Raw genomic sequence first — 135167 nt, forward strand, 5'->3', positions numbered from 1 at the left:
TCACCCACTAAGGTCAATTATGGTGTTCCACAGGGTTCAGTGCTAGGACCAATTCTATTTACATTATACATGCTTCCCTTAGGCAGCATCATTAGAAGAAATAGCATAAATTTTCACTGCTATGCAGATGACACGCAGCTCTATCTATCCATGAAGCCAGGTAACACACACCAATTAGTTAAACTGCAGGAATGTCTTAAAGACATAAAGACCTGGATGGCCGCTAACTTTCTGCTTCTTAATTCAGATAAAACTGAGGTTATTGTACTCGGCCCTGAAAATCTTAGAAATATGGTATCTAAGCAGATTCTTACTCTGGATGGCATTACCTTGGCCTCCAGTAACACTGTGAGAAACCTTGGAGTCATTTTTGACCAGGACATGTCCTTCAACGCACATATTAAACAAATATGTTAGACTGCTTTCTTCCATTTGCGCAACATCTCTAAAATTAGAAATATCCTGTCTCAGAGTGATGCTGAAAAACTAGTTCATGCCTTCATTACTTCCAGGCTGGACTACTGTAATTCACTATTATCAGGATGTCCTAAAAACTCCCTGAAAAGCCTTCAGCTGATCCAAAATGCTGCAGCAAGGTTACTGACAGGGACTAGAAAGAGAGAGCATATTTCTCCTGTTTTGGCTTCCCTTCATTGGCTTCCTGTTAAATCCAGAATTGAATTCAAAATCCTGCCCCTCACATACAAGGTCTTAAATAATCAGGCCCCATCTTATCTTAATGACCTTGTAGTACCATATCACCCTATTAGAGCACTTCGCTCTCGCACTGCAGGCCTACTTGTTGTTCCTAGAGTATTTAAAAGTAGAATGGGAGGGAGAGCCTTCAGTTTTCAGGCCCCTCTTCTGTGGAACCAGCTTCCAGTTTGGATTCGGGAGACAGACACTATCTCTACTTTCAAGATTAGGCTTAAAACTTTCCTTTTGCTAAAGCATATAGTTAGGGCTGGACCAGGTGACCCTGAATCCTCCCTTAGTTATGCTGCAATAGACGTAGGCTGCCGGGGATTCCCATGATGCATTGAGTTTTTCCTTTCCAGTCACCTTTCTCACTCACTATGTGTTAATAGATCTCTCTGCATCGAATCATATCAGTTATTAATTTCTGTCTCTTTTCCACAGCATGTCTTTATCCTGTTTTCCTTCTTTCACCCCAACCGGTCGCAGCAGATGGCCCCGCCCCTCCCTGCGACCGGTTCTGCCGGAGGTTTCTTCCTGTTAAAAGGGAGTTTTCCTTCCCACTGTCGCCAAAGTGCTTGCTCATAGGGGTCATATGATTGTTGGGTTTTCTCTGTATTTATTATTGTGCTATCTACTATACAATATAAAGCGCCTTGAGGCGACTTTTGTTGTGATTTGGCGCTATATAAATAAAATTGAATTGAATTGAATTGAATTGAATTGAATAAAACAAATCCAGATTCTTGGGGGACTGCTGAGTCACCTGAAGAACTCATTTCATTCTCCACGATGTTGAGTTACAGAAATGTTTCACAGGTTAGATATATATTATTATTTTTATATTATATTTATATCTATCTATATATCTATTAACTATGTATATTATTTAATAAATGTGAAATCCGGGCCTACAATCTTGATTATTCAGGAAAATGGTAAATCCAAAAATCATTGCTTGGTAATTTCTAATTATGTAAGACAGTATAAAAAAATGTAGATTATCTGTATGTCACATTTTGGCAAAGTCCGTTTAAAAATAAAAACTTGTGAAGGCAATGTGGTTTTTAACAAAACAACTAGTAAACATCTCGGAAGCTAATGAAGCAGAATATGACTTATTGTGACAAGATGATGTTTATAGGCTACATAAGCTTTTAAAATTTGTAAAATGAGTCTGATCATTAACTTTTTATCACTTTTTTTCTCAACCATAAAGTGATATTCTTTACAAACATTAATCGACCTTTCACCCTAAAATCAATTTAACACATTTTTCTTCTCGCCAGCTGTACCACTCATTAATCGAGATTGTTTTAGTGTGAGTTGCCTAATTTTGGAGATATAGACTGTAGAAACATACCTTTCTCTTGATTCCAATGAAACTTAATGCTTAGCAGCATTGTCTTTATGTATTTTTGGACTGTGGAAAAGGAAATGGATATAAATTACTGCTGTCCCCATCAGCTGACCTCTTTTTCATGGGTTCTTTCGCTGTTATACCACAAGGCAAGCACCATCCAGTTTCATTATATTTATGAGAAGGAAGAGATCTCTACAGCTAGTATCTCCCAAAACTGGGCAACTCACACCAAAACAACTACGTGGATAAACAGCAGGCCAAAGGAAAGTGTGTGTCACGGCGGGTACGCTGGTGTGTTGAGAGAATGTACCTAAAAGCAGACCATGATAGAGAGGAGACTGAACTTTAAACAAAAGCGAGCCTTTATTCGGGCTTATGGCAGGAGCTAAGGCAAAACAATGACAAGGTGTACAGCTGAGTTTGATGTGAACTGTCCCTTTAACAATAACATCAAACCTGCTTTCAAAAGAAGTGAAACATGCAGTCATTTGCAAAGCATTTTAAACAGTAAACATTCCTCATGAAATCAGAGGTAACATACAAATAAACCATCAGACAATTATATTGATGACTGCTCACTATACAGCTGACTGCATCAAGTGTTTCAATGACAAACAAAAAAAGACAGAAGTTATAATAATACATAGAACAGTTACAGCTGTAACCATTACTACTCCCATCAAGTTCAAATGATGTCCATTTCAAAGTAATTGCTGGAAAGGACATTGTTGAACTCGGTGCGAAATCCAGGATAAGAACTGTAAGTGCATGGCACTTCAAGGGTAGCTCTGCAGGTGTGAGCAACAGGCCTTCTGTTGAGCCCAGTTTCAGCATTAAAGCACAACTGAACTTTGTCAACACAGATGACAGAAGACCCAGTGCAGAAGTGCAGGATTATTTCAGCTTTGGTTTCATCAGTGTTTTTGACATAATGCTGAAGATGGTTAAAGGTTGTCTGTTCTTCCTGAGACAGCATCTATTTTGTTGTTTCAAATAGCTGCACTAGTCTTTTGCCTGTGGCCTTCTTTGTCTCATACAGAGACAACACACTTTCCTTGTCTGACAGTTTCAGCTGCAGACATGGGTGTGGAGAAGCAATCCACTTTGGCTCTTGGAGAATGGCCTTATGAGACATTGTTTCAATGGCAGGCTGCATGTTGTTCTTAGGTGGTAGGAAGTGGGAACCATCCTTGTAAAAATGTCAAACAGGTCATCTTCATCATTTTCATCCAATGTGCCCTGGAGAGCCTTCTCAACAGCTGATCTCTCAACAGGAGGGAGATAGTTGAGAAACGATGTAATCAGGATGTTGACATCAACTGAGTCCACTCCATGGATGCAGGTAAAATGAAAAGCTTTGACAGCCTCACTGGAAAGACACCATGGTCTAGTGAGTCTTTCACCCATATCAGTCCAACTGCTTGCCATTCAGCCTCACAAAAGTCTGGCCTCAGCCTTGGAGCTCGTTCAGTTTCACCTTCACACTGTTCCAAAAATTGCTCCCAAAATGCAGTGTAAACCTCCCTTGACAGCCCAGCATCATCAACAGCATTTTCATTTACAAAGTTCATCTTTAAAGGCACATTGATGATGCTGCTGTCCATAAATACAGCCAAAAGATCATCAACAACCTTTATCCTGCAAATTGATACACGTCGGGGGCTCTGTGGATCTCCTGAATTTGATGGGGAAAGTTGGCTGCTTGAATCAAAAGAAAAAACCTTGTGTGATGAAATTCAGTCCATGGTCCTGAGTACAAGACAAGACATGCACATTCCATAAGACATGTAAATGAATTATATAGATTCCAAAATATCAATGTTCTCAATATGGTTGAAATATATTTCTCTAATATTAGTTGTCTCTCCATCGCGCGATGACTCTCCTCCGGAACCCGCCCGCCCACCTGAGGGAAATAGCCGCCCTTAAAGAGCTGCTTCTTCGGCGCTATGCCCTCTCTGACGCTGAACGAGCCGAAAAGCTCCTCACCCTGTCAGGCTTGGGTGGTGGTACGGCTCTCAAGCTCATGGTGAACATCCAGTCGTTGCTTGCGCCGGATGACGGGGGCTTCATCTTTGCCCACCTCTTCCTCCGCCAACTACCGGCTGCCGTGAGAGCTGTCCTCGCCAACTCCCCGCTTCTGGCTGCAAAGGATTATCGCTCCCTGGCTGAAGAAGCTGATCGCATTCTTCTGGCTAGCCGCACTTTCGACGTTCACGCCCTGGTTACGGACCCGCCGGCGGCACCTTCCACGCCTCCACCTGCCTCCCCCAGAACATCCGCCCCTTTGCTGACAGCAGGGATTGCTACACGCCGGCACCGTGGGAAGAGCATCTGTTTCTACCATCAGCGTTTTGGTGCCAGAGCGCGTTACTGCCTGCTGCCTTGCGCTTTCACGGCCCAGGGAAATGGACCCGCCAGAAGAAGGAGTGAGAACTGAGAGCTCTGTGTCGACCATGCTTACCTCCACAATATAACAATACCACTGTTACTTTTTGAAATGTTTTGGCCTGATGAAGCTCCACCTATGCCTCACAGAAAATAATACAAATGCTCTTTACATGCTGAGTATGAGACTCACTTCTGTGAAAGAGTACATAATAGTGACACAAAAATAATCTGTCACTCCTCTGTTATGTAAATAATTTGATTTCAAGAATACATTTTCTGTTTAATGTTATCTTAATTTTAAACACAGAAATTTTCTCTCAACTGAAAATATCCTTTTAATTAAAATGGACCCACAAACTGCCACATCCTCAGAAAATGGTGTGCCAAATTGTCATTGCTACAGTATGTAAAGATAGATGTTCACGGTTGCTGGGGTGCTTCCTCATGTATGGACTGCATATGTGGTGAGGGCAAGCCATTAGCTGAAGACAATGAAGGCAGAAAACCATCCGTAGGTAATCCATTTAGGTCGTCATTCTAAAGGAGGAAGTACTACATTAACTGACAGCAGATACCTTAACCCTTCAAGTTTATGAGAATCTTCTTCAATCTTCTACCTTAACCTGTTAAAAATCATGAATGTTCTTAGGAAAGTCTGTAAAATGTCAGTTAGAGATTAAGAAACTGAAAAAACCCCACACCTCTTTATTTTTAGCCTACATGTCTGACTTCCAAGAGTAAAAGGACATATTACAGTGGAATTCCACAGGTTTTTATCAGGTATTTATTTTATTATTGCTGTAACAAAATCAAGCTTTAAACAAACAAGACATTAATTCTGGTTAATGGAAATCGAGCAAGTGTTTCACAGTACTGGAGGTACTTTGAGATCTCAAAGAATAATTGTACAGAAAATATCAGACATGGTTACATTTTGGCAACATTTTTTTTAAAATCAGAGAGTCTAAAACGAGTGTAAATAAATTTCTGTAGTTTTTTAACACTTATATTAGTGCAGGGGTGTCCAAACTTTTTTCGCTGAGGGCCACATACATAAAAATATAGGAGGGGCTGGGCCACTTACTAGAAATTAGGTATATAACCTTAACTTTACTGTATTAAAAATCACTTAAAAGTGGTCAAATGTGTTATATTGTTGAATATAATTAAAGACAAAACTGCCTTCATCACAGTTTTCCATAAATGGATCTTTATTGATTTATTCAGAGAAAGCTTTGGTAGCTCATTCTCAGAACAGCAGCCTCAGATTTCTTCTTAGACAGAAGATTTACAGCACAGAGAAAAACAATAATGGGGAAAATGGGACGGGTACATTTCAAGTTTGTTATTTAAGTTATTAGGCTTAGCAAAACATCTATTAACGTTCGTTTGAAACGATTATCAACATTAACAGACTGCACTGGACTTAATAACAGGAGTCCATATAATTTGAGTAAATTATTCTGGTGAGTATCAGCTGCGCTGGGTATGTAAATCGGGCCATCCGGCTGCGGTGCTGATCGTCCGCCACTCGTGGCAAAAATCCGGACAAATGTCACTTGATCAAGGAGCAGATCTGCATCAGATGAGATCAGCTGACTTTGCGTGTGCGTGCGCTGTGCACAGCGGTGTGTACTCCGTGTGTTAACAAGAAAAACGCATATAAGAAAGTGGTGCGCAAAAGCAGGGTAGTGACAGAATTGATGCGCATTATTGATATTTGATGTGTACCTGCACATTAACACACGGGTACTGTGGAATATATTTTTACTCACCTAAAGCGCTCGTGCTCTCGTCCACTCACTGGAAAAGAAATTAGCAGCTGTGCGGTGTCTGTGGCATCAGTGCTCGGATCGCATGCGATGGAGTAAAAATCAAAAGTACAGCTTTATCAGACAGTTGCAGTTTAATGTTGGCTGACGAGTCTTCAATGCGTCGCACAACTGTATTTCTGGACATGCTGACGTTGTTGAAGTCCTGCACTTTTTCCGGCCACATTATTTCGGTGACTTTAACGAGGCGGTGTTTTATGAGGTCTCCATCTGAAAAAGGCTTGCCATGTCTTGCGATGAGTTGGGCGACCTCATAGCTGCTATTGGAGCCTTTTCCTGGACAATTTGAGCACGAAAAAAATACTGCTGCTGACCCCGCAGGATAGCTACCCTTTGCTTTAATTTCTGCTGTGGCTCAGCACCAGTGTAGGATGCATAGGCCTGATGTTTGGTTTCATAATGACGTCGTACATTATACTCTTTCATAACTGCCACAGTTTCAGTGCAAATCAAACAGACACACTTCCCCTTGAATTCTTTGAAGAAATATTCACTCTCCCACCGTCTCTGAAATTTTCTGCACTCACTTTCTATCTTTTGCTTCTTTGGTTCTGCCATGTTTAGTAACTTGGGGGTAAATTTCTTCTGTGATTGTCCTTTTTGGTGGAGCAACTGCCTTGATCAACAGCAGCTCCCCCTGGTGTTAAAACTAAGAAGTGCAATACACTCAAGCAAAAGTTGAAGTGCGGGCCATTTTCTATTCTATTTATAAAATTACTTGCGGGCCAATTAAAACTGGCCGGACTTTGGACATGCCTGTATTAGTGTTTAAAAATACCACAAACCTGTTCACCAGTGTCACTGTCAGATTGATCTCCATGGTCAACTAGATCTGGGACAAAATCTTCTGTCTCACTGTGAGATCCAGGTTTGGTCGACTGTGAATCTTCTTCTGTTATGCTGACAGAAAAATCCTCACATAAGAAATCTTCCCCATATTCATCCACTTCAGATGAGGACTGAACGGTTGATGTTGTTTCATCTTTCTTGCAAATGTGAAATCTCAGGGGCTTCAATTTGGTTTGTTCATAAAGTTTTCCAACAGTATCATCTAAAGGAATCAGATTTCTTTTAAAATCACAGACATCAGTGATAAAGTCTTCAAGTCTCTCTTTGGTGAGTTCCCATCTGGAACAAACGGCTCCTTTCCCATTCCACAATCTGAGCTACAGTTGTAGTTTCCTCCACTGTTGCATGTCTTGTTCCTCCATCATTTCTGGTTCTCACTTGAGGATATTCATTAATGCTTAAATGAAGCCAACCGATTTCAATCATTCTGCAGGTCTTCTCTCCTGCAGTATTTCTCTGTCTTGCCATCCCTTCACGTTGCTTGTGGAACACACCTGATGGACCACACAGCGCTCCTTTCACCGACTCATTATAAAAGTGAAGAAGCTCTTTGAAGTATTCACAATGGACAATCAGACCCGTGGACTTCCATAGATGTTCTGCTTTTTGACAGGAACATCAAAGACCACAAGTTTAATTATTTAACCATAAAGAGTTTGCAGGAACTGACAAAGCAAAGCTAGTTTTGTACAGATTATTCTTACAAAATAGAGAAAAGCTCTGTTTCAGCACTCTGATCATTTTTACTCACAGAAGGCGAGATATTAAGACCTTTTAACCTCTCAGCTGTGATTTAAAAGCAACTGGAGGGAATTAAACTTCTTTCTAAACCAGGTCTCACGACAACAGTAACACAGATCAAGTTTAAGTAATAGTTTAGTGATACACTAACAATGACATCATTGTTCCAGCAGGAGGCAGTAATACACTAAACTGCACCTGTTGTGCTGAAAAGGTGTGAACATGTGCAGTAACCCAGTAAGTTACTGGAAATCTCTCTCTCTCTCTCTCTCTCTCTCTCTCTGTTACACACACACACACACACACACACACACACACACACAGGTTTAATAAGAGATAATGTTTCTTTGGTATAACTGAGCTGCTCACATGTCTTTTATTTTAATAAACACACTGATTAACTGAAGATTTTGGAGTCAATAATAATGACACTCTCAAAGTGGATGTAGTCATAAAACAGTCAGCAGTGTCTCAGACTTGCATAGACAACAGTGAAGGACTTTACCCTGAAAAATGTAGAGTGTAATCTAGAGTTAGATGGTTTTCCCAGAAAAGAATGAGGAAGAGATGGCTGAGATTCTGTGCCTAGTATTTCATTGTGGATCAGGGTTTCTTGATAGAATTTCAAATCTAGTTTGGGGAGTCATTCAGTGAGAAACAGTGAAATGATTTTCCATGTGAAAAGGTGGACAGCAGAAACAGAAAGAAACAGTGAGAACTAAAAGAGAAACAAAGAGCTTTGGAACAACGAGGCAGCAGGAGGACAGCTGCAGTTTAACAGCTTCAATTCACTGACAGGAAACAACATTAGAAACATCATCATTGTTCATTGAGAAAGGGATACAAAATCTTGAACATGTTATACAAAATGGAAAGTTTATTTCATTTCAAGAAGTTGTATCCAGATATGGAATCATCAACAAACAAATTTCTTAAATATCAGCAACTGATATGAGACATACTGGAAAAATTTAATCCCAATCAATTGAATCTAGAAATACCTACTATACCTAAAGATGTGTAAATATCTGTGCCCTCAAATGGCTATCAAAATGCATAAGCTTTAATTTAAAATTGATTCATCAATTTTCGTCTCAACCGTAAAGTGGGACCAAGATCTTTTCATTAATCCAGATTAAAACATCTGTATGTGCTCAATACCTTCAAAATGAGTGAAAGCCCAAACTTACAGGACAAAGGCAAATGGCCCAAATGGGCCTTACACACTCAAACATATGCACCCATTGCAAAGACAACTCTGCTGAGAACTATATGCAAGCTATATGGTCCTGCACGCCTTTCTAGATGTTCTGGCAGAGGATGTCTGAAGACTTGTCCACATGATTTAGTTGCAGTATCCCAACCTCACCCAAACTGTCCATCTTAGGTGACATCAGTACACTACACAAGTAAATACATCACATATACTCCTTACTTTCGTATGCATCACTAAGAAAACTGTGAAATCAAAAAAAAAGTTTGTGTATCAATCAATACTGACATTTACTTCTAGATCACATCAGTCTGTACATAGTGTTTTCCCCCTCAAAAGACGAACTGGGTTTATTAGTTTCTCTCTGGTCCCCACTCATTCATCCCATTATTTAATAGGGGTGGTCTCATTTGCCTGGTTTCCCTAATGGTGAATGAAGGCATTCTCTGAAACTTAGAGGTCTGGCGGCTTCCTGGGCCCTAAAGAGCTATGGTTGTAGTTTTGGAGTGTCTTGGTTTCTGCCTCAGTTCGTGGTGGTGGGGGACTGGGGTGCGTGCTGCCTAGCAACCTTGGTGTGTGGGTCCTTGTCTCTAGTTGGGTGGCTGACCTCTTCTAGGTAGGTTTGAGTGTGGGGCATCACGCCCTGGCGCCCTGGTCGCCTGTTCTCTAGCTTGATATCTTTTTGTGTTCAGTTAGTCTGCACCCCCTTTGGCTGCCTCGCTGTGTAGGGTGGTTGGGCCATGCTAAGATTTAGCCTGTACCTTGGGGGACTCATGGGTGCCTGCAGGCCCATTGTGTGGGATGGGATGGGGTGTCCATGTGAGGGAGTAACCAGTGCTGAGTGCAGCTTGTCCCAGACCCAGACTAGTGTGTCTTGTTCCTTTCTGGTGTTGTGACACAGTCACAGCCCCAAGACGTGGGACTCATCTACACAGTATAGTCTACTCTCTGTGGTGGGAGGAGTTATTTCCTCTCCACTTCTGGGTAGGGATGGGTATCGTTTAGGTTTTATCCGGTACCGGTGCCAAACTGGTACTTTGAGATGGTGCTGGTGCTTAAACGGTGCTCAAACAGGTGCATAAAGAATGGAGAACACAAACTTTTTCCAAAAACCTCTCACGTTTAGCTGTTTTTTTTGTAACAGCTAAAAGGCTAACAATGTTAGCCTTTTCTGCAGCTATAGGGCATATATGGTCTCACTCTTTGCTGGAAGAAGTGCTTAACCAATGGAAAAAACACAAACTTTGTCCAAAAACCTCTCACGTTTAGCTGTTTTTTTTGTAACAGCTAAAAGGCTAACAATGTTAGCCTTTTCTGCAGCTATAGGGCATATATGGTCTCACTCTTTGCTGGAAGAAGTGCTTAACCAATGGAAAAAACACAAACTTTGTCCAAAAACCTCTCATGTTTAGCTGTTTTCCACTTTTTCTTTGGTCATTTTAGCCTTTTTGGCCAGGGTGAAGGGAGTATCTGCCATCAAACAAGAAGACAGCCGCATGTAACTACGACGGTGTTTGCTAGTTCACCTTACATGCATTAATTTAATAACGTGGTTAACCTACTAAACATAAATTACACACGAACAACATTAAGCTACTGACCCAGAGAAGAATGGCTGCTGCTGCTGCCATCATCATCCATCATCATTTTTGCTACGCTGACAGGGCAAGGGGCCAGGACTCTACTCTTCGGGTTTTGGGGGATGTTGCTAACTCCGGGTCGATAACAGGCACCACACCCACAGTAGATGTGCTCGGTGTGAGGTCTCGCAGCAAGCTATCAAATACGGTGCATTACCCGGCTTTAAAAAAACCCACTATACATCGCCAGGTTCGTCATCAGATTTGAGGTGTTACCTCCTTTGCACAGTATCGCCTTAAAGCACTTGTTGCAGGCTGCTGAGTTTGCATCTTTTGCTGTGAAGTACAGCCAGACTTTAGGGGTGGCTTTGAGATTTCCATGTAAGTAGGGGACTGTCTTGTGTACTGGACAGTTCTTCGGTACATGGAGCCCTGGGACCCTGGTCTCGGCTCTCACCTATAGTGGGATCTGCTGCTCATTGACTCTGGCCCTGTCACCCTTCGGTCATAGGTGCCCATCTAAGGCCTCTTCCCTTTTTCCTTCTTGCCCTGCCATAGACAGGATCATACTCTATACAACATATATTGTAATAACCAAAATAGCATGCATAGATGAAATAAACAGTTAAACCCTAAACAAGGGGAGCCCATAGAGAATATACAGAGCTGATTTGGAAAAGCAAAATATGTTTGGCACAACAGTGCATTCATATCATAATTCTGATTGCAAAGGCTGCCAGACAGAACTGGATTTTTAAAAGGAAGAAAAAGGAAAAACAGAAATATCATCATCCTCAACTCATCTGCTCCACTGACACAGACACCTTCAAAGGCAACACTTTCACTTCATCCTCAGTGCTAATGAATGGAAACATCCTGTGAGTGAAAGTGTGTGTGAAGGTGTGTATGTGTGTGTTAGTATCAGGATCAGAGAACGACAGCTTTCCTCTGTTCCAGTCCAGATTCACTCTGATCCTCTGGATCATCTGTGCTGCGAGAGCAGTGGATCCTGCTAATGGAGACCATGCTGAGTATTTACCTTCCTCAAACCATATTATCCATAATCCAGACAGTATGCTTCCCTTCCTCTGCACAGACTCTGCTAGAACACCCAGTCCCCACCATGTACTGTCTCCAACTTCAACATCCCAGCTGTGAGTCCCTGAGTTAAAGCCCTCAGAGCCCAGGACAGAGCTGTAATAATCAAACCTCTCTGGATTATCAGGAAGCTGCTGCCTCTCTCCTCCTCGTCTCACACTGGTCAGATCTTCAGACAGGATGAGTTTTGTATGAGCAGTGTTTGGGTCCAGAATGAGAGGAGTGTAGGAGACCATGTCCTTCATGTTGTTCCAGATGTTGAAGGTCAGGTTGCCCAGGTGTTTGGCCTGGTCTATCAGAGCTCCTGAGGGCAGCTGTGGATCATCCAGCAGGGGGCAGCGCTGGACTCTTTCCACTGCAGCCTTGTAGTTGTGCAGGAATGAGATGTCTTCAGCTCTCAGCTCATCCTCTGTGGCTCTGACTGTGTCTGAAAGAGCTGCTATCTCTCTGCTCAGAGCCTCCATCTTCTCCTTCATCATCCCACTCTTCTGCTCCTCTTCCTCCCTCAGTGCAGCCAGCCTGGCCTCCTCTTCCTCTGCTAGAAACTGGTGAAGCTTCTTAAACTGCTCCTTAATCTGCCTCTCTGTGTGTCGGGCCTGGACCTTAATGTGTTCTGCTGTTTGATCAAACTTCACTTGAACTCGTTTGCAAACCTTTAACTTCTTCTTTAAGGGCTCCAGAGTTTCCTGAAGTTCCTTCTTGTGTTGTTGTGCAGCTTCATCGATGGGTCTGAATCTGTGATTGGTGTGTTTTTCTGAGTCTCTGCAGATGAGACACACTGGCACTGTGCTCTGCTCTCTGAAGACCTCCTGACAGACCGGACAGCAGAGATCCTCCTCTGATCTGGAAGCCATTGAGTCTGTGAGTGAAGCTGAAAACAGCAGACAGGAAGTACAGTCAGTCCTGGCTCCCCTCCCTCCTCTACGACCTTCACTGAAACTTCCTTTGAGTCGTGTTTTTGCTCAAACTCACATTCAGTGTGTGGAGCGTCAGCAGCTTGAAGCAGCAGTGTTGGAGTTTTCCACTTTTCTCTCCTGTAGCTGGACTCACTCAGAGGAAGCTGCTAGTTTGGACCAAAAGTGAGTATGATTCCAGTGTTGTTGTTACAGCCCTTACAACTCGGAGTGTGCTTCATTCCAAAGTTCAGACTGCCAGAAGCTGCAAAAGTTATTGATTAACAGAGTTTATCTCATTTCACTTGCACAGGTCAGTGCATGAAATCAGCTGTTTGAGAACGTTTAGCATCAATGTGCTGAAGGAGCATGAAAACATGATGTTGCTTTTTTCTGCTTTGGTGGTTTGATTTACAATTAAGGGGCATGAACAAACTACATTTATATAATTCATTGTATGAATAGCCTCTTTGGGCAGCTTTGATGGTGTTGTTTTTTGTTGCAAAGTAAGCAAAGCATTTCATCATGAATCATGTGTAATTAAAACAGAAGAATACCTCGATATACACTCAGTCATTCAGTTCAGAAAATTACAAAAAGGTTGAATCTGTTCATCTGGACGTTGCGTTTTCAGTCAGAGAAACGTTTCGTCACTCATCCAAGTGACTTCTTCAGTATCAACTGACTGGAGGTTTCCCCAATCTTATAAACAGTACATTTGCACAATAACTAAAACCTGCCCACAGACTAACAATAGGCTGTAACCTCAGCTTTGTGATCATTAATATTCAAATTGTCGCAGTCATCAATCAAAAACTATCGATCAGTGGTCTTTGGTCAAGACTTTTGGGGTTTTACGTACCTGGGTGATTGAGCATGCATTAAGAAATGTTATGAAAATAATTTGTTAAATATGTTTTTTATACAGTTAAAAAACCTTTTCTACTCAGGTGTTAGTTGTTGTAATAGTTTTATTACAACATTTTGCCACATTGCCTTTTTCATAACTTGGCCTACTCCTTTTAGTTTTGTTAATATTGGTGTTACGACCCCCTCTGCAAGGCATCAGGGGAGGATTAACATACACAAGCCCCCCACACAAAACTGAGTAAAGTAAAAGGTTTTAATTTCAAACTGTAAACAGAAAACTGACAGGGCTGTTCAACAGACCACTGGGCAAACAATTATTACATAAAGAAGAAAACAGTCAGAAGTAAAAGCTAAGGGTTAACTAAACCAAGCCAGCATTACAAAACTCTACTCACATCAAGCTAGCAGCTCAAAACTCTAATCAGGCTAAGTTTAAGCATGCACCAAGGTTTGACAAAGTTCAGTATTATGAACAAGTTCAACAAAGATCAAAGAGGGAGCCATGAAGGGCAAACTGCATGTTCAGTCCTAAGCAGCAGCCACTGAGTGAAGGACCTCCAGCCTTTTGTAGCCACAGGTGGGCACGATCAGCCACTGATTGCCTCTTGGAGCATCATGGGATCACCGGGCAGCCAATCGTCCGCGTGGTCTGGCACACTTCATTCTGCATAAAAGAGGGTTGGCACGGGTCTCCCAGTAACCAATCACCCACAAGTCATGGCACACATGGATTTGCATGAACACAAAAAGGCAGTCTCACTCCCTCCAATGCCCAGGGCCATAACAATTGGCAATAGTGAGAGGTGTTATTGTTGGGTTCGAATATATTTGATATAGGTCATCCAATTAATGCAAATTTCATGTTTTTAGCTGCTATAATCTAATGAGCAAAAATTAATTTTATTTTTTTGTTGTTTCATTTTTCATTTTTTCCCCTAAGAGAGTTCCAGCTTTATGTGGTCAGTTGCGTGCCTCAGTGACCCTAAGAGCTAGACGAGCAGAAGCTTAGCCTTCAGGTGAAACACTTAAGTTGGTCAGGTCAGGGTTGAGGCCTGACAGTGCAATCCAATTACATAACAAAAGCATTTATCCAGAGAGTTATTTCAGAGATAAATCAATACTTTAAATCAATCCAATTTGACTGGAGCACAATGGGGGGGTGGCAGCGGTTGAGTCAAAGGTTTGGGGACTGGACAAAGCATGTTCCAAACGCTCAAACATACAAACTCACTCCACAGCACGCACACTGTGCTGTGAACTGTAGGGATGCTGGTTCTGCAGACCTGTTTAGAGATTCTGGTAGAGGACATGTGAGTCCAGTAACAGGGAAAGATTCATCATATGTAGAACTGAATCATTCATTAATGTTTCGACTTCTTTAAGCAGCCTTGATGATTCGGAGGAAGTAATTATTGAAGTTAACTCAGAAAGATCAATCAGAGAAAAAGAGTCTAAATAAATATCAGCAGTATTAAAAGTAGCTGTACATAACTGCCCCTGACCCTGAATCCTCCTTTAGTTATGCCTCAATAGGGGCAGGCTGGTGGGGGATTCCCATGATGCACTGAGCGCTATTCACCCACTATGTGTTTATGAACCTCTATGCATTTAATCATTAGTTATTATTCATCTAAGGCTCTCTTCTACGGCGTGGGTTTATCCTGATACGATCGAGGATGGCCGCCCCTCCCTGAGCCTGGTTCTGCTCGATGTTTCTTCCTGTTAAGAGGGAGTTTTTCCTTCCCACTGTTGAAAAAGCATTTCTTCATTACAGCTCATCTGATTAGTCTTTTAGGGTCTTTGCCTTACAATGTAAAGTGCTACGAGGTGACTGCTGTTGTGAGTTTTCAATAGTCTAAATGTTATGATTCTGTCAGAATGAGATTCCTGAACAAATGGAACAATTATAAATAAATAATGTTGCAGGCCTGTAAATGAATGTAAACACTGCTCCCCCTGCTGAATACACAAGACATTACCACTGTTTTTTCTTAGCATCATCATCAGTCATTCTTGCATCTTCCATGTCATAGACGGGGATATCATTACAGTGGCCCATTAGCCGGTAATCGGTGAGGACTCCTTCACAGTGATTTTGCTGTATCTGTACAAGTTGATTACTTTATGCTTTTTGCTGAAATAAATCAACTAAGCACAAAAAGTACTTTGTCTCACTGCAAATAATGCTGAAACTTGATTTTGTGTAATAACAGGTTGAAGTTGCTAGATCTGACTGCTGTATCAGGGTCCATGCTCACAGATTCTGCTAGTCAGGAGCCGATCAGGCACCTGATGTCAGCACCTGGTCTCTGGAAGCTAAAAATTATGACACAATAGCAGAATTAGCTGTTTGTCATGGATGCAATCTACATCCTCAACTCTGCTGCTCAACCAATGAATAAAATGTTCCTTATAAATGTGCTTCCATTTAAAGAGAAGTAAATAGGCTTTGCAATGGTATAGGATTTATTGTCAAAAACCATTGTTACAACACACAAATAAACAACCAAACACAAATTGAATGACTTTTCTGGTACACGTTCTCTAAATGTAATAATGTTTTTGTTTTCTTATAGAAATGTACAAAGAAAAACTGAAAAAAGAGAGAGCTCTCTCTTATGCTGCTTTCATATGTTACTGATTACACTTCACAAAAATGTAATGAATGAAATCGCTCTTTCAAATTTAACATGCAATAATAAACAACAGTACTATGATCTCAAAGAACAATGCTCAGAACAGATCAGAACAATGATCTCGAAGAAACGGAGCACACTGAATTTTAACCATCATTAAATGTAACATCAGGGTCTCTCTAATACAATTATAAGAATAAAGTAATGAACTTTATAAAGAATGCTGAGAGTTTTTACTACTCTGGACAGAAAATGCTAATTTGAATATTGGTCATCTTTTCACTCGGGTGTCGCAATGATTTGACTCCTGGTCAGTGTGAGCTCTACCACCAACACACTGCTTTGACTCTGGCCCACATTTTCTAAATATAACATTTTTAAGCAACATAAATTATGACGTGTCTCATTAACAAAATCTTTTCCCACAGATTCTGCAGCTTTCACATAACCGTGTCACCTGTGTGTATTCATGTGAACTTTCAATCCTGATTTGTAAGGGAATCTTTTACCACAAGTGCTGCAGCTATATGGCTTCTCACCTGTGTGACGCCTCATGTGGCGATTCATGTGTATCCATTGACTAAATTGTTTCCCACAGGTGCTACAAGGATAAGGTTTCTCACCTGTGTGAACTCTGACATGTTTTTTCAGGTAGGTTGTACAGTTAAAGGTTTTACCACAGGTGTTACAAGAATATGGCTTCTCACCTGTGTGAACTCTTGTGTGAGTGGTCAATTGTGCGTTGGAAGTGAACGCTTTCCCACAGGTGCTACACAAAAATGGCTTCTCACCTGTGTGAACTCTTACATGGGCATTCAGCAGGGATCTAAGGAGAAATGTTTTATCACAGGTGCTACAAGAATATGGTTTCTCACCTGTGTGAACTCTTACATGTCTGTTTAGGTAGGTTGTACAGTTAAAGGTTTTACCACAGGTGCTACAAGAATATGGTTTCTCACCTGTGTGACGTCTCATATGTATATTCAGTTTGGATTTAAACACAAATGCTTTTCCACAGGTGCTACATGAAAACGGTTTCTCACCTGTGTGACATCTCACATGTGCAATCAGGCGTGATTTAAACTGAAAACTTTTCCCACAGATGTCACATTGTTCAGTCTTTTTTATTGCCCCACTTTGACCCTGACTCTCTGACAGAGCAGGATCTTCGACTTTATTACTGTCACTTTTCTTTTTGCGACGTATGATCTTCTTCACCTCTGCATTTTCAGGCGACCCTGAGTCCACATGCTGACTTTCTTCCTGATCTCGGCTCTCTGCTTCAGCAGAGCTGTGACAGATTTGCTCACTGTTTGGTTCTGCTTCACTGTGGTCACTTTCCTCATAAGCAGGAGTCACCGTCAGGGTATCAGTCTCCAGCTTCACTCCCAGCTGCTCTCCCTTCTGACTGCTGCAGAGATCGACCTGTTCCTCATTAAACTGTGGAGGGTCTGGGTCCTCCTGGTCCTCCTGGTCCACACTGGAGCGCCTCTCTTCGTTATAGTTTTCCTGGTTTGTGAGTGGCTCCTCCTCCTCCACCTCTTCCTCACAGACATTTAGTTGCTGAAGGTCTGAAGAGAAAAATGAAAACATTTTCTTTTATTAAACAACAAACATCTGAGAAAATATATTCTGATCTGACTGATTAGCAGGTCTCTACATAGTGAGAATTTGGCCCACTGATCTTTGCAGAATTCTTGCAATTAAACCAGACTGGCTGGGTTTTTAGTATGAACTGCCTTTTTAAGGTGAAAAATCAAAACCTTCACAGGCCTGTTTTAAAAAGTGATTGCCCCCTAAACATAATAACTGATGGGCCACCCTTAACCCTTTAAAACCGGTCGGAGCAGGCACACTCCGTTTTGCGTGACTATTTTTAAATCCCGGTAGCTCTGCAACCACGTAAGCTAGAGCAATAATTTTTTTTTTTTTTACATATGAAACCGTTGGAGTTGTACTTACATCTTATGCCATCAGCTTGTTCTAGGTCACGGTTTCCTTCCACATATAGCTTTGCAAAAACTGCATAAAAAGCGCTTGCAGCAACAAAAACATAATATTCCAGAAACACGTTTTGCCGATCCGATCAGCTGTTCATAACACTTCCTATGTTGGAATAGACGTCAGCGCGAACTTTCGCATGTCCGCCATTACCTGCCCGAAACCGGAAGTGACGTCATTTTCGTGGAAATGCAGTTTTTTTTACCGTCAGGGCCTCAGAGCCTATACTGGTGTTTTTAAAAGTTATCTTTGACTTTATGACTTTCTGTGTCGTTTCTGGGATGCTTAGAACTCAAATTGCACAGCTGGAAATAGTTTATTTTGATGCATATGCTGCTTTTTTGCAAATTTGCACTATAATATTTATTTTCGTTTTTTCCTGCAGTATATAAAAATTGGTGTATTTCAAAAGTAAAACTATGAAGACACTTCAAATAAATTTCCTGTGGTGGGAAACTAGTTTGTGCAACTTTTTTGTATTTACAGTTTTGAGGGATAAGCCTTAAATTTCTCTAACTAGAAACATGTGTTAAAAAAACAAAAACGATTTTCAATTTTTTTGTAGTTTATTGCACTTTTTTGCAATTTATGTAATTACTATGCACTTAATGCATACATATTATTAAAATTTGGGCTATAATGGTTGTATTGATGTATATCAACTTGAAATGCTCCCAAAATTGGCACTACAGCATGTAAAAATATAATATAAGCTCTGGCGGACTTGGTTCTATGGTAGGTCTTAAAGGGTTAACAGCAACAACTGCAGTCAAGGATTTAAATGGCAATGAGTCAGTTACAGCTGTGAAGGAACTGTTTTGGCAACACCCTTCTTTACGACAAACCGACTTTTTATGGTCATGCCACAGCATCTTAATCGGATTCAGGTCAGAACTTTTTCTAGGCCAGTACAAAGTCGTCATTTTGTTTTTCTTAAGGTGGACTTGCTGGTGTGTTTTGGATCATTGTCCTGCAGCAGAATCAAAGTGCTGTTAAGCTTGAACGTCTCTAATAGATGGCGGAATATTCTCCTTTGGGTCGTTTTTGTAGACAGCAGAATTCATGATGCATTTTACCACAACCAGCGTTGCAAGTCCCGAAGCAGCAAAGACTACGATGACCTGGATGATTGAGACCCTTCACAGACATATTGTGGTACCATGTGTTGGTTTCTTGGTTCTAGAAAGGTTCTATTTAAGTGACTTCCTGATTCAGCAGGTTTGCTATTCATGTTTCATGAGCTTATTTAGTGAAACTGAGATTCAGCTTTCAAAAAGATGTGATTAACTTATCATTTAATAAGGGGGCTATTCCTTTTTCCACACAGAACCAGGAAGGCTTGGATAACTTTTCTCCTTTAATCAATGTTCACTTACAGTTTTTTAAGTTCACTTAACCTCTGTTAATTTTAATATCTAATATTAAAATTTGTTTGACGATCCGAAACATGTAAGTGTGGCAAAATGTGTGACAAAAAGTCATTAATTTTATAACTTTAGAGTTAACTTGAAAAAAAATGTTCTCAGACTTGTAACTTGACCTCTACACCAATGACTTGCGACCTGAACCTATTTACTTGAAAACTATATTTTACCCCCAAAATACTACAAATCTTTAAAAGAACACATGGTCTATTATTTAAATCTGGCATATATTTGCAACATTATTAAAACAAATAAGACTAAACATGACTTGAAATTCTTAGTTTCAGACTTGGGACTTCAGTTCAGAGCTGTGGATAAAGATTTCAGGCTTACAAAACAATCACCTGTTCCCATCTCTGTTCCAAAGAAATATATCTCTGTGCTTTCTACAATTTTTAAGAACAATTAATATCTCAATCAACTCTGTTACTGAGGCAGCGTAATTGGTTTTCAGACTTCATCGTCTTCTTGGACTTAGACAATGTAGGTTCAGTGTCAAAGTTGAACAGAAACGCGATGCATTCTTGCTGCTTATTTAAGTTCAGACCTTTATTTATTCCTGTGAATCATCCCAGTTTTACAAACCTATTCTGTGCAGCTTTATCTCGGGTTTCCAGATGGTCGCCAGCAGTTTGAGCCACTCATCATCCGTTCTGACGCCGTCAGCCTCCTGCTTCACTCCCAGCTGCTCTCCATCCTGACTGCTGCAGGGTTCCTCCTCCTGTCTCTCTTTCATCTGTGGAGGCTCGGGGTCATCCTGGTCCACACTGGAGATCATCTCCTGGTTAAAGACCTGCTGTTCTGTTAGAGGCTCCTCTTTCCCACAAACATGAAGCTGTTGGAATTCTGAAGAGAGAAATAAAGAAAAAGATGATGAAAAACTCCTTGAAATAAAAACAAATAACATGCCACATTCGCTCATTTTTGCTTTCCAACTAATAAGGCTGCCACCATTAGTAGACTAGTCACGATTACGCCGACTATCAAAATTGTCTATGACTAATTTAATAGGTCGTTAACGGGTCGTTTCAAGCTTGGCAAAATCCTGAAAGACGAAGGAATGAGAAGTACGATTTAAGAGAGTAATAATGGACTGAAATAGAAGATGCAGCAATGCATCAACAAGGATGCCAGCCGCCCAGTTAACACCAAAAGAAGAAGACGCAGTCTCTGAAATCAGGAAGGGGGGTAAAGACTTTTTAACAACACTGTAGACTGAATTTATCAATTTTGTGTCACAGGAATTTTACCCTGCTGTGCCATCAAAAATAAAAATTACAATATAGTAATAATGAAATCATTAAAAGTATTTGGTGTTTTAGTCTCTTTAATTATTCTTAATCGGATTCCACAAAAGCATAAAAAAAGACTGAAAGTCTAAACTCTCTGGAATAGCTGCTTCAAATTCTTCTTTTTGTACTCGATTTTTTACATTTTTACTATATGTGACAGGTGAGACCTGACACTGGGACCTGACCCTGGTCGGTGGTTTTCCCCTTTTAGGCAACAGAACATGTCCCACTTGAGTTTCTGTAGTTTGGCAGAGGCTCAAAGCCATTTTTACTCTTCTCAAAAAAAACACTGTTTTATTCCTATGGAGAAATGTGTAGTGGACTCCGCCACAACTTGCCGATACTTATTAGGGTGTGACCCTAACTTGTGAACAGGGATATTCCTGCTGTGGTAAACTGTTCAGTGTAAGTGATGTCCTGTTTTCATTTACAGATTGCCAAGCTGCTGCTTTGCTTTGGTTGGGTGAATTATTGGCTGCAGCCCGAGGTCTTTTAATTTGTTTTAGACTGGTTTAACTCGACAGCGAAGAGCTGAAGATTATTGTGACAGCTGTGGCTGTCGATGTTGTTTTGTTTATTTGTTTGTCGTTTTTCTTCATTATATCAGTAGGCACCAATGTGTGTACTGATTGTAGTTTAGAGTGGTTTACTTTTTTTTTTCTCTTCAATATATCGTTGCAGACAGAGAAGGCGCTGCACGGAAACTCATCTTTTGTGTGTACTGATTGTAGTTTAGAGTGGTTTACTTTTTTTTTTCTTCAATATATCGTTGCAGACAGAGAAGGCGCTGCACGGAAACTCATCTTTTTCTTGCCGCTTTTGCATGCACCGTGGTGGTGAGCTTGAGTGGAGACAGCAATGAAGATTTTCCTTTTTATAGTGTTTTGCCCAGTTGGGGGAACTGACTATATACTTACAGCTGCATATACGCTGCAGCTCCATCCTATTGAAATAGGTACCTCCCTCAGGTCACATATTTTATTTACGTTTAGCAACATATGAGGACATCAGGGGCAGCTCAAGACTTAAAAACCTGAACTACATGCTGGCCTCAAACTCACTGCTTTATCAGCATCAAGGCTTTTATTTCTTTTCAGGGTTTTAATCCTGTTCAACAATAATCTCACAGATGAAGCAGAAGTCAAACTGCACTGATTGAAAAGCCAAACACACCTGACTGCAGTCTTTAGCTGATGCCCAGTGTCTGACATTTTATACAAATTAGACTATGGAATAAAATTACTCCCCAAGGTAAAATGCTTTCTGCTCCCAGCTAACATCAGAGAAATCCCGGAGACGCTGACGAGCTTTCATGTCTTCATCAACAGAGAGGAACCTGAGCTCAGCACACATGTCCGTACCTGAGCCGTGTGAGTGTGTGTCGGGTCTCCGGCTGATATCCAGCAGTCTGCGCTGACGCTCGATCTCCTCCTCATACTGGACGATGGTTTTCTGAACCTCGCAGAAGATTTGTTGACAAACAGCAGTCAGCCTCTCCTGTATGAACTCTCTCAGAGCCTCAGCTGAACTCATGGCTGCTTCAGCTCCGGCGGGTCGATAGAAGCGACAGCGACGCTGTGTTGTTGGTGTTTGATCGACGGGAACAGGAGCGATACTTTGTGTGTGAGCTCGGTCTGCTTCATAGGACGGCAGCCACGTCTGCGCACGCGCAACTCTTCTCCCGCTGTTGCTACTCTGCTGAGGTTTGCTGTAAGCGGTCACGTGGGGCGCTCATATCCTACGGATCTCCGCATGGGACAATAAAGCCAAAGAAATGAAGGTGTGTTTTGTGGGATTCCGCAAACGTTTTAAAATAATTCCAGTTTCGTTATGTTATTTCACAGGGAACAGAACCGGTTCTTTTCTAAACCTAAAACATGGGGTTAGGTTAATTGGTCATTCTAAATTGCCCATAGGTGTGAATGGTTGTTCATCTTTATGTTTTAAACCACCGGTGTCGAACTCTAGGCCTCGAGGGCCGGTGTCCTGCAGGTTTTAGATGTGTCCTTGATACAACACAGCTGATTTAAAGGTAAATAACCGCCTCAACATGTCTTGAAGTTTTCCAGAAGCCTGGTAATGAACTAATCATTTAATTCAGGTGTGTTGACACACGGTGTTATCTAAAACCTGCAGGACACTGGCCCCCGAGGCCTGGAGTTCGACACCGCTGTGTTAAACCAATGACAGGATGGCACCCTTTCCAGCGTGTACCATGCATCTTGCCCCATGGTAGCTGGGATACCCTCCAGCCACACATTCTTTGCCTTGTGTTCATACCTAACACAAAGAGAAAGATCACATGTGTCCTCATTAGGAAAGGGATTTGTTGGTGTAGGGCTGTAGCCTCAGGTTTTTATTATGAGACAGCATGTTTCAGATCATTTTACAGAGTAACATCAAAGTAACTTAACAAGCAGTATAAGTTAGCTAATTACACCCAGGTTTTCTCCAGGCTGTAAATACGTAATTCATGTCTGAGCAGGGACGCTGAGATTGGAACTATAAAGCATAAGTGCAACACTGATGAATATTCTCATAACCAGGGCTGGACTGGGACAAAAAATCCGTCCAGGCATTTTGACTAGAGACCGGCCCACCAGGATAGAGATCGAAAATGTGACGTCATTCAGGGGTAAAACCGCAAAGGATTCTGGGAACTTGTGGCAAGAGGTACTAGCGCACGCAGGCTTTCAATTGAACTCACTTACACAGCGATAAAAAGAAACCCCAAAAATGGCAAGAAGCTGTTGTATTATTAACTGCAATAGCTGGTCGCATGACAGCCACGGGAAGCCGACGGGCAAAGAGATGGGTTTTTTTTATCGGATTACGTCGTTGAAGAGAAATTTTTTTAAGCCATGTTTAAGCCATTTTTTTAAGTAAGAGCCGACGAATGGTCTGGATATACCAAATATAACGTCCCAGAACACTCCAGCTCACATGTTAGTCTGCTCCAAGCATTCCCACAAAGGTCAGTGTTTTGTAGTAGTTAATACGTCATTTTCCATAACATAATTTGTGATATAGGTTACAAGCAAGTCTGACGCTGAACAGAAATTGTCGCGCTATGCTTCTTTATTTATTGTGCATAAATAGTGAATTGTCCTGACAGAATATTGCGTTTCGCTTCTGTTATTACCACGGTACATTGACAAAAACATATACTTTTATTCACAGGATAAAACAGTTGTTTTGTATCACTAATTGTCCAGTGCGATTACAACATACAATATTATTGTCACTGCTACATTTCTGTAATGCGTACCAGAAATTATTTCCACTACTAATTAATTACCGTTGAGCTCAAAGGTTATATTAATAAACGGTTAACGAATGTGTATTTATGACGATGATTTGTGAGACTGGTAAACTTACCTTTGTTTGTACGATGGTCTTTCGTACGGTGTATTTCAAGGTCCTGTACCCATCCGTCGGTAAACTGTACCTGGGCTTGTTGCAGTGACCTGAAGTTACTAAAAACTTCATGAGTGTATGCACTCACTCCAAGAACCATATAATTATAAATCTGAGCGTGGTGAAAGTTGGGCAGCATGCTAACGTCTTTTGTCCACTCTGTGTGCTCGTAAGGGTCTGACCCTTTCACTCCTTTGATTTTTTCCTGGTATCTTTTCTTTGCCTTTTCGTCAAGTCTGTCTTTGTACGGACCGGCATTGTTCTCCTTCGTTTTGTACATTCCTTTTTTGTGCGGCAAAGAAAAACCAAGAAGGTATTGGAACTGGAGAATGAACGTTTTGCGGTGCTGCAAATGCTTGCATTTGATGCGGTACTTGGATTGTTTTGCCACGAGTTCCTGGCATGCAATGCGCGAAAGTCACGTGATCTGTCAATCGCTATAGGAAAAACCATAAAGCCTTTGCATGAAAACAACTGCTCTGATGTACACTACCTTGTTGGTATATATGTATCAATCTAATAAACTTAAACCTACACCATCCTCCCTATTCTGGATTTTAAACAGTACACAGCGGAAACAAAAAGACTGCTTGGTCGAGTTAACCTCCTGAACTATCTACAACACATGGTAGAAATTAATATTAAAATTAATAAATGACAGATTTAGTGATATTTTCATAAACACCTCCTTTCCTTTTTTTGTTCTCCATTTTCTTTAGTTCGTTTATAAGATTGCTAAACAAGGGGGAGGGGGCATCTGGCCTCCTCGGCTGTAATTGGTCCAGCCCAGAGTCGATCATGACCAATTGGCCAATCCACCACCTTTCATATACCCTTTCTTAAAAAATAAAAAATAAAAAATCCATCGGCCCATAAAAACAGAAAATCGCCAGCAGCCCACCGGGCAAATGCCCGGTATGCCCGATGGCCAGTCCAGCTATGTTCATAACTAACATATAACTTAAGGCCCTTTACATTTGAATGCCTGTGATTTTGACATGGACCTCAAACTTACACAGACGGATACAAAACTAAAGAAACAAAAAAAGTGTGAGTGTCAAACTAGCTTTACTTTCATGAATCTGTAGCAATTTCACCTGATTCATCACTCAGTGTCAAAACATACAAATGACTCATTTATTTATTAACAGAAAAGTACAATTAAATTACCTACACCACAAATTAAGTTCAAATGAATAAAGTGAAATTATATCCATGGGTTCACTCTAGCTAAGCTAATGAAACAAACAAAGATGTCAATATTGACAAAATATAAATTTGTTGAAGTCAAATTATATTATTAAATAAGAAATTAATCTATAAAAGGCAATAAATAATGGTTCAACCGTTCTGTTCACTTACTATTTTAATTTGTCTCTCTCATTTTGTATTACTTTTTCTATACCTGCCTACATGGATTTATAATTTTAAACCAAATAGCTGTGTATTATTAGTAACACACAAAAACATGCATGAAACCACAGAACACATTAAAACCCTTTCAAATATATCATGAAGAAAGCTAAAAGCTACAAAAACAAAAAATAGACAAACATGTCAACACAGGTGAAAATACAAGTAAAAACTAAGATCACAACAGTAACTATGGCAACACTAGCACAAACTTTACCCACCACCTGCAGTACTTACTAGAGTGACTGTGACTTTGTCTGTGCCTCCAAAGTAACAGTCAAATTAAAGTGTCAGATATGAGGACATCCAGCATGCTTTGCAACTGCACTCCATTGAAAACGATCATCCACATTTATATCAGGTAAGGTTTGGGACTGTTATGGTCTCATTGATAGCTGTTAATTGTTCAATCAGTTGTTTAATCTCTGTCTCTCTTCCACAGCATGTCTTTATCCTGTTTTCCTTCTCTCACCCCAACTGGTCACAGCAGATGGCCCCGCCCCTCCCTGAGCCTGGTTCTGCCGAAGGTTTCTTCCTCTTAAAAGGGAGTTTTTCCTTCCCACTGTCGCCAAAGTGCTTGCTCATAGGGGGTCATATGATTGTGTTTTTTTTCTCTGAATTTATTATTGTAGGGTCTACCTTACAATATAAAGCACCTCGAGGTGACTTATTTTGGTGCTATATAAGTAAAATTGAATTGAATTGAACTGAATTCATGGCTGTTACAGTTATTAAACAGTAGAAGTAGAAACAGGACATAAACAGTACAATGTTTTCTTGTCCTCCCTGACCTCCTCAAGTGATCTCTGAGTCTCCTCACTTTCTTCTCCATCATTTGTGTAAGTCAGCAGAGGTTGCTGTCACAATCAAACAGAACTATGGATCCTAACAAACTGCACACAGACAAAGCCTGTGCAGTGACGTCCACAGACGGACAGTGTCTAAAGTGTTGAAAAAGATGCAAAACAAAACAAGAGACTAGAGCCTATTAGGAAAACTAGTGAGTGGACCTCTGATTAAAGAATTTCTACCAAACTACAACTGCAGCTGAACAAATGAGCTGTTGGTGGAACTTTACACTCTGAAATATTGAAAGATTTAAAGGATGAGACAGCTCAGCACAGCATGTTATTAACTTCACACATGAAGTGGTTCAATCCAGTCAGTCTTCAGTTTTGCAGTCACCGTCCACATCCTGCTTCTTCATCCGGTCGTCACGGTAACTCTGGACTTTCCTCCATCGAATCCTGAAGTCTGTCAGTCCTTCTGACAGCATGAGGCCTGACAGCTGGACAAAATGTGCAGATGATGAAAAACATGAAGCATAGATTGAACTTGTGTCAAGTTTGTGTTTGTGACTGAACTGCTGACCTGCTGTGAAACCTGCTGCTGGATCTCTGTGCTGTGCATGTCTGCCTCTGACTGAAGCTTCATTTTCACCACTGTTTGCTTTGTCACTGCAAAAAATGAACCACATATAAAAACACAAACATTAGTGTTTTACATGATGACAGGATCTTACAGTTTTTGCATTCTGGACCTCACCTGTGAAACAGAAAAAATAGACTCTGACACCACAGTTGCCATCATTCAATTTCCCTGACATTAAATTCATTGTTCCACAGTACTCCACTGAATTTGGGTTATCAGGCTAACCAGACATCCAGTTAGTGAATGTGGAGGTTGTGTTGTCAGACCAGAAGGCCCAGGGATCCCTGTAGAGACCAATCCACACATACTGAACCCCTGATCCATTCAACGTGAGCGTGATGTTGGATTTCTCCTCTTTGCTTCTTATACTGGTCAGGTCTGTGTGGTATGTCCTGCAGTACGACTGAGCCGCTGACCAGGAGCGGCTCTCCATCACTAAGATGTAACTTGTATTTTGTGCTGTCAAATATTCAAGAAAGGATGAATTTTGAAACACGTTATGAAGCTCATAAAATTGTAGGGATAACTATGGCAACAAGTCATTTTTCCTACCATTGTAACCTCAGCTTTGTGATCATTAATATTCAAATTGTCACAGCAATCAATCAAAATCTATCGATCAGTGGTGTTTGATCAAGACTTTTGGGTTTTTACTTATCTGGGTGATTGAGCATGCATTAAGAAAGGTTATGAAAATAATTTGTTAAATATGTTTTTTTACAGTTAAAAAACGTTTTCTACTCAAATGGTAGTTGTTGTAATAGTTTTATTACAACAGTTTGCCACATTGCCTTTTTTATAACTTGGCCTACTCTTTTTACTTTTGTTAATATTGGCAATAGTGAGAGGTGTTATTGTTGGGTTCGAATATATTTGATATAGGTCTGTAGGAGCCATAACTAAATATATAGAATTTTGATGATCACTGGGTTTTCATTTGTTTGGTTGTTATGGGAGTCACGTGGGTGCTAGCGGTGACATAAATGGGCGTTGTCAGTCTGTCATTCACTGGGTTTGATTTTGACAGAGAGGAGGGCTGGGTAGCCGTAGTTTTTGTTGACCGCTGCACAACATGTTTTGCTTTGTTACATTAGAGCCTGTGACGTTGTAAGAGTACAAATCGTGAGATGATCACATTACTCTGTAAACTCTCAAAGCACTTTAATAAATAAGCAAACAATTCCACCTTTCACATTATTGCATAAGTTGACAGCGTGTCAGGCAAAGAGGCAAGCTCCATCCCCGGCCTCTAGCGACTGTGGAAGTCACTACAAGGTCATCCAATTAATGCAAATTTCCTGTTTTTAGCTGTTATAATCTGATGAGTAAAAATTAATTTTATTTCTTTGTTGTTTCATTTTTCAGTTTTTCCCCTAAGAGAGTTCCAGCTTTATGTGGTCAGTTGCATGCTTCAGTGACCCTAAGAGCTAGACGAGCAGAAGCTTAGCCTTCAGGTGAAACACTGAAATTTTCAGGTCAGGGTTGAGGCCTGACAGTGCAATCTAATTACATGACAAAAGCAGTTATCCAGAGAGTTATTTCAGAGATAAAAACTTTAAATTAATCCAATTTGACTGGAGCACAATGGGGGGTTGACTAAAGTTTGTGCAAACCTCTGATCAGTTTTCTGAGTCAAAGGTTTGGGGACTGGACAAAGCATGTTCCAAACCAAGGTTATTATCGTTAACTAAAACTAACGAAATAACGAAAACTAGAAGTGAAAAAACATTTTCGTTAACGGAAATAAAAATAAAAGCGAAAAAAGGAAAACTAACTAAAACTGTAATGAGTGTTCACAAAACTAACTAAAATTAACTGAATTTATAGCAAAAATATGTTTAGTTTTCGTTGATGTGTGCATGTCATACAATAGTCAACGGTAAAAAAGAAGGTTAGGTTCCAGGTTTTTTTCTTGCTGTGTCTCATTATGCCAGCAGGTGGCAGTACGTTAGTCGAGTCGTCTGTGTTGGTGCTCCGTCCACGCGCAGAATCATGTCAGGAAAAGTCTGGAGAAAGCACCAGCTTCCAATTTGGGATTACTTTGAATATGACTGTGTTTTGGATAAAGCAAGTGTCTTGTAGCGGAACGAGACAAATCATGAGGGACATTTCTAAAGGGAAAAAAATCCCACAAACCTTAAAGTGCACTTGAAAAGCTCACACAAGAAGGCTAACCTAGCTTACCTTGAGAAGGTAAGGGAGCACATTCAACCCTCATCCCCAGAAACAGAAGCTAACCCCAGGTAAGGCAGCGTGATGCATCCCGAGACAACAGGACTGGGATATCTACATAACTGTGTGAGTCAATTGCCTTAACACCCGGTGCTGCAAGAGTTAATAGTCTCATTGCGGCCAAGATATACATTTTATAGTTGCCTGGTATCAATGGTTGTTCATCTGCCCTAATTTATTTATTTATTTATTTAAAGAACCCATAGGTGGGAATGTGAGTTGTCTGTCTCTGCGTGTTAGCCCTGCGACAGACAGGCGACCTGTCCAGGGTGCAGGGTATGGTAGCTGGAATAGCAACATACCCAAGGATAAGCAGAAGAGAATGACTGATATGATTAAACTGGGATTTTGTTACACTTAATTATTGCAAACACAACTAAAACTATAACTGAAACTAATCAAAACTAAACTGAAACTAAGGATTTTCAAAAAAATAAAAACTAAACTAAACTAGCAAACAATTAGTAAAAACTAATTAAAACTACTATAAAATTAAAAATCTGAAGTCAAAACTAAATAAAAATAAAAACTAATGAAAATTGCAAAACTATTAAAACCCTGTTCCAAACACTCAAACATACAAACTCACTCCACAGCACGCACACTGTGCTGTGAACTGTAGGGATGCTGGTTCTGCAGACCTGTTTAGAGATTCTGGTAGAGGACATGTGAGTCCAGTAACAGGGAAAGATTCAACATATGTAGAACTGAATCATTCATTAATGTTACGACTTCTTTAAGCAGCCTTGATGATTCGGAGGAAGTAATTATTGAAGTTAACTCAGAAAGATCAATCAGAGATAAAGAGTCTAAATAAATATCAGTAGTATTAAAAGTAGCTGTAACTGCCCCTGACCCTGAATCCTCCTTTAGTTATGCCTCAATAGGCGCAGGCTGGTGGGGGATTCCCATGATGCACTGAGCGCTATTCACCCACTGTGTTTATGAACCTCTATGCATTTAATCATTAGTTATTATTCATCTGAGGCTCTCTTCTACGGCGTGGGTTTATCCTGATACGATCGAGGATGGCCGCCCCTCCCTGAGCCTGGTTCTGCTCGATGTTTCTTCCTGTTAAGAGGGAGTTTTTCCTTCCCACTGTTGAAAAAGCATTTCTTCATTACAGCTCATCTGATTATTAAGGTCTTTTAGGGTCTTTGCCTTACAATGTAAAGTGCTACGAGGTGACTGCTGTTGTGAGTTTTCAATAGTCTAAATGTTATGATTCTGTCAGAATGAGATTCCTGAACAAATGGAACAATTATAAATAAATAATGTTGCAGGCCTGTAAATGAATGTAAACACTGCTCCCCCTACTGAATACACAAGACATTACCACAGTTTTTTCTTAGCATCATCATCAGTCATGCTTGCATCTTCCATGTCATAGACGGGGATATCATTACAGTGGCCCATTAGCCGGTAATCGGTGGGGACTCCTTCACAGTGATTTTGCTGTATCTGTACAAGTTGATTACTTTATGCTTTTTGCTGAAATAAATCAACTAAGCACAAAAAGTACTTTGTCTCACTGCAAATAATGCTGAAACTTGGTTTTGTGGAATAACAGGTTGAAGTTGCTAGATCTGACTGCTGTATCAGGGTCCATGCTCACAGATTCTGCTAGTCAGGAGCAGATCAGGCACCTGATGTCAGCACCTGGTCTCTGGAAGCTAAAAATTATGACACAATAGCAGAATTAGCTGTTTGTCATGGATGCAATCTACATCCTCAACTCTGCTGCTCAACCAATGAATAAAATGTTCCTTATAAATGTGCTTCGATTTAAAGAGAAGTAAATAGGCTTTGCAATGGTATAGGATTTATTGTCAAAAACCATTGTTACAACACACAAATAAACAACCAAACACAAATTTAATGACATTTCTGGTGCATGTTCTCTAAAGAAAACCTGAAAAAGAGAGAGCTCTCTCTTATGCTGCTTTCATATGTTACTGATTACACTTCAAAAAATGTAATGAATGAAATCTCTATTTCAAATTTAACTTGCATTAACAAACAACAGTATTATGATCTCAAAGAACAATGCTCAGAACAGATCAGAACAATAATCTCGAAGAAACGGAGCACACTGAATTTAAACCATCATTAAATGTAACATCAGGATTTGTCTGATACAATTATAAGAATAAAGTAATGAACTTCATAAAGAATGCTGAGAGTTTTTACTACTCTGGACAGAAAATGCTAATTTGAATATTGGTCATCTTTTCACTCGGGTGTCGCAATGATTTGACTCCTGGTCAGTGTGAGCTCTACCACCAACACGCTGCTTTGACTCTGGCCCACATTTTCTAAATATAACATTTTTAAGCAACATAAATTATGACGCGTCTCATTAACAAAATCTTTTCCCACAGATTCTGCAACCTTCACATAACCGTGTCACCTGTGTGTATTCATGTGAACTTTCAATCCTGATTTGTAAGGGAATCTTTTACCACAAGTGCTGCAGCTATATGGCTTCTCACCTGTGTGACGCCTCATGTGGCGATTCATGTGTATCCATTGACTAAATTGTTTCCCACAGGTGCTACAAGGATAAGGTTTCTCACCTGTGTGAACTCTGACATGTTTTGTCAGGTAGGTTGTACAGTTAAAGGTTTTACCACAGGTGTTACAAGAATATGGTTTCTCACCTGTGTGAACTCTTGTGTGTGTGGTCAATTGTGCGTTGGAAGTGAACGCTTTCCCACAGGTGCTACACAAAAATGGCTTCTCACCTGTGTGAACTCTTACATGAGCATTCAGCAGGGATCTAAGGAGAAATGTTTTATCACAGGTGCTACAAGAATATGGTTTCTCACCTGTGTGACGTCTCATATGTCTATTCAGTTGGGATTTAAACACAAATGCTTTTCCACAGGTGCTACATGAAAACGGTTTCTCACCTGTGTGACATCTCACGTGTGCAATCAGGCGTGATTTAAACTGAAAACTTTTCCCACAGATGTCACATTGTTCAGTCTTTTTTATTGCCCCACTTTGACCCTGACTCTCTGACAGAGCAGGATCTTTGACTTTATTACTGTCACTTTTCTTTTTGCGACGTATGATCTTCTTCACCTCTGCATTTTCAGGCGACCCTGAGTCCACATGCTGACTTTCTTCCTGATCTCGGCTCTCTGCTTCAGCAGAGCTGTGACAGATTTGCTCACTGTTTGGTTCTGCTTCACTGTGGTCACTTTCCTCATAAGCAGGAGTCACTGTCAGGGTATCAGCCTCCAGCTTCACTCCCAGCTGCTCTCCCTTCTGACTGCTGCAGAGATCCTCCTGTTCCTCATTAATCTGTGGAGGGTCTGGGTCCTCCTGGTCCTCCTGGTCCACACTGGAGTGACTCTCCTCGTTATAGTTTTCCTGGTTTGTGAGTGGCTCCTCCTCCTCCACCTCTTCCTCACAGACATTTAGTTGTTGAAGGTCTGAAGAGAAAAATGAAAACAATTTTTTTTTATATAAAACAACAAACACCAGAGAAAATATATTCTGATCTGACTGATTAGCAGGTCTCTACATAGTGAGAATCTGAACCACTGATCTTTGCAGAATTCTTGCAATTAAACCAGACTGGCTGGGTTTTTAGTATGAACTGCCTTTTTAAGGTGAAAAATCAAAACCTTCACAGCCCTGTTTGAAAAAGTGATTGCCCCCTAAACATAATAACTGGTTGGGCCACCCTTAACAGCAACAACTGCAGTCAAGGATTTAAATGGCAATGAGTCAGTTACAGCTGTGAAGGAACTGTTTTGGCAACACCCTTCTTTACGACAAACCGACTTTTTATGGTCATGCCACAGCATCTTAATCGGATTCAGGTCAGAACTTTTTCTAGGCCAGTACAAAGTCGTCATTTTGTTTTTCTTAAGGTGGACTTGCTGGTGTGTTTTGGATCATTGTCCTGCAGCAGAATCAAAGTGCTGTTAAGCTTGAACGTCTCTAATAGATGGCGGAATATTCTCCTTTGGGTCGTTTTTGTAGACAGCAGAATTCATGATGCATTTTACCACAACCAGCGTTGCAAGTCCCGAAGCAGCAAAGACTACGATGACCTGGATGATTGAGACCCTTCACAGACATATTGTGGTACCATGTGTTGGTTTCTTGGTTCTAGAAAGGTTCTATTTAAGTGACTTCCTGATTCAGCGGGTTTGCTATTCATGTTTCATGAGCTTATTTAGTGAAACTGAGATTCAGCTTTCAAAAAGATGTGATTAACTTATCATTTAATAAGGGGGCTATTCCTTTTTCACACAGAACCAGGAAGGCTTGGATAACTTTTCTCCTTTAATCAATGTTCACTTACAGTTTTTTAAGTTCACTTAACCTCTGTTAATTTTAATCTAATATTAAAATTTGTTTGACGATCTGAAACATGTAAGTGTGGCAAAATGTGTGACAAAAAGTCATTAATTTTATAACTTTAGAGTTAACTTGAAAAAAAATGTTCTCAGACTTGTAACTTGACCTCTACACCAATGACTTGAGTCCTGAACCTATTTACTTGAAAACTTTATATTTTACCCCCAAAATACAGATCTTTGAAAGAACACATGGTCTATTTATTTAAATCTGACATATATTTGCAACATTATTAAAACAAATAAGACTAAACAGGACTTGAAATTCTTAGTTTCAGACTTGGGACTTCACTTCAGATTTGAGGATAAAGATTTGAGGCTTACAAAACAATCACCTGTTCCCATCTCTGTTCCAAAGAAATATATCTCTGTGCTTTCTACAATTTTTAAGAACAATTAATATCTCAATCAACTCTGTTACTGAGGCAGCGTAATTGGTTTTCAGACTTCATCGTCTTCTTGGACTTAGACAATGTAGGTTCAGTGTCAGAGTTGAACAGAAACGCGATGCATTCTTGCTGCTTATTTAAGTTCAGACCTTTATTTATTCCTGTGAATCATCCCAGTTTTACAAACCTATTCTGTGCAGCTTTATCTCGGGTTTCCAGATGGTCGCCAGCAGTTTGAGCCACCCATCATCCGTTCTGACGCCGTCAGCCTCCTGCTTCACTCCCAGCTGCTCTCCATCCTGACTGCCGCAGGGTTCCTCCTCCTGTCTCTCTTTCATCTGTGGAGGCTCCGGGTCCTCCTGGTCCACACTGGAGATCATCTCCTGGTTAAAGACCTGCTGTTCTGTCAGACGCTCCTCTTTCCCACAAACATGAAGCTGTTGGAATTCTGAAGAGAGAAATAAAGAAAAAGATGATGAAAAAACTCCTTAAAATGAAAACAAATAACATGCCACATTCACTCTTCTAGAAGGAAACACTGTTTTATTCCTGCAGAGAAATGTGTAGTGGACTCCGCCACCACTTGCCGATACTTATTAGGGTGTGACCCTAACTTGTGAACAGGGATATTCCTGCTGTGGTAAACTGTTCAGTGTAAGTGATGTCCTGTTTTCATTTACAGATTGCCAAGCTGCTGCTTTGCTTTGGTTGGGTGAATTATTGGCTGCAGCCCGAGGTCTTTTAATTTGTTTTAGACTGGTTTAACTCGACAGCGAAGAGCTGAAGATTATTGTGACAGCTGTGGCTGTCGATGTTGTTTTGTTTATTTGTTTGTTGTTTTTCTTCATTATATCAGTAGGCACCAATGTGTGTACTGATTGTAGTTTAGAGTGGTTTACTTTTATTTTTTTAATATATCGTTGCAGACAGCGAAGGCGCTGCACGGAAACTCGTCTTTTTCTTGCCGCTTTTGCATGCACCGTGGTGGTGAGCTTGAGTGGAGACAGCAATGAAGATTTTCCTTTTTATAGTGTTTTGCCCAGTTGGGGGAACTGACCATATACTTACAGCTGCATATACGCTGCAGCTCCATCCTATTGAAATAGGTACCTCCCTCAGGTCACATATTTTATTTATGTTTAGCAACATATGAGGACATCAGGGGCAGCTCAAGACTTAAAAACCTGAACAACATGCTGGCCTCAAACTCACTGCTTTATCAGCATCAAGGCTTTTATTTCTTTTCAGGGTTTTAATCCTGTTCAACAATAATCTCACAGATGAAGCAGAAGTCAAACTGCACTGATTGAAAAGCCAAACACACCTGACTGCAGTCTTTAGCTGATGCCCAGTGTCTGACATTTTATACAAATTAGACTGAAATAAAATCCATAAGCAAGGCAAGGTAACAGCTTTCTGCTCCCAGCTAACATCAGAGAAATCCCGGAGACGCTGACGAGCTTTCATGTCTTCATCAACAGAGAGGAACCTGAGCTCAGCACACATGTCCGTACCTGAGCCGTGTGAGTGTGTGTCGGGTCTCCGGCTGATATCCAGCAGTCTGCGCTGACGCTCGATCTCCTCCTCATACTGGACGATGGTTTTCTGAACCTCGCAGAAGATTTGTTGACAAACAGCAGTCAGCCTCTCCTGTATGAACTCTCTCAGAGACTCAAGTGAACACATGACTGCTTCAGCTGCGGCGGGTCGATAGAAGCAACAGCAACGCTGTGTTATTGGTGTTTGATCGACAGGAACAGGAGCGATACTTTGTGTGTGAGCTCGGTCTGCTTCATAGGACGGCAGCCATGTCTGCGCACGCGCAACTCTTCTCCCGCTGTCGCTACTCTGCTGAGGTTTGCTGTAAGCGGTCACGTGGGGCGCTCATATCCTACGGATCTCCGCATGGGACATTGAAGCAAAAGAAATGAAGGTGTGTTTTGTGGGATTCCGTAAACGTTTTATATTAATTCCAGTTTAGTTATGTTATTTCACAGGGAACAGAACCGGTTCTTAATTGGTCATTCTAAATTGCCCATAGGTGTGAATGGTTGTTCGTCTTTATGTGTTAAACCACCGGTGTCAAACTCTAGGCCTCGAGGGCCGGTGTCCTGCAGGTTTTAGATGTGTCCTTGATACAACACAGCTGATTTAAAGGTAAATAACCGCCTGAACATGTCTTGAAGTTTTCCAGAAGCCTGGTAATGAACTAATCATTTGATTCAGGTGTGTTGACCCAGGGTGTTACCTAAAACCTGCAGGACACTGGCCCCCGAGGCCTGGAGTTCAACACCGCAGTGTTAAACCAATGACAGGATGGCGCCCTTTCCAGCGTGTACCATGCATCTTGCCCCATGGTAGCTGGGATACACTCCAGCCACACATTCATTGCTTTGTGTTCATACCTAACACAAAGAGAAAGATCACATGTGTCCTCATTAGGAGAGGGATTTGTTGGTGTAAGGCTGTAGCCTCAGGATTTTATTATGAGACAGTGTGTTTCAGATAATTTCAGAGTAACATCAAAGTAACTTAACAAGTAATATAAGTTAGCTAATTACACCCAGGTCTTTCTCCTGGTTGTAAATACGTAATTCATGTCTGAGCAGGGACGCTGAGATTGGAACTTTTACTGCCGTTGGTGAAAAGTGATCTATTAAACAAAACTCTACTATAAAGCATAAGCGCAACACTGATGAATATTCTCATAACTAACATATAACTTAAGGTCCTTTACATTTGAATGCCTGTGATTTTGACATGGACCTTGAACTTACACAGACGGATACAAAACTAAAGATACAAAAAAACCTTCAGTGTCAAAATAGCTTTACTTTCATGGATCTGTAGCAATTTCACCTGATTTATCACTCAGTGTCAAAACACACAAATGACTCATTCATTTATTAACAGTAAAATACAATTAAATTACCTACACCACAAATTAAGTTCAAATAAATAAAATGAAATTATTTTCATGGGTTCACTCTAGCTAAGCTAATGAAACAAACAAAGATGTCAATATTGACAAAATATAAATTTGTTGAAGTCAAATTATATTATTAAATAAGAAATTAATCTATAAAACGCTATAAATAATGGTTCGACCGTTCTGTTCACTTACTATTTTGATTTGTCTCTCTCATTTTGTATTACTTTTTCTATACCTGCCTACATGGATTTATCATTTTCAACCCAAATAGCTGTGTATTATTAGTAACACACAAAAACATGAATGAAACCACAGAACACATTAAAATCCTTTCAAATATATCATGAAGAAAGCTAAAAGCTACAAAAACAAAAAGTAGACAAACATGTCAACACAGGTGAAAATACAAGTCAAAACTAAGATCACAACAGTAACTATGGCAACACTAGCACAAACTTTACCCACCACCTGCAGTACTTACTAGAGTGACTGTGACTTTGTCCGGCCTCCAAAGTGACAGTTAAGTTAAAGTGTCAGATACGAGGACATCCAGCATGCTTTGCAACTGCACTCCATTGAAAACGATGATCCACATTTATATCAGGTAAGATTTGGGATTGTTATGATCTCATTGATACTGATTGTTCAATCAGTTGTTTAATCTCTGTCTCTCTTCCACAGCATGTCTTTATCCTGTTTTCCTTCTCTCACCACAACCGGTCGCAGCAGATGGCCCCGCACCTTGAGATGACTCATTTTGGTGCTATATAAGTAAAATTGAATTGAACTGAATTCATGGCTGTTACAGTTATCAAACAGTACAAGTAGAAACAGGACATAAACAGTACAATGTTTTCTTGTCCACCCTGACCTCCTCAAGCAGATCTCTGGCTCTCCTCACTTTCTTCTCCATCATTTGTGTAAGTCAGCAGAGGTTGCTGTCACAATGAAACAGAACTATGGATCCTAACAAACTGCACACAGACAAAGCCTGTGCAGTGACGTCCACAGACGGACAGTGTCTAAAGTGTTGAAAGAGACGCTGCAAAACAAAACAAGAGACTAGAGCCTATCAGGAAAACTAGTGAGTGGACCTCTGATTAAAGAATTTCTACCAAACTACAACTGCAGCTGAACAAATGAGCTGTTGGTGGAACTTTACACTCTGAAATATTGAAAGATTTAAAGGATGAGACAGCTCAGCACAGCATGTTATTAACTTCACACATGAAGTGGTTCAGTCCAGTCAGTCTTCAGTTTTGCAGCCACCGTCCCCATCCTGCTTCTTCAACTGGTCGTCATGGTAACTCTGGACTTTCCTCCATCGAATCCTGAAGTCTGTCAGTCCTTCTGACAGCATGAGGCCTGACAGCTGGACAAAATGTGCAGATGATGAAAAACATGAAGCATAGTTTGAACTTGTGTCAAGTTTGTGTTGGTGACTGAACTGCTGACCTGCTGTGAAACCTGCTGCTGGATCTCTGTGCTGTGCATGTCTGCCTCTGACTGAAGCTTCATTTTCACCACTGTTTGCTTTGTCACTGCTAAAAATGAACCACATATAAAAACACAAACATTAGTGTTTTACATGATAACAGGATCTTACAGTGTTTGCATTCTGGACCTCACCTGTGAAACAGAAAAAATAGATTCTGACGGCACAGTTTCCATCATTCAATTTCCCTGACATTAAATTCATTGTTCCACAGTATTCAACTGAATTTGAATTATCAGGCTGATAAGACATCCAGTTAGTGAATGTGGAGGTTGTGTTGTCAGACCAGAAGGCCCAGGGATCCCTGTAGAGGCCAATCCACACATACTGAACTCCTGATCCATTCAAAGTGAGCGTGATGTTGGATTTCTCCTCTTTGCTTCTTATACTGGTCAGGTCTGTGTGGTATGTCCTGCAGTACGACTGAGCCGCTGACCAGGAGCGACTCTCCTTCACTAAGATGTAACTTGTACTGCTGGCTGTAAAAGATTCAAGAAAGGATGAATTTTGAAACACGTTATGAATCTCAAAAATTGTAGGGAAACTAGGGCAACAAATCTTTTTCCTACCATTGTAACACAAGAAAGGGTAAGAATCTCCACAGGGTCTATCATCCATCTGTGTTTGTCCCTGAAGAGCCACACAGTATTCATTTGCTTTAGCACAGTTTGGTTGGCCGTTAGCCCAGATCAAAAATTCATGTGTACTGCCAACATATAAAAGTTTTCCCTCCATGGACCACTTCCAGCTGTAACGATCATCATAGAGCCCTATCCAAGCCCAATCATTGATCCTTGGTGAAATTGAGAAAAGCAGTTGGTTGATGTTGCTGTTGTAGATGGTGACCAAGTCAGTGAAGTGTTCTCTGCAGTAACTCTGAGCTTCGGTCCAGGTCATTTTCTGGTTCACAAAGTGGTATTCTCTGGAGTGGGGAGGAAGAGTGGAAAGTCCTCCTGAGAAAAATAAAAAGATTTTATTGTTTTATTATTGAAAAAGACTGAAAAATTTAAAACCCTTTAAATAGTTACTGTTCTTTGAGTTTAAATGGAGAAAACAATAACACACAAAAGAAAGTCCTGCTGGTGAATGAGCTATATTTTTTTAAATTCTGTTTATTTTTCTTTTCTTTTTAGTCAAACTGCAATAACTATGTGTAGCGCAATCATGTACAATTAATAATATTAATAGTATTGATAATGTTACAACATTTTTATAACATAACCTAAATGGAATGAGTACAACAGAGTAACTTTTTCTGTTTAGCAAAACTCAATAGTTTTTTCTTTACTTTTGTAATCCTTTTTAATTACACAAAAGTCAAATACCTGGACATTAAAATCTCAAAAAACATGTCAGACAAAATGTAAACATTTGCTGATTACCCAGTTGCACAGATTGCTGCTTAATTTAAAATCTTAAGTAGATTTCATCAGTTCAACAGTATCGTCACAGTTCTGGGTCAGTGACCCAGTCTTTTGGATTTGTTGCATTATTATTATTATTATTATTCTGTGACTTCATGGTTTTTGATTACTTTTGTTTTGGTTTCTGTGTTAGCGCTCTAGTCCTTTTTTGCTTTCTTAATTCCTAGTTCCTAGATTTTGTTCTGGTGCCCCCATGTTTAGTGTCGGTTTAGTTCTGTCCCCGTGTTTGTGTTGTTCCCCAGTCAGTAATGTCTCATGTTGCTCCTGTCCCTGTACTCAGTGTTTCCTCTGTTCAGTGTCTAGTGTGGGTCTCTGTGTCTGTCGTGTACTTCCTCTTTTATTTTGACAGTTCTGCTCTACGTTCAGCCTCTGTTCCTCATCTCCTCTGTGTAATTAGTACCAGCTGTGTTTCCCTTCTGTCTCCCATTTCCTGATTAATAAGTCATGTATTTTAGTCCTCAGTCATCCCCTGCTTGTTGCTGTGTCGTCCCTTTTGCTGTGTGCTTCCCTGTGTGTCTCTCCATGAGTTTAGTTCATATTATCTCAGTATTATTTTTGTATTGTTTTGCTTTTGAGTCAGCAATAAAGCTGCTTCTGAGTATCCGTTTTCCCCTCCACGAAGTCTGCTTCTGGGCCCAATCTTTTCTTATTTTTCAATACCTGCTTGGTTAACATTCATATCTAAAAGAATAACAATGAAAAACTTCTTGTAGTCCAGTATTGTCACAAAAGTCAAATTAAACAACAAAAAATTAAACAGGACACTGAGCTCTGATACCCTGATCCAGACTATTGAGTCTCTGAGTTGGTGAACTGGACTACTACTAGACTACTACTACTGACGAGCAGGTGTGTGAAGTATTAGTTGTAACCAGAGATGGACCGATCCGATATATCAGACCAATACCGATTTCGCCAACGTTCACATTTTAGTCAGAGCGGACAGATGGTTTGAAAGAGGAGTAAAAGAAGTCATTTATGTCCACTGTGAGAGACCATCTTTGAACAGAGGCGGTGGTTTACGACACCAACCGTCTGCCATCTATAATCCAGTTTTGAGTTCCCTCCCCAGACCTCAGGAAATCACATCATAGGGTGGGGCTAGGTTTCCTAATGAGCTCACCTGAAACCCTGGCTGATTGTAACCCACACCTATTTTCACACCTTGGCTCATGTGACTAAGTAGAGGATCATCAGGGGGTCCTTTGTCCCTGTTTGGGGGGAAACTCCCACTGGGTTTAAATCTGGGACTCGCCACCATTTGACCCTTAGAACTGAAGAAGCTTCTCGGATGAGAGGTGAAACGTCTTCAAGCAACCTAAAGAAGTCCAGACGCTTTTCTTTGCAAACTCCTTAGACAGATTGTTGATTGAGCATTTTTATACACCGAGTGTTGTTCTTCCTTCCGCCCAAAGATCAAAGAATTGGGATATTTAACAGAGCATTTCAAGTTTCTACACATCAATACAACCATTATAGCCCACATTTTTAAAATATGTATGCATTAAGTGCATAGTAACTACATAAATTGCAAAAAAAGAATAATAAACTAGAAAAAAACAGAAAATAATTTTTGTTTTGTTTTACATGTATTTCTACTCTCTAGTTGTAACAAATGACAAGCCTCTTGTTCACAGTCACTCATGGATCAATCCCAGGAACTCTCAATTGGCAAGCACATATGAACCGAGTAGGACATAGTGTGTACCATTTCTACAGTTCTGTGACATAGAAATGGAAGGTCAGCATCATGAAGACGGGTGAGGATGCGGGCAGAACAAAACAGGGGAAGAGGGAGAAGACGGCAAATACATTAGGCAGATTCCTAATGAAATTGGGGCAACACTTGTTGACCATGTTGTCAATCATGGCCTCACAGTGGATGAGGCTTGTCGGAGGGTGCAACCAAATGTTGGAAGAACCACTGTGAATTCAATCATTCAAACATTTCATAGGCAGAACAGGTATGTATAGTATTGGACAGTAATCCAACATTTCATAATATCTCATGTTTAGTGTACATTACTGTAGTTTTACTGTAATCTGCACCACAAAGGATTGAAAGACAGGCTCGCAGAGGTGGAAGACGGCCCCTTCTTATCCCGCAGTAAAAGGAAGCCATTTGTGCAATGGTGATTGCAAACAATGCAATAAAGTTGAAAGAAATCCAAAGCGCTGTCATAGAGGATAACGGTGTATTTGGCAATGTTGGATCGGTGTCAACTGCAACAATGGACGGAGTGCTCAAGAGAAAAGTAATGTGCATGAAACAATTGAACGGAAAAGTTAAAGAGTGAAGGAGATCGGTCACCAGTATGTACAGGTAAAACATGTCTTGTATACATGTCATGTATACTCTAATGTTTAGCACTGTAAACTGTTTTACTTTGTGTAGTTTCATGCAGTAGACTAGCAATTCTGTTTCTATATTCACAGAACATACAAAATGCATTATGTTACACAGGAAAAGTTGTTACATTTCTCTCTCTCTCTCTCTCTTTCTCTCTTTCTCTCTCTCTCTCTCTCTCTAAAGTGTGTACTGGAGCCGGAAGCCAGGGAACCACTGCACACATTCATATATGTTGATGAGGCGGGTTTCAATCTGGCCAAAGGCAGAGGGAGTGGAAGAAATCGCTTTGGACAGAGAGCAGGGAGGGAATGTTACAATATGTGCAGCCAACTCAGACAATGGCATCCTCACCCATATTCCCCTTTTTGGTCCATATAAAACACAACATCTCCTGACTTTTTCAGACACTCTTTACAGGGACATAGTCCCTGAGAATGAGAGGGGTGGAGGCCAACTCAACATGTATGTTGTTGTGTGGGATAATGTCCGTTTTCACCAGTCACATCTGGTCAGACAGTGGTTTGCAGCACATGACAGAATGCTGGTTGAACATCTCCCTCCCTGCTCCCCGTTCCTTAATCCAATATAGGAGTTTTTCTCTGCCTGGAGGTGGAAGGTTTATAATTGGCATTCACATGCGTAAATGGCCCTGCTAGCAGCCATGGATGCAGCATGAGACGACATTACAGAGTCATGCAGAGGGTGGATTCGCCAGTCCAGGAGATACTTTCCTCGTTGCATTACAAGGGATGATATCCGTTGTGATGTAGATGAAATTATGTGGCCAGACAGACAGGAAAGTCTGGAAGTGCCACAAGACCTTAGAACTGTAGAAGCTTCTAAGATGAGAGGTGAAATGCCTTCAAGCAACTTAAAGAAGTCCAGACGCTTTTCTTTCCAAGCTCCTTTAGTAAGTTAAGTATCATTTCCTGTAACTGGATCTATATCGGCACATGAACTGTGTAAAGATGAATGTTCCTGTTTTGTTCACTGGTAAGTTATTTGAGGAACTTTTTCCACTATAGTTTTGAAGTGCAACATCACTCTCAACCCAGCTGTACATATATATATATATAACCCTATTTATTGGATATTACTTTTTAAAACTGGTTTGTGCATTTCTCTTTTCTTTGATTTAACCATGCTGTGACCCTTATCTAACAATTGCATTTTTTAAATCTTTACTGTGACCGAAAATTTCCTCACTATTTGGGTTTTTAGTAGAGAAATACATCTAAAGCATTGAAAAGCTAAATAAAGAAAAGTCAGTTGAGTCTTTTTAAAGATTGGAGTTGATACATGCTTCATTTTAATGCTCCAGTAAATTCATTATTTTTTTCATTAATTGTTTTTAAAATCATTGTCATGTTTCAAAACAGAAGTAAAAACAACGACAACAACAAAAACTATTTGTTAAACTTTGTGCATAATGTTAATGCAAGAACCTGAGAGCAACTGATAAAAGACAAGAACATTTTACTTTTACTCGAGTTCCTTTTCTCAGAAAGACATAAGTCTTTTATGTTTGTGGTCAAATTGACCCAAGGAATCAAAACCTTTCAAAGATGACCGCCCGCCATATAATAGAAATAAATAAGTCAAACTTAATGATATTTTTAAGTAGCAGCTTACTACTTAAAAATATCATTAAGTTGATCAGAAATAATACATTAAACTAAGTCAAATAAAAGAAAATGTTAGATGAACTTAATTTAATTTAGCAGCGCTGTTTTTTTAAATTACATTTACAATTCCTAATTTATTTACTATCAATACCAGTGTATGTACATTCATTATCTGCAACATATCAGCCAGTTCTTTCCCTTCACAGTCATAGTCCCTAAATTTAAAATCCTTACTCTCACACACCATACAGCCTTTACCTCTCTCTATTTAAACATCTTTCCCTGTCCTCCTCCTTTGTCTAAGTCCAGCACTTTGTAATGGCACCGTTGTTGGCAAGTGTTAACTCAGCGCGCTAACATCCAGGATGGAAATTCAATCCATATTTGATTTGGCAGTGATTTGACGTCGGGTGTCAATAATGATGCAACTCTCATCATTTTATCTGGGCTTGGGACAAACAATAGGTTCACACTGGCTTGTTGTTAATAACAGTAATAATAAGAATGAGGAGGAAAAGAAGTGAAGAGAAAAACTATTTCCAAAGCTGTAGAATTGCCACAAATCAACAGCCAAAGCTTTAACATCTATTTGGTTTAATAGATATGATTATAAATAACAACAAAAAGTCATTCAATGAATCAAATTCCAAGTATTAACAAAGGAAGATAATTTAACATTAATGCAGGTGTTGTGGTAGGAGGAGATAAAGATTTTCTGACTGTTCTTGTGGTTGATGTGTTAATAAATACATTAAAAAAAATCTGATTACCCAAATGAGATCACTCTGTCTCTGTGTGTTTATAGGCTATATTTAGAATGTTTAAGATATTAATATCACTGACCTGAGAGCAGCAGGATGAGCAGTAAACAGGTTTCTTCCATTCTTTGCTTCTGTATAATAGATATAGTCATCATGATTATTATTGTACTGCAATTATTATCGAAGGTGTTTATCATTTAAGGTTTCTTATCTCCAGTCTAATAATTTGCTAAGTATATAGTTCATAAGCATATCCAAAATAATTTTATTCAATACTTTAAATATTCCAAAACTATCATGTCTTAAAAATGGTTTAAATCATCATTTCTAAGTTTTCGAATAATGGATATAATATAAACATATCCAAGAATATAAGTTTAGAATCAATGATGCATATCCTACCTGACAGCTTATCTTCTCCTCTGTTGACTGAAGCTGACTTTTAAGAAGGGCTTTGTTTGTTCTTTTCATATATTTTACTGTCAAATGAGGAAACCAGAAGGGAGTGACCTCTCTGTAGAAACACACTTTTATCTAAACTATTGTTGTATGTTCTGGGGTCTGACCAGTTTACTGATTATCCCCTTACCTTCTCTAATTGGAGATCTTAGGAAAAATTGTTAAACATGAAAATGTTTCAATTTAATGCTTCAAACTGAATACTGTATATGTAAATGTCTTCAAGTGGTCCTATTTGTAATTTACAAAAAAGTAGCAAGTGGCAACAGGTTTTTTCTATACACTCATCAAACGTCTTTGCAGTGGCACCAAAGTGTTAAACTTTTATTTAACATGTTTCAAGGCATTTATAATGCTCATGTTTCAAAGACTTTTATTAACAAAAAACAACTACATGCAGCTGGAGGTGCTGTCACTCCCACAACTAAATATTGTGGTATTTTTGGCCATATGACCATACCTGTGCTTTTTGAAAACCAGGAATTCTGTAAATGACGTGCCTCAGTGATTAAAGAAACACACACAAGGTTACGCTAAAATGATTCTGCTTCACCAACATGCAAACCATTAGGAAAATCAAGCTGTTAAATATGAAAAAAAGCAAATAAGCTCAGACGTCATTCTCGGAACAGACATAGTTGTTAGGAGAAACAAGTGGGGAAGGATTGTAGAGTCTGTGTCTCCATGATTCAGTTTGTTAGTGAACCTAAGGGATGGGAATGCTTAGGTCTCTAAATCCTAACCAGTCGCTGGCTTTAGACAGGAAACAACATCTGTAAAACCTGAAAAATTGAAAGCAGCGACTAAATGTATTTAATTCATTTACTGGTTTGATAGTTTCTAGAGCCTCAGTTATGGACATGTGGGGGCCAGACCATTACTTCCAGTACTTCTTGTTCTTCTTTACGCTGAAGATAGTTCTTAATGACTTCGGCTGTGGGTTTGGGGTCGTTGTCCTGCTGCTGAATAAATTTGGTGCTAATAAACAATCATTTTTTTTATATTCTTTCTTTACAACAATTTTTTTTTACACCTGCCTAAAATGTTTACACAGTAATGTAGGTATAAATATACATATTAATATAAAAGGACAAGTATGCGTGCAAATATATGTTGTGGTGTACAAAAGTGACAGGATGCATTGAGGTGATTAATTCTCTTCCGCATGTGTGGACCTGACCCAAAAAATAAATTCAAGAGTCTAATAGCAGCTGGAAGGAACGACCTCCTGTAACATTCCCTCAGACAGTGAGGTGGAAGGAATCTGCAGCTGAAACTGCTCTTCAGATTGTCCAGTGTGTTATGGAGGGGGTGGGAGTCATTGTCCATGATTACCAGCTTCATGCCGACAACAGACTCAGCCTTCCTGAGGAGCTTGTTCAGTCTGTTTGCTTCCTTTGCATTGATGCTTGCACCCCAGCACGCCACAGTGAAGAAGATGGTGCTCACAACAACAGATAAAACATATAGAGCAGCCTGAAATCAGTTTTCATCACCCACTGAAGGAGTCTCAACTCACTAAGAGTTTGAATACAAAACTGTGGCATTTATCACAGTGCATGCTTTACACCAGAAATACTGAGCTCTTTGCTGGTTGCACATCATGAGTCTAACTCATAATTCATCAACTTCAAAAATACAAAAGATGACGTTTAACCTGAGATTCTGGCGTTTCTGGCAAAATACATTTATATTTAAATATTGACTCAGGATTTAATGAACCAATATCACATTATTGTGAGATTATTATATTATCTTAGGCCATGTTATACCCCTAATTAAAGATTGTGAAATTATTATGTAGTTTTAGTTTGCATTATTCTCCTGAATTAGAAGAAGGTGATAACTATTACATTTGTTAAATTGATTTGCATTATCCGATACTGCTGAATGTGTTACACTGTTTCTTGACATTTCATACTGCTAAATCATGAAGAGAATATTGTGTGCAGAGAGTCAGGGCCTTGCTGTTCTGATAGCAGAGGAGACAGAGCACATTCCACTGGAGCTTCACCCCCACCCTTGTTGGAAGGAGATAAAACAGGGAGCCAAGGCCGTCACTTAGGCGCCGTAAGAGAGAAAGAATGTGAAGGTTTAGGTTTTTACGACTAGGTGGGGGCCACTAGAGGCTATAAGAGGCTGAGTAATCCTCCACCATTTTGAGATTTGCTGTGACCCTCTTCATGCATGTCTCCCCATCCGGATGGTTTGTGCTCATAAGTGTTAAATTGTATGGAAATAAATAATTGTTGATTGAGCATTTATACACCGAGTATTGTCCTTCCTTCAGCCCAAAGATTAAAAGAATTGGGAGATTTAACATTATTTAAACTAAAATTGAATCGGTGAAATCGATTTTTTAAACTCACCCCTACCTACAAGGCTTTAAATGGTCTGACGCCTTCATATCTCTCTTACCTTTTTGCACCTCTATGTTTCACTCCGTGCTCTCTGATGTCAGGATACTGGAATTCTGAAAGTTCCTAAAACCACAACAAAAGTATTGAAGCGTCCCTTTTCTTTTAATGCCCCATCTTTGTGGAACAACCTCCCTCAAAATATTAGGCAGGCATGCTCTGTGGAGGTTTTCAAAGCTAAATTAAAAACCCACTTGTTCATCCTATCCAACATGTCTTTATTCCATGCCTAAAGTTTTTACTGGTTCTTTTTGTTGTTTTGTTTTTTTATCTGTTTTTTTTTAATTTTTTAAATGTATTGTTTTTATTTATTTATCCTCTTTACCTTCAAATAGCTGTTCAGCACTCTGATTGAAAGCATTTGATAATACAATTATTATTTGTATTAGAAATGTGGAAGACGTGAAAATGTATCCCATGCTATAATGTATAACTCCCACCACTGGATTTTTGCATAATGAAGGAAACTGTGTTTGTTTAACCTGCAAAATTAGTGGCTGAAAGTCTATAAGCCTCTGAATCTACAAACACATGACATTTTGGCAAAGTTTTCCATATCTTAACATCCCACTATTGGTCTCTCATTAAACCCCTGTAGCGCTATAATAATTTCATGAGTAATTGACTGATGCTCCACATGAACATCTACATATTCTCCAACCTCTGTACCTGTGACATTAAGGACTGTGGCTGTGATGCATTACACCTAAGTGAATAATACAGATATATCATCTCTAAAGCAGTTATATGTGTATTGTTTATGACTTCTCACGTCCATATTGAATATGTTTTATACTCTTTGATATCGCTGCTCTCCATCAGTGGCCTGTTCTTTCTCTGTTACTCTCCTATAGCCACCATCAGCATTGCGTGTCCATCACTGGTAAATCACTGGTGTCATAAACCAACCAACGCAGGATTATGCATTTGTATTGGGAGAGGTAAGAAGTCAGTTACTGCAATCTACTAAAATCTAGGTGATGTCATTTAAGTCAGTGAGGGTTTATTTATTAAATTTTACGGTGCACACTGGGAGTGGGCCAAAAACTACACCTGTGCAAAATAAAGCCTGAGAGACACAGAAATGCACCGCCTTAAATTTACAGTGGGTTATTTTTTTTTAACACTCTGTGCAGAGCTATTGTGTTTGAGTGTGTGAGTGTGTCTTTCTTACTGTAGGACTTTTATTTGCTCTTTTCTTGCCAAACAGCTCATTTAAGGGAGACTCTGATTTGAATGTCTTCTGTGCTCGAGGCTGGAAGAGAGGTACAAGTCAATAAAACTGATATGTTGTGAAATGTTTCACCACTAGGTGTCAGTAGAGTGCAGTCATCTGGGATCTGTTTTCTTACCCCTCCCAATTCAACTGCATAGTCCTAGCACAGAGATGCAGCTGGTGTGTTTCTATTACTGTGGGGACCAGATCCAAATGCACACTGAAGTTTTCCCACATCCGTGGAAGGCTCGTCTTTTTTAAACTGTCTTTGAAGTGGAAGTAACTTTGCTGGACTCTGAAACCCAGTGAATGAACTTTCATATAATGTGAAAAAATAATGAAACTGTTTGTCAGAGGGAAAGTGGGATTTTATTATGACACATAAACCTAACATTTAACCTGGGCTACACTAGCCAGCTATTGTCAGCTGTCCAGAGACATCCAGAGATCGTCTTCCTCAAAGTCAAAAATTTGAAATGGGGACAGCTTTAATGTGTCAGTCTGTGAGTAAAAACATTATGTCATTGCAACATGCCAAAGTGCAACAATAACATTTTTTTCATATATCATTTAGCATGTGAACTATAAGCTGAAAAAACTTTAAAGTAAAAAAAAGAGAAGAGTTTAAGCTCTTTATCTTTATCAGTGACGTACAACAATGCATCTTTACATCTGTTATATCTGTTACAGTTTATTTTCCTACAGGTGTGGCATTTGGCCCAATCTCAAGTCGACCCTCTGATTAAGAGTTAGTTTTTTCTTTTGTGTTTATTTAAGTGTCATGGTTCCGGGTCATTTTGACCCAGCATTTTGAGTTCTCATGTTTTGGTTTGATTTTGCATCATTTTTGGTATTCTTCTGTATTACAATTTATGTTCTGACTCTTGTGCTTTGTCAATTATTATTAGAATTCTATGTTTAAGTTTATTCTGGTTAAGGGTTTAGTTCTTAGGTTTTGTTCTGGTGCCCTCGTGTTTCCTGTTTGGTTCAGTATCTAATCTGCATCTTTGTGTAGTTGTTTCTTGTTTACCGTTTTATTGTGAAGCTCCGTGTCTCATGTGAGTGTATTCAATTTTGCTTCCTATGTCTCATCATGTCAATTACTTCCAGATGTGTTCCCCACCTGTGCATTTAAGTCGTGTCTTCTGTTATACTAGTCGCTGGTCCGTCTGTTAACCTCCTGTGTATTCTTCGTGTGTTTTCCCTGCCGTCCACCTTCCTATGCCTCCATTCATCCTCCGTCATGTTCGTGTTCATGTTTGCTGTTTAGTAGTTTAGTTTGTCCCAGTTCAGATTATCTTTAGTTCCGTTTGCCATTGTCACCTTGTGTTTTACTTTTCAATAAACCTCCTTCGCACCTCCATGAGTGCCTGCACTTGGATCTTCATTTATTTTCTCCACACGGCTCATCCCATTCGCCGTGACATTAAGTTAACATTACAGCACTATAAACTGTGAGTAATGCGTTAAGTTCAAGTCTGCAAAAATACAGACTCACAGAAAAATATTCAGGAGAATTTTATGAGGCCTCAGGTTGTCCTCTGGGACAACATTCAGCCTCCATGTCTGGGCAGGGACACTGGGATTAGACCTTTTACTATCATTGATAAAAGTTATATATTACAAACAATTCTCTTATAAAGCATAACTGCAACATGTATATATCATACTTCGCAGCACCAGTTTAACTAAACATGTGAAGATTTCTCTGGAGTTTTCAGTCAGGTCTCTTCTCTCAACCTTCCTGTTTCCACTACAGCTGCTCTTTTTTAGATTGTAGAAATCACATTCAGGCCTTTTACATTTGAATACCTCTGATTTTAACAGCAACCTCAAACTTACAGAGAGAGAAAAAAACAACAAGGAAACAAAAAACTTCATCATCAAAAATTGTTACGTTCATGGATCTGTAACAATGTTACCTGATTTATTACTCAGTGTAAAAACCCACAAAGTACTCATTCATTTACTAATTGAAAAATAGTCCTTATTTTCATGAGTTCACTCCAGCTAAGCGAATGAAATAAACAAAATTGTCAATATTGGCAAGATGTAAATGTTCTATAGTCAAATAATATTATTAAATAAGAAAAGGAGCTGAACAAGGCAAAAAAAAACCCTGATAAACCTGCATGTTTCCATATTTTTTTTTTTAAATATGTATCTCTTGCATTGTATTACTTTTTCTATACCTGCCTACATGGATGTATCGTTTTCAACCAAATAGCTTTTCTATTACATGTAACACGCAAAAACATGACTTAAACCACAGAACACATAAAACCCTTTAAAATATTACATTGAAGAAAGCTGAAAGCTACAAAAACAAAAATAGACAAACATGACAAAACAGGAGAAAACACAAGTCAAAAACTAAGATCACAACAGTAACTATGGCAACACCAGCACAAACTTTACCCATCACCTGCTCTACTTACTACAGTTAGGTCTCTGTGACTTTGTCTGCTCCTCTAAAGTGACAGTAAAGTTAAAGTGTCAGATACGAGGCCATCCAGCATGTATTGCAACTGCACTCCCTTGAAAACAATGATCCAGTTTTATATCAGGTGAGGTTTGGGATTGTTATTTATGGCTGTTACAGTTATCAAACAGTAGAAGTAGAAACAGGACATAAACAGTACAATGTTTTCTTGTCCACCCTGACCTCCTCAAGCAGATCTCTGGCTCTCCTCACTTTCTTCTTTACCATTTGTGTAAGTCAGCAGATGTTGCTGTCTCAATGAAACAGAACTATGGGTCCTAATAAACTGCAAACAGACAAAGCCTGTGCAGTGATGTCCACAGAAGAACAGTGTCTAAAGTGTTGAAAGAGACGCTGCAAAACAAAACAAGAGACTAGAGCCTATCAGGAAAACTAGTGAGTGGACCTCTAATTAAAAAATTTCTACCAAACTACAACTGCAGCTGAACAAATGAGCTGTTGGTGGAACTTTACACTCTGAAATATTGAAAGATGTAAAGGATGAGACAGCTCAGCACAGCATGTTATTAACTTCACACATGAAGTGGTTCAGTCCAGTCAGACTTCAGTTTTGCAGCCACCGTCCACATCCTGCTTCTTCATCCGGTCGTCATGGTAACTCTGGACCTTCCTCCAACGAATCCTGAAGTCTGTCAGTCCTTCTGACAGCATGAGGCCTGACAGCTGGACAAAATGTGCAGATGATGAAAAACATGAAGCATAGTTTGAACTTGTGTCAAGTTTGTGTTGGTGACTGAACTGCTGACCTGCTGTGAAACCTGCTGCTGGATCTCTGTGCTGTGCATGTCTGCCTCTGACTGAAGCTTCATTTTCACCACTGTTTGCTTTGTCACTGCTAAAAATGAACCACATATAAAAACACAGACATTAGTGTTTTACATGATGACAGGATCTCACAGTGTTTGCATTCTGGACCTCACCTGTGAAACAGAAAAAAGAGATTTTGCTGCCACAGTTGCCATCATCCCATTTCCCTGACATTAAATTCATTGTTCCACAGTATTCAACTGAATTTGGGTTATCAGGCTGACCAGAGATCCAGTTAGTGAATGTGGAGGTTGTGTTGTCAGACCAGGAGGCCCAGGGATCCCTGTAGAGACCAATCCACACATACTGAACCCCTGATCCATTCAAAGTGAGCGTGATGTTGGATTTCTCCTCTTTGCTTCTTATACTGGTCAGGTCTGTGTGGTATGTCCTGCAGTACGACTGAGCCGCTGACCAGGAGCGGCTCTCCTTCACTAAGATGTAACTTGTACTGCTGGCTGCGAAAGGTTAAAGAAAGGATGAATTTTGAAGCACACATTATGAAGCTCATAAAATTGTAGGGATAACTAGGGCAACAAATCTCTTTTCCTACCATTGTAACACAGGAAAGGGTAAGAATCTCCACAGGGTCTATCATTTATCTGTGTTTGTCCCTGAAGAGCCACACAGTATTCCTTTGCTTTAGCACAGTCTGGTTGGCCGTTAGCCCAGATCAAAAATTCATGTTTACTGCCAACATAAAAAAGTTTTCCCTCCATGGACCACTTCCAGCTATAAGGATCACTATAGAGACCTGTCCAAGCCCCAGTATTGATCCTTGGTGTCATTGAGAAAAGCAGTTGGTTGATGTTGCTGTTGTAGATGGTGACCAAGTCAGTGAAGTGTTCTCTGCAGTAACTCTGAGCTTCGGTCCAGGTCTTCAGCTGGTTCACAAAGTGGTATTCTCTGGAGTGGGGAGGAAGAGTGGAAAGTCCTCCTGAGAAAAATGAATGTTGAGTTTGTATTGTTAGACGAATAACTGAAAATAGTGAAAAAATTTAAACTACTGAAATAGTCACACTATGTGGAGGCTATCCAGAGGCTAGAAGTAACAAAGTCTAAATATTTTTTTTTCATAATACTTAAGTAGAATTTTCTGGTATTTTAATTCTACATGTTACATTTTTACATAGATTTCTCTCCTTTTAGTTTGTATTTGGTTCAACACATTTGGGGGAAGTTTCACATCACTATGTGACGTTAAACATGAAAGTTCTTTGAGTCTAAATGGAGGGAATAATAACACATAAAAGAAAGTCCTGCTGGTGAAGGAGTTATATTTTAAAATTTATTTTTCTCTTCTCTGTAGTCAAACCACAATACAACTGTTCGATGTTTTGGGATCCTTTAGGATCCTCACACCCTCTGCTTGTCTCCGCTGGTTTGCTATCTTACCCACAGAATTTTTCAGATTCTGGTAAGTAGCCTTGGACAGTTCTTATAAACTTTGTAATGTACTCCATATACTACACCACTGTTTTGATTTTGTTATTTTTCAATACCTGCTTGGTTAACATTTATATTCAGAGGTGGGTAGTAACGAGTTACATTTACTCCATTACATTTACTTGAGTAAGTTTTTGAAAAAAATGTACTTTTAAAGTACCTTTTTTGCACGATACTTTTTACTTTTACTTGAGTACATTTGTGAAGAAGAAACGGTACTTTTACTCCACTACATTTGCAAAATTCGACTCGTTATTTTTAAAAAAAAAATAATTAGTTTAACACATTAGATAACATGCCGCCAGTGGAGTTTCCGGTAACTTTTTTACCAATCAGATGCAGTCACATGACCAGTTTGAAACTGTGGCGGGCAGAGCAGCCCAAGTGTTTCAAAGTAGCGGACACACGGAAAGAAGAAAAACATGAAAACATGACAGAGCCAATTGTCTACGCTAGAGCTGAAGAGGATGAACAGCATTTTCCTCACATACAAAGAATGTTTCGCTTAAAAGGAGTGCAAAAGAACAGCTATGTCTTTAGTGTCGGTGTCTTCAGGGAGAGCCAAAACAAACCAACTTTTCAGCGTGAAACAACTGAACTCGTGTAACCCGAGGAAACAGTAAGTTTTCTCTAAATATCTTTTTAGCTGTGGTTAGCTGGATGTCAGTCTTATGGTACAGCAGCTGTGTCGAGCTGCGAGTCATATTTTCGGCGCTACGTTGTAGTGAGATAAGTTTGTGGGTGTTTGTGCAGCTTCGGCTGTGCTTTTAACTGCACGCTGGTTAGCTAGCGTGAGCTATAAGCTAACAGCTAACCTGGTTAATGACGCTAGAGTTCCACGCACATGCAAACAGCTCGTCTCTACTGCTTTAACTGTCAAAACAGAAGGAAATACTTCGGGTGACAGGATTTATTATGTGAAACAGCAGCTTGTTTAGTTTAAACAGTCTGCATTAAGCTGGGCAAACAGTGCGATGTTTTTCAGTCGCATTATTCAGCTCCTGCTCACACTGAATGAGCAGGGGTTAGAAGTTCATAGGTCACAATACAGGGTCTTACACTATGCGACCTGAGTGCTCAAACTGTGCGTCCATAACATAAGATAAGATAACTCTTTATTGTCATTGCACAGTCATACATAGTACAGTCGTACAATGAAATTGGAAAACTGTCCTACGTCGGTACTACATATAACACAACACGACACGATACGATATGACACATCACAACGCAACACAAACAACACAACACAGTATATTAACTTAGTAAATAAAAAAAGAAGAAGTGTATGTGTATTGCACACTGTTATTATTGCACATTAATTATTATTGCACCTTGTTATAAATATAAATATTATTATTGTTATTGTTTTAAACATTGTTACCTCCCCCCTAAAAAAAGTCCAGGTAGGTAGCCAATCAGGTCAGCTATTTGCACTGATCAGGGCTATTGCCCTGTTGTAAAAACTGTCCTTGAGTCTATTTGTTCGGGACCTCAGCAGCCTGAACCTCCTGCCAGACGGCAGCAGCTTAAACACCCGGTGTCCTGGGTGTGTACCGTCCCGTAGGATGCTGCGTGCCCTCTTGAGACAGCGAGTGCTGTACAGGTCCTTCAGGGAGGGAAGAGGATGTCCAATGATTTTTTTGGGCCATATTGATGACCCTCTGGAGTGCCTTTCTGTGTGCTGCGGTGCAGCTGGAGAACCACACACCGATGCAATATGTCAGCACACTTTCAATGGAGCAGCGGTAGAAGACGGTTAGCAGCTCCTTCTTCAGGTCCATTTTTCTGAGGATTCTCAGAAAGTGGAGACGCTGTTGGGCCTTCTTTAAAACCGCAGAGGTGTTAGAGCTCCATTGGAGGTCTGTGTCTGTGTGCACACCCAGAAACTTGAAACTGGAGACCCTTTCCACGCACTCCCCGTTGATGCTGACAGGCTGCAGCTCAGACTTCCTCCTTCTGAAGTCGACTACCAGTTCTTTTGTCTTGGTGGTCTTGAGGTCCAGGTTGTTATCTACACACCAATCTGACAGCCTCTGAACTTCAGCTCTGTACGCCGTCTCATCTCCCCCTGAGATGAGCCCCACCACGGTGGTATCATCTGTGAACTTGATGACTGTGTTGTCTGGGTGGGTACTAACACAGTCATGTGTGTACAGAGTGTACAGTAGGGGACTCAGTACACAGCCTTGTGGAGAGCCGGTGTTAAGGCTGAGGGCTGAGGAAAGATGAGGCCCCACTCTAACTCTCTGTACACGGTCTGAGAGGAAGTCTCTGATCCAGCGGCAGGTGGTAGAAGGAAGTCCAACATGAAGGTTATCATACAAAATCTGTCTCTGGCTCTCCCTCTCTCTGTCTTACAGACACACACCACCATCAACTTTGCTAAATTACTAATGAAAAACATTGACCAGGCTGCTGTAATTGAGCAGCAATATCCATCCAACTCTTTTCATGGTTGTTGTAGTTGTGATAATTTTGTGAGGCCACATTGAAAAGCCTCGGATACAGAAGCGTAGAGCTGCCACCCAGGCAAAAGAAAAATAGAGCGATATCACGTTATAGCGTGAAAAGTATATTGTTCTAACAATATACTTTTAATGTTTGTACAATATACTATCATGTTTGAACAATATCACGTTATTACAATATACATAATTATCACGTTCGTACAATATAAATATTATATTGTTCAAACGTGAAAGGTATATTGTACGAACATGAAAAAAGGAAATAAAATAAAAAACATATTAAACAGGACACTATGCTCTGATACACTGATCCAGACCCTTCAGTCTCTAAGCTGGTGAACAGTCATGAGCAAAAGCCGATGCTTTATAGTGAATCAGAAGAGTCGACTCCCATCGAGTGAGAGCCGGTTCCTCACTTTTTTTTAACAAGGTTTGTTGTGTTGCCACAGTATTTACCTGTTTAATCAAATTGGATATTGAGATTTTCATATGGGAATTGATACTGCTGGTAATGGCAGTATCAATATATCAGGATCGCTCTGCACATCACTACCCCTCAGTCAATGAGACCTTAGGCAGCGGTGAGGAAGAGTATCGCAAAAACACATAAATATGACTGACACCCGTAAATGAAGCAGCATCTGGCTGCAGTTTAAAGAAGAAGCAGATACTCACTAAAAGGATAAACCGAATCGGCCCATTCAACCGGAGGCATTTGATTTTCATCAATGTCAACCTCCCGATCTCGGCTTCTCTTGGCACTCCCCTTCATATTAGCTCCAGTTATCTCTAGCCTAAATTTTGTTTTCATTTTCAAAGTTGTCTTGTTTTTCTAGTAAAAGAGAAATAAACTCTTTATATTAGGGATGCAACGATACCTATTTTTTCAAACCGATCCGATACCGATACTTAGATCTGAGTACTTGCCGATACCGAGTACAAAATCCGATACTTCTACCACACACAAGTTAAACTTAACCAGTAGTAAAGAAACGACCCCAGACAACTCTTTAACACAAACGAAACGTTTACTGAACGTGAGGGCAGAGACAAATACTGTACAACACATCCCTTTTTAAACTCAAATGATATTCCAATTCCTTAACCAAATGAAATACACTGTATAAATGAAATAATTCCCTTTCAAATTATATTAAACAACCCAACTTATGTTATCACCTTTTGGTAAGTGACTCACTAATATACACTCCAAAACACGTTATATAACTCCACTAAACATACAATTCACACATGGGCCCCACACACACTCACATTCACACTTGTTGCAGGCCTGTTTGCTGCTCACGCCGGACGATGGAGAAAATCCTCTTCTCCCCAGTAAGAGCACAAAAGTCTGACTTACAGTTCCGTTGCTCGGTAGGTCGCCGTTCACCAGTCCCACACTAAATCCACTCCCTGCGGACCCGATGCTGTCTCTGCTACAGCGCGTTAGCCCGTCACTGTCCAGCTCTCCGACAGTCCATAGCGGCTGCCGCCGTGGCGCAGCCAAGCAGTCCGGCTAGCCTTTAGCCTCGACGGTCTTAGCTGGAAACACAGATTTCCACGGTGGTGCTACCGTTGAAACAAAAGTCACTTCACCCACACTCTGTTGCGAAGCTCCCACACGGTTAGCTTTCTAGTCACACACTCTTTGTGTGCTAGTTAACCTCAGTAAAACTAGCCGAGTCTCTCACTTTGGCTCAGCTAACCTCGTGCATCTCTCCATGCCGTTCTCTTCTCCTCCTCCATTGCAACAGATACACAAGTCCCGTTATATGCTACCTTCACGGGCCTCCAGAAAATTAGAACTCTGAACAATATTTTAACTCCCTTCAGAGTTACATACCATACAATAATACTTTATGATTAACATAACAGTTTGATTGCTCTAATTAATTACCTGTATTTACCTTGTGACATATTACAGGGCAAATTAAATTCAGGGTACAGTTACATCACATAACTGTGAACACCTTATGTTACCGTGGCGTTCAAGTCCATGGGAATTATGAGTATCTACTCCCAAATTCCCATCCGGGCTACATTAGTATCGGTTCATGGTATCGGTTAACTTTTACGAGTACGAGTACGCGCGCATTTTACAGTATCGGCCCGATACCCGATACCAGTATCGGTATCGGTGCATCCCTACTTTATATACACTGTCATTCGTGTTAGGTCTGCTTCTCGGTCCTGTATCTGTGAGAACATCGTTTCATGACACTCAGTGTGTTTATAGGCTATGTTAAGATATTAAGATCACTGACCTGAGAGCAGCAGGATGAGCAGTAAACAGGTTTCTTCCATTCTTTGCTTCTGTATAACAAATATAGTTATTATGATTATTATTGTACTCTAATTACCATCGAAGGTGTTTATCATTTAAGGTTTCTTATCTCCAGTCTAATAAGTTGCTAAGTATATAGTTTATATGCATATCCAAAATAATTATATTCAATACTTTTTAAATATTTAAGTAATAAGTACTATCACCCATCTTTATCGTGTAACATTTCTTATCTCCAGTCTAATAAGTTACTTAGTATCCAAAATAATTATATCCTTTTTTTACCCTACTTTTAATATTTCAAATCTATTATCTCTTTAAATAATGGGTTAAATCTTTAAAATAAAATGATCAAAAATAAATAAATAAATAAAAAAAATAAAAATAAAAAAATAAAAAAATAATGGGTTAAATCATCATTTTTAAGTTTTAGAATAATGTTTAGAATATAAACATATACAACAATATAAGTTTAGAATCAATGATGCATATCTTACCTGACAGCTTATCTTCTCCTCTGTTGACTGAAGCTGACTTAAGAAGGTCTTTGTTTGTTCTTTTCATATATTTTACTGTAAAATGAGGAAACCAGAAGGGAGTGACCTCTCTGTAGAAACACACTTTTATCTAAACTATTATTGTATGTTTTGAGCTTTGATCAAATGCAAAACCAGTTTATCACCTTACATTCTCTAATTGGAGATCTTGCAAAAAAAATTGCTGAATATGAAAATGTTTCAATTTAATGCTTCAAACTGAATACTGTATATGTAAATGTCTTCAAGTGGTCCTATTTGTAATTTACAAAAAAGTAGCAAGTGGACTTTCAGATATGTTCTACAGAACCTGTGAGGCAACAGCTTTTTCCTATACACTCATCAAACGTCTTTGCAGTGGCATCAAAGTGTTAAACTTTTATTTAACATGTTTCAAGGCATTTATAATGCTCATGTTTCAAAGACTTTTATTTACAAAAAACAACTACATGCAGCTGGAAGTGCAGGAAGTGCTGGAAGTCACTCCCACAACTAAATATTATGGTATTTTTGGCCATATGACCATACCTGTGCTTTTTAAAAACCAGGAATTCTGTAAATGACGTGCCTTGATGCTTAAAGAAACACACACAAGGTTACGCTAAAATGATTCTGCTTCACCAACATGCAAACCATTAGGAAAATCAAGCTGTTAATAAGTTTAAAAAAACAAAGCAAATAAGCTCAGGCATGGTTCTAGGAACAGGCGTAGTTGTTAGTAGAATCAAGTGGGGAAGGATTGTAGAGTGCTTGTCATTTGTCTCCATGCTTCAGGACACTGTATAGTTTGTCAGTGAATCTCAGGGATGGGAATGCTTAAGCTTCTAAGATAAGATAAGATAAGATAAGATAAGATAAGGTAACCATTATTAGTCCCACACATGGGAAATTTGTTTTGCCACAGCAGGAAGTGGACAGTGCAAAGGTTATATAGCAAAAAATAGAATACAATAAGAATAAAATACTGTACAAAACTGCACAGAATAGAATAAAATAAAATACTATATACAGTAGAATAAAATAGAATAAATAGGATAAAAATAGAATACAAATTCTATATACAACTGAGTAAAAATACATCTTTGTCAGAAAAGATTATTGCACTTAGTGTTGTGAGATTATTCTGTTATCATATGTTACCTTATATCTGTAATCAAAGTAGTTGAATTATGATATTGCTGTAGATCATATTATACCCCTTAATATAGAGTGTGTGATCAGTATGTAGTTTTAGTTTGCATTATACTTCTGACTTAAAAGAGTGTGAAAATCATTAGACCTATTTGATTGACCTGTATTATTCGACACTGTTGAATGTGTTACACTGTTTCTTGACATTTCATACTGCTGAATCATGAAGAGAATGTTGTGTGCAGGAGACCTTGTGTCTAGAATAGAAGAAGAGACGACCACATTCCATACCCCCACCTTTACAGAGAGCAGAAAGACAGGGAGCCGAGGTCATAACTTAGGCGCCGTAAGAGAGAAAACATGTGAATGTTTAGGCTTTTTATGACTAGGTGGGGGCCACTAGGGTCTATAAAAGGCTGAGTAACCCGTCACCATTTTGAGACTTGCTGTGACCCTCTGCAGGCAGGTCTCCCCATCATGATGGTTCTTATGCTCTTAAGTGTTGAATTATATGGAAATAAATAATTGTTGATTGAGCATTTATACACCGAGTATTGTCCTTCCTTCAGCCCAAAGATTAAAAGAACTGGGAGATTTTAACAGTGTTATTGCACATGTGTGGATGTGTGTGTTTGATCAGTTGAAGTCTTTGTTGTGGAGTCTGACAGCAGTGGGGAGGAAAGACCTGCGAAATCTCTCCGTCCCACACCGTGGGTGCAGCAGCCACTGAAGGAGCTGCTCAGTGCTGTCACAGTCTCCTGCATGGGGTGGGAGATGTTGTCCATCAGGGATGACAGCTTAGCCGCCATTCTCCTGTCACTCACCACCTCCACTGGGTCCAGAGGGCATCCTAGAACAGAGCTGGCCCTGCGGATCAGCCTGTTCAGTCTCTTCCTGTCCCCAGCAGAGATGCCGCCACCCCAGCAGACCACACCGTAAAAGATGGCTGAGGCCCCCACAGAGTCATAGAAGGTCTTCAGGAGTGGGCCCTCTACTCCAAACAACCTGAGTCTCCACAGCAGGTACAGTCTGCTCTGCCCTTTCCTGTAGAGGGCGTCTGAGTTATGAGTCCAGTCCAGTTTGTTGTTCATATGAACACCAAGGTACCTGTAGCTGTCCACAGCCTCAATGTCCATACCTTGGATGTTCAGTGGTTGCAGTGGAAGATGTTTGTGCCTGCGGAAGTCTACCACCAGCTCCTTGGTTTTACTAGGGTTGATCAGGAGGTAGTTCTGCTGGCACCAGTCCACTCTGGGCGTTTATCAATATGCGTACTTGTGCGTACTTGCGTTCTCGTGTACTCGTGATACGTCATCAGTCGGAGACCAAGTGTTCCAATTCGAAGTACGGATCAAGCCGAGAACGCGAAAAAGTCCCGGATGTGTTCTCGATCTGCCCGTTTTATCGAGCATGCATCGGTGTGGACTTGGGACAGCTATATATCCCAGAATGCGTTTCGTCCAAAACTCAACAGCGGACTCCCGGTACTGTGGTCGGAGGGTGAGGTAGTCCAAAATCCAGGTAGTGAGGTGATGGTCCACTCCAGAGTTCTCCAGCTTGTCCTTCAGGACCGTGGAAAGAATAGTGTTGAAGGCACTGGAGAAATCAAAGAACATGATTCTCACAGTGCTCCCAGCGGTCTCCAGGTGAGCAAGGGAATGATGTAGGAGGTGAATGACGGCATCATCCGCTCCAATGCCAGGCTGGTAGACAAACTGAAGTGGGTCCAATGATGAGCTCACCAGGTGCCGAAGCTGAGCCAGGACCAGCCGCTCCAGGGTCTTCATCAGGTGGGATGTCAGAGCCACCGGCCTATAGCTGTTGAGGTCCTTGGGGCTTGAGGTCTTTGGCACTGGTACAACACAGGAGGTTTTCCAGAGCTGTGGGACTCTCCTCAGCCTCAGGCTCAGGTTGAAGAGGTGCTCCATCACCCCACACAGTTGGTCTGCACCGGACCTGACGACCCTTGAGCTGATGCCATCTGGACCTGCAGCTTTCTCTAGCTTTAATCCTCCTCAGTTCCCTCCTAACCTGGGTGGTTGAGAGAGACAGGCTGGAGCCTTGTGTTGATTATGTATTGGATGCTGTTGTTGGAGGTGGGGAGGAGTGAGCAGGGTGAGTAGAGGAGGTGTTAAGTGGCTGAGGCCAACGTTTTTTTGCTGAAGCTGGTTCTCCATTCTAAATTCTAACCTGTTGCTGGCTTTAGACAGGTGTTGTACAACTGTTTTTAAGCATCTGTAACTCCTCTGTAAAAATTCCAAAGGTTCTGAAATCCGCGACTCTGCACTTTTCAGTAAGATTAGGGTCATTTCTGAACTCCAAAGCACAGTGTCACAGCAGAACCACAAAGACGAATGTTGTTTGAGAGAAGGGAGAGTCAGTGAGTGTGATGCAGCTCTACAAAAAGCTGTCATTTTACTGGATATTTGGACTGGTTTTGTTGGGGATTTTTGCTGTGGTTTTCTGTGTTTTTTTGCCAAAATTTGTATGAGGTGGCCTTCCTTTGGATTACTATAATGACCCTAATAGTACTGAAGTCTTTGAAAGTGAGAGCACAGTCACTTTCCAAGCAAAAACCTCTGCCTGGGAACACAGTTCATGATTCACAACAGACAAGACAGTTTTTTTCAACGCTAAAAATAAAATTAATAAAACTACGATGTTTAATGTTGAGGAAACCAATATGGAAAATGACTTTTATACATGAGTATAATATATCTACCACTGAAAACCACCAAGAAAGAACAGAGGTAGATTTTGGTCAGATCTATCATTAATAATTTTCCTATAATTCAATTCAATTCAATTTTATTTATATAGCGGCAAATCATAATACATCAGACGTAATACATGTAGAGTAACATGTGTGAGCCTAAAAGACCACTAACTATACATCAATGCATTTAACAAGAACCTAACCAAATGCCATTTAAGCAGTTTATTATTAAAATATGATCCATACCAGTGTTTCCAAACCACTGTGCCACGAGAAATTATCAGGTATGCCCTGCAAAATTATCTGGTTCCACCTGATTAGTACTCTAAGTACCACTAGAGGGCAGTACAACTACCCTCTAGTGGTACTTAGTACTTAGTAGAATGGGTTGCCAACTGCCGGAAAAACAGAAGAAGACGAAGAAGAAATTACATATTAGTCATAATATGTGTGAAATAGCAATAGATAAATAGATAAATATTTAAAAAGAAAAAAGTAGTCAATCTCACCTGGGTCCTGGAGAAAATTTCGACCCAGATGAAGGCCCCAGCATGAGTAGTGGAAGAAAGCAAAAAATGTATACAAACCAAACCAATTCACTATGCCTGGTGTGCGGGAAAGAATTATCAATATGTTTTTGTGAGATTTTTGTTTGGTGGTGTGTTGTGTGATTTTTCTAATGCGAAAAACTTGCCATGTCTCCAAAAGGTTGGAAAACAGTGATCTATACCTTGAAAAACTAAATTAATTCATTACGTTAATCTCTTTTTTCACAGAGTATGTGATCAGGGTTTGTCTCTTGAGACCAGCTGCTCTGGATCATCACCATCTTGTACACTCATCCAATTTCAGTGAATGGAGTCCTGTTTTTTTTCTTGGAGTTTCATCTACCAGCAATAACAAATAAATAAATACAAAATGAAAAACTGGTGGTAACAAAGCCAAAAAATAATATTAGTATTCGCTAAAATGTAAAATTTAAGTCATCCTAAACCTAAATCATGATCATCATTCAAATATGCCAGCAAAATGTTCCTGAGTTGTCTGCTCAGTACATTGGAGATGGCTGTAGCGCAGGAGCTGCGACAGACTGGTGACCTGTCCAGGGTGTGCCCCGCCTCTTGCCCTATGACAGCTGGGATAGGCTCCAGCACCCCCACGACCCTGAAAAGGATAAGCGGAAGCAAATGGATGGATGGATGGATGTAGCTCAGGAGGTTGGTGGTTGGATCCCTGACCGCTCTGTCACTGATGCATCCTTCAGAGTGTGAATGTTAGAAAGACGTTAAACATGGTGGGGAAAAGTGGTTGTATAGATGTGTGGAATGAGGCATGCTGAGTGATCAGGTAGAGTGGAAACGATGCTGCATACGAACCAACCCATTTATTATTCTAATGTATTTTTATGGATCTTATTCTTTACAGTGTAGTTTATTAGAGATTTACATCATTAATTTATTACCGAGACTAAATAGAAATTAAAAGACAAAAAGTACATAAAATAAATATATTCATGTGTGAATGAACAGAAATGTGTTAGAAACACAAACATATAAATTAAAATATCCATGCAGTGACACATGATACACAATAATGTGAGTCTGAATGCAGCCTGCCCTGTACAGATGTGTTCAAGTGTCCTGATTTAACAGCAGATTTCTCCACATACAGGACAAAGAAATTCCTGCCTCTGTAACAAAAAAGTGAACCATATATTTGTTTCGAATCTGAATATTTCATCTCTAAAACTACGAAGGGGGAAATTTACTGACATCATTGAGTCAGCACTTCTTAGTCTTCAGGTGGGTCTTCAAAGCTTTGAGGTGTGTGTGTGATCATCATCTGCAGCTTTGATCCACTGTGCTGTTGTTCTCTCTCCTTACATTAACATATAGGTGCTGAGGACAAACAAGGCAGGCAGTGCAGACATGATGTCAGATCTATCAAAGTGAAGGTCGTCTCTCTGATGACGTCACAGAGCAGAGTCGTTCTGTCCAATAAAGGATCTCAGATCAGCTGCTGCCATCTTGTGGCCACAGTTGGTTACTGTCTCTGAAAGTTGTCTCATGTTTCCTGTTGTCCTGTTAACAAAGGCTGGAGCTCATCATGCTGAGAGGGGAGCAGCATTTTTTGGCTCTTCACACATGTTCATTATATTCTGATGATCCTGGATGGAGACAAACTACAGATAAGTGTGTTCAGCCCAACTAGATTATCTCATTACAGCAGTTTGATGTTTCCCTTTGAATCCCCCTGAAGATACTGACAGTGAAGCACGTACATAATACTCCAGCCTTTCAACTCTGAGCTTATTTAGTTCTATTAATACACTGAAATCTCATTTGTGTCATGAAGAAAGTCTTTAATCAAACAGAATTCAAATATCAGAAACATTTCATATATGGAGTTAAACATGAATCATTGTTTCAACAACATATTTATTGTTTCATAAACAGACAGAGGCGAGGCTGCCGAACACTGGCGCCACCGGGCCCTCTGACCACCACCAGTAGGCAAACATGGGGTTAGTATCTTGCCCAAGAAGATTTGGCATGCAGCCAGGAGGAAGCCTGGGATCAAACCACCGACCTTCTGATTAGTGGCTGACCTGCTCTGCCACCTGAGCTACAGCCACCTGACCAAGAAGACAACAACAAACTGCTCCTCCCATTCAACACATATTTTCATTGTACTGACTTTTTACGGTCAGTTACAATAACTCATACTAGCTGGCATTACGGAGTTTATATACAGCTGGGTGGGTGCTATGATGTTACTGATAGTGAACTTTATTTTATTCATAAGGTTAATTATTAGAGTTGCCAATCGTGCCCCAAAAAACGGAATCGTCTTGTATTCAGAGAAAATATTACGCGTTTCATATTGAGCTGAAAAGGAACGCAGTTTGTCCCGCACTTCAGCTAGAATGAAAAAAAAAAGACACAAAGCTGGAGTTATTCTGTGTCTTTGCTGCACAGCTGCCTCTTCTTCTCTCATTCTCTCCCCCTCCCTCTCCTGTCACTACTTCAATCATGAAACCGATCAATGATCAGCTGATCGGCTTTTCTCTCTTGTTTATTTATCGCCCACTTTGCGCCAGAAAGAGGAAACCAGCAGATGTCGCGTTAAACAACAGCAGCACGTTTAAGCTTGATCAGCTGTTGTTAGAATTTATTTAATATTAATTTCTAGTATCAGCTGATGTTTGCTGGAGCCACAGCTGTAAAGCTGCTGGTCATGATATCGGTTTGGTTATCTGGTGAGTGGGAAACATGAAGATGAAACCAGGAGACGTCCTTACTGAATCATCAGAGCTGAACAGGTGATGGAGAAACAGGTTTACCTTTTAGGTGACATGAATGAGTTGAAGGGAAGTTATGAACTGTTTCTGAGAGACAAATAACACCAGGATCCTTTTCTATGTAGCTGACAGCTGGTAACCCGTCTGAATGCTGGACACTTGCATCTCTGAGTGGGAGACCAGAGATAACATTAACATGTGTGTCTCTGTATTAACAAACATGCCATATTGGCCCAGTTTATTTGTTTTTATCATTGTTGTGAGGAGACCATAAATAGCAAATGCATTTTCTGTTGTATAGTTCATTTGCTATTATGGATAAAAAGTGTCTTTTTTTGTTTCAAAATAGCTGATAACTATTTCCTGATAGCTGCCAACATCTGCGAACAAATACAACTCCATAAAGTTGTTCTGTGTGTAACTGTTAATATAGAGCGTTATGAAATTTATTGCTAATGCGATCATATGGCACATTGACTTCAGAGGAAATTTTAGATGGCACTCGTCATCAGAAAGGTTGCCTACCCCTGATTTACACACATCAACTAGAAACATGAGCAGGGCTGGCTATACGCTGGGGCAAGAGGGGGCAAAAAACAAACGTCCTGCCCCCTTAAATCAAACTTTTAGAAGCTAGGAAAGAAAATAATAGATTGCCCACAAACTGAATTTGGACAAGATTTACTACAGTAGCTGAAAAATTTGCTAGAAAAGGCACAAATGAAATGATAGGTTTCACGTCTTGTTCGCTTCTTCCCTCCGTGCTCTGTTTTTTTTCAGGCTCACACAGCAACCACCCTCCCCCCAGCTAAACAGCCAATCACTGTTAGTATGCAAATGATGAGGTGTCAGGTTTCGCAGTAGGCAGTCAGAGCAAAATGAAGTAGTTAATCTCTGTCGTCGTTTCATAGCGATCGTAACTGACAGTGAAATATTTTAATGTTCTTCATTGTCTTTGTTAGAAAATTTTTTGTAATTTTCCTTTAATTTTCTTATTTTTTGCTCTTGCACATAATTCACCTGCTTTCTGCATACAATGCTACCACTGCACATTCACCTAATGTATATAATATATAATGTTCTTCTTCTCTCCCCCTTTTGTACAAGTCGAGGAGCGTGTCAGGTTACATTTCACTGCGTGTTGTACTTGTATAACTATGCATGTGATGAATAAAGAATCTTGAATCTTGAATCTTTAGATGCTGGACTCTTAAAACTTTGTGGAGGGAAAGTAATGTTGGGCACCGACTGTTTTTTTTAGTGACACAAAGCAAGTAAAGCAGGGTTTCACCACAGGTTTAGCCGCATCTTGCCACCGCCTTCAAGCTCGACTCAAGTTTATAAAGAAGCCATGTCAAAGTATTGTAGGTAAAGATGGAGTGCAGCTGTGAGGAACACTGTGGCAGACAATGAGGTGTTTAATGTATCTCTGTCAACTTAAGTTTCCATAAAACCGCGATAAACAGGTGTTTATGTTTCTACACTTTTATTTGATGGGTTTATTTTGATAACAGTGTTATTGCAAACCACGTCACATGATGGTTTAAGTTATTTAATTCCACTGAATATGTCAGAGAAGCTAAAGTAGGATTATATTTTTATGTTTAAGACATGGTGTTGTTTCTAAATGTAATTGCCCATTTTAGTTTGTTCTCATCTTGCCACTGCTACCGTAAAACTGCCATCAACTCACGATGACGATGCTGAGCGATCCTGTTGGTGAACTTGGAATAAATCATCTGTAAACAAAGTACTTTTAGCTGATGGGAGTAACAGTGACACATGAAATAATTAAAAACTAAAAAATACATCTATATTTGTACAGTCAAAAGGGGACCTGGTGCTTCAGTGAAAAAAGACTCTTTATTGTTCTCTACTCAGAGCCTGCGCGTGAGTCCGTTCAGTCCCATTGTGACAAGGTGAGACACCCAAGTTGATCAAGTCTTAGGGTAGAGGCCTGACAAAGCGCAATCCAATAACATGACGAAAACAGTTATTGATAGGTTTGTAGCTTGAACCTATTCGCTGGAACGTTGAAGACAATGTAATTACACAGCAAACAAGACACGAGTAGGCAAAGTTCTTTATGTTTCACGTGCACGGGAGAGAACTGGACAGGCGCCGTTCCTTCGCTTGACCCCAGTTGCTCTCGTCCGCTCTCCCGTAACACTGCTCTTTTATTGTGGTTACATGAATATGCATAGGGTCATTAACATATGACATCTTACATAGGTATACATGTGAACAAAGAATACCTTGTGTGTGTGTATGTGTGTATCTGTGTGTGGGGGTCAAACTGTGACCCCAGGAAGACTCCCCAGAGCCGTCCATCTAAACAAAAGGCACTTAGCCTAAAACAGATATAGATACGTTTATCCTACCATAAAACAATAAGACAAGGTACGACCTCTCCCATGCTCCTAAAATGTGGGTGTGAAAGTCAGAGAGCTCTGGAATGCACACAAAGCTTGCAGACTATTAAGGATCAAACCTCTACCAATCTACACCTAATTATAAAACTCTAAGAATATATAAGTAGATATTTCTAAGCATAAATGACAATCACAATACAAATCTAACAGTTATCCTGAGCACCCAACCCAACCCCCACATCTTTCCCGCCTCCACTGCCACCATGTGCCCCCTTTACATATCTGTCTGCCCCCTCATATATGCCTGTCTGGAATCGGCCGAGAACATGAATCACTTGCAATGATTAGAAACTTGATAGAATTTCAAATCTAGTTTGGGGAGTCATTCAGTGAGAAACAGTGAAATGATTTTCCATGTGAAAAGGTGGACAGCAGAAACAGAAAGAAACAGTGAGAACTAAAAGAGAAACAAAGAGCTTTGGAACAACGAGGCAGCAGGAGGACAGCTGCAGTTTAACAGCTTCAATTCACTGACAGGAAACAACATTAGAAATATCATCATCCTCAACTCATCTGCTCCACTGACACTGACACCTTCAACGGCAACACCTTCACTTTACCACCAGTGTGAATATATGGAAACATCCTGTGAGTGAAAGTGTGTGTGAAGGTGTGTATGTGTGTGTTAGTATCAGGATCAGAGAACAACAGCTTTCCTCTGTTCCAGTCCAGATTCACTCTGATCCTCTGGAGCTTCTTCTCTACTGAGAGAGCAGTTTCAGCTGATGGTGAGCATGCTAAATATTTACCATCAAAGAACCTTATTCTCCATAAACCAGGTCGTATGTCTCCCTTCCTCTGTCCAGACTCTGCTAACACACCCAGTCCCCACCCTGTACTGTCTCCAACCTCGACATCCCAACTGTGAGTCCCTGAGTTAAAGCCCTCAGAGCCCAGGACAGAATAGAAACGATCAAACCTCTCTGGATTATCAGGAAGCTGCTGCCTCTGTCCTCCTCGTCTCACACTGGTCAGATCTTCAGACAGGATGAGGTTTGGATGAGCAGTGTTTGGGTCCAGAATGAGAGGAGTGTAGGAGACCATGTCCTTCATGTTGTTCCAGATGTTGAAGGTCAGGTTGCCCAGGTGTTTGGCCTGGTCTATCAGAGCTCCTGAGGGCAGCTGTGGATCATCCAGCAGGGGGCAGCGCTGGACTCTTTCCACTGCAGCCTTGTAGTTGTGCAGGAATGAGACATCTTCAGCTCTCAGCTCCTCCTCTGTGGCTCTGACTGTGTCTGAAAGAGCTGCTATCTCTCTGCTCAGAGCCTCCATCTTCTCCTTCATCATCCCACTCTTCTGCTCCTCTTCCTCCCTCAGTGCAGCCAGCCTGTCCTCCTCTTCCTCTGCTAGAAACTGCTGAAGCTTCTTAAACTGCTCCTTAATCTGCCTCTCTGTGTGTCGGGCCTGGACCTTAATGTGTTCTGCTGTTTGATCAAACTTCACTTGAACTTCTTCACAAACCTTTAACTTCTTCTTTAAGGGCTCCAGAGTTTCCTGAAGTTCCTTCTTGTGTTGTCGTGCAACTTCATCGATGGGTCTGAATCTGTGATTGGTGTGATTTTCTGAGCCTCTGCAGACGACACACACTGGCTGCTGATGGTCCAGACAGAAGAGTTTGAGTTTCTCAGAGTGCAGACTGCAGAGAGCCTCTGAAGCTCTCTGATCTCTCTCCTGTAAGAACGACTCACACAGGTTCTTTAAAGCTCGGTTTAAAGGTGGTTTGGACCTTGAAGATCTTCTCTTACAAACTGGACACTCGTGTGTTGGTCTCTCTCTCCACCATCTCTTCAGACAGTCTTTACAGAAGCTGTGGCTACATGACAGAAGAACAGGATCTCTGAAGACCTCCCGACAGACCGGACAGCAGAGATCCTCCTCTGATCTGGAAGCCATTGAGTCTGGGAGTGAAGCTGAAAACAGCAGACAGGCAGTACAGTCAGTCCTGGCTCCCCTCCCTCCTCTACTACCGTCACTGAAACTTCCTTTGAGTCGTGTTTTTGCTCAAACTCACATTCAGTGTGTGGAGCTTCAGCAGCTTGAAGCAGCAGTGTTGGAGTTTTCCACTTTTCTCTCCTGTAGCTGGACTCACTCAGAGGAAGCTGCTTGTTTGGTTCTCAGTTATAACAACCAATGTTCCCTTAACACAGGGTGTGTATCAGTCCAAAGTTCAGACATCAGCCTGCCAGAAGCTGTAAAAGCTAATGATAAACTGAAATGAGTGTGTGAACAGTGCAAAACATGGATGTTATAGTTTGAGTTGGTTCATCTGCTCTGGTTGTGCAAAAGTCACTGCATAACACTGTGTTTAGCGTTGTGTTATTGACACCGATTCATCAGAATTCAGCAGCTGTTTCTCTCCTGTCCTGTACACTTTGTGCATGTTCGTGGATTTTTTTTCCTGTTTTTTAAAACACAATTTTCACACTTTTGCATATTTTCTTGTTTCTGTTATTTACTAAGAAATCTTTCTGAGAAAATCAAACACTTCAGAGCTTTTTCCAAATTTAAGGAAGTGCAAATGTCATGTGATCCAAAAGACAAGTCTGCACTGACAGGAAACACTGATTGAGCAAAATGTGCCAACAAGGCCAGATGTTCAGCAGCTGTACCGCTGCATAACATCAGCCCCACAGTAGCATCAACCATGGACCCAACATGTGAGAAACAAAGCAACACGCTGAACATCTGAACCACAGCAGGAAGTGCGACTCTTTGTAGACCTGTGGACAGGAAACACACAGCAGGTCCTGATCAGTAACAGGGTCCAAATACAAACATGTGTTTATCAGCATCTGTATATATGAGCACACAGAGAGCTCAGCTGGACACACACTTCAGTCCTCCATCAAACACAACACACCTACACACTGTTTCCACCAGCTGCAGCACAGTCCAGTCTTTACAGTCAGAGATGCAGGAAGTTCAAGAGGAAGAGAAAAAGAAACAACGGATAGAAGAACCAGCAGCAGCTCACACAGTTACCACAACCACACACAGTCCTCTGAGAGCAGCGTGGCCTCCATCTTTGAAACACACAAAGTTCACAGTGAAAATCAAACCCACAAACTAACTGATTGATTAATATTTTGATTGATTTTCAGATATAATGTGAGATTGGGCGTGCTCCGGGTGGTGTGGCTGTAAACTCGGGAACATATAGAATAGAACAACCACTTTATTGTCATTTGGAATGTACATCAGTGAGTGCACATCAGAATTCAATTTTGGTGACTTTTTTTGCCATCGAAATGAACAATATAAATAATAAATAAATGTAAAGCTAAGAAAAGAATAACAAATATGTACACATAAGAATATAACAAAAATGTGTCTATATACATAGTATATACATAAAAAAGATAAAACCGGTACAAAATATTAGGAAAATATATTAGACGGCAATAACAGCAGCAGAAAGTATGAAATTGCACTGCCCTACAAATACAGTTATAATGTGCCTTGCACATATATGTGGGGTGGGGGTGCAACTTAGAGAGGTGTGCGTTATGAAGAGTTCAAGAGTCTGATGTCATGGGCAATCAAACTGTCGCAGAATTTGGTTGTCCATGACTTGATGCTGCAAAAACTTTTCTAGAGGGCAGCAGGGAGAACAGTGCATGGTGGGGGTTGCTGGTCAGCACAATCTCAATGGTACCGCGGTAGAAAGTAGAGAGGAATAGAAGGGGAATGTGCTCTCTCATCATTCAACACAGGAAGCGCAGACGGCGCTGAGCTCGTTTAACTAATTATGCTGTATTAAGTGACCAGTCTAGGCTGTCAGTTTTCTGATGCCGTTGACTACCTCCACAGCACTGATGTCAGTCATCACTGGGGAATGACAGGAGCTGTTTTGTCCTGAAGTCGATGATCATCTTCTTGGTCTACTTAAGGTTCAGGATCAGATTGTTAACACTGCACCAGTCCACCAATCGCTTCACCTCCTCTTTGTAGGTCAGGTCATTGTTGTCCCTAACGAGACTCACCACTGTTGTGTCATCTGCATACTTGATGATGTGATTAGAAACAGATGCATGGCAGATGCAGCCCTGAGGAGAGCCAAGCAAGATGGAGCTGGAGATGCTGTTTCTCACTTGTACTGACTGAGGTCAGTTGGTGCTCATACTCCGGGGGGTCAGTTTGCTCACCTGCTGACGGGGGGTTGAGTGCATTGAATCCTGAGCTAAAGTCAAAAAACAAAACAGCATCCTTATGTTACTGTTCTGTTCTGTTCTTCTCCAGATGTGCCGAGCTCAGGTGGAGAGCAGATGAAATGGCGTCCTCTGTAAAGTGGTCAGAGGAAAGTGGTTTGGCTGGTAAGCAAACTGGAATGGGTCAAGCATGGGAGAAGTGAGGATATGATGTAGTCCTTTACCAGTCTATTAATCACTTCATCATTATGGGGAGGCAGTCATTAAAACACAAGTGGGCACTGGGATGATGGTGGCAGACTTAAAATATGATGGAACCACAGTCTGCTCCAGTGAAATTTTAAAAATCCGTATGGTTGTGTACCAGCTGGTTAGCACACTCCCTGAGTACCCGTTCTTGAATGTTGTCCGGGTCTGCTGTTTTTCACATATTCACTCTTTTCAGACATCTGCTATATTGAGAGTCGGTGTTTTCTAATCCTGCTGAAGACTAGCTTTAATTGTAGGGTGTTATCTGTTGCAAATTTGCAGAAATATCTTTGTTGAGGAGGTGTGGGTTATTTTCACACAATGGAGGAGCAGCCTTAGAAACTGTTATCACCTGACTCGCTTACCACGTGCGTGTGGTGTTACTAGGGTCACAGCAGGGCCGTGCAGAAATGTTTGAAGGAGCGAGTGCTCAAAGTTAAAAAGTGGCACATAGAGCCAGATCCTTTTATTTAGCAAATATATGATTAATAGTTAAATGTTATTGTTGAGGGGCACAGGCAGGACTCCACATGCAGACACACATAAAAAAAAAATGCCTCAAAATTGCCTTTCTTCTGTGCACGTGTCTGCACAGAAGAAACTGAATCTTTCCAGCGTGGGCATTCTTTTTTGTTTTTATAGCACAGTTGACGTTTGCTCTCATTCTGGGGAAAAAATGTTTTAATGCCGGTTTGATTGAAGTCTCCTTCTACAATAAAAAATTACCTCTGGATGTGTGGCTTGCAACTCGATGATGGTCTGGTAAAGAACACTTGAGGCCTTCCTCATGTTTGTATTGGTAGCGTGTACACAACCATGATGATTGTGCTGGTAAATTCCATATGCAGGGAAAACCATCTGCATTTAACAGTGAGCAGCTCTATGTTAGGATAGCAATGAACTGAGACCTGTGTTATTACACCATCTGTTGTTATTATAAATACATGGGAATACAAAGGATTTACCACTAAGAGCTTGACTCCTAACCAAAATATTATTACCATCTGCAGACAAACAGCATCATCGGGTATGGTCAGAACCATGGCACAGCAGTCTCACAACTCCTGTTTTGACGTAAGGTCGAGCTTTAGATGGTCCAGTTTATTTTCTAAAGAATGGACATTAGCGAGCAGGATCAATTGGAGCAGTGTTCTACGGGGATTAGCATTTAGCTTACCTGTTAGCCCACCCCTACAGCCCCTCTTATGCTTCCTGTTGCACCATTTCTGTCTCGTCCTATGTCGATTTGTATGGAGAGGGAGTGCCACTGCTCCCTTGGCCACAGGCTGTAGCAGTCCGAAGAGATGTAGCCGATTCCGAATCTAATGCTTGAGAACTGGTCAATGTTTATAATTCCAATAGGAACTGGGGATCGCACACAACTACTCGTACCTTCAGCCTGATTCTTTCAGTCACCACCCACAGCTCATGCAGTCACAAAATGAGCAGCAACAAGACTTTAAATGTATCTCGGGACTGGGTCTGCGACCCAGTGTTTTGTGTGCTTTAGTTTTATTCTTTGATTACTGTTATTTTCTCAGAGTTTCCTGGTTTATTTTGAAAGAGTCTTTTGTGTCACTGGTTGTATCCCAATTCAGAGGCTGCATCCTTCGGAAGACCCGGCCTTCGCGGTGTACGTGGCCGGGTTCTTTGAAGACCGAGAAGGCCGGAAGTGCAAGGCTTGTGAAATGGGACGGTCTAGCCTCCGTCGCACTGTTCAGGTTGCCTAGTAACCATGATACTAACCACTGGAAATGTTTCATACAGCATTGTTTGACAGAAATGAAGGAGACATTTTTTTTGTTCATCTGTTTGTTTTTATATGAGCTTTATTTGTTTCGTTGAGTATCTGAGGCTGAGACCAAACATGATTGTTGGGCTTCATGTCTTTACTGAACAGTCATTTTAAGATTTGCCAGTAAATAATAATTAGCTAATCTTGTTCATGAGACTAAAGTCATCTCACTTTGTAAATATAATATGGCCAATATTACAGTTAGTATTATATTAATGATTATTAGTTATCACAGCAGTGAACTTGAACTCTGTGTCAAATACTGGGCTTTGACACAGAGATTCAAGTTGCAGTTATTTATATTTCCTATCACCTTAAATCTTCAATCAAAGACAATTATCTTTGACAATGTATACATAGATGTTGTCACGGTTCTGGGTCATTCTGATCCAGCATTTTCAGTTTCTTATGTTTTTGATATTCTTCTGTATTATAATTTATGTTCTGATTCTTTAGCTATCCTGTGTTGATTACTATTATTCTATGTTCCAGCTTAATCTGGTTTAGGGTTTAGTTCTTAGGTTTTGTTCTTATGCCCTCATGTTTAGTTTAGGTTTAGTTATGTGCTTAGTCTTTTCTGCCTCTGTGTTCCCTCTGTGTAAGTCCACGTTTCTTAGTCTGCGTCTTTGTGAATTGTTTCCTGTTTTATTTTGAAGGGTTATGTCTTATGTCAGTGTGTCTAGCTTCGCTCCCCCATCTCGTTAGCCCTAATCTCTCCCAGCTGTGTCTCCCTCCTGTTTTCCATCAGAAATGGGCAGTAACGCGTTACAAGTAACGTGTTACTGTAATCCGATTACTTTGTTCAAGTAACGAGTAATGTAAGGGATTACTATTGCAAAATAGCTAATTAGATTACTGTTACTTTCCCGTAAGCACGCTGCGTTACTGCATTACTAAAACCGTGATTTTTTTGCGAGAGTGTGTCATGACAATGACGTAAGCGAGTGCCATTTTCGTGGCAACAGCTGTGTGCAGATCAACAATGGATAATATATCGAGTGCAGGAGAGAGTATGAGCATGCAGCGTTTAAAGCGTCGAAGTACTGACCTTACTTTGAGTTTGATTCTGTAAAAAGTGACAAAAACATTAGCGTCCGCTGTTCACTGCATGGAAAGAAAACTTCTTTTTACAGCGAAAAAAACCCCTAAACTTCCGAGCAAGCATCAAATACGCTGCCACTGGAATGTGAAATTCACAGAGAAACTGCTGGATTCTTCCACTGACCGCTGCGACACACCTGCACCAGGGCAAACCTCCGCCTGCCCCACTCCTGCTATACAGGTGAAAATAGAGCAACAGGACCACTGAGTCTTTGATTTTATTTATTTTCTGCTGTGTTTTACTTGCGTCTATTTGAAAGAGTGAGTGTACAAACAAAAAACTATTTCATTCTATATGCTGGAATATGCAGAAAATAGGTTTAAATGTTAAACAAATTTCTTCCAGTCAGAGAATGTTGCATATAATTTAATGTTTGCTTGACGCATAAAGTTAAAAGATTAAAACTAATAAAACAAGTTTTAAAAAGACACTTTTTCATCTGATTACATTTAATATGATAGATTATGCAGAAAAAGTAGAATTGGGCTGAAAGATCTATCGCTTTATCACCTATTCAGGGTGTAAATTGTGTTTTAAAAAGTAACTAAGTTACTAATTCCTTTTGAAAATAAGTAATCAGTAAAGTAACGGGATTACTTTTTTGGGGGGGTAATCAGTAATTAGTTACTGATTACTTTTTTCAAGTAACTTGACCAACACAGTTTTCCATTCCCTGATTACTCCCCTGTGTATATAAGCCCTGTGTTTGCCTTTGCTCTCTGTCGCGTCTCACTGTGTGCCTGTGTGTTTCTGTGTTCACTACCTTTGCTCAGTTCATGTTTTGTTTTTTTGAGTTGCAACTCAGTGTCCGAGTCCTGCGTTTGGATCCTCATCTCTGCCTGCCCGCACACAGAGCCCTGACAGAACGACGCAACCAGCATGGATCCAGCGGACTCATGTTTCGCCTCAGAAGGGGAGTATCTCACGCAGCTGTGGGATTACTACAGGAGGATAATCCACGCTGTGGACCCCTACAAGAGGCAGCTGGAGGTAGTGTTTTTTTAATCATTTTTTGTCGTCCACTACCTCCACTGTCAGTTTCTTGCATATTAAAGGACTAAAACAAATAATACCAGATCTGAGAGCGAGGCTCAGCTTTGAACTGTTTGGCATGGGCGGTCCGGGGAAGGAAAATTCAGCTGCCCTCCTGGAAGCCCTTGCCGCTTGGTATTCTCGGCATCAGCGGCCTTTGCCGTCATTATTTATTGCCAAATCACTCGATCCTCCCTTAAAGAAAAGACTGCACCCTCACCATCGTCACCCCACCACACCTCCACTCTCTCCCATGGCATTGGTTGAGGCGGCTGTCATGGGACCTGCAGCACAGTTAGTGGACCTGTCACCCCAGTCAGGCTACACAGAGACGGAGATTCTCCCCAGGGCTTCCCAGAGGCTGAGTTTGTGACTGTTGCCACCTCTGGACCCCTGGAGTAGAGCCTGGTGGGCTTCACTCCTCAGTTCAGTCAGCAGCCCCACGGTCCTCAGTTCTGTTAGCTGCTCAGCAGCCACTAGCTCAGTTTCCAGTGTCAGCTGCTCAGCAGCCACTAGCCCAGTTTCCAGTGTCCCCTGCTCAGCAGCCACTAGCTCAGTTTCCAGTGTCCCCTGCTCAGCAGCCACTAGCCCAGTTTCCAGTGTCCCCGCTACCTGTTGCCCAGTTAGCCGGCCGGCCTGTAGCCCAGTTAGCCGACCGGCCTGTAGCCCAGTTAGCCGACCGGTCTGTAGCCCAATTAGAAAGCTGGCCTGTAGTCCAGTTGGCTGCCCGGCCTGTAGCCCAGTTAGCCGCCCGGCCTGTAGCTCAGCCGCAAACTCCACCAATGTTTTCACCTCAATTTCAGTCGCCCTCTGTTCAGTCTTCTGTGTCCCCTGTTCAGTTGCCGCTAGTTCAGTCTACCACTCCACCACCTATTACTCCTCCACCACAATCAGCCCCGCTACCCGTAGCTCAGTCTTCAGCCCTGCTACCAATAGCTCAGTCTTCAGCCCCGCTACCCGTAGCTCAGTCTTCTCTTCTGTCAGCCACTCAGCCACCATTACAACCAGCATCACTACAACCTTTATTAAAGTCCATAGCTCAGTCAGTAGCTTTGTTGGTAGCTCAGTCATTAGCTTCGTCCCCAATTCAGGCTCAAGTGTTGTCACGCATCCAGTCAGCCACTCATCTACACCCTCAGCCAGGGGTCTCAACACCTTCTGGTCCTGCATCAACTCCTGCTGGAAGCTCTAGAGAGCCTATCCAGCACTCTGTGGCTCCCATGCCACTGTCCATCTCCGCTGGCAGTTCAGGAGAACTGTTTCAGCCGTCTGCCTCTGCTGGAGGGTTCGAGGGGCCTGTTCCACCACCTGTCTCCGCTGGAGGGTCCGAGGGGCCCATTCAGCCGCCTGTCTCCACTGGAGGATCTGGGGGGCCCATCCAGTCGTCTTCTGTTTCAGCTGGGGGTTCAGGAGAATCCAGCCAGCATTGTGTCAAGTTAGCTGGGGGTTCAGGAGAACCCGGCCAGCATCAAGCTACGTCAGCTGCTAACATAGCCAACATTAACGGCGCAGTGAAAACATTTGCACATGACAAGTGAAATAATATTCAGTACTTTTACAAGTTTAATCTTCGGCTGCCCCGCTTCAGCCATCTGCCGTTTTTTTTTTCCGAAAAAATTATCCACAGCCACCGCCGCACTATGAATTATGGCATAGGTTGGGCCACGAAGGATACACCGACCCATCATTCAAATTCGGGGAAATGAAGGATGTATTTTCGGATGCATTTGAAGCAATTCATTGTGTCAGTCTGTGAGTAAGGACATTAAGTCATTGCAACATGCCAAAGTGCAAAAATAACATGTTTTTCATATATCTTTTAGCATGTGAACTATAAGCTGAAAAGAATTTTAAGGTAAAAAAAAAAAAAAAAAGAACAGTTTTAGCTCTTTATCAGTGACGTACATCAATGCATTTTTGTATCTGTTACAGTTTATTTTCCTACAGGTGTGACATTTGGCCCAATCCCAAGTCATCCCTAAGATTTAAGAGTTGGTTTCTTCTTTCGTGCTTATTTAAGTTTAGTTTTTTTCTTGTGTTTCATGATTGCCCTGGTCAACCTGTGGTTAACATCACAGCACTATAAACTGTGAGTAATGCCTTCAGTCAAAGTCTGCAGACATACAGACTCACAGAAAATATTCAAATTTTGTGAGACTACAGGCTCATCTAGTTTCACTCTGGGACAGCCTTTATGTCTGAGCAGGGACAGTGGGATTGGACTTTTTACTGTCATCTATAAAACATTATATATTAAACACAATTCTAGTATAAAGCATAACTGCAACATGTGTATAACATAGTGATGGGTAGATGAGGCCTCATGAAGCGTTTCAGCACATTCCCCAAACTGTATCAACACTGTGTCAACACAGTGTTGCTGTTTTGCTGACACCTGTTGGACCCTAAATATCATTGCAGGCAACTTACTTGAGACTCACAACAGACACTGATTCAATGACCTAGTCATACTTGTACACACTGTAAGGTATTGTACTTTCCATGGAATCATTTTATATCTTTTACGTCTCAAATATTGTAGACATCTTTAAAATATATTGTGAATGACACTAAGTGAAAATTAAAATGAAAGTATTGTGAATGTAATATTACCCATTTGACTCAGAGTTTATTATAAAATTCTATTCAGAAAAATAAGTTTATCCAGTGTTTTTGCATTCAGTCTATTGCGTTTTTTTGACACCATTTCCCCAGCTTTGGAAAAGTCACAGGCACAGATGAAGCTGGGGTACACAAAAACTGTAAAGCCAGGTGGAAAAGGTTCAGATAAGATGTCTTCCTTTCCCCCAGTACGTTAAAGGATCCTCTGATCTTGGAATGTTTCTCTCCGACACTCTCCACAATACTAAGGGGTTGGCAGTCCCTTATAATAAACTTCAGGACTGCCTGGTCCAGAACAGTCTTCCTAGATGCTTGATTTCAAAATAATAAAACACATATTAATAAAAAAAAAAAAAAATGATATAGCTGTTCAGTGTCTATATAGGCCGACCTGTGTTCATTCTCGGTGTTTGTCTCCTCATTTTCATGTTTGGCTCTGTAATGCCTAAACATTGAAGAGGTGCTTTTGTTTGTGTAAAAAAGCGCCGCAGAACAGATGCGACATTTAACCTGCATTAAATGAAATAAATAATTTACACTTCAAGTCACATTGTTGTTTTTCCTATTCTGATAGATTACACTGAAACAAAGACAGGCAAACACTTACCTTACACTGAAAAAAGAACCAACTTAATTGAATTATTTCAATTGGTAACACCTAATTTAATTAAGTTCTTTGAAATGAAGTTAATACATTAGAGTAACACAACTGATTTATCTACTGTATTAACTTCATTTCAAAGAACTTAATTAAATTAGGTGTTACCAATTGAAATAATTCAATTAAGCTGGTTCACCTATTTTCTTTTTTCAGTGTATTTGCAGTTAAAAGATCAAAATGATCCCACACAGCAGAAACATTTCTTTTTCTTTCGGGCTCCATTTTGTTATGGAGAGATGTGTATTTTTATTTTTTTTTTTAATCTTTGCGAGAGTAATTTCGTGTTTTTTTGTGGCGACTCATTCCATTGACAGATGCGGATGCGGTACTTTTTAAACACAGTTTGGCGCGTTGGCAATGAGCGATACAGCAGTTGTATCGATCACGTGACTTTTTCTTAAAGCGACGCACGCACCGATACAGGCTTCGCTAGGTGAGCTTGATACATGTGTCGGTGCGTCAGTGTTGCAGGACCCATCACTAGTATAACATACTTCCCAACACAGTATAACTAAACATGGATAAGTTTCTCTGGAGTTTTCAGTCAGCTCTCTTTTCTCAACCTTCCTGTTTCCGATAGAGCTGCTCTTTTTTAGATTGTAGAAATCACATTCAGGCCTTTTACATTTGTATACCTCTGATTTTAACAGCAACCTCAAACTTACAGAGAGAAAAAAACAAGGAAACAAAAAACTTTAGCGTCAAAAATTGTTACGTTCATGGATCTGTAACAATGTTACCTGATTTATTACTCAGTGTAAAAACCCACAAAGTACTCATTCATTTACAAATAGAAAAATAGTCCTTATTTTCATGACTTCATTCCAGCTAAGGTAATGAAACAAACAAAATTGTCAATATTGGCAAGATGTAAATGTTCTATAGTCAAATAATATTATTAAATAAGAAAAGGAGCTGAACAAGGCAATAAAAAACTGATAAACCTGCATGTTTCCATATTTTTTTAAATACGTATCTCTTGCATTGTATTACTTTTTCTATACTTGCCTACATAGATGTATCATTTTCAACCAAATAGCTTTACTATTACTTGTAGCACACAAAAACATGACTTAAACCACAGAACACATAAAAACCCTTTAAAATATTACATTGAAGAAAGCTGAAAGCTACAAAAACAAAAACTAGACAAACATGTCAACACAGGAGAAAATGCAAGTCAAAAACTAAGATCACAACAGTAACTATGGCAACACCAGCACAAACTTTACCCATCATCTGCTCTACTTACTACAGTTAGGTCTCTGTGACTTTGTCTGCTCCTCCAAAGTGACAGTAAAGTTAAAGTGTCAGATACGAGGCCATCCAGCATGCATTGAAAGTGATGCTCCAAATTTATATCAGGTAAGGTTTGGGACTGTTATGGTCTCATTTATGGCTGTTTCAGTTATCAAACAGTAGAAGTAGAAACAGGACATAAACAGTGCAATGTTTTCTTGTCCTCCCTGACCTCCTCAAGCAGATCTCTGGCTCTGCTCACTTTCTTCTCTATCATTTGTGTAAGTCAGCAGAGGTTGCTGTCACAATGAAACAGAACTATGGATCCCAATAAACTGCACACAGACAAAGCCTGTGCAGTGACGTCCACAGAAGGACAGTCTAAAGTGTTGAAAGAGACGCTGCAAAACAAAACAAGAGACTAGAGTCTATCAGGAAAACTAGTGAGTGGACCTCTGATTAAAGAATTTCTACCAAACTACAACTGCAGCTGAACAAATGAGCTGTTGGTGGAACTTTACACTCTGAAATATTGAAAGATTTAAAGGATGAGACAGCTCAGCACAGCATGTTATTAACTTCACACATGAAGTGGTTCAGTCCAGTCAGACTTCAGTTTTGCAGCCACCGTCCACATCCTGCTTCTTTAACTGGTCGTCATGGTAACTCTGGACTTTCCTCCAACGAATCCTGAAGTCTGTCAGTCCTTCTGACAGCATGAGGCCTGACAGCTGGACAAAATGTGCAGATTATGAAAAACATGAAGCATAGTTTGAACTTGTGTCAAGTTTGTGTTGGTGACTGAACTGCTGACCTGCTGTGAAACCTGCTGCTGGATCGCTGTGCTGTGCATGTCTGCCTCTGACTGAAGCTTCATTTTCACCACTGTTTGCTTTGCCACTGCTAAAAATGAACCACATATAAAAACACAAACATTAGTGTTTTACATGATGACAGGATCTTACAGTGTTTGCATTCTGGACCTCACCTGTGAAACAGAAAACATAGTTACTGCTTGTACAAAAGTCATCATCCCATTTCCCTGACATTAAATTAAATGCTCCACAGTATTGGTTTGAAAGGTAGTTATCAGGCACAGAAGACCTCCAGTTAGTGAATGTTGAGGTTGTGTTGTCAGACCAGAAGGCCCAGGGATCCCTGTAGAGACCAATCCACACATACTGAACCCCTGATCCATTCAAAGTGAGCGTGATGTTGGATTTCTCCTCTTTGCTTCTTATACTGGTCAGGTCTGTGCGGTATGTCCTGCAGTACGACTGAGCCGCTGACCAGGAGCGACTCTCCATCACTAAGATATAACTTGTATTCTTGGCTGTAAAAGATTAAAAGAAACAAAGAATTTTGAAACAAATGTTATGAATCTCATAAAGTTGTAGGGATAACTATGGCAACAAATCTATTTTCCTACCATTGTAACACAGGAAAGGGTAAGAATCTCCACAGGGTCTATCATTCATCTGTGTTTGTCCCTGAAGAGCCACACAGTATTCCTTTGCATTTACACAGTCTGGTTGGCCGTTAGCCCAGATCAAAAATTCATGTGTACTGCCAACATAAAAAAGTTCTCCCTCCATGGACCACTTCCAGCTGTAACGATCATCATAGAGTCCTATCCAAGACAAGGCATTAATCCTTGGTGACATTGAGAGAAGCAGCTGGTTGATGTCGCTGTTGTAGATGGTGACCAAGTCAGTGAAGTGTTCTCTGCAGTAACTCTGAGCTTTAGTCCAGGTCATCAGCTGATTCACAAAGTGGTATTCTCTGGAGTGGGGAGGAAGAGTGGAAAGTCCTCCTGAGAAAAATAAAAAGGTTTTATTGTGGAAACTGGGCTGTTAGATGAATCACTGAAAAAGACTGAAAAATGAAAAACATTCAAATAGTTATACTAAACTAGAAAGCGCAAATTTCAGAAGAAATTTTAAGTGTGCCTATGCCGCTGCTAATCAGTGTAGTTTGCCATTCATACGGCTACAGACAGCAAAACTCAGCAGAGCAGCCATTCTCCACCATGAACTATGGTAAAAACAAACACCGCTCGCGCCTCACAGATGACAGCTTACAGTTTTGGGTAAAGATGAAGTTACTTCGTACAGCCCCGATTTGCATGAGCAGAAGTCCCATTGTACCACAGCAGACCCGACAATGTTTGCATGAACACGCTTTGAAGCATTACGTTATGGACCACTTTTCACACATGGTTTGTTTACCCACACAGCCGGCTGTAGCTTTTCAACTCACAGCCCGACACACACCCAAAAAACAGCCGAGAGAGCACAGACTATGCCCGAGAGGCGTGATTGCCGATGCCGCTCAGGTGGGTCCACCTCCCCTGCAACGGCACTGCAGACCACGCCACACCACACACATCAAACACGTAAAATAAATATTTATGCACTTTCACATTCACTTTTTGTTTTTTGTTATTTTTACACAGTGTTCTGAATGATGAACAATGGTCTACAGCCAATCTTGTGTATTATTATACAAACTTTCGTTGTAAGATTCAGATAACTATTTAATAAAAGCTAAATATTTTATATGAGAGTAAGAAAGAAAAGTATATCTTTGTGTCCACCTTTCTCTGTTAATGCCCTACCTGCCCCCCTGGCAAAAGCTTTGCTAGATCCGGCCCTGCACAGTTACCAGCTGTCAGCTACACAAAAAAAGGAGCTTGGTGTTTATTTGTCTCTCAGAAACAGTTTATAATTTCCCTTCAACTCATTCATGTCACCTAAAGGGTAAACCTGTTTCTCCATCACCTGTTCAGCTCTGATGATTCAGTAAGGACATCTGGTTTGGACCAGCCGTTTTTACAGCTGTGGCTCCAGCAAACATCAGCTGATACTAGAAATTAAAAGCAAATGAATTCTAACAACAGCGAATCAAGCTTAAACGTGCTGCTGTTGTTTAGCGCAATAAACAAACAAGAGCGAAAAGCCGATCATTGATCAGTTTCATGATTGAAGTTGCAACAGAGAATGACAGGGGAGGCTTCGTAACAACAGAATAAATCGTAATATTTTCTCTGAATGTGGGACGATTCCGTTTGTACGGCAACTCTACGAACTAACCCTTATGAATAAAATAAAGTCCAACGTCAGTAACTTAGCGCGCACACAGGTGTAAAGAAACTCCCGTCGTGCTAGCTAGCACCCAGTACGATTGTAAAAGGTCAGCACAACGAAAATAAACTACACCTAAACTTGGTTTATATCTGACCCGAATAGAGTGCAGTTCATAACTTCTTACCTGAAATTCAGTTCACCTCACGCTCCTGCCTTCGGTTTCTAGCATCATTGGCCCATATAAACGAAAAATAAGTCCAGCTAAAACACAGACTGTTGGCGAGCGATCGGGTGTTGAAACGAGTTTCAGCCGCGTCACTATAAGCCAAGCCTGGGTGCTTTTTCACGAAGGGTCGCTAGCTAGCGCCGCTAGCGACCCTTAGCTAGACCCTAGCTAGCTAGCCGGCTATCAGCAACACGTAAGAGAACTGTCGCTAATATGGGATGTCTTGATAAAACGAGCAGATATTTGAAGTTTACACACCTACATTCTCGCCTGAAAATATCTTAAAAGTTTATTTTGTGACCTAGAAATACTAATAAAAGACATATAAAACGAAGTGGTGGCCGCCATTGTTTACTCTGTAGAGGTGTGCTATGAATTGTGGGATATGGAGTTTCCCCCCAAGCATAAACCTTTTTGGCTGTACTACTCCGGGTATACCACTAGAGAGAGCCAGCACACCACAAATGAAGTCTGTTTCTATGGGGCCAAAAGTAGAATCTTTCTCAGGAGCCTAGAAATTGGCCCAAATTTGCACTAAAATCAAAATATTTAAAAAACTATAAAAGTCATAAACACCAAAAGTCATAGCACATCATTCCAGATCCAGCCGCACAAAATGAGGTAACATATATGAAGCAATTTCAGGCGGAAACTGAATAATAGTAATAATAATAATAATAATAATAATAAATCCGACGAATAGTAATAAGTGTGTCTCTTGGCAGAGGCACACTTAATGAAGGTTTACCAGAGGCAGGAAGTTGCCAAGTATAAATCATTTGTTATAGTATTTACTATAATAGTACTTAGTATTGCAACATTAGAACGTAACTTAAAAGGAATGCATACAAAAGAGTCACTTTATCTCTTTAGGCTAAAAGTCCATATTTATTGTTCATTTTTGTAATTTTTTTTAATTACACAAAACTCAAAGATCTAGACATTCAAAACTCATAAAGCATATCAGACAAAATGTAAAAAGTTTAACACAACTGCTTGCCTCAATTGCAGAGAGTGCTACTAAATTTAACAGCTTAAGTACATTTCATCAGTTCCACAGTATTTTCTTGGCTGACACCAATAAAAACACTGCACTGTTAATATTCAAAACATATTAAAATCAGTCATTTAAAAAAGAATATCAAATGCCAAAGACATGATATGTATTGTTGAATATCTGAATAACTGTGTTGACTAATGAGACAATAAACTGTTAAAACTATAAAATCTATATAAACTATATCACTTTTTCCCCTTATTTTCCAATATCTGCTTGATTAACATTTACGTGAAACAAAACCATAAACAGTCATTTAATGTTTCACAGTAAGAAATTCCAATAGTCCATGTTTGTCAGTCCTCGTACTCAGTTTCATAGTTCAGAGTTCTTTTCAGTCTCTTCAGTTTAGGTGTGTCGAGTGTGTGTATAGTGTTATTGTTAATAGTCCCATGTAGTGTATTGTATTGAGATCTCATAAGCTTTTCTGTTCAGCATTAACGCAGCTGTCACTTCTAAGTAAGCTGAAAACAACAAATATTTCTGGCACAACTTCTGCTACTTCCAAGGTGCATGGAGAAGATAATGATGACCCTGATGAAGGAATCATAAGAGTTATCTGAAGTTTAGTGTAGCTAACCATTACTCTTGGCCTTTTTATGATGAGTTCTGGAGTCTTCATGAAGTCTTTCCCCTTAAATTTGAAAAGATTATATTTTGTTTTAATGTCTGTACACGAAGATAAGCAATGTATCAAAAAGGGGACAAAATTAAATACCTCAGAATAAAACTCTGTATATAGGTTAAAAACTTGTGTGTCTTAGGTACCGTAGTGAAATCAGTCAGCTGACTTAGAGAAGCAGCTGAGTTAGCTTACCGATGTATTTGCTTATTAAGCGTTAGCTACTAGTTCTGCTTAGAATTGGTTTTCTGGCATCCATCCATCCATCCATTCGCTTATCCTTTCCAGGGTCGCGGGGGGCGCTGGAGCCTATGCCAGCTGTCATAGGGCGAAAGGCGGGGTACACCCTGGACAGGTCGCCAGTCTGTCGCAGGGCCAACACACAGGGACAGACAACCATTCACGCTCACATTCACACCTAGTGACAATTTGGATTATCCAATTAACCTATTCCCTCAAACTGCATGTCTTTGGACGGTGGGAGGAAGCCGGAGTACCCGGAGAGAACCCACGCAAACACGGGGAGAACATGCAAACTCCACACAGAAAGACCCCGGCCTGATGGTGGAATTGAACTCAGGACCTTCTTGCTGTGTGGCAACAGTGCTAACCACCGTGCCAAGGCACGGTGGCACGGCATGTCAATAAAATGACTTGGAAAATATTGAAATCTAAAGAAAATTAGTATATTTACTGTGATGCTAATAATACTGGTAATGGTCAACAGTTTATGGCCGGTGTTCCTGGGTTTTCAGTGAAACTTCGCTCCCACCCACTCACTTTTCAATAAGTAAACAAACTGCAAAAAATGGGCGACCCTCCACATGTGACAGGAAATTACCTTACTAGACTTTCGTCAAGACATTTGAATAGCGATTCTGTGGGAGTGGAGGTGTTTAAAATTTGATCATAACTTAGGATGATTCCTGCTAAGAAAGTAGAAAAATCTCAAATCAAATCTTTGTTATATTTTCAGGGTGTCTTTATTATTCCAATGAGTGTTGGGCGGGGGTTCCCCAATTCAAAAACTAGGATTTCGACGCTTGAGTAGAAGTTTGTTGAAAGTTGTTTAAATGTTAGCTTTTTCCTGAGGACAGCCGCAACTCCACCCCCTGTTTTCCCGTCCTCAGCAAATTTAAATAAGAGTTCGTAAAACAATTGAGCTCTCAGCCAAGTTTCCGTTAGGAGATAAGTAAAAAAGTAAAAATGTAAAAATAAGTAAAAAAGTCCTTTAAAATAAAGGTTTTGTTAGCTAACGAATGAACGTCGGGAAGGCTAATCCTTAGTGAAGTCGAGGACTTAGTAGTGTAAATAGGGGCCCAGCAAGGCTTCTCCAAGTTCTGGATGCTTACTCCTCTCCGATGATGTCGAGGAAGCCACAGGCATGGGTTATTTTTCAGTAATCCCAGCAACAGGAACCAGACAGGGGTACGTCATGGTCAGAGAGGTCCAGTGTTTGATGTAGTCAAATCTGGCCACATCACAGTATTGGTCATTCCCAGGACATAAGAAGGCAGCCTTCAGTCTCACTAGTCGACCGCTTGGTCTTCCCCAGTGTCGGCAACGCCTTGTTGATTGGGGTAGCTTCGAGGCAAAGCAGAGGCAGGCTGGGACAGGAACACCGGGCAGAAACGGTGGAGGGCGAAATATCTGATTTCCATGATTGCATTAAGGTTCACTTGTTAAACAGGGGAATCTTAAATCCAAAAGCGATTGGCGGTTATAGACATACAGAGAGTTAGCATCTTTTACGACGAATAAAACAAACAATATCACTCGAAGGGACAGAGTTAGATGGCTGGCCACGAACACTAGCACCATCTTGAAAAAATTAATTAAAACAATTTAATTTGGCAGCACTGTTTTTTCACAAGCTTACATAACTTAATTTATTTAATACCAGTACCAATGTATATACCTTCATTCTCTGCAACATATCAGCCAGTTCTTTTCCTTTACAGTCATAGTCCCTATATTTAAAATCCTTACTCTCACACACCATACTGCCTTTACCTCTCTCTATTTACACACCTTCCCTTGTTCTCCGGATTTGTTTAAGCTCAGCAGTTTGTAATGGAACCATTAACAGCACTGGTGTCGGTACCATTCCTTATGCAACTCTCGCCATTTTATCTGGGCTTGGGACCGACACTAGGAAAAAACTAGCTTGTTGTTAATAACAGTAATAATAAGAATAAGGCAGAAAATAAGTGAAGAAAAAAAATCTTATTCATTCCCAAAGTTGGGGAATGACGTTGTATCAGCAGCCAAAACATTAAAAATAGAATGAATAGCTTTTATGTAAATGGCTTCGATAAGTCATTCTATAAATCTTTTTTTTTTAATAAAAAGGAACATAATTTAAAATGAATGCAGGTGTTGTGGTAGGAGGAGATAAAGATTTTCTAACTGGTTGATGTGTTAAAAAAAACTGTATATGTAATCTGATTACCCAAATGACATCAGTCAGTCTCTGTGTGTTTATAAGCTTCAGTTCAAATGTTTGCAATATTAATATCACTGACCTGAGAGCAGCAGGATGAGCAGTAAACAGGTTTCTTCCATTCTTTGCTTCTGTATAATAGATGTAGTCATCATGATTAATATTGTACCATAATTATTATCAAAGATATTTATTTAAGGTTTCTTATCTCCAGTCTAGGTTTCTTAGTATATAATTTATATACATATACAAAATAAATATATGAAATGAGTTTTGAATTTTTTCAAATCTATTGTGTCTTTAAAAAATGGTTTAAATAATCATTAATAGGTTTTAGAATAATGTTTAGAATATAAAAATGTACAAGAATTTAAATTTAGCATTAATGATGCATATCCTACCTGACAGCTTATCTTCTCCTCTGTTGACTGAAGTTGACTTTTAAGAAGGTCTTTGTTTGTTCTTTTCATATATTTTACTGTCAAATGAGGAAACCAGAAGGGAGTGACCTCTCTGTAGAAACACACTTTTATCTAAACTATTATTGTATGTTCTGAGCTTTGATCAAATGCAAAACCAGTTTACTGATTATCACCTTACCTTCTCTAATTGGAGATCTTGCAAAAAAAATTGCTGAATATGGAAATGTTCCAATTTAAAGCTTCACACAGAATACTGTACATGTAAATGTTTGATATCTTCAAGCTGCCCTATCTGTAATTTTCAGAAAGGTAACAAGTGGACATGTAGATATGTTCTATAAAACCTTTGAGGCAACAGGTTTTCTGAGTCTATACAGTCATTAAATGTTTTTGCAGTAGCACCAAAGTGTTACACTTTTATTTAACATGTTTCTATGATACATTGACCAACAAGCATTTTATAATGCTCATGTTTCAAAGACTTTTATTTACAAAAAACAACTACATGTAGTTCTGGAAGTGGTGTCACTCCCAAAACTAAATATAATGGTATTTTTTGTCATGTGACCATACCTATGCGCCTTTAAAACCAGGTATTCTGTAAATGATGTGCCTTGATGCTTAAAGAAACATAAGCAAGGTTACGCAAAGATGATTCTGCTTTACCAACATGCAAATCATTAGGAAAATCAAGCTGTTAAATGGGAAAAAAGCAAATAAGCTCAGACGTGGTTCTAGGAACAGACATAGTTGTTAGGAGGAACAAGTGGGGAAGGATTATGGAGTCTCTGCTTGTCATTTGTCCCCATGATTCAGGGCACTGTACAGTTTGTTAAAGTATGGGAATGCTTAAGCCTCTAAATCCTAACCTGTTACTGGCTTTAGACAGGAATCGTGCAACTGTTTTTAAACATCTGTAAAACCTGAAAAAATTCCAGATGTTCCTGAAAGCAGCAACTCTGCGCTTTTCAGTGAGATTAGGGTCATTTCAGAAATCCCACACAGTGTCACAGCAGAACCATGAAGCTGAAAGTTGGTTGAGAGTAGGGGTGGCATTTTCTGATTAAAATTGATTCTAGGTTGAATAATGCGATATCAATTCATTAAAATCCTGAATCGACTTTTAAATATAAATTTATTTTGCCCGAAACCCTAGAATCTCAGGTTAAACCTCACAAAATTTCAACAACCACCAAACAAGAGCAGTTACACAGATTCTGCACAAAGACATTAACACAAAGCGCGGACCCACCAATGCATCAGAATTGATGATGGGGAGAACATGCAACTTCACACAGAAAGACACTGCTTGGTAGAATTGAACTCAAGAACCTTCTTGCTGTGAGTAAATGGTGCTAACCACCGAGCCAACTGAAAATATATATTTTTTAAAACCCACCCCTATTTATTAGTTCTGGAATATCTAGAATTAGGACCATCTTTATTCCATGGGTCAAAACAAGAGCAAACATTGTAGTCATGTTTGACCTTTTTTAGGTTTAGGAATCAGTGTAGTTAACCCTTGACACATGGTAGTGGGTAGCTGTTCATTTGCTTAACCTTTTGTGAAGACCTAATAAAGAAAATGTGACAGCTCGTTGGAGAAGTCTTTGTAAAATTCAGAACTCAGACCGTCAGTACCTGGTGATTTATTACTTGTTAACAGATCAATAATCTCCTCCAGTGAGATGTTTTCAATGTAAAGAACTTGTCCAAATGTAAAGTCTTGTCATTGATGACCATTTTTCAAATGGGCAGTGTTTTAACAGCATCAGTGGTCATAAGGGCCCTGTCAGAAAGTACAGTATGGCTCCGAGCCGTAGTAAAGGGACCTCCGGCTAATACGTCGGGTTCATGTCGGGCTCGTAGCTGAAAACTAGCTTTACTTTGTTGTCTGGGTCAAGTTTGCTAGTGAGAGACAGAGAGAGGCGTTGAAAGGCTTCTCCAACAGAACTTATTGTTTGGGAGGAAAACACGAACACAGTGTACAGTTGAGTCTCAATAGCTTACTTACAACTGGGCTCGTCAGCCACTCTTTTTGGCTGCAGTGGTTATTTTTATATTTACACGCTTCCAGCTCCTGTTTCTGCTCGATGACAACTCGTACTTTTCCACTCTCCTTTTTTTCCCTCCCTCGCTCACAGACACATAACGGGTATGGCAGTCCATTCTCCCTGCAGCATGGACTACACTGCCCATGAGGCTACATTCTTTAGCACTATGCCTGCAACACTCTGCCTATTGCCTTCATATTAAATTATTTTTTGAATAATAATTTTTAAAAATATTTCTTCACGTCATTTTGCGGGCCGAAAGTAGAGGTGACATGAGCCGTGAGATTGAGACACAGGATTTAGCGCCTCTTAATGCGTGTTTTGTTTGTTTCCACCGGCGTGGAATTACCAAAAATAAAGAGGGGACAGCCTACCATACGAAACAGGAAAATACCCCCATGTAATCCATTCATTTCAACAAAGTAACTGTATTCTGAATACCACCTATTTAAACGGTAACTGTAACGGAATACAGTTACTCATATTTTGTATTTTAAATACCTAACGGAGGTACATGTAATCCAGTACTCCCCAACACTGAATGAGAGTGTTCGTAATGTAAGTGTCTAAGTTGTGGAATAAAATTGGGGTACAGAACGGGACAGAAACAGAGGCCCTGCATGTGTGTGGGGGGTGATGGAGCAGGAAGAGAGTGGTAGTTGGGGATGGGGAGGGAAGGAATAGGGGTAGAGGCAAAGTGCACCCTTCCTGGGGCCAGCTACCCCACTCACCCCAGTAGGCACTCCTGTTCCCTGAAATCCATCAAGGGCAGGGGGCCTGGGCCCTTCCGGTCCAGGCCCACAGTAACAGCACTGCCAAGCCCCACAGAGTCCTCACCTTCTGTGCCTTTTCTTCCTGGAGGGAAAGCAAGGTGGACCAAAGCAGAGGACCATTGATTCGGTCTCTAGCACAGGTGGGATGAGAAAATCCTCACACCCTGGGGCCAGTCGGGACTGCTCTTTAACACTGACTCAGGTTTTTTGTAAGGGATGGAAGTCATACACCAGAAGAGTAGAGCCATTTTTGAAGAAAAAACATGTGAACAAAGCTACCACAAACAAAACAGGTAACAGCTGACGGCAAGCCATCTTGACAAACCTAATCATGCATATAAAAAAACAAAAAACAAAATCAAACAAACAGATGCAACTTTTGCAGGATGCAATAGCTACTGTTTTCTCCACCTGCTGCCACACCTGCCCACCCCCCTAGTGTGTTGAAAAAACGGACCATGCCTAACCGGTTGAGGGCCGTGAACGTACCGTCAAGTAGGGTTGCATTTCAAAATTATATTCAATGAGCGAAATTCATCTGGTCAATGGGGAGGGGGGCACGTCTGCAAAGCACTGTTGCAACATCCGCTCTAGGAGTATGTGTGAGATGGTCATCACAATGCAGGGAGGCAGGAATGATGGAACTTAGCATCTCCGGCCCCAACTCATCTCTCCCCTTAATCAGGCTCACCAGAAAAGTGGTTTCAGCATGTCTCCATGCTTTAGAGAGGTTGAGGTGATAAATCTGCGTGGCCCCTCTCCTGTCCGACCGGGCAACCTTATAGTCAACACTCGCTGTGTGACCACAAAGGGTCCTTGCCACTTGACGAGTAACTTTGAGCTAGAAGAAGAGAGTAATAAAGCACTTTGTCTCCCGGTGAAAACTGAGTCTAGCCCCTCTGTTGTACAGGCTTTGCTGACGCTGCTTAACCTGGAGTAAATTCTCCCATCACAACCTCTCCAGTGTATGGAGTTTTGCTCTCAGGTCCAACACATATTGGATTGAACTCTTTGCAGAGCTTGGACCTTACTCCCAGCTTTCAATAATTAGGTTGAACGCCCCACACAGTTTCCTGCTGAACAGCAGTTCAAAGGGAAAAAATCCCAAGGAGGCACGTGGCACCTCCCACACTGAAAATAACAGACGGTCTAACCAGCGATCCGAATGACGTTCATGCTCGTATATGAACTTCCAAATCATGGACTTTAAAGTCTTATTCAGCTGCTCCACCAGCCCATCAGACGATGGTCCGAATAGATTTAATGCCAAATAATTTGTAAAACAAGTTAGAGTTATCTTTGGGCTGCTGGTGTAAAAGCTCCTTCATGGACAAGGACTCCAGTCAGTGACCAGGGCAAAGAGATTCATTCCATATGTACTTTAATGAATCTTAGTTGAGTGAACAACAGGCATGTGTATGGCAATTAGCATGCCCGGTTAGGGTATGGAGGGGTATGTGTGGTTCTAAATAACAGAAGAAAACAGGGAAAGTAATTATTATTACATGACAAAATTCCACAATTATTAATCTTCAACATCATACACCAATAATCAATTACACCGTAAATAACCAACAAAATCCTCTGGTTGAATGAAATATCACAGTGCCAATTAAAGCAGGAAGAAATATACTGTATATTTCTATATCTCTATATCCCAAGCAACTGAAAGGTTTAATATTTAAATATCAGCCAAAATGAGCAAGTAGTGGTCATCAGAGCTTTCTAGTGGTCAAATAACCAAACTGCAGTACAGAATTCTGCCATGTGACAAAGGCTACAGTGAAAAGTCACATGCTTTCACACAGGACTACTAACAATGTCAGTAAACTCACAAAACACTGTACTGTATGTCTATAGTGCAATAATCCTGCCGACACTTTCCAAAAAGTTCCCAAAATGAACAATAAACTTATAGCCATCCTATTTCTTATATGTGGGAATTGGCTCTTAGAGTTAGAGAGGTAAGGTGGCAATTGCTACTTTCATGGAAAATGTGATTAATAATCCTTGCGCTCATTTTATCGCTGGACTGTCCTAAAAGCAATTGACATCATCACCCGGCAAACACTGAGAACAAAGTGGAAAACCTATTGGTGCATAAGGAAATTACCACTACAAATCTAACAATGAAAAGTGAAATGCGAGGAGGCTTTTTGATACATAATTAAAAACCGTCCTCAACTCATCTGCTCCACTGACACTGACACCTTCATTGGACACACTTTCAATTTACCCATAATTCCAATGTATGGAAACATCCTGTGAGTGAAAGTGTGTGTGAAGGTGTGTATGTGTGTGTTAGTATCAGGATCAGAGAACGACAGCTTTCCTCTGTTCCAGTCCAGATTCACTCTGATCCTCTGGAACTTCTTCTCTACTGAGAGATCAGTGACAGGAGCTGATGGTGAGAGTGCGTAGTGTTTACCTTCATAGAACCTTATTCCCCATAATCCAGAAAGTCTGTTTCTTTTCCTCTGTATATACTCTGTTAAGATACCCAGGAACCAGATTGTACTCTCTCCAACCTCGACATCCCAGCTGTGAGTTCCTGAGTTAAAGCCCTCAGAGCCCAGGACAGAGCAGAAATGATCAAACCTCTCTGGATTATCAGGAAGCTTCTGCCTCTTTGCTCGTCTCACACTGGTCAGATCTTCAGACAGGATGAGGTCTGGATGAGCAGTGTTTGGGTCCAGGATGAGAGGAGTGTAGGAGACCATGTCCTTCATGTTGTTCCAGATGTTGAAGGTCAGGTTGCCCAGGTGTTTGGCCTGGTCTATCAGAGCTCCTGAGGGCAGCTGTGGATCATCCAGCAGGGGGCAGCGCTGGACTCTTTCCACTGCAGCCTTGTAGTTGTGCAGGAATGAGACGTCTTCAGCTCTCAGCTCCTCCTCTGTGGCTCTGACTGTGTCTGAAAGAGCTGCTATCTCTCTGCTCAGAGGCTCCATCTTCTCCTTCATCATCCCACTCTTCTGCTCCTCTTCCTCCCTCAGTGCAGCCAGCCTGGCCTCCTCTTCCTCTGCTAGAAACTGATGAAGCTTCTTAAACTGCTCCTTAATCTGCCTCTCTGTGTGTCGGGCCTGGACCTTAATGTGTTCTGCTGTTTGATCAAACTTCACTTGAACTTCTTCACAAACCTTTAACTTCTTCTTTAAGGGCTCCAGAGTTTCCTGAAGTTCCTTCTTGTGTTGTTGTGCAACTTCATCGATGGGTCTGAATCTGTGATTGGTGTGTTTTTCTGAGGCACAGCAGACGACACACACTGGCTGCTGATGGTCCAGACAGAAGAGTTTGAGTTTCTCAAAGTGCAGACTGCAGAGAGCCTCTGAAGCTCTCTGATCTCTCTCCTGTAAGAACGACTCACACAGGTTCTTTAAAGCTCGGTTTAAAGGTGGTTCTTGCACTGATATTTCCTTACAAACTGGACACTCGTGTGTTGGTCTCTCTCTCCACCATCTCTTCAGACAGTCTTTACAGAAGCTGTGGCTACATGACAGAAGAACAGGATCTCTGAAGACCTCCTGACAGACCGGACAGCAGAGATCCTCCTCTGATCTGGAAGCCATTGAGTCTGTGAGTGAAGCTGAAAACAGCAGACAGGAAGTACAGTCAGTCCTGGCTCCCCTCCCTCCTCTACCACCTTCACTGAAACTTGCTTTGAGTCGTGTTTTTGCTCCAACTCACATTCAGTGTGTGGAGCGTCAGCAGCTTGAAGCAGCAGTGTTGGAGTTTTCCACTTTTCTCTCCTGTAGCTGGACTCACTCAGAGGAAGCTGCTAGTTTGGTCTGAACTCAGTCTGATCGTCTCTCTTTACTGAAAAAGAAGAATATCTTGTTTCCTGGCTTGTTGCATTTGAGTGATGTGGGGGAGGGGCTTTATTCACCTTCCTTTTGTGTGTGAGAGCAGAGACGTTCACCACATAAAAGAAAATGAAACCTTTGGTGAATGTTGTAAAAAAAACAGTAGACTCAGTGGTGCAGCTGTTTGGCAGCTTTTATTTCAGATTTTGTTCTTGTTATTTGTCAGGTTTCCCAGCAGTGGGAGTGTAATGCAGTCACACAAACACAGGTAGTGTTGAGGTGGATTCAGTTTCAGTTTCAGACCATAAAAGTGAAATCGGTAATAAATGTGTGTTTCTGGATCCTCAAATAGATTGTTGAGGTCAGAGGTCAGAGGAGAATGCACAGACTTCCTCAAGCTGATGACGACAGCAGTGACTCACATCACCACTCCTTATAATCAAGGTCTGCAAAAGATCATCTCTGAATACACAACACATTGAACCTTGAAATAGCTTGGCCACCTGGTGTGGCCTTCTGCCACACCAGGTGCTGCTTCTGTCAGGTAAGAGCAGGAAACGGAGGCTATGATACACATAGACTCAACAAAAGTGGAAAAAAACTGTTTCCTGGTCTGATGAGTCTGCTAAAGTCTTCCTAAATATTCATGTTTTGAATCTGTTATAAATAGCATGAAAGCATGGATCCATCATGCATCATAACATGGGTTCTGGCCTCTGGTGCTGTAATGATGTGGGGATATTTTCTTGGCAGACTTTACTACCAAATAAGTGCCATTAAAATTCCACAGCCTACCTGGGTGTTGCTGCTGACCGTGTCTTTTCCTTTGTGACCACTTTCCTCACACTCCATGTCTCACTCCTCTGACTCAGGCTCCATCCAGATTTCATCTTGGCCCTCTCCCTCAGCTCTTTGCTGACCTTGAAAAACGTTCTTTTTTCTTCTGCTCAGCTTTGATTCTGAAGAAGCCATATGGCCTTGAAAATGTTGGCCCCGTTCTGTGTTACAACCAGCATCACCTTCTCTTCCCCTGCAGCCAACACTTCCCTTCACTATACTCTCAGAAAAATGATGGTTCTTAAATGGTTCTTCAGATGTCTTCATGGTTCTTTAAAGAACCATCATACGTCAAAGAACCTTTTTATTTTGTGGATGGTTCTTTAGGTATTACAAATGGTTCTTTAAAGAACAAAAGGTTCTTCATCCTTAGCTATCTAAGTTTGATGGTGTAAAATGGCATAAATATTTATTCACTATAATGAGGCTGTGAATTATACTGTGTGTTTTGTTTGTGTGCATGTGTGTGCGAAGGGGGAGGGCGGGTTACCTGGCAATTACCATTTAAGAGCAGATGGTAGGAAACTGAATATTCAAATAAAAGTTAGAAATACTTGCTTAAAAATATACTGGTGGCAGGGGTGGGGGCCAAAGTCTAAAGACCCTACCCCCCCACACCCCTAACCCCGCAAACCCACTGATCACAAATAATGTGGTAATAGAATATGGAATTTATTATTAAGATGTTTATGAATATGGTGAGTTAACAAACAGTAGATACAATACACACATCCAAATACTGTACTTTTTTTTTTGCTATGTGAATGGGTGAATGACTGAATGTAGTGTAAAGCGCTTTGGGGTCCTTAGGGACTAAGTAAAGCGCTATACAAATGCAGGCCATTTAGTTTTACATTTTAATAAAGTATTACTATTTTCTGCTTCAAGGCATTACTTTTGAGATTATTATATGTATTAGAAAATATAGCATAATGATAATACTAGTTATTGTAAACTTTACAAACCACCCAGCAGTATGTAAAGTCAAATTATAAAATACAAGTAAATAACAATTGCACAACAGAATGTCAATGTGTTCATTACCGACACACTTACTTAGTTTTGGCAAAGCACACTGCTTAGGTAAAGGATCTCAGTACTTGTTTATCACTGAGCAATTTGTTAATATGTGTTTCGAGCCAAATAAATGACAGGAAGAAAGAGAGAGAGAGAGAGAGAGAGACGTTAGAACACATCGTCAACCTCCCGAAAGGGGGGGGGTCAATTGTTGATATGCGCATGCGCAGGCAGATTGCGCGACCGGCGGGCCTTGAACTTTCTAAGGGAAAAAACACTTTCTCACGGACGGTGACCGCGAAGCGGATAACAGTCTTGAGTACCTGCTGGTCTTTGAAGCTCTGGATTCTGGGACTGTTGGAAAAGGTAAAACGTTTTCATTAAAACCTTTTTACTGTTTTGTTTTTGTTACTCGTTATTGTAGCTTGCTGTTAATGCTGTGCTAACAATAACAGTTAGCTATGTTACATACGTTAGACGTTGACGTTAACACAATTTAGTATCGGTATACAGAACTGTTTTCCTAACAAAACCACTGTTATAATTAAGTGAAGGTGCTCCCAACTAATTTGAACCTTTGGCTTCTAAAATATGTGGTTCTATTGCGTGCTGTGTACATAACGTAATGTCAGCTAGACCGATATTAAAATTTATAATATTGTTAAAGTCACTAAAATGGCGCCTGAAGCCTGTTGTGATGTGAGCTGTGTCTGCTCTAGAAACTCAGAAATTCAGTAGAGCTAAACCGTACATTAAATACTCACATCAGCCTGTACTTTGAATTCTGTAAGAGCTGTATAAAATACAGCAATGCATAAGTGTTTTGAATGAATAGAAATGTGACACATAAGAAGATGTGTCTTTGACTGTTCCTGTATAACTTATTTTCGGACTAGTTGACAAGTTATGCTCCGGCCATTTGATGTTACCAAGATGATGTCCTTTTGTAATATAGTTAAATTTTCTTTGGACATTTCATTTATCCACCATCATACATTAACCCAAAAAGAGGTCATTATACTAACAAGAGGTATCAACGCTGGGCCAAAGTTCAGCTCATGGTTAAAGTTTGTAATCCAGCCAGGGTGTAAATATCACTCAGCAGCCAGTCGTAGAGCTGAAGCAGGTAGCATCAAAACAGCTGTGGCTACAACCATAGCTTGCCTCCACCAGTGTATGAATGTGAGCGTGAATGAATAATGGCATTGTAAAGCGCTTTGGGTGCCTTGAAAAGTGCTATATAAATCCAATCCATTATTATTTATTTTGAAAGATTTAAAATGGTTCTTTAAAGAACCACTCAAAAAAGGTTCTTTAAAATGGTTTTTTAAAGAACCTTTTGAAGGACCTTTTTCAAAATGGTTCTTTGAAAAACCATTAAAGGTGCCCCAAAGAACCATTTCTTGATGGTTCTTTGGGGCACCTTTAAAGGTTCTTCAATGAACCACTGAAAGAAATGGTTCTTCAAAGAACCATTGTTTGAAAGGTTCTTTGTGGCACCAAAAAAGGTTCTTCTATGGCATCAGTCTAAAGAACCACTTTTGGTTCCAGTTGGCACCTTTATTTTTCTGAGTGTAGAGACTGTGATTAGTCCAGCACTGCTCCCTTGAGCTCAGAGAACCACCCTTCCCAATCTCAATAAAAATATTCACCAATGTTTCCTCTTGCTTGTGATGTTTCTGTCAATTAACTAACAAGTAACCATCAGGTCGCCATAGGAATCACTTCATTGATGTTTCTTGTGCGGCTGTTTTGGGATGCTAGCCTGGGGTTAGGTTATTTTCCTGGGGATGAGGACTGGGCAGTCTCCCTTACCTTCTGAAGGTAGGCAAGGTTAACCCTCTTGTGCAACCTTTTCAAGTGCACCTTAAGGTTTGTAGGATTTTTCCTTAAAAAAATCTCCCACATATTTTATCACATTCCACTACAAGATGCACGATGCTATGCGTGGACGGAGCAGCAACACAGACGACTTGACTGACGTACGTGCCAGTTGCTGGCATAATGTGGCTCAGCATGAAGAATAACTGCAAACTAGACTTTATATTCATGCTAGCCTAATGTATGACACACACACATTGAAGTCTAAGCACATTTTCTCTATAAATTCAGTTAATCTTAATTGCTTTTGTGAGTTCTTACTACAGTTTCAGTTACACACTCACACACACGCGCACACAAATCTCTCTCTCTCTCTCTCTCTCTCTCTCTCTCTCTCTCTCTCACTCTCCATATATATATATATATATATATACATGTATATATAACAATTAGAACAGTGACCTAATTACAAAAAGAATTACAAATAATAAAACCTATATACATGACCTGAAAATAAAAGGGGGAGCTCACAAATCTTTCTCAAATAAAAACAAATTCAGTAACGCAACTTCATATGACTAAATGAGTGGGATTCTGCATGCACACCTTAAAGGGAGAAGAATATCAGAACACGTGAGAAACCACATGTATGCTCCTATGAGCATGACCTAACCTAAGATCAGGAAAATGAGCAATTTACACTAAAGTGCTAGTACTTCAATTGAATTGAATTGAATACAACTTTATTGATCCTGAAGGTTGACCCTGAAGGATACTGGGTTAAGACTGCCGACCTTTGCCAGCGCCGTCTTACCCTTCCGACCATACATACATTACGCAAACATCACATGGGGAAGACAGGTCAGAGAGGTATAACAATAGAAAATGCACAACATGAGGAAAGACGAGGAGAGTCAATCAGAGATCAGTTTGAGAACAGAAAAAAAACACCTCAGCACACAGCACATGAATGATCACATCTCACAACATAGCAGACATAAGCTTCGAAGGCGTTTGGAGGGTGTTTAGGGGTGAGTGTAGGTCTGTGTCAGTGTACATGCGTATGTGTGCTTGTGACTGTGTGTGTGTTCCGTGTTCAGCCGAAAGAAAGTGTAATCTGTTAGAGTTTATTTTCCTACAGGTGTGGGATTTGGCCCAAGCCCAATCAACCATAAATTTAAGAGTTTGTTTCTTCTTTCGTGCTTATTTAAGTTTAGTTTTTTTTTCTTGTGTTTGATGATTGCCCTGGCTAACCCGTGGTTAACATCACAGAGCAATAAAGTGTGGGTGATGCCTTCAAAGTCTGCAGACATACAGACTCACAGAAAATGTTCAAGAGAATTTTTGTGAGACCTCAGACTCCTCCAGTTACTCTGGGACAGCCTTCATGTCTGAGCAGGGACATTGGGTTTTGGACCTCTTAAAGCCATTGATTGAAAGTTATATAGTAAACACAATTCAGCTATAAAGCATAACTGCAGCATGTGTATAACATACTTCCCAAATCCAGTATAACTAAACATGTATAGATTTCTCTGTAGTTTTCAGTCTGCTCTCTTTTCTCATCCTTCCTGTTTCTACCATTGTTTCTCTTTTTTAAATTGTAGAGATCACATTCAGGCCTTTTATATTTGAAAACCTCTGATTTTAACATGAACCTCAAACTTACAGAGAGAAAAAAAACCTAAATAACCAAAAACACTGCAGAGCTTTAATTTCATGGAACTGTAACAATGTTACCTGATTTATCACTCAGTGTAAAACCCACAAAGTACTCATTCATTTACCAATGGAAAAATACTCCTTATATTCATGATTTCGTTCCAGCTAAGCTAATGAAACAAACTAAATTGTCAGTATTGGCAAGATGTGTTCTATAGTCAAATAATATTATTAAATAAGACATAAATCTATACAAGGTAATAAACAAATTGATAAATTTGCATGCTTCCAAATTTTTAAATTTGTACCTCTGGTTTTGTATCACTTTTTGTATACCTCCCTAGATGAATGCATTGTTGTTGATTATTTGTACGCAAAAACATGAATTAAACCACAGAACACATAAAAACCCTTTCAAATGTAACATGAAGAAAGCTGAAAGCTACAAAAATAAAAACAGACAAACATGTCAACACAGGTGAAAATACAAGTCAAAAACTAAGATCACAACTGTAACTATGGCAACACCAGCACAAGCTTTAACCACCACCTGCTCTGCTTACTAGAGTGACTGTGACTTTATCTGCTTCTCCACAGTAACAGTTAAGTTAAAGTGTCAAATACGAGGACATCCAGCATGCTTTGAAACTACTTTCCCTTGAAAGCAGTGATTCAATTTCATATCAGATAAGGTTTGGGACTGTTATAGTCTCATTGTTAAATGTTAATTCTTCAATCAGTTGTTCAATCTCATTTATGGCAGATACAGTTATTAAACAGTACAAGTGAAAAAAAAGACATAAACAGCACAATGTTTTCTTGTCCACCCTGACCTCCTCAATCAGATCTCTGGCTCTCCTCACTTTCTTCTTTACCATTTGTGTAAGTCAGCAGAGGTTGCTGTCACAATGAAACAGAACTATGGATCCTAATAAACTGTACAGAGACAAAGTCTGTGCAGTGGCGTCCACAGAAGGACAGAGTCTAAAGTGTTGAAAAACACCCTGCAAAACAAAACAAGAGACTAGAGCCTATCAGGAAAACTAGTGAGTGGACCTCTGATTAAAGAATTTCTACCAAACTGCAGCTGAACAAATGAGCTGTTGGTGGAACTTTACACTCTGAGATATTGAAAGATTTAAAGGATGAGACAGCTCAGCACAGCATGTTATTAACTTCACACATGAAGTGGTTCAGTCCAGTCAGTCTTCAGTTTTGCAGCCACCGTCCACATCCTGCTTCTTCAACTGGTCGTCACGGTAACTCTGGACTTTCCTCCAGCGAATCCTGAAGTCTGTCAGTCCTTCTGACAGCATGAGGCCTGACAGCTGGACAAAATGTGCAGATGATGAAAAACATGAAGCATAGTTTGAACTTGTGTCAAGTTTGTGTTGGTGACTGAACTGCTGACCTGCTGTGAAACCTGCTGCTGGATCTCTGTGCTGCGCATGTCTGCCTCTGACTGAAGCTTCATTTTCACCACTGTTTGCTTTGTCACTGCTAAAAATGAACCACATATAAAAACACAAACATTAGTGTTTTACATGATGACAGGATCTTACAGTGTTTGCATTCTGGACCTCACCTTTGAAACAGAAAAAATAGACTCTGACACCACAGTTGCCATCAGCCCATTTCCCTGCCATTAATTTTAATGCTCCACAGTATTCAACTGAATTTCCATTATTAGGCTCAGAAGGCTCCCAGTTAGTGAATGTGGAGGTTGTGTTGTCAGACCAGGAGGCCCAGGGATCCCTGTAGAGACCAATCCACACATACTGAACCCCTGATCCATTCAAAGTGAGCGTGATGTTGGATTTCTCCTCTTTGCTTCTTATACTGGTCAGGTCTGTGTGGTATGTCCTGCAGTACGACTGAGCCGCTGACCAGGAGCGGCTCTCCATCACTAAGATATAACTTGTATTTTTGGCTGTAAAAGATTAAAAAAAGGATGAATTTTGAAACACGTTATGAATTTCATAAAATTGTAGGGATAACTATGGCAACAAGTCATTTTTCCTACCATTGTAACACAGGAAAGGGTAAGAATCTCCACAGGGTCTATCATTCATCTGTGTTTGTCCCTGAAGAGCCACACAGTATTCCTTTGCTTTTACACAGTCTGGTTGGCCGTTAGCCCAGATCAAAAATTCATGTGTACTGCCAACATAAAAAAGTTTTCCCTCCATGGACCACTTCCAGCTGTATCTATCATCATAGAGCCCTATTCAAGCCCAAGCATTGGTCCTTGTTGAAATTGAGAAAAGCAGTTGGTTGATGTTGCTGTTGTAGATGGTGACCAAGTCAGTGAAGTGTTCTCTGCAGTAACTCTGAGCTTCGGTCCAGGTCATTAGCTGGTTCACAAAGTGGTATTCTCTGGAGTGGGGAGGAAGAGTGGAAAGTCCTCCTGAGAAAAATAAAAAGTTTTTATTGTGGAAACTGGGCTGTTAGACGAATCACTGAAAAAGACTGAAAAATTCAAACCATTCACTACCAGAAATAGTACTAAATGGAGGTTTACCAGAGACAGGAAGAAAAGAAGTATAAATAATGTGTTATATTAGTTAGGTAGATATTTCACATATTTTAACGTTCTCAAGAACCAGACGTTTTGATATCAGTTTGTCCGTTTATTCCGTAACACAGGCAAACGGGCCGTTAACTCAGGGAAGAGTGCCCTTGTACAACACTTCACTTCAGCCCCATACAGTCACACAACAACAAGGACCCCCCTCCCCTTCCTGCACACATTAACTCCCTTTTTCCTGCAGCACAACCAAATATGTATCTTAAAGAAATAACAACAGCGTGCAGAGATAACCAACCTGTCACTGTAAAATAACATTTAACCATCGTTACAATATTTTACTTTTACTTCTTACATTTTTACACTGATTTCTGTCCTTTTAGTTTTTATAACATTTGGTTCATCACATTTCTTGGTTCAAACCATTTGGGGGGAAGTTCGTATTTCACATCACGGTGCAACTTCAGACATCAAACTTCTTTGAGTCTAAATGGAGGGAATGATAACACATAAAAGACAGTCCTACTGGCAAATGAGCTATATTTTTTAATTCTATTGCTTTTCTCTACTCTATAGTCAAAGTGCAACAATTGTGTGCAGTGCAACCATGTACAACTAATATAGTAAAGTAAGTAAGTAAAATGTTATTTACATAGCACCGTTCAAGACAACAATCACAAAGTGCTTCACAGAAAAGCTAAAACATAAAAAGAGAAATCAACCAAAAGCAATTTTAAAAAGATGGATTTTCAGCTGTATTTTTAAATGAAACCAGTGAGTCCACAGATCTCAGGCTCAAAGGAAGGGAGTTCCAGAGTTTGGGGGCCACAGTTACAAACGTGCTCATTTCCCAACAAGCAGAAGAGTAAAACCCAACTTTGCATCTTCTGTCAGGATCCTGGGTCTCCTGACGTAGTGTTTTCAGTTCTTTGTGATTTTTGTATTTTGTCAGGTTCATTTGTGATTTATTTTATGCTTCCTAGGTTTTGATCTCCTGCCTCTGCGCCCTCTGTTCTGTGTTTAAGTCTTCTCTGTCCGTTTGTTCCCCCCTGTGTTGTTGCCTTCTGTGTCTCCCTCTGTGTGACTGTCTATATAGTGATGTGAGTTATTGTGCTTTGCTTCCACCCTTTGTGTTCTGTGCTTTCGTCTTCCCTTCATCTATTTCTTTATGTTCTCTCTCACTCAGGGCTGTCTGTGTGTACTTCCTGTGTTACGTTTAAGGTCCATGTCTTGGTGTCAGTGTTTATAGTTTCGTGTCCTCCCCATCCTGTCAAGTGTAATTGTCCTCAGCTGTGTTCCTTGTGTGCTTCCACTTCCCTCATTAGCCTCTGTGTATTTATGTCAGAGTCTCCCTCTGTTCCGTGTCGCGTCGTCCCTCATGCTGTGTGATCGTTTGTGTGGCTCTCTGTGGAACGTTAGGTTATACATTCCCAGTCTAGTTTACTTCATCATTAGTTCCATCATTTTCCTGAGTCTACAATAAACTGGCCTTTTGAGTTCATTCCCGTGTTGCCAGTCCTGCATGTTGAGTCTTCACCTCTTGCCTGCACACAGCGATTCATGACATCTTCAACCATAACCTTTTAGTCAGGACTTAGACTTAGTCAGAAAGAACTTGAGTGAGTTTCTCATGCCACCAAAAAATAGCCTTAATGTTGTTCTCCTTCGCTATAGAGCATTTCAGTAGTGTGTGTGAGAGCGTTTCAGTAATAAAATGTAGTAAAAAAATGTCCCTTATGGCACCTCTTAGAAACACGCAGACAAGGAATACATGACATACTGACACAGAAGACAAGAACAGACTCACAAAAGGAGACATATACAAAAACCTAAAATAGAATAACTGATAATCCCAAATCAAGATCCTTAAATATAATATAAGAAATCAAAAGTATAAAACAAACTCAAAACTGCTGTGTCACAGACAGTGTTGGGTAAGTTACTTTAAATTAGTAACTTAGTTACATTACTAGTGACTTCTCTAAAAAACTAACTCAGTTACTTCAAGTTACTCATTACTTTCAAAGTAACTAGTTACTAGGGAAAGTAACTTTGGTTTTACTCAGAATTCTCTTGTTAATGTGTTGCTTCCGTAACTGGATACCCAGCAAGATTGCCAGTCTTCTAGCTTGCTTACTTGCCACAAGTGCACTGTGCCACCTACCAACAGAAAGGAAAAAATAATGTGCACATTTCCACGAGAGAAATCCCACGCCTGGACCATCGTTGACCGCCGCCATGATTCTAGCCTGCTTTTTACATCCAACACAAAAACTGCAGTCGTGGTGCTTTTGATTGTACTCAGAACTTGGAAATTCTGCCTTCTGAATAGGAAGATGTAGGTAACACCAGACTGCAGATGAGCTGCATACAGGGCTGGACTGGGACAAAAAAAAAATCGTCCCCGGGCATTTTGACTAGAGACCGCCCACCATTATAGGAAAAATCATAAAGCCTTTGAATGAAAATAAACACTGTTGTGACAGTGATGTACACTGTTCTGATGGTATATATGTATCAATCTATCAATTGTTTGTTGTAAGACTCAGATAATTATTTTTTTAAAAGCGAGACATTTTAAATGAGAATAAGAAAGAAAAGTATTTCTTTGTGCCCCCCTTTCCCTGTTAATGCCCTACCTGGCCCCTGGCAACACTTTGCTAGACCCGCCCTGCACAGTTACCAGCTGTCAGCTACATAGAAAAGGATCCTGGTGTTATTTGTCTCTCAGAAACAGTTCATAACTTCCTTCAACTCATCCATGTCACCTAAAAGGTAAACCTGTTTCTCCATCACCTGTTCAGCTCTGATGATTCAGTAAGGACATCTCCTGGTTTCATCTGCATGTTTCCCTCTCACCAGATAACCAAACCGATATCATGACCAGCAGCTTTACAGCTGTGGCTCCAGCAAACATCAGCTGATACTAGAAATTAATATTAAATAAATTCTAACAACAGCTGATCAAGCTTAAACGTGCTGCTGTTGTTTAACGTGACATCCGCTGGTTTCCTCTTTCTGGCGCAAAGTGGGCGATAAATAAACAAGAGAGAAAAGCCGATCAGCTGATCATTGATCAGTTTCATGATTGAAGTAGAAACAGGAGAGGGAGGGGGAGAGAATGAGAGAAGAAGAGGCAGCTGTGCAGCTTCAGCTTTGTGTCTTTTTCATTGTAGCTGAAGTCCGGGACAAACTGTGTACCTTTTCACCTCAGTACGAAACGCGTAATATTTTCTCTGAATACCAGACGATTCTGTTTTTTACAGGACGGTTGGCAACTCTAATAATTAACCGTATGAACAAAATAAAGTTCAACATCAGTAACATAGCACCCACACAGCTGTATACAGTAGAAACTCCGTCATGCTAGCTAGCACGCAGTACGAAAATGTCAGCATACCGAAAATAAACTCCACCTAAACTTGGATTATATCTGACTCCGATAGACTGCAGGTCATAACTTCTTACCTGAAGTTCAGTTCACCTGACACGCGGACCGGTGGCCGCTTCGGGTCTCTCCTCTTGCCTCCCTTTTCCTTCATCCACCTGCTGGCCTCCACCACTTGCTAATGTTATTGAATCTGTGGAAGCTCCGCGATATCCACCACACGAAGTAACGAGTAACGAGCCTATCTAAATCCCAGTAACGAGTAACGCGTTCCTGGTTTTGGCATAATAACTAGTTACCGTGCTCGTTACCACAATAATAACGTAGTTACTGTAACGCGTTACTTAATAACGCGTTAGTCCCAACACTGGTCACAGACAGTGATGGGAATAACGGCGTTACTAACGGCGTTACTTTTTTCAGTAACGAGTAATCTAACTAATTACTATTCCTATTGTTACAACGTCGTTACAGTTACTAACAAGGAAACACGGTCCGTTACTATTTTTCAACAAACAGACGGTTGAAGCTGTGTTCAGCTTACCGCATTTTATATCAGTTGCACGAAAGTAGCTGACTAAGTAAGTAATCTGGACGCTACAGCTTTAAGGAGCTGCGCGCTCCCGCGGACTGTCTAGCATGACACCTGGAGCCATAAGGGGGTAAAACAATTGCATGAGTGCTGCTGTTTGACTGAGGAAGAATAATAAATTCATGGTAAGTCATCACATTAAAGACAAAGCAACAAGGTGATATATACCAGTTTTTAAATTGTGTTGATAGGCCAATATATACACGGCGTTTTTCCTCAATAGTTTCGTCACGTAAGGACAGCGCTAGCAAGCACTCTCTGCTTATAACCCTTGAGAGAGAGAGAGAGAGAGCGAGTTTTGAGATGTGAGATTTGTGATGTTTAGCGTGTTTGGAGTGTGTAGTTCATGTGTTGTCTTGTGTAGTTAGTGTGTAGTGTTGTGGATAGTTTTGTGTTGTGTGTCAGAACAATGAGGCGACTGCTGTCTCCAGGTAGAAACAGGAGTGATACACCTGCTGCTGTCAGACCTGCAGGTATCAGGCTGTGATGTTCTCCTTTATAGTGGACACAAATGATTTTTTTGGAGTGACACAAATAATTTGTGTGGCATCTTATTGAAGAACAGCTGATTGTTCTGTAAATAGTTTGAAATGGTTATTTAAAAAAAGGGTAAAAGGTAAATGGATGCAAATAACTTTGTTTGCCTTGTTTGGATGATACCAAACAAGGCAAAGCAAATAGTTTTTAAAGGTAAAAATGGCCAATTATACCCTGGACCCCAGAGGGTTAAACGTTTTTTTTAAAGTAACGCAATAGTTACTTTTCAAGTAATTAATTACTTTTAGAATATTGTAACTCAGTTACTAACTCAGCTACTTTTTTGAAGAAGTAACTAGTAACTATAATTAATTACTTTTTGAAAGTAACTTGCCCAACACTGGTCACAGACCCAGCCCCTGACACTGTGAGCAACTGATAAAAGTCAAGGGCATTTTACGTTCACTTCTCAGAAAGACAAAAGTCTTTTATGTTTGTGGTCAAATTGATCCCACACATGAAAAACCTTCCAAAGATGATCTATATAAAGACATATATTTGATATAAATAAGTAAAATTAAATGAAGGTTTAAGTAGCAGTCACTTAAGGTGCAAAATAGTTAAAGTTGATCAAAAATAATGAGTTTAAAATAACATATTAGATTACCTTAAGCTCTTTAGGTTTGCAAGACTGTTTTTTTTAACATCACTTAATTAATTTAATACCAGTACCAATGGATGTACCTTCATTCTCTGCAACACATCATCCAGTTCATTCCCTTTACAGTAGTAAAGAGAAATAGTGCACCATACTACCTCTCCTCTTCCCCTCTCCTCCTTCTTTGTCTAAGCCCAGCAGGTTGTAATGTTACCCAGCTTATCAACAGCACTGATGTTAGAAAGTGTTAACTCAGGCAACTAACGATTTGATATGGAAATGTAATTCTTATCCACATATTTGATTTGGCAATGATTTGATTTCAGGTACCATTCTTTATGCAACTCTCACCATTTTATCTGGGCTTGGGACCGACACTAGTAATACACTGGCTTGTTGTTAATAACAGTAATAATAAGAATAAGGATGAAAAGAAGTCGAGGGAAAAAAATATCTCATTTATTCTTAAAACTGTGGAATTATGGTGCATCAGTCTAAAAAGTAATACAGAGGGTTAGTAAATATCACTATAAATATTGGTTAGATGAGCCTGATAAAATCTATGAATATTCTTTTAGTAATTATTTGAGTTTGATAAATGGAAATAAATGTCTAAAATGTTAACATATGTGTTTGTGTTAAATTAAGGTATTTATTTACATTTAAAATTCAGTATGTGGTTCACAGAATACCTTCGCTGCATGTACTTAATATTTTTGTTTAAAATTGAATCAAAATATTTGAGAAATAAGTATCTATACTCATCAGTAGCTTGTACTAAAATCATAAATTATTCAAATCAATATTATTTATTTTCAGCAACTACAACTGAATGACTGAATGTAGTGTAAAGCGCTTTGGGGTCCATAGGGACTAAGTAAAGCGCTATACAAATACAGGTCATTTAATATTAACTACAATTTTGATTATGTTCAGTTTAAAATATTAAGGAAATGGAACAAAATTTTGGATTAACTGACCATCTATATTTCAGTTGCATTGACCAACCATGTCAGTGTCATTTACTCAATTTTTTCATGTTTGTGTAACAACTACAATTATTAATTTCAACTTAATATGTTTAAGCTTTAGTTATTCAATTGATCAAGTATATTGAACAGATTTGAGTGGTTTCCAGTCTACTCAATATTTTTAAGTGTAAAAGTGTTGCCTCAAAAATTTTAAGTAAATATCAGGTTTAGATTTTAGAGTGTAGCCAAAACGGATACAAAATTAAAAGTTATTCAACAAATCTAATTTTAATTTTTTTTAAGTAACATCTTTTAAAATGAATGCCGGTATTGTGGTATGAATAGGTAAAGACTGTCTCTCTGTTCTTGTACACTGTAAACCCGAATAAGTTACCAGAACTCAAAAAAATTGAGGCAATCGATTGCCTCAATTTTTTTGAGTTGATCAACTTAAAAGTCAAATTTTTCCAGAACATAAAAGTTTGGATTACATGTTACTTGTATCTTTTAAGAACGGTCAACTCAAATATGTGCAGTTAATATGACTTACAGTTTCAAGTTTACAAATTCAAAGGAATAAGTTCACAGAACTTATAAAAAATAAGTACACAACCACAACATTTTTATGTTAACAAAACTCAGATGTTTATTAGTTTGTGTTGTCATTATTTTAAGTACACGTTAGTCAACATATTTGACTACTTGATACTTAAAAACACGTGACCCAAAACTTAAAATTTTTGAGGCAATTGATTGCCTCAATTAAAATGAGTATCGGTAACTTAATATGGAAAAGTCATAAACATCTGCCATTGAACAGTATCTTGCCTGCTCCCTTTTAGCACATTATGTTGAAATTAAATACATTTTTTTTAATTAAATAAATTAAAAATAATTAACAAAAACATTTATGAATTAAAATAAGTAGACCAAAAATTGTTTAGTCAGGAAAACTGTCAGAGTAATAAAAAATAATGCCAAATAATAATAAATAATATCAAAATGTGCCTTTGGCTCTCTGGCTAATATCTGAATAAGGCAACAGGGCAGCAATTTGAGTGAATTACAATGCTATTTGTTTTACATTAACCAGTATCAAACAGTGAAATTTAGGTCATCTTATGCAGCCCACAATGTTTTAGAAATAGTATTACGAAAAACATTAAAACATACAAAAAATTAGTGTTGCTTTGCATTATGTTAATGAGAACAAAGGCACGTTATATAGTTTGGACCTATTGGCTGAACACCTGTCGAGTAATGCAATAACGTTTTGAGGCATTATTTAGATAAAAGGAGAGAACTTTGAACTAGCCTTTTATAATGCTTTACCCTGCATCCTTCTTTCAGATGAGTTCCTACATAACCAAGTCATTCTTGAGGGTCTGTAACCTGGGTGACAGTTTACCACTTTCTAGACCAAGTAAAATCTTTTGAGTAAATTCTAAAGTGTTGGTCAGGGCTTTGGGGTAGCTGAGGTGAAGTGCATAGATCAGTCCAAACATTACCAGGAAGGCTTCACCAAATCTGGGAGACTGACCACGGCATCACTTTCAATGACGACAGAGATTTTCACAGGTTGGTAGTGAACTGGACTTGTCGTGTCATGGTCACTGATGACAGTGAAGAGGGCCACTTCAACACCATCAAGCTCCAACTCATCAGATTCATCCTGAATGAATGAAAAAGAGATACTAATCACAATCTAACCCAAGAAATACAACAGACGACATATAATTTCTCATTTTACCAACTCCCGTTGAGATCCAATACCTCTTTTACAAGGGAGACCTGGGTCTCACTGTAAGAGGTGAAAAACAGAAGATCCATGTTCTGCACACATAAATCAGCTAATTCACCAGAGAATCAAGTGGTGTGAGATAGACTGAAACTAAGCTAAAGGAAATACACAGGAAAATGTTTTATTAAACATCTTATCACTTTCAACAAAACACCAATTCAGTTCATTCGTAGTGAGGAGACAGAAAAGACCATACATGGAAACCATATGGGTAGACTAAACAAAGGTAAGTCCAAACAGTGCATCAAAATACATGTTTGTACTTTGATGCACTGTTTATATACACAGTAGTATCTGTTAGATACTTAAGGACACTCACAGTGCAGGTTCTGAAAAATCCAGAGACATCCTCACGCAGATAGACAGGAAGGGCGTGGAGAACGGTAGTGCGCTTGGTGTGGATATCATGGATTTCCTATTGCCAGATAAAAACAGAATTGTATATACTGGTGAGTTTACTGAACAACAACAACAACAGTCAAATCAGAACATATGTCCACAAATAACCTGTTCACATCTTTAATACAGTCAGACAAATAGCAAACACAAAGTGGACTAATAGCAAAATTCAAAAAGCTCATTTAAATCATTGAACCTGTCCAATGTTCCACTGGTTCAACCTATGAAATGTGTAACAATCTATTATTACCTGTTCATCGTGAATTCTTAGAATTTCAGCCAGGGCATCTGCTGTCTTCCCAGTTTTTGATGCCTTCTGTCTGAATAAGGTCATCAGTCGAGGAAGATGTCGCTGAAACTCTGCATACAACTACAGCAGAAGGACAATACAGTTCAATATGAAGAATCTCGCACACCTTTATAAAGCAGCAAAAAGCAAAAAGCTGCCACATGAGTAAGAATTACAATTTTCATTTTAAAGAGAGCTGATCCATATTACCTCAGACTCCATTTTTAGAGCAGGCCAGAGGTCCAAGAGCTCCTTCACTGGTGGGCAGGACATCACTATGGTTTGTCTGCGCAGGGGAAATGTGGTCTCCATCAACTTTCTAATGAGGGGCAGGTTCTTCTCAGCCTTCTTGACTTCTTCAACAATTGCTTGCCTCAACTGGTCAAGGCTTGAAGGATCCTTTCCTTGGGGAAAGTTTGGTAGGAAGTTGACTTCTGCTCGCTTGGGTCTGTTAATGTTGGAATGTGAAGGTTCATTATCAGGATTACTTCTACTTCTTTTTCCAGCATTAACAGTGACCTCCTGACATCCAGCCCGTCTCATCTTGATCCTATAATTGCCCATCATTTGTGCTATACCTACAATCCTTATATGGACATGTCACTGTTTCATGATTTTTCAAATGCTTTCTGAGATGACTGAAAAGGCCTGCTTCAGAAAAGGGTTGCTGAAATGTGCATAAAGGGCATTTAAATAACACAGGCCTTTGACTCTGCTCTGCACAACTGCTAAGTTGTGCTGTATGATATCTTGACAAATGAGTACTCAGTGCATTAAGTGTCTGAAATGTACAAATGCAATCAGTGTAGAGGCATGGAAGAGGGCTGATTCGGGAATAGTGGCTGTGCTGCAGCCTGTAGTGTCTAAATAACTGTATTCTGGAGGTGAAGGAAGCTGCGCACAACTTACACTGCCAGATCATGTTGGAAACAAAACAGAACTCCTCTTACAACTTAATATAACAGTTAAGTTATATTAATAAGTGATAAATAATAACAATGAGTGAATTACTATTAGCTCACAAAGACATGGTCATGGACTACAGCTAACACTGCTTTAAAATGGCAACCTGTTTTCCTCAAAACAATTTGTTTTATATAAGAATCTATAGGTGGAAAATAGCATAAGTAAAGTTGATTTACTAGTTAGTTTAACTTATTTTTAAGACAACTCGAGAGAGAGCGAGAGCGGTGATTGGTAGAAGAATTCACAAACAAAATGAATTACCTGGTATCTTTATCACATCCCCAGTTCTCTTCCTTGACTCTGTCTTAATTCTTGAAGCTGGAACAGAGAGATCCAAAGGCATAAACTGATGAACAATTAAAAACCATCCAAACGGTGACAAATTATAAATACTTCCATTTATAATTTTTCCCTGTTAATGATCTTTTCATTTAATCCCCAAAGTGTGACTGCATCTCTAGTCAAGATACTAAAGCCATCGAGCAAATATTACAATACTGAAGACAAGCAGCAGCACTTGAACTTTAACCGCATGGTTAAATCAACAACAACGCCATTTCTACAAACTAAAGCCTTACTGACGAGAGGTTCCCCCAAACATATGTTATTTGAAATTATTTAATGTGCATACACTGTTAATGTCAAAAATGTCAGGCTCCTCATCACTGCTTCTCTCTCCGAATGAGTCTGGTTGTTTTGATTGACAGGTTTGTTTTTTAGGACCTTAGTGATCCAAGAGTGCCAATTGGCTGGCAGAAGTTGATTGACAAGTGATTCCACTAATTAGGCAAAGTGAGAGGAGACGATGCGTGCGCCGTGCTCTTTCACTGGCCCTCTAACTTGTGAACAACGTGGCTCGTCAGAGCAGGTGTATTAGAAGGATGAGTTTCCCGATCATTCTACGGCGTAAAGTGACTGATATATATAAAAAACACCTATCGAGACCGTCGCTCAAACGCCTAATACACCTGCACCACTTATTCGCACATATAGTTTAAAATATAGTGTTTCTAACAAGAAAACGGCTTGAAAGCACTCTCACTGCAGACAGGTATCTCCGCTGTGTAACTGCAGGGACAACGGGCTTGTTTGGACCCAACTATTCTGAGTCATGAGAGGGGGTTTCAAAATTTAGAGAGATTAAAACACTTTGTTTCAGACTAGGCGATCGGGCGCCACCTCTAGAACAAGTAGTATCTAACTTTTTAAACAGCCTGCGACCCTCATTACAACAACTTAATGCTAGCTCTGCAAGCGCAAAGTTTCCTTCGGGGAGAGCAGCAAAGCACATAAAAAACACGGACCCGACATTTCTGCTATTCTTTTCGACACGCACCCAAAATACAACTAAATATTCGTATTTTAACAATAAACTAATATCAACATTGAAAACTTACTGTAAGTCCAGTGATGGTAGTTGCTGCCGTTAGGTCCAACTTTCTCCAGTCGTCCGTGTTGCCTCTTTAGTGCTGTTTCCCGCCCATATACCTTTACTTCTTCTGTGTTTCGTATTTTTTTCAAAATAGCGGTAAACGATCAGTGTATAATGCTCATTAGCGCCGCCTTCCGCTTCGGAGGGTGAATCAGAGATTAACTCGGAATAAAAATTGATTCCTGCAGCTGCTTAACACTTACGGAAAAAATTAAAAAAATACATATAGGATACATTGATAAGACAATGAATATTAAAATAAATACATTTTTTCTTCCACTAATGCATTTAAGACAATTTGATTTTACTTATTTGGTGAAACACTTTGAGATTTTATTGTATTTTAGCATGTGCTACATAAATTAAGTTTATTATTAAATCCTACCTACTTGAAACAACAAAAATAACAGGACTTTACCATTCTTATATGTCCTAACTTAACTGTGTTACGTTGTGCTTAAGTTATGATTTTAAGTGATGCTTACTTAATATAGAAATAGTTCAATTCAATCAAAAATTATTAGTTTCATTTACTCAAAAAGAAGAACATGTTACACGAACTTGACATATTTAAGTTAACAGAACTTTTTAAAGACTTTGAGTATACACTACTTAATCTATTTAATTACTTTGAACATTCGGGTTTACAGTGCAGTTGATGTGTTAATACATGCATTGTTTAAAGACTGTAAATGTAATCTGATTACTGAATGACATCAGTCAGTCTCTGTGTGTTTATAGAATATATTTCAAATGTTTAAGACATTAATATTACTGACCTGAGAGCAGCAGGATGAGCAGTAAACAGATTTCTTCCATTCTTTGCTTCTGTATAACAGAAATAATCATCATATTCTTATTGTACCATAATTATTATTGAAGAAGTTTATTTAAGGTTTCTTATCTCCAGTCTAAGTTTCTTAGTATATAGTTTATATACATATAAAAAATACAATACATTTTGAATATTTAAAATCTGTTGCGTCTTTTAAAAATGGTTTAAATAACAATAATAATTTACAACCTCTAGAATAATCTTTAGAATATAAACATATACAAGAATATAAGTTTAGAATTGATGATGCATATCCTACCTGACAGCTTATCTTCTCCTCTTTTGACTGAAGCTTACTAACTTTTAAGAAGGTCTTTCTTTGTTCTTTTCATATATTTTACTGTCAAATGAGGAAACCAGAAGGGAGTGACCTCTCTGTAGAAACACACTTTTATTACAACTATTATTGTATGTTCTGGGCTTTGATCAAAGGCAAAACCAGTTTACTGATCATCACCTTACATTCTCTAATTGGAGATCTTACAAAAATTGCTGAACATGAAAATGTTTCATTTTGCTTCAGACTCAGTATTGTAAATGAAAATATTTGATATCTCCAAGTTGGCCTTTTAGTAATTTTCAAAAAAGTAACAAGTGGACTAGTTAGATTTGTTCTATAAAACCTTTGAGGTTTTCTCAGGCTACTGAGTTTATACAGTCATTAAAGGGTTGGACAGTGGCACCAAAGTGTTAAACTTTTATTTAACATTTAACTGTGATATATTGACCAACAAGCATTTTATAATGCTCATGTTTCAAGAGTTTTTTGACAATAAAACAAAACATCATTCTCGAAGTGCTGTCACTCCTAAAATGAAATATAATGGTATTTTTGGCCATGTGACCATACCAATGCATCTTTAAAACCAGGAATTCAGTAAATGACATGCCTTGATGCTTAAAGAAACATAAACAAGGTTACACAAAGATTATTCTGCTTCACCAACATGCAAATCATTAGGAAAATCAAGCAGGAGTAGATAAAAACAAAAAAGCAAATAAGCTCAGATGCGGTTCTTGGAACAGACATAGTTGTTAGTAGAAACAAGTGGAGAAGGGTCAGAGTGTGAATGTTAGAAAGCTTATTTATCATTGTCCTGTATTTTAACTTACAATGTAGTTTATAAGAGATTTACGTCATCAGCTTATTATGGTAAATGGACTGGTTCTTATATAGTGCTTTTCTATCTTCTTAGCACTCAAAGCGCTTTACACAACTTGTGCATTCACACAAGCACATTTTTCTAGGTGCTTTCTAGGTAACATTCACACACACTCACACTCCAATGGATGCATCAGAGAGCAATTTGGGGTTAGTATCTTGCCCAAGGATATTTGGCTAGGGGAAGCCAGGAATCGAACCACCAACCTTCCGATCAGTAGATGACCTGCTCTACCGCCTGAGCTACAGCCACCCAGTACATATACTGAGACTAAGTCAAAGTTAAAAGACAAAAAATACAAAAAATACTAAATAAATATGTTCCATCCATCCATCTGTTTGCTTCCTCTTATCCTCTTCAGGGTAGTGGAAGTCGCTGTAGCCTATCCCAGCTGTCATAGGGCGAGAGGCGTGGTACACCCTGGACAGGTCGCCAGTCTGTTGCTAATGTTAAGAAATAGAGAGATATTTTTAATGCATATCTGCTCATTAGATTGTTTTATGTATAAAAGAAGGCCAGCTTTGAGACTAGGTCACAGGCTGACAGGAAACTGCATGTTTTTTGTAGAGTATGAGCAACAGACAGAGTGAAACTAAGTTCAGACAGCTTGCCCTGGCAACAGACCTTAGAAAGGGGAAGTTATTGCAAGCTGCACAGGAATTTTTAGTGCACAGGCATATTAATAGATAAGACACTGAAAAGAGGAACTTTGTCATATAAGGAATGTTGGTATCGAAACTGTGTGACGTGTAAAGTACCGAAATAACACCATATAAGACACATGTTGAGCTTGTAATTTTAGAGATCCTGCAACTGGCATTTGGGCTGTGCAGGGGTCTCTCTCTTCTGGAAGACAATTGAAAAAAAACGAAATATAAATGTTTTAACACACTATGAGTCGGTTTTCTCTGTTCTTTCATGGGGACAAACGAATCGGGGTTAATACTAACACAGAGTCAGACAACGTTGCGTACTCACATTTACTCCTGCATTCACGCCTATGGGCAATGTAGATTAATCAGTTAACGTATCCCCACTAAGTGCAAGTCTTTGGAGTACCAGAGGAACCAGGGAGAACATGCAAAGTGTTTTCGTAGACAGTCAGTCATAAAGTGCTGTACACAGTGACACATGATACACAGTAATATGGGTTTGAAGGCAGCCTGTCCTGTACAGATGTGTTCATGTGTTCTGATTTAACGGCAGATTTCTCCACATGCAGGACAAAAAAATCCCTGCTTCTGTAACAAAAAAATGAACCACATATTTGCTTTGAACTTAAAACAATCGTAAATACTGTTTTACATCTGATTGCCTCAAGGCCATATGATATCATCCACACTATATACTTAAACATATAAAAGTAATGGTAAAAAATATTTTGTACTTGTAAATCAAATGCGTAGTTGTGAACCAAAATGTCTGAAAGTTTTATGTTTGTGCATCTATAGATAAAAAGAAGTTACTTTTTTCTTAAGGCCTGATTAAATATATAAAGCAAAACCCTACGTGTAAAACTCCGCACTCAAGTTGCCTGGCTGTGTGTGAGTTTCAACTTGCCAATTGTTTTTTGTGTTTTGTTTTTTTACCCAATTTTTTTCTTCCTTTCAGCTGATTGTTCATGTCAATCCCAAATTTAAAACTCCAAAAACAAGATGCAGGCGCATCTAGTACACGCAGAGCTGCCACACAAAGAAACAACAGAGCATAGAGCGTAGCCAGCACTACAAATCTTGGATCCTCAGCTCTTAGTTAGCGGTGAGCGCAGTGCATGCTACGTCCGCTGTGAAAGGGCCTTTATCCTGCATAGTGTGACTCAGAGCAATGGTCCCGGGTCAGTCCTGACTTTGTGTTAAACTAACCCTAAAGTAATAATAGTATTTCTAACCACTGATATACCACAACTTCTACCAGCTACCAAAAGTTAGGGACCTAGCTTGTATGAGCCTTGTGTGACCAACAAGGGAAAGATGGTTCACAACTTCACCTGAGAGTAAAAAGATAGAAAGAGTGAAGAGGTGGAGAGAAACAGAAAGAAGGAAAAACACTCCAGGCCAGCCAAGACTATGACACTATTAGATTTAAAGGTCCAAGATTCAGCTGCATAGCCTTTTTCTTCTGTGAAGCCAGGAAATAAACATCTTTTGAAAACCACAGCTGTTACTTCTCCACCTTCTACTCAGGTTGTTACTTATGAATGTTTTAACTTGGCTGGTTCTTTTCTATCTGAGCCTTTACAACATTTTATATAACATACCTTGTTCACTTTTATTCTTTGTTTAAATGCTTTCTGTGTAGCATTCACACTCTAATGAGGTCAGTGTCTTAAGCAAGGATATTTGTCATGCAGGTTGGAGTAGCCAGAGCTCGAACCACCAACCTTCGGACTCGAAGATGACCCGCTCTACCTTCTGTAGTAGTAAGCGACCTTATTGCTTACTACTACTGCAACATTGAAAGTGCTTTATAAAACTGTTATCATCATTATTATTATTATTATTATTATTATTAAAAATGAGGATTTCTTCATACTAAATGAAACTGTGTTTGTTTAATCTGCAAAATTAGTGGCTGAAAGTTTAGATAAATGAAACGAATCGACAAACAGCAGCATTTCTTGGCTCTTCACACATGTTCATTATATTCTGATGATCCTGGATGGAGACAAACTACAGATAAGTGTGTTCAGCCCAACTAGTTTATCTCATTACAGCAGTTTGATGTTTCCTTTGAATCCCCTGAAGATACTGACAGTGAAGCACGTACATAATACTCCAGCCTTTCAACTCTGAGCTTATTTAGTTCTATTAATACACTGAAATCTCATTTGTGTCATGAAGAAAGTCTTTAATCAAACAGAATTCATATATCAGAAACATTTCATATATGGAGTTAAACATGAATCATTGTTTCAACAATATATTTATTGTTGTTATAAACAGACAAGAAGACAACCATTTACACACATCAAATAGAAACATGAATCACTTGTAATGATTAGAGGCTTGATAGAATTTCAAATCTAGTTTGGGGAGTCATTCAGTAAGGAAACATGAAAGAATTTTCCATGTGAAAAGGTGGACAGCAGAAACTGAAACTCATCTGCTCCACTGACACCTTCACTGGCAACACCTTCACTTTACCACCACTGTTAATGTATGGAAACATCCTGTGAGTGAAAGTGTGTGTGAAGGTGTGTATGTGTGTGTTAGTATCAGGATCAGAGAACGACAGCTTTCCTCTGTTCCAGTCCAGATTCACTCTGATCCTCTGGAGCTTCTTCTCTACTGAGAGATCAGTTTTAGCTGATGGTGAGTGTGCTGAGTATTTACCTGTAGAAAACCATAATCTCCACAATCCAGACTCAATGTATCCCTTCCTCTGCACAGACTCTGCTAACACACCCAGTGCCCACCATGTACTGTCTCCAAAATCAACATCCCAGCTGTGAGTCCCTGAGTTAAAGCCCTCAGAGCCCAGGACAGAGCAGGAATAATCAAACCTCTCTGGAGTATCAGGAAGCTGCTGTTCATCTCCTCGTCTCACACTGGTCAGATCTTCAGACAGGATGAGTTTTGGATGAGCAGTGTTTGGGTCCAGAATGAGAGGAGTGTAGGAGACCATGTCCTTCATGTTGTTCCAGATGTTGAAGGTCAGGTTGCCCAGGTGTTTGGCCTGGTCTATCAGAGCTCCTGAGGGCAGCTGTGGATCATCCAGCAGGGGGCAGCGCTGGACTCTTTCCACTGCAGCCTTGTAGTTGTGCAGGAATGAGATGTCTTCAGCGGTCAGCTCCTCCTCTGTGGCTCTGACTGTGTCTGAAAGAGCTGCTATCTCTCTGCTCAGAGCCTCCATCTTCTCCTTCATCATCCCACTCTTCTGCTCCTCTTCCTCCCTCAGTGCAGCCAGCCTGGCCTCCTCTTCCTCTGCTAGAAACTGGTGAAGCTTCTTAAACTGCTCCTTAATCTGCCTCTCTGTGTGTCGGGCCTGGACCTTAATGTGTTCTGCTGTTTGATCAAACTTCACTTGAACTTCTTCACAAACCTTTAACTTCTTCTTTAAGGGCTCCAGAGTTTCCTGAAGTTCCTTCTTGTGTTGTTGTGCAGCTTCATCAATGGGTCTGAATCTGTGATTGGTGTGTTTTTCTGAGTCTCTGCAGATGACACACACTGGCTGCTGATGGTCCAGACAGAAGAGTTTGAGTTTCTCAGAGTGCAGACTGCAGAGAGCCTCTGAAGCTCTCTGATCTCTCTCCTGTAAGAACGACTCACACAGGTTCTTTAAAGCCAGGTTTGAAGGTGGTTTTGACCTTGAAGATCTTCTCTTACAAACTGGACACTCGTGTGTTGTTCTCTCTCTCCACCGTCTCTTCAGACAGTCTTTACAGAAGCTGTGGCTACATGACAGAATAACAGGATCTGTGAAGACCTCCTGACAGACCGGACAGCAGAGATCCTCCTCTGATCTGGAAGCCATTGAGTCTGTGAGTGAAGCTGAAAACAGCAGACAGGAAGTACAGTCAGTCCTGGCTCCCCTCCCTCCTCTACGATCTTCACTGAAACTTGCTTTGAGTCATGTTTTGCTCAAACTCACATTCAGTGTGTGGAGCGTCAGCAGCTTGAAGCAGCAGTGTTGGAGTTTTCCACTTTTCTCTCCTGTAGCTGGACTCACTCAGAGGAAGCTCCTAGTTTGGTCTGAACTCAGTCTGATTGTCTGTGCGTCTCTCTTTACTGAGGCAGAACAACATCCTGTTTCCTGGTTTGTAGCATTTCAGTGACATATAGGCCGGAACATCACTCAGTATGAGTGTGACAGCAGAGTGCAGACGTTTGTCGCAGATCAGAAACGAAACCTTTTCTCAAGCTTAGAAAATAAAGTGTGACTCAGTGGTGCAGCTGCTTGGCAGTTTTTATTTCAGACTTTGTTCTGGTTATTGTTCAGGTTCCACAGCAGTGGGAGTGTAATGCAGTCACACAAACACAGGTGGATTTACTTTGGAGAACTTCAAGACATGTTGAGGATGTGATTTAGCCATTTAAATCAGCTGTATTGGATCAAGGACACATCTAAAACCTACAGGACACCGGCACTCAAGGCCTGGAGTTTCCCCATCCCCCGTTACTGTAACAGCAGCTACTTTTCCGTCAGACCAACACCAACATCAAATTCTGTCTGACACAAACAACACTTCTAGATGGAGTTTATCCTTTGACTTTAAGTCCTCCTCTTTATTCTCTGAAACACACTTTCATTCATTCATTGATTATTTTAGTCAGAAATGTTGTTTGTTACTATTAAACATGAAATATTAACATTGAAGAAGATGTGATGAAGGAATATTTGCTTGAAAAACAAAAGTATTGTTCATCATGAGTTTTCTGGAGCTCTATTAAGCCATGTATTAACAACATGTGCATCATAGTGCAAAAGTAACATAACAAAGCTCTGTTCGGACAGTTTCCTTTCAGTCGATTCACTCGGTACAGTATGGGATATCACGCTCCCTTGCATGTCCTGGCTGAAGAAACCTTTATTCACGCCTTTAAGGCAGATGACGTGTGATGACACGCACACGGCCCCGCCTGCACATATAGCCGCTGTCATCACAGTCATCCCTTAGTTCTTACGCTCTTCACCTCGCTGAGAACACCTCTGCTGAGTTGGGCTACCTAGCTGCTGCTAGTTGACGGAGCCCGAAGCCTGTGCATTTTGTCGCCAGCTCCGGCCCTCGACCCTGGAAAGATGGGTGACGTTTGTGGAAAAAATGCTGGGACGCTCGGCTGTCGCACGGCAAGAGCCTCACCTTTCCGAATCTGGAGCCCCGGCTTCGTCCGAGTCCGGAGCCCCGGCTTCGTCCGAGTCCAAAGACGAGGATTTTCTGGTCGATGTCCCTGCAATTAGCTGGGCTGACCACATGGAATATGTTGACGGGTTAGCCGATGACGAGCCGGAACCATGCAGGAGCGCTGACGGGCTTCAGCAGATGGAAGCTCTGCGCGACATCATCCCCAGACGTCAGCCCAAGCCCAAGCCCGCAGCCAGCTCTCACAGGCCCGCCGCTCCTCTAACGACTGGCAAGAGACCGGCGCCCACTGCTGAAGTGGGTGTGCCGCCAGCGAGAGCACATCCTCTGGCCCGAGCTCCACGCCAGTCGGCCTGGAGCAAAGGCCCACCCTTTTACCCCTCTGTTGCCGCACAAGAGGTGCCGCTTAAGTTCTGTTCAGGTTGTCAGCCCCAGAAGGTGCTGCACTTTCCTAACAATGTCTCCCAAGCACAAAACCTTTGCACACAAAATGCCTCAGGTAACTCCCTGTTCAGGTGTGTTAAATGTTCAGGTGACCACATCGAGTGTTCCCGCTGTTTTTCATTGTTGTGCCCCAGAAAAGGTGCCTCCAACAAAATGTATGAATGTACATGTTTCCATGTTACAATCAATAAAGAGTGTTGTTTATTCTCAAACAGTCACAAATGCTCAGCCTGCAGGCAGAATGAGCCAGGTCAGGCAGGTGATGCAGTCCCCTGCAGACACACTGGGGGGAGACAACGCCCCGCCAACGGTGCTGCAGGTCAGCCGGCTGGCTGCTCACTTCCCTCAGTGGCGCGCTTGCGCCCCCTCCCCGTGGGTGCTGCGAACCATTGCCATGGGTTACCGGTTGAAGTTCCAGGTCAAGCCGCCTCGTTTCCAAAGAGTTGTAAACACGACTGTCAACACCGAGGCGGCCATGATACTCAGAGATGAAATAAAGGCGCTATTGCAGAAAAGAGCAATACGAGTGGTCCCCGCTTCGGAGACAGACAAAGGTTGGTACAGCCGTTATTTTGTTGTTCCGAAAAAAGGGGGAGGGCTTCGTCCCGTCCTCGACCTGTGAGTCTTGAACACGTCTCTACGAATGTACAGGTTCATGATGCTAACACTCAGACAGCTCTTGAATGCGGTCAGCCCGGGAGATTGCAAGATCGATTGTTGAAAACCAGATGCTTATTTTCATGTGGCTATACACCCGAAACACAGGCAGTTTCTGAGGTTTGCATTTGAGGGCGTAGCCTACGAATACCTAGTGCTGCCCTTCTGGCTGTCGCTTGCTCCTCACCTTTACGAAATGTGCCGAGGCAGCGTTAGCGCCCCTCAGAGAGAGAGGCATCCGCATCTTAGCCTACCTAGACGACTGGGCTCTCGTAGCTTGCTCCAGAGAGCAGGTGGAGACACAGCTGTCACTGGTTCTGTCACACATTCAGACACTGGGGTTCAGTGCGCATGCGCTAACCAGCGTGCAGCCTGTTACAGTTGCTCCTGCTTTTTCTCTTAGTTTAGCTCTGTTTTCTTACATATTCTTTTTTTTCTGACTTGTATTTAATGGAGCACTGTAAAAAAATGATTTCCCCTAGGGATCAATAAAGTATTCTGATTCTGATTCAGATTCTCTGTGAACTGTCAAAAGAGCTCGCTAATCCCGAGTGAGCAGATTACTTTTCTCAGTTTGGAAATATGCTCGCTTTCCAGCCGCACACGTTTGTCGGAGCACAGAGTGGCCGCGTTTCATCACTCCCTCGCTCAGTTTCAGCTGGGACGCAGACTGCGTTTCCAGACGATATTAAGCTTGTTGGGCTTGATTTCATCTATGATCGCCATAGTACCACTTGGACTGTTAGAAATGAGAGCTTTTCAACGCCGGACTCTCTCTCACCGTTTGTGTGCATACCGGTAACCGCATCTTGCATGCTAGCTCTCAGTCCTTGGCGGGAGCCCAGGCTGCTGCATCAGGGCTCTCGGATTGGGAGGGTGTTGTTTCGCAAGGTGGTGTCCACAGATGCTTCCCTAAGAGGGTGGGGAGCGCTGTGCGAGGGTGCATCAGTGAGAGGGATCTGATCCGCAGCCCAGTGCCAGCTGCACATCAACCACTTAGAGCTGTTAGCAGTGTTCTTAGCTCTAAAGCATTTTCATCCAGTCCTGGAGGGCCAGCATGACTTAGTCAGGACGGACAATTCAACAGTGGTGTCTTACATAAACAGGCAGGGAGGAACACGCTCTCTTCCCCTGTTGAAGCTGTCTCACTCTCTGGTGTTATGGTGCAGTGTTCATTTTCTGTCTCTGAGAGCCACCCATGTCCCGCGCCACCTGGACCCCGGGCCGGACCTTCTCTCCAGGGGGGGGGTCCTCTGGTGAGAGAATGGAGGTTACACCCTTTAATAGTGGCTCAGATTTGGGTCCTATTTGGCAATGTGCAAATAGATCTTTTTGCTTTCAGGGTAAATACTCACTGCCTCCTCTTCTTCTCCATAATCGACCACGATGCACCCTTGGGCTTGGACGCGCTAGAGCACCAATGGCCAGACGTGCTCCTGTATGTATTTCCCCCGGTGGAAATGATATCTCCAGTTCTAGAGAGAGTGCGTCGGCATTCCCTCTCTCTGATTCTAGTGGCCCCTTGGTGAACCACAAGGTCTTGGTATGCAGAGATAATCAGCCTGCTAGCAGTGAGTCTTTGGCAGCTTCCTCTCCGCAGGGATCTCCTCTCTGAGGCAGGAAGAGAAGTGTTTAATCTGCGCCCAGATCTGTGGCAACTTCATGCTTACCTGCTGAGAGGTTAAACTTGATTGCTAAGGGTTTGCCACCTAGTGTGATAGCGACAATTCAGAGTGCTAGGGCCACATCTACTAGAGGCTTGTACGCTTACAAATGGTGAGCCTTCGAGCAATGGTGCCAGGACCGCCACACTCTCCCATTTCAGTGCTCTGTTGTAGATGTTGTCTGTGAAGGTTCTCAGTCATCCAGGTCATCGTAGTCTAAGGAGCTTGGAAAAGCGTCTGGACTTTTTTAGGTTGCTTGAAGACGTTTCACCTCTCATCCGAGAAGCTTCTTCAGTTCTAAGGGTCCAATTGGTGGGGAGTCCCAGATTTAAACCCAGTGGGAGTTTCCCCCGAAAGAGGGACAAAAGACTCCCTGATGATCCTCTACCTAATCACATGAGCCAAGATGTGAAAGCAGGTGTGGGTCCTAATCAGCCAGGGTTTCGGGTGAGCTCATTGTGAAACCTGGCCCCACCCTATCATGTGATTTCCTGAGGTCAGATGGCCCAGGATGTAAATGGGTGTTAAGGCATCTAGGAAGGGATCTCAAAACAGGATTATAGATGGCAGACAGTTGGTGTCATAAATCACCGCCTCTGTTCAAAGATGGTCGCTCACAGTGGACGTAAATGGCTTCTTTCACTCCTCTTTCAAACCATCTGTCCTCTCTGTCCAAAATGTGAACATTGGCATCCTCGAAAGAGTGACCTTTATCCTTTAGATGCAGATGGACAGCCGAGTCTTGTCCCGTGGAGGTGGCTCTTCTATGTTGTGCCATGCGCTTGTGAAGTGGCTGTTTGGTCTCTCCGATGTAGAGGTCTGGGCATTCCTCGCTGCACTGTACAGCATACACCACATTGTTCAGTTTGTGTTTAGAGGTTTTGTCTTTCGGGTGAACCAGTTTCTGTCTGAGTGTGTTACTGGGTCTGAAGTACACTTGGGATGTCGTGTTTGGAGAAAACTCTCCTGAGTTTCTCTGATACACCGGCTACATAGGGGATGACAATGTTGTTGTGTCTGTCTTTCTTATCCTCCCTCGCTGGTGTCTGATCTTCTTTTCTGTGCATCTTTGCTGACTTTATAAACGCCAATTAGGATAGCCACATGTTTTAAGTGCTTCCTTTACATATGTGTGTTCCTTCTTTTTCCCTTCAGGCTTAGAGGGAACATGTTCTGCCCGGTGGTGTAGGGTCCTAATTACTCCAAGTTTGTGTTCCAGAGGGTGATGGGAGTCAAAGAGGAGGTACTAGTCCCTGTGTGTGGGCTTACGGTAAACTTCAATGTTGAGGTTGCCATTCTCTTCGATGTGCACAGCGCAGTCCAGGAAAGGCAAGCAGTTGTCCTTTGTGTCTTCCCTGGTGAACTTGATGTTTTCATCCATGGCATTAATGTGCGCAGTGAAGGATTCCACTTCTTGTGTTTTGATTTTGACCCAGGTGTCGTCTACATATCTGTACCAGTGGCTGGGTACTCGCCCTTTAAAAAAGACCAGGAGCCTTTCTTTCCTCTTCCTCCATGTAAAGGTTGGCTACAACAGGTGACACGGGAGAGCCCATGGCGCAGCCATGTTTTTCTCTGGTGGGACTTAGTTGGTTTTTGTTTATTATTTTGGCCTGGGTTCACCCTGGAGCTATGCTTCTTGCCCTTCAATAAAGTCACTTTTTTTTTTACTTACAACTGGCTTTGGATGTTTGGCTTGGGAATCAGGGAGGGTACTCTCTCTCCTCCAACCTTTATGTGCGTCTCTACACGCCTAGACTAGGGGCATAACATAAATGGGGGCTTGTCCCTTTTTGTTCGTGTGATTGGTTCGTTTCCTTTCCGCGTTTGCTGTGGGTGGGGGGACGTCATTGAGGGTGTGTGGGAGGATGGAGAGTTTCATTCGTCTATGCGTTGGGCGCGAGTTTTACGGCCCTGGAGTGAGTTGATGTGGTTAGTTGTCTACGGTATTGTTTTGCTTTTTTGCTTTGCTCGTGATGTCGTTTGACATGGATGATTTTGCGCAACAGCCCTCCATTGACAAGTTGGAACGGTGGACAAAAGCAGATCTGTTGGTAGTGGCTAATTTGTTCAATGTGGATGTTCCGTTGCATTCTAGGAAGGCAGAAATTAAGAAATGTTTGATAGAGAAACTGGTGGACAGGGGAGTGTTTGGGGGGCTGAAAACTTCGCCGAGTGGGTCTGGGAGTTTGGAGACGGCAGTGGGGGCGGAAGCTGCTGGGGCCGTCCTTCCCAGGGCCGTCACCGTTCAATCTCCTAAATTTGACCCAACTGGCCAGGTTGCGGCGGGTTTGGTGACGGAAGATCTCAAGCTTGCCCTTCGCTTGAAGGAGGTGGAGCTGGTGGCCAAGGCTAAGGAAGTCGAGCTCGTGCATCTTCGCATACGAGCTATGGAGCTGGATCCTTCTCAAGCGAGGGACGCTGTTCCCGTACCTGTGAGTACAATCCCCGACACTTCCACTGTAGACCAGTTTAACGCAAGCAAGCAAAATGTTTTGGTACCTCCTTTTAGCGAGAGGGAGGTTGATTCCTATTTCACTGCTTTTGAGCACATCGCAACCCTTTTTTAAATTCCCAAAGGATGTCTGGAGTCTGTTGTTGCAATGCAAAATAGTAGGAAGAGCGCAGGAGGTTTGTGCGAGTCTTTCCATTGCTGATAGTCTGGATAATGAGATTGTCAAATCCACTATTTTGTGGGCTTAAGAATTAGTCCTGGAGGCGTATCGGCAAAAGTTTCGTGCCTGTAGCAAGTCCAACAGTCAAACATTTTGTGAGTTTGCACGTGAGAAAGCTGTCTTATTTGGCAAGTGGTTGGCTGCTATTCCTGTGTCAGATCGCAAATGTTTTTATTGTCATGAAATCGGTCACCTCGTCGCTGCTTGCCCATCACTACAGCGCAAGGAGCAGGCTCACAAGGTAAGGAAGCCAAAAAGTGTGGGTTTTGTTCATTCTATGTCTGCTTCCAATTCACCTAGCAATGAAGTGGGAAGTGGCAGCCTTGATGACAGCTACCGTCCCTGTGTGTCGGAAGAGTTTGTTTCTTTGAACGGAACAGAGGAGGATCGGGTGCTGATCACGATTTTGCGTGACACTGGAACAGACACTCATTTTGAGGGGTATTTTACCTTTTTCTGATGACTCTTTTTGAGGTTCGGATGCTCTTGTCTTGGGAGTAAAAATGGATGTATTGCGAGTGCCACTACACAATGTTTTTCTTCAATCACCGCTCGTTTCGGGTTTGGTAACGGTTGGAGTGCGCGATCATTTGCCAGTGCCCGGAGTTGCAATGATTCTGGGGAATGACTTAGCGAACGGGAAAGTGTTTTCTACTCCGAGAGTGATTGAGAATCCTGTGCCTGATACTTTGTTATCTGACCATGCTGCTGAGCGATCCCCCTCTGTTTTCCCTGCTTGCGCTGTAACTCGCGCGCACAAGCGCAAGTATGGTGATGTTGATCTGTCTGATTCTTTTCTCTGCGCTGGTGGTGAGCTGGAGTCTGAATCTAAAACCTGTGACCCGCTGATGGGCGACCCGAGTCAATGCCCATCAGTGACGTCTCTCTACCTTTGGGGGTTAATAAAAGGGATTTTGTTTTGGCAAAACACAGTGACCCGACTCTGGTGGGTTGTTTTTCAGCTGCCAACTCTAGTGACCAGCATCCTCGTGTTTATAGTGTTGAGGGTGATGTGTTGATGCGTACCTGGTATCCGCCTAAAGCTGGTGATCTGGGCTGGAATGTGTCTAAGCAGGTTCTGGTGCCCCAACAGTACCGACACAACGTTCTTAGTCTTGCCCATGACGATTTTTCAGGACATTTAGGTATTAAGAAAACTTACCACCGCATTCTGTGCCATTTTTTTTTCCCAGGATTGAAGAATAACGTTGCTAAGTATTGTTGTTCTTGTCACACCTGTCAGATTAGCGGTAAGCCTAACCAAGTCATTCCACCCGCTCCATTACACCATATCCCAGTTTTAGGATAACCGTTTGGACACATACTCATCGACTGTGTTGGTCCACTTCCTAAGACAAAATCGGTCCACCAGTACCTCTTGACTTTGATGTGTGTTGATACACATTTTCCCGAGGCAATTCCATTGCGCACCCTTAAAGTTAAATCAGTTGTTAAGACGTTAGTAAACTTCTTTTCCACTTTCGGGTTACCGAAAACTGTCCTATCGGACCAAGGCTCTAATTTCATGTCTAAGATTTTTGCTCAAGTTTTGCAATCACTTGGCATTAAACATCAGAAATCTAGTGCCTATTATCTGGAGTCGCAAGGTGCACTCGAGCGGTTTCATCAGACATTGAAATCTATGTTGCGGAAATTTTGCCTTGAGTCTGAAAGGTAGTGGGATGAGGGGTTGCCGCTGCTCCTCTTAACGGTGAGGGAAAGCGTGCAGGAGTCGCTAGGATTTAGCCCTGCGGAGCTGGTGTTCGGTCACACAGTGCGTGGCCCGTTGTGACTGCTCAAGGGGGATTTCCTGTCCGACACAGATGCTCCTAAGGAAAATGTGTTGGATTATGTGAGTTCTTTTAGAGAGCGTTTGCATAAAGCATGTGCAATCGCACGCGATGCTCTCGTTGCAGCGCAGGGTAAGATGAAGAGGAAGTTTGATAAGAAAGCTGTGCAAAGGAAATTTGAGGTTGGTGATAAAGTTTTAACACGGTCCCAGGTGCTTCCCTCCAGGGAAAGTTCAGTGGTCCGTATACAGTGCAGGCAAAATTGAGTGACATGGATTATGTCATAGACACACCAGAGCGAAGGAAAAAGTGTTGTGTGTATCATATTAATATGATGAAGCCCTACTTTGTAATGATCACCTCTTTTTGAGTGTTTTAATCAACTGTCACGGGGTTTGGGCAGGTAAGGGCAGCACAGAATGGAGCTGATAATCCACAGAAGCACAGATATCCAAGGAAGAACTTTGAGTCATTTTTCCAGGAGATAACAGGCTTTTTATGGTAAAAAATTTTGTACTTGTAAATCAAATGCGTAGTTGTGAACTTTTTTAACCTTGTAAACCAGAATGTCTGAAAGTTTTATGTTTGTGCATCTATAGATAAAAAGAAGTTACAATTTTTTTTTCTTAAGGCCTCAATAATATACAAAGCAAAACCCTACGTGTAAAACTCTGCACTCAAGTTGCCTGGCTGTGTGTGAGTTTCAACTTGCGAGTACGACCCAATTGTTTTTTGTTTTTGTTTTGTTTTTGTTTTTTCCTCTATTCACCCTACTCACTCCTCCCCACCCCCAACAACAGCATCCAATACACACTCAACACAAGGCTCCAGCCTGTCTCTCTCAACCACCCAGGTTAGGAGGGAACTAAGGAGGATTAATGGCAAGAAGGCAGCGGGCCCAGATGGCATCAGCTCAAGGGTCATCAGGTCCTGCGCGGACCAACTGTGTGGGGTGATCGAGCACCTCTTCAACCTGAGCCTGAGGCTGGGAAGAGTCCCACAGCTCTGGAAAACCTCCTGTGTTGTTCAAGTACCAAAGACTTCACGCCCCAAGGACCTCAACAGCTACAGGCCGGTGGGTCTGACATCCCACCTGATGAAGACCCTGGAGCGGTTGGTCCTGGCTCAGCTTCGGCGCCTTGTGAGCTCATCACTGGACCCACTTCAGTTTGCCTACCAACCTGGCATTGGAGCGGATGATGCCGTCATTCACCTCCTACATCGTTCCCTCGCTCACCTGGAGACTGCTGGGAGCACTGTGAGAATCATGTTCTTTGATTTCTCCAGTGCCTTCAACACTATTCTTCCCTCGGTTCTGAAGGACAAGCTGGAGAACTCTGGAGTGGACCATCACCTCACTACCTGGATTTTGGACTACCTCACCAACCGACCACAGTATGTGAGGACTCAGGGCTGTGTGTCGGACAGGGTCGTCTGCAGTACGGGGGCCGCACAGGGAACTGTTCTGGCTCCGTTCCTCTTCACCATCTACACTGCAGACTTCTCCCACAACTCCACCCAGTGCATCCTGCAGAAGTTCTCTGATGACTCTGCAATAGTCGGCCTCATCACTGATGGGGACGACAGGGAGTACAGAGGACTGACTCAAGACTTTGTGGACTGGTGCCAGCTGAACTACCTCCAGATCAATGCCAGTAAAACCAAGGAGCTGGTGGTAGACTTCCGCATGCACAAGCATCCTCCACTGCAACCACTGAACATCCAAGGTATGGACATCGAGGCTGTGGACAGCTACAGGTACCTTGGTGTTCATCTGAACAACAAACTGGACTGGACTCATAATTCAGACGCTCTCTACAGGAAAGGGCAGAGCAGGCTGTACCTGCTGCGGAGACTCAGGTCGTTTGGAGTGGAGGGCCCACTCCTGAAGACCTTCTATGACTCTGTGGTGGCCTCAGTCATCTTCTATGGTGTGGTCTGCTGGGGAGGCAGCATCTCTGTTGGGGACAGGAAGAGACTGAACAGGCTGATCCGAAGGGCCAGCTCTGTTCTGGGATGCCCTCTGGACCCAGTGGAGGTGGTGAGTGACAGGAGAATGGTGGCTAAGCTGTCATCCCTGTTGGACAACATCTCCCACCCCATGCATGAGACTGTGACAGCACTGAGCAGCTCCTTCAGTGGGAGACTGCGGCACCCACGGTGTGGGACGGAGAGATTTCGCAGGTCTTTCCTCCCCACTGCTGTCAGACTCCACAATAAAGACTTTTGCAGCTGATCAAACACACAAACCCACACATGTACAATAAGACTGCTATATGTGCAATTCTTCTTCTGACGAAGTTGTATTTTTGTATTTTCCTACTCAGTTATACAGTGGCTTGCAAAAGTATTCAGAGAATCTGTGGCAAGATCTGAAAACTGCTGTTCACAAACGCTGTCCATCTAATCTGACTGAGCTGGAGCTGTTTTGCAAAGAAGAATGGGCAAGAATTTCAGTCTGTAGATGTGCAACGCTGGTAGAGACATACCCTAAAAGACTTTCAGCTGTAATTGCAGCAAAAGGTGGTTCTATAAAGTATTGACTCAGGGGGCTGAATAATTACGCACACCCCACTTTGCAGTTATTTATTTGTAAAAAATGTTTGGAATCGTGTATGATTTTCGTTCCACTTCTCACGTGTACTCCACTTTGTATTGGTCTTTCACGTGGAATTCCAATAAAATTGATTCATGTTTGTGGCTGTAATGTGACAAAATGTGGAAAAGTTCAAGGGGGCCGAATACTTTTGCAAGCCACTGTATATAGTATTTGTATTTCTATTTTATTCTATTGTATATAGTATTTTATTTTATTTTATTGTATTTTAATGCATTCCAGTGTTTTCTAATTTCTGCTACATAACTTTGCACTTTTGCTTGAACAAAACAAATATCCCACCTGTGGGACTAATAAAGGTCATCTTATCTTATCTTTTACCCAATTTTTTTCTTCCTTTCAGCTGATTGTTCATGTCAATCCCAAATTTAAAACTCCAAAAATAAGATGCAGGCACATCTAGTACACGCAGAGCTGCCACACAAAGAAACAACAGAGCATAGAGCGTAGCCAGCACTACAAATCTTGGATCCTCAGTTCTTAGTTAGCGGTGAGCGCAGTGCATGCTACGTCCGCTGTGAAAGGGCCTTTATCCTGCGTAGTGTGACTCAGAGCAATGGTCCCAGGTCAGTCCTGACTTTGTGTTAAACTAACCCTAAAGTAATAATGTTATTTCTAACCACTGATATACCACAACTTCTACCAGCTACCAAAAGTTAGGGACCTAGCTTGTATGAGCCTTATCGTTTATATAAAGATCCTCCAGCTTCAAACTGTATTACCCTTCCAGGACCCGAAGCTCAATAAAGCACCCCTCCAACAGCCAAACCATATTTTCTCTGATTGGCTTGATCAGCTGAAAGGAAGAAAAAATTGGGTGAAAATTCGTACTTGTATATTGAAATCCACACACAGCCAGGGAACTTGAGCCCGGAGCTTTACATGTAGTTTTTTGCTTTGTATTTGTATCCAGACCTTAACAAAGAAACTTGTAACTTGTGTAAATATTTTTTACAAACACAAATTTTCATCTATAGATGCACAGACATAAATTTTTCAGATGTTTTGGTATGCAAGGTTACAAAACTCAGTACACAAATAAGCATTTGATTTACAAGTACAAAATATTTATGACCACAATTTGAGTCCATCAAAGATTCACCTGGAGACAGATGAGAAGGCTGAGATACTAACAGAGCAGGAAGAGAGGAAACAAGGTAAAAAAAAGAACGGGGGGGGGCTGAACCAGGAAAACCCTAGCCAAAGTGTGACCAACTAGGGAAAGATGGTTCACAACTTCACCTGAGAGTAAAAAGATCAGTGTCTTAAGCAAGGATATTTGTCATGCAGGTTGGAGTAGTCAGAGCTTGAACCACCAGCCTTCGGACTTGAAGATGACCCGCTCTACCTTCTGTAGTAGTAAGCGACCTTATTGCTTACTACTACTGCAACATTGAAAGTGCTTTATAAAACTATTATTATTATTATTATTATTATTATTATTATTATTATTATTAAAAATGAGGATTTCTTCATACTAAATGAAACTGTGTTTGTTTAATCTGCAAAATTAGTGGCTGAAAGTTTAGATAAATGAAACGAATCGACAAACAGCAGCATTTTTTGGCTCTTCACACATGTTCATTATATTCTGATGATCCTGGATGGAGACAAACTACAGATAAGTGTGTTCAGCCCAACTAGTTTATCTCATTACAGCAGTTTGATGTTTCCTTTGAATCCCCTGAAGATACTGACAGTGAAGCACGTACATAATACTCCAGCCTTTCAACTCTGAGCTTATTTAGTTCTATTAATACACTGAAATCTCATTTGTGTCATGAAGAAAGTCTTTAATCAAACAGAATTCAAAGATCAGAAACATTTCATATATGGAGTTAAACATGAATCATTGTTTCAACAATATATTTATTGTTGTCATAAACAGACAAGAAGACAACAACAAACTGCTCCTCCCATTCAACACATGTCAGTCCATATCCCAGCAAACTAAATCATCTCCATTTACACACATCAAATAGAAACATGAATCACTTGTAATGATTAGAAACTTGATAGAATTTCAAATCTAGTTTGGGGAGTCATTCAGTGAGAAACAGTGAAATGATTTTCCATGTGAAAAGGTGGACAGCAGAAACAGAAAGAAACAGTGAGAACTAAAAGAGAAACAAAGAGCTTTGGAACAACGAGGCAGCAGGAGGACAGCTGCAGTTTAACAGCTTCAATTCACTGACAGGAAAAAACATTAGAAATATCATCATCCTCAACTCATCTGCTCCACTGACACTGACACCTTCAACGGCAACACCTTCACTTTACCACCAGTGTTAATGATTGGAAACATCCTGTGAGTGAAAGTGTGTGTCAAAGTGTGTATGTGTGAGTTAGTATCAGGATCAGAGAACGACAGCTTTCCTCTGTTCCAGTCCAGATTCACTCTGATCCTCTGGAGCTTCTTCTGTACTGAGAGATCGGATTCTGCTGATGGTGAGTGTGCTGAGTATTTACCTTTATTGAACCATATTACCCATAATCCAGGCTCTATGCGTCCCTTCCTCTTCACAGACTCTGCTAACACACCCAGTCCCCACCACGTACTGTCTCCAACTTCAACATCCCAGCTGTGAGTCCCTGAGTTAAAGCCCTCAGAGCCCAGGACAGAGATGTAACAATCAATCCTCTCTGGATTATCAGGAAGCTGCTGCCTCTCTCCTCCTCGTCTCACACTGGTCAGATGTTCAGACAGGATGAGGTCTGGGTTTGCAGTGTTTGGGTCCAGAATGAGAGGAGTGTAAGAGACCATGTCCTTCATGTTCTTCCAGATGTTGAAGGTCAGGTTGCCCAGGTGTTTGGCCTGGTCTATCAGAGCTCCTGAGGGCAGCTGTGGATCATCCAGCAGGGGGCAGCGCTGGACTCTTTCCACTGCAGCCTTGTAGTTGTGCAGGAA

The 135167-nt window shown here is 40.8% G+C and overlaps 5 protein-coding genes across 6 annotated transcripts; all 5 read right to left on the minus strand.

Moving 5' to 3' along the window:
* Positions 1 to 13657: 13657 nt before the first annotated feature.
* On the minus strand, positions 13658 to 36022 carry LOC116321498. The gene is made up of 10 exons (XM_039602872.1): positions 35652 to 36022; positions 34325 to 34585; positions 31783 to 32812; positions 29962 to 30026; positions 27366 to 27599; positions 27081 to 27166; positions 26895 to 26997; positions 22241 to 22609; positions 20173 to 20433; positions 13658 to 17733 (listed from the first exon to the last, which is right to left on the minus strand). The coding sequence occupies exons 1-10, from the start codon at positions 35821 to 35823 to the stop codon at positions 16616 to 16618; spliced, it is 3699 nt and encodes a 1232-aa protein (XP_039458806.1). The 5' UTR covers positions 35824 to 36022; the 3' UTR covers positions 13658 to 16615.
* A 16164-nt stretch (positions 36023 to 52186) lies between these two features.
* Positions 52187 to 53142, minus strand: LOC120434574 (macrophage mannose receptor 1-like). Its single transcript, XM_039602875.1, has 2 exons — positions 52680 to 53142; positions 52187 to 52584 (listed from the first exon to the last, which is right to left on the minus strand). The coding sequence occupies exons 1-2, from the start codon at positions 52912 to 52914 to the stop codon at positions 52187 to 52189; spliced, it is 633 nt and encodes a 210-aa protein (XP_039458809.1). The 5' UTR covers positions 52915 to 53142.
* Positions 53143 to 64654: 11512 nt separating this feature from the next.
* LOC116321499 (tripartite motif-containing protein 35-like) lies at positions 64655 to 95801 on the minus strand. Of its 2 annotated transcripts, XM_039608810.1 has the most exons (3): positions 95662 to 95801; positions 94576 to 95560; positions 64655 to 64880 (listed from the first exon to the last, which is right to left on the minus strand). In XM_039608810.1, the coding sequence occupies exons 2-3, from the start codon at positions 95541 to 95543 to the stop codon at positions 64865 to 64867; spliced, it is 984 nt and encodes a 327-aa protein (XP_039464744.1). In that variant the 5' UTR covers positions 95544 to 95560; positions 95662 to 95801; the 3' UTR covers positions 64655 to 64864. The 2 variants fall into 2 exon arrangements, with proteins under 2 accessions (XP_039464744.1, XP_039464743.1); XM_039608809.1 differs by lacking the exon at positions 64655 to 64880 and having other exon boundaries at positions 94041 to 95560.
* LOC120438400 (nuclear factor 7, brain-like) lies at positions 68473 to 70558 on the minus strand. Its single transcript, XM_039608808.1, has 2 exons — positions 70458 to 70558; positions 68473 to 70356 (listed from the first exon to the last, which is right to left on the minus strand). Exon 2 carries the CDS (start codon positions 70337 to 70339, stop codon positions 68951 to 68953), a length of 1389 nt encoding a protein of 462 aa, XP_039464742.1. The 5' UTR covers positions 70340 to 70356; positions 70458 to 70558; the 3' UTR covers positions 68473 to 68950.
* A 23850-nt stretch (positions 95802 to 119651) lies between the features above and the next one.
* Positions 119652 to 121339, minus strand: LOC120434595 (nuclear factor 7, brain-like). Its single transcript, XM_039602876.1, has 2 exons — positions 121203 to 121339; positions 119652 to 121102 (listed from the first exon to the last, which is right to left on the minus strand). Exon 2 carries the CDS (start codon positions 121083 to 121085, stop codon positions 119652 to 119654), a length of 1434 nt encoding a protein of 477 aa, XP_039458810.1. The 5' UTR covers positions 121086 to 121102; positions 121203 to 121339.
* Positions 121340 to 135167: the final 13828 nt, after the last annotated feature.

Source organism: Oreochromis aureus, linkage group 3, assembly GCF_013358895.1.
Source record: "Oreochromis aureus strain Israel breed Guangdong linkage group 3, ZZ_aureus, whole genome shotgun sequence".
Classification (NCBI taxonomy): domain Eukaryota; kingdom Metazoa; phylum Chordata; class Actinopteri; order Cichliformes; family Cichlidae; genus Oreochromis; species Oreochromis aureus.

Excerpts from the sequence above, each read along its gene's own strand:
- LOC120438400 (XM_039608808.1), bottom strand. The coding sequence starts at position 70,339 with ATGGCTTCCAGATCAGAGGAGGATCTCTGCTGTCCGGTCTGTCGGGAG.
- LOC116321499 (XM_039608809.1), bottom strand. The coding sequence starts at position 95,543 with ATGGCTTCCAGATCAGAGGAGGATCTCTGCTGTCCGGTCTGTCAGGAG.
- LOC116321498 (XM_039602872.1), bottom strand. The coding sequence starts at position 35,823 with ATGTGTTCACTTGAGTCTCTGAGAGAGTTCATACAGGAGAGGCTGACT. Across the intron at positions 30,027-31,782 it reads GTTCACATGAATACACACAG|AATCTCTAAACAGGTCTGCA; the intron begins GTGACACGGTTA and ends GTCCTCTACCAG. Across the intron at positions 20,434-22,240 it reads CACACACTCACACGGCTCAG|AATTCCAACAGCTTCATGTT; the intron begins GTACGGACATGT and ends TTCTCTCTTCAG.
- LOC120434595 (XM_039602876.1), bottom strand. The coding sequence starts at position 121,085 with ATGGCTTCCAGATCAGAGGAGGATCTCTGCTGTCCGGTCTGTCAGGAG.
- LOC120434574 (XM_039602875.1), bottom strand. The coding sequence starts at position 52,914 with ATGACACCAAGGATCAATACTGGGGCTTGGACAGGTCTCTATAGTGAT. Across the intron at positions 52,585-52,679 it reads CCCTTTCCTGTGTTACAATG|CCAGCAGTACAAGTTACATC; the intron begins GTAGGAAAAGAG and ends AACCTTTCGCAG.